General features: G+C 44.1%; 5 protein-coding genes across 10 annotated transcripts; 2 read left to right on the forward strand and 3 right to left on the reverse strand.

Annotated features, from left to right (window-relative positions):
* Positions 1–2,792: 2,792 nt before the first annotated feature.
* On the forward strand, positions 2,793–47,661 carry afap1l2 (actin filament associated protein 1-like 2). The gene is made up of 19 exons (XM_084567430.1): positions 2,793–2,932; positions 17,876–18,004; positions 23,158–23,223; positions 26,090–26,181; positions 34,506–34,617; positions 35,502–35,713; positions 37,409–37,588; positions 37,684–37,764; positions 37,855–37,936; positions 38,036–38,140; positions 39,409–39,620; positions 41,107–41,252; positions 41,358–41,469; positions 41,570–41,821; positions 45,242–45,521; positions 46,233–46,406; positions 46,488–46,675; positions 46,761–46,946; positions 47,032–47,661. Exons 1-19 carry the CDS (start codon positions 2,917–2,919, stop codon positions 47,056–47,058), a joined length of 2,652 nt encoding a protein of 883 aa, XP_084423556.1. The 5' UTR covers positions 2,793–2,916; the 3' UTR covers positions 47,059–47,661.
* Positions 26,998–28,518, reverse strand: LOC311504394 (kelch repeat and BTB domain-containing protein 13; the record flags this gene model as incomplete). Its single annotated transcript, XM_084567433.1, has 1 exon — positions 26,998–28,518. One exon carries the CDS (start codon positions 28,516–28,518, stop codon positions 26,998–27,000), a length of 1,521 nt encoding a protein of 506 aa, XP_084423559.1.
* Positions 47,662–47,745: 84 nt separating the features above from the next.
* On the reverse strand, positions 47,746–63,544 carry vwa2 (von Willebrand factor A domain containing 2). 2 transcript variants are annotated; one of them, XM_084567432.1, is made up of 15 exons: positions 63,287–63,544; positions 62,087–62,159; positions 59,821–59,879; positions 55,890–55,964; positions 55,259–55,392; positions 55,056–55,165; positions 53,091–53,288; positions 52,873–53,006; positions 52,651–52,780; positions 51,439–51,494; positions 51,251–51,358; positions 50,563–51,144; positions 49,143–49,694; positions 48,716–48,838; positions 47,746–48,558 (listed from the first exon to the last, which is right to left on the reverse strand). In XM_084567432.1, exons 3-15 carry the CDS (start codon positions 59,867–59,869, stop codon positions 48,431–48,433), a joined length of 2,379 nt encoding a protein of 792 aa, XP_084423558.1. In that variant the 5' UTR covers positions 59,870–59,879; positions 62,087–62,159; positions 63,287–63,544; the 3' UTR covers positions 47,746–48,430. The 2 variants fall into 2 exon arrangements, with proteins under 2 accessions (XP_084423558.1, XP_084423557.1); XM_084567431.1 differs by lacking the exon at positions 62,087–62,159.
* Positions 63,545–63,667: 123 nt separating this feature from the next.
* On the reverse strand, positions 63,668–74,521 carry tdrd1 (tudor domain containing 1). 3 transcript variants are annotated; one of them, XM_084567524.1, is made up of 25 exons: positions 74,364–74,521; positions 74,247–74,284; positions 74,104–74,158; positions 72,750–72,864; positions 72,577–72,643; positions 72,375–72,455; positions 72,124–72,303; positions 71,898–72,041; positions 71,563–71,728; positions 71,385–71,468; positions 71,088–71,264; positions 70,894–71,001; positions 70,589–70,759; positions 70,246–70,500; positions 69,856–69,987; positions 69,583–69,690; positions 68,317–68,484; positions 67,854–68,195; positions 67,654–67,770; positions 67,421–67,549; positions 65,161–65,325; positions 64,650–65,078; positions 64,457–64,522; positions 64,268–64,390; positions 63,668–64,173 (listed from the first exon to the last, which is right to left on the reverse strand). In XM_084567524.1, exons 1-25 carry the CDS (start codon positions 74,500–74,502, stop codon positions 64,169–64,171), a joined length of 3,564 nt encoding a protein of 1,187 aa, XP_084423650.1. In that variant the 5' UTR covers positions 74,503–74,521; the 3' UTR covers positions 63,668–64,168. The 3 variants fall into 3 exon arrangements, with proteins under 3 accessions (XP_084423650.1, XP_084423649.1, XP_084423648.1); XM_084567523.1 differs by having other exon boundaries at positions 64,268–64,320; positions 65,161–65,328; XM_084567522.1 differs by having other exon boundaries at positions 65,161–65,328.
* A 2,484-nt stretch (positions 74,522–77,005) lies between these two features.
* Positions 77,006–108,568, forward strand: ccdc186 (coiled-coil domain-containing protein 186). Of its 3 annotated transcripts, none has more exons than XM_084567945.1 (16): positions 77,006–77,264; positions 78,785–79,766; positions 80,052–80,178; positions 81,484–81,612; positions 83,865–84,077; positions 84,526–84,645; positions 85,962–86,066; positions 86,538–86,636; positions 89,528–89,614; positions 89,692–89,834; positions 91,785–92,040; positions 92,382–92,571; positions 94,194–94,292; positions 94,469–94,691; positions 102,290–102,509; positions 106,159–108,568. In XM_084567945.1, exons 2-16 carry the CDS (start codon positions 78,841–78,843, stop codon positions 106,240–106,242), a joined length of 3,021 nt encoding a protein of 1,006 aa, XP_084424071.1. In that variant the 5' UTR covers positions 77,006–77,264; positions 78,785–78,840; the 3' UTR covers positions 106,243–108,568. The 3 variants fall into 3 exon arrangements, with proteins under 3 accessions (XP_084424071.1, XP_084424072.1, XP_084424073.1); XM_084567946.1 differs by having other exon boundaries at positions 94,194–94,274; XM_084567947.1 differs by lacking the exon at positions 106,159–108,568 and adding an exon at positions 97,204–97,248 and having other exon boundaries at positions 102,290–102,365.
* The last annotated feature ends 9,889 nt before the right edge of the window (positions 108,569–118,457 follow it).

Below are 118,457 nucleotides of genomic sequence, written 5' to 3' on the forward strand. Positions count from 1 at the left end.
CCCACAAGGGAGACCTGCACAATATTAGGAAGGTGGTCATAATCTTATGCCTGATCGGTGTACATTGGTATTTCAAAGCCAGTTTCTTTTGGGGATTAGATTAAAGATCAAGAAGCAGTTAGGACTCCACAGGAGACAAGTTCTTCAAGGCAATATGAGAACAAACTCCCTCCCTATTTTATTTCTAAAGGGTGGTCCCGTCAAATATTGATTCTATTTAGGTTTATTTCTTGTCAAAACAGTTCCTGCCTTTACCTCACCCTTTGTACAGGACTTTACATATGAAGCCTTTAAGCTCTAAAACAAAGGCCAAGGAACTTGCTCGAGTTTCTTAAGGAGGCTCATGACAAAAAGGCTTCTTCAGCTCAGGACAAGCGGGCATCCCGGGCGTTCAGCCTCTCTCGAGTAAGTATTTACAGATTTTAAAGTAACATTTAAAATTAGCAGCGAGCTTTATTCAGATAAAAGTCAGAAAACCCAGTGGAAGATCAGGCCTCTGAAAGATGTTGCATGATGATACAAAACCAGACAAATAGATAAATGCACTTTTTGGACATTTCAGTTGTCCTGCTTCAACTTTGACAGCAATTTGTTTGCTGATAAAACTTCTGATGAATACTTAAATCACATTAGTGAGTAAGACTTCATTAGAAATATCTATTCTCCCAAGATAATAAAGTCCACATATTACGGTCCATATCTATGCCCCAGTTTCCAGTAGACGGTTTCTAATGTTATTACTGGAAAAACAGAGTCTGCAGAGAGGGATATGAACCCGACCTTTAAGGTTTACGCTAATAAAATTTCCTATTATAAACACGTTTTCCCCGGGACCGGTCTGCTAGGCCGCGTCATCGGGGTTTAAGCGAAGTTCAGTTTGACTTTCACGTGAGAGAATGTTTTTTTTTGCATCCCACATTCACACATGCATAATCACTCAAACGTCGCACAATAGGACACAGGAAATGAAGCAACGGGCGCTCATGAATATGTTTGGAAATGAGCCACTGGGGCTGAGATAGGTCAGAACGACTGATGTGGTGAGGATGGTATTAGACGTGAGTATTTTCCGCCATCTGTGCTAGCCACGTGTCAGTTGACGAAAGATCTTTCATGTGCTGAAAATTTAAATGATGCATGGGCGGCACCAGTGGTTGTTAGCACTGATGCCGCACAGGGAGAAGGTTCTGGGTTCGATTGCATCTGGTGCCTTTCTGTGTGGAGTTTGCATGTTCTCCCTGTGTCTGCGTGGGATAGCCCTGGCGACCTGTCCAGGATGTACCCCGCCTCTCACCCAGTGACAGCTGAGATAGGCTCCAGCCCCACCACGACCCTCCAGAGCACAAGTGGTTACAGAAAATGAATAATTGATGCATGTTCAGAAGTACTTCTGGTCTCAGTCTGTGTTTTTGGACGCTCTTTCATTCTTTTTGCACAATGCTCCAGAGCCTCCATACCCTCCCACAGTTCTCATGCGGTTCAGGAATGCTGGATATACTTTATTACGTTTTCAGTTTGAGGAACTTATCCAAATGTTATTGCTCCTTGTCCAGAATCCCACAAAACATGTCTTTATCCTTTATGCTCTCATCAAAAGAGGAATCCTTAACTTGTGCCTGTTGCACCCCACCCCCCACCCTCATTCCTGTTTGCTGCAGATAACCTACAGAAAGTATATCATTAACCAGCACCAGGGGACATCACAGGATTACCATTTGCTTTCTAAGGCTGGTTTATCTCCTGTGGGACAGCTGCAGCTGAAAGTAACTAAATGTTTCTCTGGACTCCTCTGAAATCATCCACATCCTTAACTATCTGCGTTCAAACGAACTGCCGAGGGCGCATGCTCCGGCCTCACACAGAAACTTGGATGCATGTCATGCGTTTTAATCGTCTCCTGGAGTATGTTGTGTTACTCCGCTCGACATTCCTCTCATACCTCCACCGGGTCACGGTTCTCCCACGGGGTGCTCGGTAGTTTAGGCAGCGAGCTTCACTTTTCTGCTGCTGCTGCTGCGAGAAAGAGAGAGAGAGAGAGAGAATGGCGATGCCTGGAAAAGTATCAGTACCCCGTGCCATGTCAGAGTTGTGTCTTCGGTTTCTCTTTCTGTCACATCTGGAGGATTGAGTCAGAAAACTAAATGAAGACATGTGTTTTACGGGATTCTTTACAGGACACAGTTTTGGGTTGATGCCCTGCAAAATTCCCCTTTGCGCGTAAAACATGTCCCAATTTATTGGAAGGACAACGTTACTTTTTGTGCGTAAACACATCCAAATTTACTGGAACAGCAATGTACCTTTTTGTGCGTAAACATATCCCAATTTATTGGATCAACAACGTTCCTTTTTGTGCGTAAATATATCCAAATTTACTGGAACAGCAAAGTTCATTTTTGTGCGTAAACATATCCCAATTTATTGGAGCAATAACGTTCCTATTTGTGCGTAAACATATACAAATTTATTGGAACAACAAGTTCGCTTTTGTGCGTAAACATATCCCAGTTACGGGGAACAACAGTTGGGACATGTCTGACTGCTACTTCTTGAATAACGTAAAGTCAAACTTTTCCTCAGTTTGTCATGAGGCCACTGGGAGTCTCTGAACGACACCTGGCTGGGGTGCCTCCCGCTGTGGTGGCAGAGCCAGCGTCTGGATGCTGCAAACTGTAAGGAGGAGGAGGAGGAGGTGCGTCGAAAAAAAAAAAAATCTGATTATAGGAAGAAGAGAAGAGCGCTGTTGTTCCGTCGCAGCTCAGTGTGTGTCTGGCTCAGTCAGCGCTGAAAACGGGAGGGTCGGGCTGCATTCCGCAGGAGTTGCCGTCCCATCACTGAGGAGCAAAACTTCTGGGGATTGTTTTTACTTGTGTGAGCGGAGGAAAGCCGGCGAAAGAAAGGCGTCTGTGCGAGGGAATGGAGAAGCACAAAGGTAAGAGGAGGACTGTTGCCTCAATAACATGACACAGGGCTTCTGACTTGTACAGTGGTTAAGCTGACAATGCTTCCTTATGAACTCACTGTAGGAAGAAAAAAACAAAACACTGCTACTGCACAACAGTTTCTTGGGTTTTACTCCCACTGAGTCAGAACATGACATTCACCGATTCTGGACGCTTTACATGAGAGATACTGAACCAGATGTTGTGGCTTTTTCTAGTTTTAATTGGCAGCAAATAAAAGCATCTTCTTGTGAGCTGATTTTAGTTGTGCTCAGTCTGCTCTGCGTAGTTTTAACTTGAACGTTGGTCACTTAATAGTAACTCCAGGGTTAAATTCGTCCAAGTTGTGGACAGTCAGTCCAACTACACAGCATCTAATTGAAATTTGACACTAGTTTCATCTTGAAAACATGAAGGTTTATTTATTTATTGTGTGTGTGTGTGTCTCAGTGGGGTCTGTTTAATGGTCTGCAGTGTGGTCCATATAAATTCCAATAGCTGCAACATTGTTCTCGCAGCATTCCTCAAATGCCTGTGGTTATTTGTTCATGAGGGATAAGCAAGGCCACTTTAATGCTTCCTGATGGACAAGAGTGTAGCTAATAAACTAATAAACTGGAGCCACTGACCGCCTCCCCTCGCCTCCCCTCGCCTCGCCGCCCGAATACAGAAAACCTGATGGGGACTAGCTGGTGAAGGTGAGGCTGGTTATCTTTGGACTTTAGCACTGATGGGAGAAGCTTTACAGCGACCACCACCACCAGCAGAAGAAGCAGGAACATTAGCGTCAGGAGCACACCCCCCCATCCCGCCCTCCTGCCACCCCAACCAGCAGCAGCAGCAACTTGGCCGGACAGCAGACAATGGAGACCAGTCAAACTGGAATCAGCGGTTTGAAGGAAAACAGTCCTGCTGCCACATTCCCGTTCACCAGCTGACTGCTCGCTCCCACACACTCTTAGAGTAAATAGTCAGACTCATGCGGAGGTGTCCCACGTATATTTGGTGAGGGAGGGGGTTTAATCAGCAGCAGAGGCTTCGGGTTGGTGGCTGAAACAGCTGCTCCATGAACGGATGGTTATTAGAGTGAAGCACAAATATGAAGCTTGTTGTTTTCTTGTGTTTTTAATTGAATGGGTTCACTTCTTCTTCTCACTTCTTTTAAGACAGAAAATATGCAATAACAACATATACGCCGATCAAGCATAACATTATGACCACCTTCCTAATATTGTGTAGGTCTCCCTTGTGGTGACTCATCAGAGAATGGACACGGGCCTTCTGAGGGTGTCCTGTGGTGTCTGGTAACAGGATGTTGATAGTAGGGGGGGACTTTGAGGGGAGGGGCCTCTGTGGATCATCCCACAGATACTTGATCAGTTTGGGATCTAGTGAATTGTGCCACATGCTCAAGGACAGCTCATCATGTGGCACATTTGGGGGTTGAAGTGAAGCTTAATAGAGGTCCCACCTTTGGGTCCTATGGGTTGAGGGGAGGGGCCTCCTTGATCAGTTTGGGATCTAGTGAATTTGGAGGCCAGGTCAACACCTTGTGCTGTTCTTCATGTTTTTTTTTTAAGTCGTTCCTAAAGTGTTTTTGTGTGTGTGTCTGTGTCAGGCTGCATCCTGCTGGTGATGGCTGCTGCCATCAAGGAGTGTCATTGCTATGGGGTGGGGGTGCCTGGTCTGGTCTAGGTGGGTGCTACATGTCTAAGTAACATCCACATGAATGAATGAAAGCCAAAAAGTTTCCCAGCAGAACAATGAATTGTCACAAGATGGTGTAAGTGTTATTCACTTCTCCTGTCAGTGGTTGTAATGTTGTGGCTGATCCGTGTACATAGCTTCAGTTTTGACATGTGGGAGTCGGGTAGCATAGTTAGCATTCATGAGATTACAGTGATAGTCCTCCAGGATGGCTACAGTGTTCATTGTGCGGCCAACAAGTGGGAAGTGAGTGGACTTTCCCGTTTACAATGAATCAATGAATTTTAAGCCACAAGTGAAGGTCAGGCGAAGGTAACCCACGCTGATTAGAGAAGGTGAGAGCTGACAAGCAGGTAGAGTGACGCAGGGTAAGAAGCCTGCACCTGGTAGCCCCAGACTGCAGAGGATGTGTCGGCATGTTGAAATAAAGCCTGGAGTGTACTCTCTTGGCAGCCGTCTGCAGCAGCACCAGGACGTTGAATTAGATACTAGCAGCCACAGGCAGCCGGCGGAGGGGGGTACAGCAAAGGGGGAACCTGGGAAAATTCAGGGAAACCAATGACAAGCGAAGGCGTTATTTAGTGTTCTGGACGTGTTCCACGTTCCTGAAACCTGAGCCCGTGCAGGTTTCATTTCAGAGAAACAGTCCAGCGGCTCATGTCGCCGATTCTCACACCTCGTGCCAGAGACGAGGATCGAATTAGTGAAACCACCTGGAGCTCTGTTTGGTTTGAGTGACCCCTTTTTTGGGCCGTGATGGGACATGTTTGAGAATCACTGTTATAGCAGCTCAGCCAAGAAGAGTTGATTTCTGTGCGGTTATCTGCCCTCTGCTCGCTGTGCCCTGCTCATAATTACGTCCCACATGCTCATCTGTCAGCCCACAGCCAAATATTAAATAATCACACTGACAGAGATGTTACAGATTACAAAAAAACTGTATCTAAGTGGATCTATAGAAATAATTAAATGTGAAGTTTCCTAGAATGGGTTTATTTTTCCTCTCTGGTATCTTCCTTTACTTGTCAATCAGTGCTCTGCTTGTTTTGCTTCCCTTGCTCTTACGGATCCCGTACATAAAGCATGCCTGTGTTGACTCCATCACGCTGGGCTTCCTGCTCTTTGCAGCCAGCTGGGTCTCCCCCCAGAAAACCAAAGAGAGATCTATGACGACGGCTCATTCTCTCGTCTGCAGCGTCACTCTCCAACAATGGCCCCGACTCTGCGGCCGGCGCCAAAACGAAACGATGACGCAGTCGGAGGCGACTCTGACAGATGTGTTATTAGACTTTTTTTGGATGACAACGGGTGATATGATCAACCTGTGGTTCGAATGGTGTGACTTGATGTGAGCTTGCATAGTCAGCGTTGGTGGTAGAGTAGATTTTTTACACCAGTCTCAGAGTTGGCATTTTCAATCCCTGAAATAAGATGCTAAACCTAAAATTGCTCCCAGTGGCAGACAAGCACCTTCCATTGTTGGTGCATGAATAGGAATAGGTGAATGGGAATCTTTGCCAAGTGGCTTAAGTACCACAAAGGAAGATAAGCTCTGTACAAGAGCAGATCATTTACTGTTGTGTGGTTACATTATGATCCAAACACTAAAGCAGCAGTGCTTTGAGCTAAACGCTAATGCGTTGATGCTAACATGCCCGACGCTGACATATATTAAGCAGCTGTGCTGTTAGGACACCACAGTTTGTCCCATTTAGCTTGTGGTTTTCACAGTCTGAGATTAAATAAAGATATCTGATCTACAGGAAGTTATCACGTGTATCTGGTCATACGTTAAAGTAATGGACAAGCTGATGCTGCTGCTGCTGCTGCTGTGTTTAAGTGAAACGTCAACCTCATGTCCCACTCTGACAGGGATAAAATAAGTGTCACCAATCAGCCACAACATTAAAACCACTGACAGCAATAAAGTGAATAACATTAAAACCATCTTATGACAATTCAGTGTTCTGCTGGGAAACTTTTGGACCTGGCATTCATACATGTAGATGTTACTTAGACATGTAGCACCCACCTAGACCAGACCAGACACCCCCACCCCATAGCAATGACACTCCTTGATGGCAGCAGCCATCCCCAGCAGGATGCAGCCACAAAAACACTTTAGGAACAACTCAAAAAAACATGAAGAACAGCACAAGGTGTTGACCTGGCCTCCAAATTCACTAGATCCCAAACTGATCAAGTATCTGTGGGATGATCCACAGAGGCCCATCCTCTCAAAGCCCCCCCCCCCCCCCCCCCCCCCAACCCACTAACAACATCTTTTTACCAGACACCACAGGACACCCTCAGAAGGTCCATGTCCATTCTCTGATGAGTCACCACAAAGGAGACCTGCACAATACAAGAAAGGTGGTCATAATGTTATGGCTGATTTGATTGGTGTATTATTAATACAGTCTAGAGACTACTTCTTGCTAGAAATTTATTTTTTAAATGGGTGTATGAGTATTGAGACTACTTTGAGTAGCATGAAACATGAATCCTTCAAATTACGATTAATAAATGTTTAATTTAACACTGAAAGCAGACTAAACACCTTAAATCCAATTGGTTTAGTTATGCACCTACAGGTCTAAACCCTCAATTTTAATTATTAAAGTTTAGTTCCGAGTCTCAATGTTGTGTTATGTCTGCAACTGTTACTAAAACAGTGCGTCCTTGTGGAAAAATTAGGAATAGGTGTCAGTTTTATTAAAAATTTGTCTTCTATGTCATTTTTCCACTTTGCACATTCATGCAGCGGGCTCGACCAGACCCTCTGGCGGTCTTTAAAGAGCAGTCAATCAAAGCCACTCTCAGTCAAACGGGCCTTTCCCTGCAGCATGACAGTGTGACAGAGTCAGGGTTTTTTTTTTTATTGTGGGTCTGACATGTCATGAGCTCAGCAGCGTCAGCCATATGGATGTAGGCCATCAGGGCCGGCATGAGGTCTTCTGGTTCACTAGCATGTGTGTCATGGGATGTGCTTGCCAACGGGGAGTGGAGTGGAGTGCGGGGTAATTCAGGAAGCTGGAGCCGGGCTATAAAAATGATGAAAAGAAAGACGGTCTTCCTGCTCTGTGCCAGCGGGGCGCTCCGTGTGAGTTCGGCCCTTGTTTGCCCTCTGGGGTCTTACTCTCGTTCCTTTTTCTTCTTTTTTTTTTTTAACACATCAAACGCGCGGCTCTGGATCAGACCTGCATTGTGTTTGTTTCTCACCAGGTACACCTTTTTTTTTTTTGATGGAAATGGCACTTAGTAGAAGAGAACAGGAGCTCGCGCACTTCGTAATCGCACACATGTGCACGCTCGGCCGGCCCGATGTGCAGCCCTCCTGGCCACTTTCCTGTGGGATAATAACCGAGCAGAGAAGCTTTTATGTGGGTGACTCGGAGGCGGCCTTGCTAGTTACTTTTTATTTGTGCAGCAGCTGCTTCTGGTCTGTCACTTTCTTTCTCGTCAAGCCAAGGCTGCGGAGACTTTTCCTCAAAACATGTATCTGTTTATCGCTGCGCAGTTTATCTTAATTGAAAAATGACGGTGGTTGGTTAATGCCCGCACGGAGTCATACATGCATATACACTCCCACACGCCGCAGAACATAGCGAGGGGGGTTTTGAGCGTCGGTGAGGTCTTGCAGAGCGAGAGAATGGTTTTCGGGGGAGGTACAGATGGAGGGGTTTGACGTAGAGTTGGTGGGTTAAAAAGAAGAGGTGGAACCACACTGACCATCCTCTGCCTTGCGCGTTTGTGAGAACATTTTCTGTAACGGCTTGTCCTGTCATCGGGTGAGAGGTTGCCAGTCCATCGCAGGGCTAATTAAGCTAACGAGCATGTCTTTGGGCGGTGGGAGGAAGCCGGAGTACCCGGAGAGAACATGCAAACTACACACAGAAAAGAATTAGAACCCAGAACCTTCTTGCTGTGAGGCATCAGTGCTAACCACCACCCCACTTTGCCAGCCGACCCGTAACTTTTATGCAAAGGGTTAATACTTTGATTTCAGGCACCAAATCAACTTGTTTAGGTTCAGACAAAGATCGTGTTTTGGGTTCAGAGAGCTTTTCACAACTGCTCCAATCTGCTACGAGGTTTGCTGCCGTTTATTCGGCCACGAGAATTCAAAAAGCTCGTTCACGCAACCGCAAGTGGACACATGTGTCGATTCAGTTGCCTTCGTCTTCGTGAGCCGAGATCTTCTTCTAAACCCGAAGCAAACTGCATCTTTGACTGAACAAAGAAATCTAAACTGTTTCCGTTCGACCCCTTCTTCAACCACAGTTTCCTGCATCGATGAGCTTTGACGCACCTTTTACCGACTTACCCGACATCTTCAAGGAGCTGGCTGTAACTACCCGAACACCTGCTGCGTATATAGGCACCGACTTATTGCGTCATGCTAAAAGACTGATGCAGCAACTTACCAACATACGTGCAGCGGCCTTAGTGTTTGATGTATTTCTGTTCATCTTAATTTTAACTTTATGCTGCTGTTGCTATTTGTGTCTGGTGCAGAACATGTTGCATAACTTATATTCAGTCGTCTGCGTATCTGTAGATTTTCTTTCTGGACCTGACAGGTATCAGCTTTATGATGTGATATTGTAAACTATTGTACACTTTATTTTCACAACCCAAATCTCTGCTGCATGTGCACTTCCTCACACACACACACAAATTAATCTCGGACTACACACCACTCAGCCTTTGTCTGCACGGACGACCGCAAGCAGCGTCGCATCTTAATCGAGACAGAGTTGCTCAAGTGGACAGAGACACGTTCCTATAAAGCAGTTAGATTTACATGGATTTTTTGGGAGCAGCCTGATTTCTCCAGGGGCAGGGGCAGAGGCAGAGACAGAGGCAGCGCAGATCTGAAGAAAGGAGGAGGACTGTAAAGAAAGCTCAAACGTGAGATGACTAAAGTTAATAGTCTGGGCCAGGAGAAGATGAGAGGGGAGAATCTCGAAAAAGAAAGTGGAACTACGCTGGACTTCTTCTTTACAGCTTTTGTCTCCCGTCTCCCATCATGTTCTAGGAATTGCGCCTCAGTTGTACTTTTTTAAAATGTGGACATGTTAGTAAGTCACACCCAACCAAAGTGAAAGTGGCAGCAAAGAAACTTGTTCAGTACTGATAACATGGTTCTCTGTCATGAACCGCCGTGACTGCAGGTTCCCGACCTGCAGCAGCTGATTCCACTCATTAATTCCTCTTTTTTGGGGTCATAGGTTGCAGTGCAGTGTTGTCGTACAGTGAACTGCTGCTGCTGAGTTAAAAACACTAAAGTCTGCAGCTTCTACGACCGCGACCAAAGCACTGGACACATTTAAACTCCTTATAAGACATTTTATTTTGGGCCCTTATCAAATTAAACCATGCTCGACTTTGTTTCTACAATTTGAAATAAATTAATTGCAATTGCAAAGGGTAAGGGCTGCCAAATAATGTCTCTAATAATAGAGGCAACTCTCACAGGCTACGATTTAAAGGAAATAATCTTTCAGATTGCCTCCCCCCCATTGTCTACATCAATGAGTGCTTTTGCTGTTGTTTACTTCCTGGTCCTGATTAGATAGAAGTGAAACCTACAGGGCCCTCAGCATCAGCCTCGAAGCCACTGAGACGCACTCGATCGGAGAGCTGCGTACTTTTCAGATTGTTAGAGACTTCAGCATGAGTAGAGCGGTGTCATATATGTACACGGAGCTCAGGGTTTACAGTGATTGCGTTAACGTGGACGCTCATTATCAGAGCAGTAAGAAGGAAAAGGCCTTAATGCAGTCATTTCAGCTGGGGCAGAATTTAGAATCTGAACGTGCAGCATTGTGGTCCAAAAGAAAATATTAGTGCCTTATGGGCCCTGAGATAGACTGGAGACCTGTCCAGGGTGTACCCCACCTCTTGCCCGTTGACAGCTGGGATAGGCTTCAGCTCCCCCGTGCCTTATGACCATTGCATAGACAAATTTCCGTGGAGGGCTAGAAACATGGCGACTGCAAAACTTGTTCCAGAGTTTAAAAAGTGTAAGAAGTTCAGATCAGAATCAATGAGTGTCCTTCAGATTTGACGCCCCACGTTGGTGCAGAACCACAAAACATACGGTCTGATTGACTGGATTATTTTATATCAAGTCTTCACTGACTGCATCATTGTGGGGTACCGAGGCTGCACCGCCCCCCAACTTAAGACTTTGCAGCACATCAGAGCCCCTCTGTCCTCCCTCAAGGACATTTTCCTCACCCAGAGAGCCATCAGCATCGCTGGTGACGCATCCCAATCCTCACCCTCCTTCCTCAGCCTTCTCCAGCTTTCTGGAAAAAGGTACTGGAGCCTGCAGGCCGAGAGCTGTCAGGAAGCTCTGCCCCCTGCCCCGGGACTGCACTACATCCATTACACACCAGGACTCTACCTCAGCTGTTTTTGCACATAAGATACTCATACACTGTAGCACAATCTGCAAGCTGTCCTGCACATTACAGTTATTTGCACTACTGTCCATGCACATCTCAGCAAGCTGCTACTGTAATGCACTACCACCACAGCTGTGCATAGTGCCCGATTCTCAGATCTTCTGTATGTCCTGAAAATATAGAGAATTTGAAATCTGAGAATGAAAATCTCTCTAAACAGTTTAGTTGGAGAAACGTAGCCCGTGTGAGAAAGAGCGCTGGACGACAGTACACTGGACGTTTCTCACCCTGTGTGCAAGGGCAAAGTCTTTAGTTTCAGCATACCTGAGGTCTGTTCCAGATAAAACGCTGATAACATTTGCCAACTCATTACAGGTGTGAGGTGTTTTGTATTTGCACTTAACCTCAAATTTCCTGGTCCCGTCCCGTCGGAGCGTTGCCATGGCGATAGACGAGGAACTATAAATGCACCTGTATCGTTCATTGTTTAAATCTTTGAATATTTAAATTTTCTTTTGTGTCACTTGTGTCCACGTCTTCGTAGACTTCCTTCGCTCCTGGTCTCAGACACATTTGGCCCTATTTTGCCGTCTGAAGTCATCAAGTTGACACCTGTTTCTTTTTGGCTTTTTTAACTCCGGTTTCTACGACAACAGCGCCAAAACACAGCTTGCATTAATCGGGCCGTGTCCGTGCAGTCCCTGCCCCACATCTGAGCCCAGCATGTTTCAGGGGGAGAAAGAGACGGAGAGAGAGAGAGAGACAGAGAGAGGGCGATGTCTGCCAATAACGAAACACAAATCATGCTAGTTTTTGATCCTCCATTCAGCCCCTGCCATCAGCTAATCATCCGCCGCTCTCACCAGAGGAAGGAAAGGCTGGAACGAAGCTATCATACGTGGCTCCTTCTTCCAGTTTCTCTGCACCCCCCCTCCCACCCCCCACCTTCCTCTACAATTGTTTTGTTTTCTGAAGCAGAAGCACATTAAGCATGTGACGGTGTAAAAAAAAGGGACACTCCTGCACATCCACGAACATTTTACAGTCGTGTTTGGTCGCTGGTTCCAATTCTCTATCTGACAACCACTTCCCTTTTAGTGTAGGTGGAGTTATAGCTCTGGTGAGTGTCTCATTTACAACTTCAGTTCACAAGATCAACAAATTACTGGTTTTACTTCTAAATGGAATTGTGTAAGTTCATCTTCTTTTTCATAACAGTCTTAAAGAAAAACAGATATTTTGATGCTAGGTTCTGGGGGGCATCAGGAAAAGAAATCTGTCATAGGGTAGATAGTAGATGTGGAGTATTGTCGATGCAGGGCCCTCAAAGGTTAAAGGGTTAGGGTTGGTTGTCATTGCAAAATACAGTGATATTGTGTAGGTCTCCCTTGTGGTGACTTATCAGAGAATGGACATGGTTCTTCTGAGGGTGTCCTGTGGTGTCTGGCAACAGGATGTTGTTAGTGGAGAGGAGCCTTTGTAGATCATCCCACAGATACTTGATCAGTTTGATCTAGTGAATTTGGAGGTCAGGTCAACACCTTGTGCTGTTCTTCATGTTTTCTTTAAACTTTAATGTTTCCTGACATTGTGCGACTTTTTTCCCCTCCTATGAATCGATGACTGGAGACTTCCTGGAGAGCCTAGAATGTCAGGGGAATTTAAAGAGTAATGCAAAGTCTGGAGAATTGGTTTGGTACCACTTTAAATATCTGATTTGATGCTCTTTTGATAATTTTTCTACACTACATGTGAATGTAGTCAGTGTATCATTGCAATTTGCTGCACAAGTGTCCAATATCTGTAGCAGCTGCTTCCGGGACATCAAATCTGACCTGTGGATCAGGCTTGTTCCAGTGCATCCCAAGGATACTTGATTAGTTTGGGATCTAGTGAATTTGGAGGCCAGGTCAACACCTTGTGCTGTTCTTCATGTTTTTTTTTTTTAGTTGTTCCTAAAGTGTTTTTGTGTGTGTGTCTGTGTCAGGCTGCATCCTGCTGGGGATGGCTGCTGCCATCAAGGAGTGTCATTGCTATGGGGTGGGGGTGCCTGGTCTGGTCTAGGTGGGTGCTACATGTCTAAGTAACATCCACACCAATGAATGCCAGGTCCAAAAGTTTCCCAGCAGAACATTGAACAGTCACAAGATGGTCGATGTTATTGACTTTACTCCTGGCAGTGGTTTTAATGTTGTGGCCGGTCGGTGTATCGAGGCATTTGCTGAACAAGGGAGTCGGACAAATCAAATTACATTCAGATAAACCACCACTTAATATCTATCATGAGTAATGGTGACGGCTGTGTTGTAAACAACTTTTATGAGTTATCAAAATGCCTGAGCGAGGGGAGAAAAAGAAAATAGCTGAGCAGTTAACGAAGCCTCTTCACTCAGATTTAGTGCCCTGCCATTACTTGATCCTGTAAAACCAATAAACGCTGCTGTTTGGCTATAACTGCATTAAATCAATAAAATTCCGCATATTTTTAGAATGCACACTTTGGAGCTGAAGGAATTGACTCATGGATGAAAAAGTGAGCTATTGCTGTGGGAGTCGCAGGATTAGTCAACAGAAACTGTGCAACACTCTTTGTCCGATGACACTGAGATAAGAATAACAAAACCATCTGGAGATAGACATCAAGAGGCAATAAATGCTCGAGTGCATGGAGGGACGCGAGGGCAACATTAGCGCGCTGATGAACAGATATGTAGACAGACACGCAGACATGCAGACGGACAGACAGAACGTGTTATATAAAAAGCTCTGTAGCACTTTTTCTCCCCACTTTTTCTGCTAGATGTGAAGAAAACACATCTGCAACTATTTTCAACATCTGCACCACATCCCAAAATATGACCGTGATTCAGAGAGCACAGGAAGTGTCCCAAACAGACCTCAACCAGCAGCCTCGGAGCCGAGCGCGCAGAAAGCCTCGCCGCTTACACGGGCAGCTGCCTCTGTTGCATCACCAGATTCAAGCAAAACTGTATTTTCACATTTTGACTTTTGCTTATTCGTTGTCTTTGACTCTCCCGCCTGTTTGATATTATTCCGCGGTTGATTAAAGTAAATCGTAAACAAGCTTTAAAGCTGCGCAAATATTGCATCAGTGGAACACAGGATATGACCTGGAGGATGAATTGATGCGCTGAGGCTTTAAAGTAGGACAGAGGGAAGGAGAAGATGAGGAGAAACTTGAAAATGGGGCCAGTTTGATTTCATTCATTCATTTTCTGTAACCACTTGTCTTCTGGAGGGTTTCAGGGTGGGTGGGGAATTTAGAATCGCCAATTAACTTAACAAGCATGTCTTTGGACGGTGGGAGGAAGCCGGAGTACCTGGAGAGAACCCACACAGACACAGGGAGAACATGCAAACTCCACACAGAAAGGAACCAGTCGGCCTTGATGGATTAGAACCCAGAACCTTCTTGATGTGAGGCATCAGTGCTAACCACCGTGCCACTGTTCTGCCCACAGTTTGATTTGGTTATGAGAAATAAGAAAGGTACTAGTCGTATTTCAGTCATTCAGCTATCTTGAGGACGTGGGTGGAAGGTACAAGTAGAACTGTGATGCCTCACCTCGCCTGTGTCTTGGCCAAAAAGTTGCACTTGAACACATCGCAAAGAAGACTACAGCCACCTTGAGCTGTTCTTCATGTTGTTTTGAGTTGTTCCTAAAGTGTTTTTGTGGCTGCATCCTGTTGGGGATGGCTGCTGCCAACAAGGAGTGTCATTGCTATGGGGTGGGGGTCCCTGGTCTGGTCTAGGTGGGTGCTACATGTCTAAGTAACATCCACACCAATGAATGCCAGGTCTAAAAGTTTCCCAGCAGAACATTGGATTGTCACAAGATGGTCAATGTTATTTACCTGTCAGTGGTCTTAATGTTGTGGCTGATTGGTGGTTTTTGTAAGTAGATCTGTTCTTACCTGAGGTGTCGACACACTGAGGTTTTTTTTTTTTCCCTGCCAATGTTCATGAGGTCGCTGAACTTCTTCAAACCTGCACCATGTTTCTTCTTCGCTGTGGAGACAAAGAGGAGGAGGACAAAACTGTGACTGTGAAAACCTTTGCCTAATTTAGCCTGGAAGCCAAACAGACTGAAATCAGGGGCCATGTCTGCTTTGTTAATTTAGGAAAATCAAATGTCCCAGGAATTCGAGCCTCTCAGAGCAGGAAATGCAGCCAAAATTCTACTTGACAGTCCATCTACAAATATGTTGAAATTGAACAAGGAATGGAGTTCAGAAGCTTTTTTATTAGTTTATTTTTTAATTATTATTATGGTTAGAGTTTTAAACAATGCTTTGAGTAGTGAAACCTTATTATCACCTTCCTCTTCATGAGGCAGGCAAGAAGTTTGCAACCCAGCAATGCGATAACACGTGTGTGCAAAGATAGCCTTATCATCTTTGGTACGAAGGAAGTCACAATTATAGCCAAGTTGATAGAACGACCACAGTCGTGCGCACTCTACATAAAACCTCCTAAAACCTACGTAGATGCAGGTGAGCTGATGGCAGTGTGCTGAGGGCATCTCTGAGGGCCCTCCACCCTAGCACGCCACAGTATAGAACAGGATGCCGGCCACCACAGACTGGTAAAACACCTGTAGTAGCTTCCTGCAGATGTTAAAGGAGGCCAGCGTTCTCAGGAAGTAGCACCTGCTCTACTTTTTCCTGTAAAGATAATCTGAGTTCGCTGACCAGCTCCAGGCTAAGATACTTGTAGGACATGTGTATAATGTATCTGGTGTGAAATGTCCTTTAAATTGGGGTAATTTTAATCCGAATTGTGTAAGTTTGTCAGCTTTCCTTTTCAGCTTCAGGTGTGAAGACCTGTAGCCTTTGGGCAAAATAAAATATATTAAGCAGGTAGTGGAAAACTCCCACGCGAGGAAAATAGGTTCTGCTTTTGTTAATGTGTAGGAGTTTGGAAACCTTCAGTTCGACATTATGCAGACAAGTGCACTTTTAATTTCAGTCTTAAGCTTTAACTGGAATGGCAAAAAAAAATAAAATAAATAAATCACCGTCCCACTCTCTTCAGATCCTACAGAATGGAGCTGCCTGTGCAGCAGCCAAGGCCACGGCCAATCGCTGGATGCGCCGTGGGCGTCGGGCCAGCCCGTAGCCCTCTGAGACGGCCCGCTGCAGACCTCCCCGTCCTGTCAGCTGACTCTGTTTCCCAGGGTCCCCCGATCCAAAAGGCCATCTGAGTCAATCTCTGCAAACACACAATGAGGAGAAGCTGGAAAAATGTTTTGATTCGGGCAGAGGGGGCCAAACGTTTGCAGCTCAGGAACAATTAGAAATGTAACGGACGGGAATTTAATCATTGCAGGGATGTTCCTGCACATTTAAGTCGTTTACATCCCATATATATATATATGTAAATGTGTATATATGTGTGTGTGTGTGTGTGTCGAAAGGCAGAAGTTGACTCAGCCCAGCCAGCTTCAGGAAAGCCTCTCGTCATCTCTGTAAGGCGATGCTCACTGATGTCTGACACCTCATGTTGCAAACATAAAAAACAAAATAAAATCTGAGGTTTTCCTTTGATGCGTGGGGGGCGACAGGAACGCGCTGCCTCTCGGGGGCTCGGTTAGCGATCGGCTTGAGCCGGAAGGAGCCGTTAAGACGAGATAGCTGACAGTTCTAATAGAGTTCAAGCGGAAGAGGAGCGATTTGAGATGCTTGTCATAGTTTTCACTCGATTCAGAGCAGAGTTCAGGTGGATGTTTGCTACTTTTGGTTTCTGTTTTTGTCATTCGTTAGTGTGCATGTGTGACTTCTTTCCTTTAGTTTAGCTATACAGCGATCAGGCATAACATAACACTCATCAGAGGATGGACATGGGCCTTCTGAGGGTGTCTGGCAACAGGATGTTGTTAGTGGGGGGGCCTTTGAGGGGAGGGGCCTCTGTGGATCATCCCACAGATACTTGATCAGTTTGGGATCTAGTGAATTTGGAGGCCAGGTCAACACCTTGTGCTGTTCTTCATGTTTTTTAGTTGTTCCTAAAGCGTGTCAGCGGTCATAATGTAGTGGCTCCACCTCATCCTTTAATAAAGTCCTTCTTCTTCTTCTTCTTCATGCCCCCTCCCTCCGTCTCGTCCCGCGCTCACACACTGAGGCCCACTGTAGCGAGGGGCCTATTCATGAGGCCAGCAGACAGCGGAGGGGAACACAAAGAGCTCCCCACACGGCGGAGCGGGGGCCGCGAGCCCAGCGCTGACCCCTGAAGGATGTGTGTGTGGGCTGCACCCAGACACGGCGCCCCCCCTCCTCTCCGACTCCGGCGCAGGCTCCTCCCCGTTTCTGAACTTGACCTTTCGCTAAACTCACCAAAAACGGCCTCAAAACAGACTCGCGACTGTCAATGGCAGCCGGATGAGGCGAGCGAACGGCTCGGAGTCTGAGTGGCTGTCTGACGCTGCCAGCCAGAAACCTCTGAAACGTCTCTCCCATGCAAAATGCTGGCATGCAGCGGTAGCTTTAGAAACAAAGGGGAGGCAATCAGAGCAACTTAGAACTAAAATCAATATTAAAAGAAAGAGAGTTCAACAAGTTCTCTGCCATAAATTCAAGTGTAATAATCTGAACATGTCTGGAAACTTCACAGGCTTTTATTGCTCATGACTCTTCTCTTCCCCGACGACGGCAACGCTGACAGCTCTGGTCTTAAGCCACTGTTTTGATACTCCTAAATATAGTTTTGACGCCAAGAAATGTGTTATAAGATTTAAAGGAATTTTTATTTTGCTGTAAATCTGAGTCCCTATTGTCTGTCTGTGCTTCCAGTGCTGGACCAGCTCCTGATGGAGCTCCACCGCTTCTTGCTCATCCTGGACAAGGAGACGCTGAGCGGGAACGCCACCATCCAGAAGGGCTTGCTGTCCGATCTCCTGCAGTCCTACAAGACTTCAAACGGTGAGACCCTGGCGTGAAAATATACATTGATAGTCTTAATTTGAAAGAGACACACTGAATCAATCTGACCTCAACCTATACTGATCAGCCATAACATTATGACCATTGACAGGAGAATAAACAACATTTGTGACAATTAAATATTAGGAAGGTGGTCATAATGTTATGCCCTGATCGGTGTAGATGTGCCAGTCACATCCATATCAGGTATCTGACGACTCTCCATCACGTCACACTGAGTAGATGTGGAAGGAAATACAAATCTGGAGTCTCATTAACCCAGTTCTCTCTTCAGATTAATTTAGCAACATGCTAACATGATATCATTGGATATTTTTAGGGGAAACTTTACATAATTTACTAAAAACAAAGAAAATTAAGAAGTGAAAATTTAGAAATGCATCTTACGGGTTTTGAAGTGCCTGCATAGGAAATTTACCGTAGAGGAAGAGAAAGTGATTCTGCCTGATTCTGATCTTAGTCAACCAAAGGCAAACACAGCTGAACTGTGAACGGCCCTACATGTGATATCACAAATGAACCGAGAAAAAAAAATCTTTCCATTCCGTCAACAATCAGGTTTTCCTTCCTCAAAAGTGATAAAGTGATGCCTGCTCTGTGTTAGCCGATGACACTTGAAAATGTCAAATATCAAAGAGTTGCTGTGAATTCAAATCTCTAGGAAATATGCAGAAGCTTAGCAGCACATAAAAAACACTCTTGAGAACCAGAAGTAAAAAGAAAGATTAAATAAAATATAAGTAAAATAAAATAAATATGAACAAATGTACAAGAAATAGAGACGGAAGAATACATCTTATATACATAGGAAAGATAGTAAGGTGCAATAATGGCCATTAATATGAATAACATGAAGTTATCTTGTTGTTGTCCAGCTGGATAGAGTAGGGGACGAATGACGTCCTGCAGCGTTCATTGTGTCCATGATGGAGAGCAGTTTGTCCAGTGTCCTCCTGTCCCTCACTAAGACAAACGTCTCCAACTCACCACCAATAACATGATCAACCTTTCGGATCAATTTCTGCTCCCCCAACAAACCACAGCAAAGAAAGGACGCTAACCCTAACCCTAACAACAGACTGGGAGAAAGTCTCCAGCAACTTGTCTCATACATTAAAAGACCTGAGCTTCCTCAGGAAGTAGAGTCTACTCAGGCCCTTCTTGTCCACAGCATCACTGTTGTCCTTCCAGTCCAGTCCAGTCGGCTATTCATGTGGACTCCCAGATACTTATAGTGGTCCACTACGTCCACCTCCAGACCCTGCATGGTGGTGATCTTCCTCCTGAAAGAGCAACGTCTCAGCCTCCAGAAACTGTTGGAAATGTTTGGATAGCGCGAACCGTGACGCAACTACGGTAATCTAAATGGGGCTTGTGCAAACACGCCGCCAGTGATACATTTGGTTTTAAAGGATTTACGGGCGAGCTCTCAGTCATCAGCAGCGGTGCATCTCAATCATGGTTTAAATCTTGTCAGACAACGTCTCACAGGGAACTGGTGAAGTAGGACCTGAATGCAAGACACTAAAGCGGAGGCAGGAGTAGGAACTCAAAGTTAAATCTGATCAAAAACTTACAAAAGAGTGACAAAAGGCGTTGCAGTTGAGAGGCAGGGTAATCCAAAAACTTAATCGAGGACTTGACGGAGAACAAAGAGAAAGGCACGGTTATATATACACATATAGGAAGAGGGGTTAACGAGGCACAGGTGATACTAATGAGGGCGGAGCAAACAAGGAGAAACCAATCCAATAATCAAAGAGGAGGGGGAAACACAGGAAGTAAAGAAGAACTTTACAGAACAGACACAGGAAACACAATGAAAACCAAACAGGGTCACAAACGAAAGACCACACCATGACACAAGGGGTACGTTTACGTGGACAATGTTGTTGTTGTTGACATTATTGTCATCAGAAATTCCAACTGAAGTCCCACAAATGAAATGAAACAGACGCTAGAATTACAGGGGTGCGGGGGGCGCCATCTTGGAAGTTTGGTGCCAGAGTCTGAGCAGTACTTCCTCTAAACTCACTTGCGTTTTCGTGTGATTAATACTTTGCTCTGAGTCTTGAACATGCATCATCATTATATTAACTACCTTAAATGACAAAAACCATCCTTGAAAAGAAATTATTTGACGTGTACTTTAATGTTTTTTTTTAGTTTGGCCCAAATCCCAGCTTAGTTTATGACCTATACTTCAACCAGCCACCAGGGGGAGCTCTTCTTGCTTTGGTTTCGCTTTTGAGCAGCTGTCCTGTCGTCTGTCTTTTATATACAGTCTATGCTCTCTTCCCTATCAAAATAAAGGCCCGCCATCAACACAACAAATATCCCACACAAACTGGTATTAAATATGCCAGAAATCTAACAAAAGAAGAAGAAAAAAGAAGAAATCATAATGAACGATTATGATTCACACCACCCCTTCTCAGTCTTTCCGATCCAAATTCCTTCCGATCGGCTCGATTGTAGGCGGTTGCATCAGACGTTTTTATTCCGATTCAGATTAATAGTGGAACCGTGTAAACACAGCCAGTGTCTGTGATGCCTTTCATAAGCAGACATAAACATTTCCTCACCTCAAATCTATCTTTCATTTTATGACGCTGTGGTTTTTTTTGTTTTTGTTTTTTTACGATGCATCGGTTGAAGGTTGACCACAAATGTTTAGTTTAATTCAAAAACGGTCAGACTAGCTTCCTTTTCATCCAAAGCACCTTATGTAACATGTGGTCATCCGCTGGGTTTCCCACACTTCGACGGCTTTGTCCTGTCTGCAGTTTGGCCTCGGAGAAGCTATCAAGCAGTCTGCTCTGGTATTATTCTGCTATTCTAAACTCTCCGTGACCACCATGTAATAATTATGCTCCTGCAAGCTTCCATTTACAATTATATTCGGAGGATTTTATCCCATGGTGGCTAAGAAACACACACTGTGGCGGCTGAATTAAATATTTTTTTGGCATTCCTAACGCTAACTGGAGGACGCTGACACTTTTCTTTTTTTTTATTGTGCAGTTATTAAAAGCAAGCTGAAACAAAGTGCTTCCTAAAGTGATTCATGGCCTGTTATTACAATCTTGTCGAACAGCTAAAGACAAGTTTATTTTTCTTACTCATTGGCTTTGACGCTCGACATGAAAATGGCACAGCCGCCTGTTGTGAATCGCCTCGGCCTCTCGCGTGCGATCAAACGGGAATAATTAACGACGCTCCCCGTTAAACGACTTTAATGACGATCGTTTTTTAGATTGAACACTCTCAGCCCTTCTTGTCTTTCACAGAAAGCTCTCAACACACAACTTCACAAACACACAGGCAGCAGTCATGCTTTTCCATGTTCAGGTCCTGGACCCGTCTCTCCCTACTTCCTCTTCTGGCTCCAAGCTGTATCATTTTTCCGAAGCTGCATTTATCCTCCGGGGACGCTCACTTCCTCTGAGCAGCAGTTTATAAATAGCGTTTCGACTCTGTTCCCCCGAAAAATCTGTTTTCACTGTACAGGCAAAACATCGTTTTATTCCGCCGCTGCTTGGTTTCCACCTCACCGTATCTATTTCAAAGACAGAGAGAGCGCTCCTCCGGAGTATCAGCCGAGGTTGTTTGATTTCCTCCCAGGGTACAATCTTAGTCAGCTAAAATATTTAATTCACCAAAAAAAAATGCGAGCTGCAGCTCCAGGAACAAATTCCCATAACAGGTTACAGTAACCGTGTAGGATCCCGCCACGCCGCGACCTCAGAGTTTATTGTTCGAAACAAAGACCTTCATTCGGACTGTTTATGTGGTGATGTTATGGCGATATTCTCACCAGCTTGTAATTACTCGGCCATGTTCGGAGTGACAGCGGAGCAAACACAGCCTTTTTCTCAGTAAACCGACTCGAGCAGCGGTGCATGTCAAGAGGTTTCATCATCTCCCCCTCTTGCCCAAACAATACTGTCGTTCATTGCACTGACCTGCAGATATTTACATGCGAGTGCACAGAGAGTTCAGCTTCTAATTTGCTTCTAAAGTAGCCGTCACATGGACATGAATTTACTGCAGATATTTTAAAGCTACGGCCATAGTTTTGGTTATAACGTAAACTCTTTGGGATTGAATGAGCCGCTTGATCTCCAGGACTTCAAAGACAGGAGTGGTACAGGGCTCTATCTGTGCAGGCGAGGCGTCCTCTGACTAATGTCTGATGAATGCTCGCCACGGTGAGAGTGGGTGTCAATAATGGTCCCATCTGTCTGCACAATGGACCGCCTGTTTGGGCCGAAGTTCCCCTTTAATCCTGGACTTTTGACAAGGGTGAAGACGGTTTGTTTGGCACTAAGGTGGATTTTCCCGTCCGGAACAAGGAGGCTGAAATATGCCTCCCCCCCCACTCACACACTGAAGATACTCCACCTCCTAAAAGAGATGAGGTTTAATTCTTGAAGTGTTTCAGCTGCTACACTGGATAGACAATTAGATTTGGAGGATAAAAGTGAGGTTGTATGAGATACTTATCCATAGTTGACAGTAGATGATGCTCAGCATGCTCCAAATTGGAAAAGTTGACCTGCTATGGATGGGACCAGCGGCAATTTTAACCAACTAATCATAGCCCCACTGAAAAATATCAACACGAACAATATTCAGAGCAGCGTTAAAACTGATTTACTTTGCTTTTTCCAACAAGAAACCAAAGTGATTGATTGCCAAAAGACTCCGCTGACAAAAGCAGTAATTGTATGTCACGGAGTTGTCGGTGTACCGCTGTGTGAAGCTCTTGATATGACACATTTTTTCACATCTGGACTAAGGTGTCAACCCACCGAAGACGGTTTGCACGAAAAGTGACAATTTATTATTCTGAAAGTATAGCACAATAAAATGCAGGATTCTGTATTTGAAAGAAACTGGAAAGTTTTACGAGCCGAATCACAAATGTGCACAGTCGAAAGAAAAGATTCACCCTGCTCTCTCTGTTATGAGATCACAGTCTGGAGTGGGGTATGTGCAGGAATGCTGCAGCTGTTCCACACGACACGCATGATGTTTGTGCTAAAATATGGCCTGCTCATCATATTTTGTTTGTGCTGAAGAATACCGCATCTCAGCTGTTAACCACTTTATTCCGTGTCTACGTGCAGGTGGTGATGAGGAGTACATCTACATGAACAAAGTCCTTGTTACCGGGAAGAGCAGAGATGACAAAGGTGTGATTTTTTTTTTTATTTATTTGGTCTGGTCTGAGGATGCTGGTACTTTCCAACGGTTTTCATCGGAAATGTTTTACTGACTGGGCTAGTGGCACAATTAAATATTTATAGCCGGGCTAGTGGTTTTATAGCATAGTTAAGTAGTCAGTCCATCACCTTGATTAAATGTCTCATCACTGAACTGACTGATCAGCCACAACATTAAAACCACTGACAGGAGAAGTGAATAGCATTGACCATCTTGTGACAACTCAAGAGTTCTGCTGGGAAACTTTTGGACCTGGTATTCATTGGTGTGGATGTTACTTAGAAATGTAGCACCCACCTAGACCAGACTAGGCACCCCTTCCCCTTGATGGCAGCAGCCATCCCCAGCAGGACACACACACCAAAATGCTTTAGGAACAACTAAAAAAATAAAAAAATAAATTAAGAACAGCACAACGTGTTAACCTGGCCTCCAAATTCACTAGATCCCACACTGTTCAAGTATCTGTGGGATGATCCACAGAGGCCCCTCCCCTCAAAGCCCCCCCCCCCCCCCCCCCGCTAACAACATTGTGTTGCCAGACACCACAGGACACCCTCAGAAGGCCCATGTCCATTCTCTGATGAGTCACCACAAGGGAGACCTACACAATATTAGGAAGGTGGTCATAATGTTATGCTTGATCGGTGTATATATTTATATATAGGTGACAAATTCTGACTTTTCGTCTAGTGACGCCGTCACAGTCAAAATGTACATTCATGCTAAAGCATTTAGCTGAAAACACAACCTGCACAGAGCTGCTGCTTGCATGGTTTAGCTTTAGCACGGGGTTATTTCTTCATCAGACATCAAAGTCAACAAGCTCAATTAAATTAGAAGCACTAAAATAAAAATAGTTCTTCTCTTGAAGGAAGGCTCTGTCTATCTTTGGTGTTAGCAGCGCCCAGATACCTGCTGCCCCAGTCCCGTTCTGATAACTCTAGTTTCACATTCAACTGGCCTGAACTTTGGAGCGCATTATCTTCCTCCAAGTGGGCCGAACGACGCATACTTGTTGTGTTAATACATTCCACACTCAATTTACCCTCAAGTGGATTGCAGACATGATAAGCTGTTGCGAGCAGCAGCAGCCCCCTCAGCTCTCCTCCTCTCGCCCACCACTTCCTGCCCGTTTCTTCGCAGCTCCTCACCGTGTGAAACTGACCTATTTTGTTTGGACGGTGATAAAACTGTGGTTTGAGTGAATGTTAGACTCGACGTGCACAAAAGCCCTGATGGAAAGTGGGGGCAGAGAAGTGACAAATTGAGGTTCTTTTGAACAATAGCTTTCTTTTGATGGAGGTAAACATTTTGGCTTATGAAAACACAGGCGGTTCTCTCTGGCTATCTCTGTGATGCTACATGCTCAATTTGTGGGGCAATTGTTTTTTTGCTGCAGCTCAGTTCAGTGTGTTCCCCGTCCCTCTGATAATACAGAAAAAACAGACCGACAGCAAAGTACATACTGTAACTGGAAATCTTGTTTTGTGTCATCATGATTTCCACAGGGACTTATCAATATTTAAAGAGAAATTAAGGGAAAGTTCGGATAATAAAGAGCAACACAAGACTGGACAGTAATAGAGACGCTAGCTACTTGCTGATTGATAAAAAAGATGTATACCGCTCTTATATATGCCTATGCTAAATATCAAGCTACAGCTAAGCTACATTAGATTAGTCACATTAGCTTAGCCTAGCTGAAAGATTTTTATGCTACAGTTAAGTTACAGCAGCCTAGTTTCATTAGCCTAGCTTAGCAGGAGGATTTTTTATGCTACAGTGAAGCTACACTAGCCTAGCCCCATTAGCCTAGCTTAGTTGTATTTTGGGGTGTTCCATTCATGTTTTAACTTCACCTACTTCCTTTTTTTTTTTTTTTAAGTACAAGTGAAATACCTTTTCAATCCCGATCTACATATGCTAGCTAGCAATAGCAGCTATTCAGTGACAACTGACCTATGTTGTATTATGGTTTGTCTAGCCTTAGTTCTAACTGCTATCGGCTAACAATTAGCAGCCTACAATGTACCCAGGCCCCTCTACAACCCATCTTTACGTTATGATTTGTTTCTATAATTATTAGACATTCTGCAAATCAGTTGAGGGCACGCAGACTTGCTGCTACTACCGGGCTCTGGAAATTATGCTATAGGTGTTAATAGCTAACTAACAAAGCTAACTTTCTGTGCACAGTGGCAAATGAGCACCTGCCTTCGTGTCAGTAATTCCATCCTTGTTGGGGATTTATTGTTGGTGCAACCAGCCACACAGCAGTTATTTGGCGAAGCTTTATCAATTTAAACTGGTTTCCAAGTAGAAGTGTTTACACTGTTGCTGTGTATGCGGTGCACAACAACCAAAAAGCGGGTGTGGTGTTGACAGCCTGCCCTGGATGATGTATTCCCCGGGCTGTTCTGAAGTTGGAAAGTAGGTTAGATTAGGTTTTCCCCATTTTTCCACTCTCTCTGCTAAGCTAAGCTAACACGTACCAGCTGTAGCTTCATAATTGCACATTTAAGTTTTGACAAGAAGGAAAATAATTATTTTAATAGTCATTTCCTACCAAAAAATACATGGAGTCGTGAAAACAAACAGTATGTTTTTGACAGTATCCAAGTTAATTGCTGTCATACAAATGCTTCCCAGTGTTTTGGGTTATGTGGTCACGGTAATTTAGCAATAAATGTTCTGTACTCACTGTGATGACCGTACCAATTTCTTCAATTTAGTTCCAGTTCCTACATGTTTATCTCACAATATTTAATATAAATGCAAGAGCTGAGCTTCCTGTTATGCACTGACCTCCCACTCTTTGCTTTTATGATCCAGATGACAGATCAGATGCCCTGCTCAATGGAAAAGCAGCAAAACATGTCCCTGTCCCACAGAAGAGCCTCCCTGACCTGCCGCCCCCGAGGACGGTAAGTGATTACCAGCTCCTTTCCATCACAGAGGATTAACATGCAAAATGATTTGGCTTAGCGCACACAGCTTTTCTGAGCCCCTGCCACTGTGGTGGGAATGTTAATAGCATAATTGACCCCAGTAGGACTCCTGAATTCAATAAAGTGCTTGGGAATATTCAGGCATCGTGTGCTTCTGTAGGCAAAAGGAGCCTCGAGACAAATTCCAGCTTGAATGTAATGGAAATTAATTTGGTCTTGTGTTATAACTTTAAATTTTCTATAAAAACAAATGCAGTCTGTGGCCACGCTAGCCAGAAACATTTCCCACAAAGCTTCAGAGTCACAAGTTCGAGTCTATGTGAAATCTCCCACAGAAATAGGTATTTAACAACCACCGGGGCTGCAACACCGGAGATCGCTCAGGGAGGGAGTGTGTGTGTGTGTGTGATAGAACCGGGGTGTGTTTTATGTTCACTGGGAGACTGGCGGCTCCTGAACTGGCCCAGTGTGACTTCAGGAAAGACGCCGAGAATGAGAGGTTTAGCACATCCCGTCAGCGCCTTTGAACTTTACACACACTTACACATGCTCACACCGAATGCACAGTGGCCTGCCCTAGTATAAACTACAGTAGCAGCTGTTGCTAATCAGGACAAATGCTTCGTGTCAGCACGTGTGCATGTGTGTGTGTGTGTGTGCAAGGGGCGAGTGAATGCCAAACTTAACGCACTGAAACGAAGAGCATTCTTGGTCGTGTTCAGTTTTTGTTTTTTTTTATTCTAAGAAAAAATAAAAAGAAACACCACATTGTTTTCCAGCTGTGCAGTAATTTCACAGGTGCGGTATAGCTTCCACAAATCCCTCAGATGTGTCTGGCAAAGACATTTCTTCGTCCTCATTCCCGTCTGCATCCACTTGAGGTATAACTGGTCCCGTCTTGGGAAGCCTGAGTAAACATGTCCACAGTGAACCGCTCTTTGGAAATCCCTTCATCTGCCTGCGGGGCTTCCATCCATCTCCAGTGATGGCGTACTCGAGAGTCAACATGTGTTTCACTGTGAACGCAGAGTCCCCCCTTATCATTGCAGTGAACAGCGCCCCCTTGCTGTTGATGTAGTGCCCGGGCAAGGCCGTCCATTGGCCCGTTGTGATGTTATAGCAGTCTATTAGGCAGCGCAGGAAGTCGTCGCAAGGCCCGTTGCGCATCACGTACAAGTTGTCCCTGTGGGCTACCATGCAGTGTCCGTAGCTCTGAGGTCTGATCATCGTGGTCGCGAGCCTCCACTCGTCTTTCGCTGGTATGTACTCGTAGATGTCCGTGGTGTCCGGTGGTTTCCAGAAGCAAACAAACACCCTCCGGCGTGCGACGGCGCAAGCTGCAGACGCTACAGGTCTCGGCGCATGTTGAATGAATTTCCACTCTCCCTTTGCGGCGTCGTAACTCTCTGCTGTGGAGATTGTCCTTTTCTGGAACTCCCCACCAATGGCGTACAGTCGGCCCTCGTGCCCAAGCAAGGTGAAGTCATATCTCGGTTGCTGGGGTCCTGGGAGCATAGTCCAAACCCCTGAGTCAGGGTTGTAGCAGAAGCTTCTGTCCACTGTGTCCTTGCCGTAACCGTAAACCCCTCCTACAATGTACAGTCGATTGTCGAGCACTGCGACGCCGGCCATGGAGGTGCTGCAAAGAGTTGGGAGGTTTGTCAGATGCTTCCACTCTCCCTCCGTTTCATCGAGGTAGCAAACAATCCTAAAGGAGTCATGCAGCAGCTCCATTGAAGGAGAATGGGTACCTATAGCAATGTAAGTAGTGGGAGACAATGTTTGAGAGTACTCTAGCAGCTCTTCAGGGATCGTATTTTCTGCTGCTTCCTTGAGGTCACTAAAAGCGTCACAAAGAAACAGGGCCGCGTTGTGAAATAACGCGTGCACCCCATAGATGGAGGCGGCGTGGTAAAGCAGGAGGCAGTTGTCTGAGTCAACGATATCGCAAAGATGCCGACTTAAACACTCAACCTGCAGGAAAGCGGCGCACTCTACAGCCTCCACGAGCTCCTCCGGGTCGCTGATGACGGGAATCTCACCCCTGCAGACAGCGAGGGCAATGAGGAAACCCCTTGCACGCACTCCTCCTTGCAGGTGGATCTCGTCCAGCTGGCTGTCCTTCATCCCGGCGCGAAAGAGAGCGCGGAAATAGTCGCTGCACCTTGCAAGAAAGCCCCGCTCCACGGCGAACCAGCTCTCTTCCACTCTCACTCTCACGCAGCCCGCCTGCAACTCCCCGTCCTCCAGATCAAGGGTCGCATTCCCGGCTTGAATATCCCGGTGGATTCCCAGGCCTTCAGGCGCTTCCATGATCTCTTAAACCAGGATCTCTATTCTTCCCAAAACGGCATGTCACGTGGTCTTTCAGTGTGTGACTCGAGTGCAGATTAGCCATTTTTTCCCCCGGGGTAAATAAAGGTTTGTGTGAGTTCCACTGCGACTTGTCTGCATGGTCTGAAAATAGAGCCGGACTATAGATAGCAGCTGTGCCACTCGCAAGCGTCATGGCAGGAAAAGGAAAACGGTCGACATGCACTGTAAGCGGTAATGTGGCTGCCGGCAACTGGTTATTACCATCACCGCAATATGATTGGCTAGCGCGAGCCGCGACAAAATTATTCACGATTAAATCCAGCTTGTTTTTTGTGTGTTTTTTATATATATATATATATATACGGCTCTTAAATCAAATTACCTACATGCAGATTTTTTTTATTTTAAGGTGATTTGTTGCAAAAGTTTACAAACTGGAGGGGATGTCAAGAGGAGGTGAAAGTGTTTCCAAGAAGGCAAAAATAATGTGTCTGTCATGGTTTTCGTTCTCCAAGAGAATTTATAAAAACTACTGTGAATGGAGCTAGAAATGGGCCAAACATTTCTCCTGAATCTTGCACGGATATTTTTTTTTTATCACTGCTTTCTCCTCTGCTCTGAGCTCCCAGCAGGCTTTCTTTCAGATACAGTGTGCATGTGTTTTTTGTTTTTTTTGTTTTTTGCTGCCGGATTCTTGGCATGGGAACCAGGGATTTTCCATGTTCCTCTGACTCTTCGTTTTTTGGGCCCTTTTTCCCACTCTTTGCTCAAAGCCCCTCCACCACCACCACCACCACACCCGTATCCCTCATCCACCACCCCCTCCCTTGCTTTGTTATTTATGCTCCGACAGGCTCGGTCCATTCCTCTTCGGCAGTGTTTCTGTGGAAGAAGTGAAAGGAAAGGGGGGCTAAAGTGACTATTAAAGAGCCGGAGGGGTTGCAGGGTCCTCTGGGAGAGAGAACACACACACCTGGCATGTCCTCTTGCGCTCCCCGTTTTCTCCGTAGAACTGTACATCTCTTCAGCCTTGGCCCCGAAACAACAAGAAGATTTATTTTTTTATTTTTTGGGGGGGGCTTTGACTGAAATGGAACGAAGAAAAGATAGAGATAACAGTTGTGAATGGGCGGTCTGAGGGGTTGCTGCTGCTCTGGAATGCCTGCCTTTTTCTTTTAATTAACAACAGATGCCTTAACTGCTGTTATTTTCACCATGGAGCAGTTTACACTGTTAGGCCTCGTAGTGTATATTTGCACGTAGAGTCGCTTATGTCTGAGGAAGTTCCTGTGAGCTTCTGTGACTGTCTCTGACTTCTGGTGCTGTGAAATTGATGAAATCCATTTATTTGTCAAATAAATACTTTAGTAAATGTGCAAATATATATTAGATTAAAAATTGGATTAGATTCAAGTTGGTACACGGATCAGCCACAACATTAAAACCACTGACAGGAGAAGAAAGTAACATCCTGGACCTGGCATTCATTCATGTGGATGTTACTTAGACATGTAGCACCCGCCTAGACCAGACCAGGCACCCCCACCCCATAGCAATGACACTCCTTGATGGCAGCAGCCATCCCCAGCAGGATGCAGCCTGACACAGGAACACACACAAAAACACTTTAGGAACAACTAAAAAAAACATGAAGAACAGCACAAGGTGTTGACCTGGCCTCCAAATTCACTAGATCCCAAACTGATCAAGTATCTGTGGGATGATCCACAGAGGCCCCTCCCCTCAAAGCCCCCCCACTAACAATATTCTGTTGCCAGACACCACAGGACACCCTCAGAAGGCCCATGTCCATTCTCTGATGAGTCACCACAAGGGAGACAATATTAGGGAGGTGGTCATAATGTTATGACTGATCAGTGATATGTCCCAGATTAACAACCCACGTCACTTAACCACCAAAAAGAAAAAAGAAAAAGAAAACTCACACACTCCACTTTAGCTTTGATTACAGCACACATTCTCTGTGGCATTGTTTTGACAAGCTTCTGCAATGTCACCAGATTTATTTCCATCCAGTGTTTCATTCATTTTTCACCAAGATCTCGTATTGATGATGGGAGTGTCTGACCACTGCACAAAGCTCCTTAGATGTTTTCTCTGCTTGATGCATGCCAATGATTTGACCCTTCTCAAACAGACTAACATCTTTTCCACGACCACAGGATGTGTCTTTAGACATGGTTGTTTTAGAAATGAGAAGCTACTCATTGCATCAGTTGGGGTTAAATAACTTGTCGTCAGCTGAAAGATAATCACCCATGCAGTAATTATCCAATAAGAGGCTCCTACCTATTTGCTTAGTTAAATCCAGGTGGCGAGGCAGTGTATATATATGTGTGTGAGAATGGAAAAGAGTCGGGCGTGGGGGTTGTATTTGTGTGTGGGCCGCCCACTGGCTTTCCTGAAATCAATCAGCAGTCTGGCTTCACTTCTGTCTTCCCTCTCGTCTCTTGTGCGGTAACGACTGCCTGTCTGCCCGACTGTCAGCCGAACACTCAGCTGACAGTCGAAGTAAATCAGACGCAAAACATCTAAAATAAATTTCGGAGACATCCGTCATCGCAAGGCTTTCTTTATGTTTTTGCTTTTTCTTAAGGGTGGTAAGTTGTAAATCTTGAGGAATTCGTCTGAACGCTCGGCAATACCTTGAAGCAGAGTTTGTCAAATTTAAATTCTAAAACTGCAAAAGACATTTTTTTTAGTATAAAGTCTTTTTTTATAGTCCCTTCTACAATAATTTTGCGCTGATAGAAGTGAATCATTTGCCAGCATGTTTTATATGACGTCATACGCTGACGCATGATGTATTTACCGAGGCTACAGGAGAAGTTCTGTAGAAACTGAGAAAACTGACTGTAAAGATGCGGTCATTGTTATTTGTGTTATTAGATAAAGACAGAGCTTTATTCTTTGGAATTACAAAATTGGAGGGACACCCTGTCAGCTTTCCAGCATGGTTTACTCATAGGTACTCACACTGAAATGACTCACATAAGGTTAGGTGTGTTAGCTGACACTGTGATTCATTCTCTACGAAAGAAACAGAAACTTATCACTAGTTGGAATTTAAAAATAAAACCCCAAAAAAAAAAAACATAAACGTAATCTCCTCAACCTGTCCCCACAAGCCTCAAGATATCAGGCATCTGTGGTGTGATGTCAGGAGGAAGATGGGAAACGTGGAAGTTTAGTCTTCAGCTGCTGCCGGTGAAGATAAAATCTGTTGAGTCCTTCTCCTATCATTTTAATCTGTTATACTTTATTTAAGTGAGGAATTATACTCTTATGGAATGTAGTAAGCCTTAAAGGGGAACTACTGTTTTTTACAACCTGGACCTTATTTCTGGCATAAAGTAAGATCGTTTACTCACCCATATAACTTTGGTGTCATTTGGAGTTGCTCGTCAGATACTAAGATCCGTGTATATCCATATAGTGGGAGTGACTGGGGCACCGAAACGCAGCCTCTAAGTAACGCATTATCTGCCCCGAAGCCTTCATTTCACCAATATTTTGTTATGATACGCTAGTGCTATTCCCCGTTGAGTTCGGAGTTATTATCTGTTATCTATTCGCGGACGTGCAGCGGTTTGTTGTTCTTTGGCCAGCTGTTCCTCTCTCTGCCTCCGCATCCTCCTTTCAACAAGCTCCTCATCCGTATACTCTGGCTCAAAACGGTAAGGACGTCCATCATAAACAAAGGCGTCGTCCACAACCTCAGAATCGGAAAAATATTCAGCCATGCTGCAAAAAACTAGCAGTAGCAAATTACAAACAGACTGCATGGGGTGCGCATGGCGCTCAGAGATGACATCATCCAGGTCGGAGATTAGTAGGTCAACCTACAGACCCTGGATGATGATAACAGGTAACTCCGGACTCAACAGGGAGTAGCACTAGCGTATCATAACAAAATATTTGTGAAATGAACGCGTTTCGCAGCAGATAATATGTTATTTAGAAGCTGCGTTTCGGTGCCCCATTCACTCCCACTATATGGATATACGCGGATCTAAATATCTGACAAAATTACACAAAAATGATATGGGTGAGTAAACGATCGTATTTTATGCCAGAAATAAGGTCCAGGTTATAAAAGAACAGTAGTTCACCTTTAAGTTGAGGTTGCGCGTACTACTACAAGAATATCCCATAAGATCATTGCTTCATTTTCTGTAACTGCTGCCCATGTCCCACCCACTAACATGAAGGGGGTGGAGCTTACAGCCTATACTGGAGACTACTTGCTTTGGCTTCACTTTAGAGGAACAGCTCCATCTTTATACAGTCTATGGAACCCACACAGGCACAGGGAGAACATGCAAACTCCGCCTGGCCAGAGGATTCGAACCCCCAACCTGTGCACCGCCTGTATGAGATCAGAGTTTGTTTAATTGAGGGTGGAGATTAGACAGTCAGACTGTTTAGTTCCCGCTAGGTACAGCAAATGTTGTTCCTGCGATAAATTCCTGAAGCTTAACCTTGTTAGTAGTTTAAAGGGAAGCTGCGTTTCACCAACATGTGCTGTTAAGGGGTTCCACTTCAGATTTAAAGCTAGACAGATATGCATACACGCAAAAAAAAAAATGCAAACCCATTACTTCTGGCATGTGCTGTCACAGACAGACCCAGTGACTCTCAGTGAACAGGGAATTCCCACCAAGTCACCCTCATAGAGCACTAACACATTTCCAGTAACACAGAGCAGATGCAGTAAGCTGTCATAATAACTGGCGTCATGTCACGGTCCGCACACACACACACTGTCACACCGACGAGCAGCCACAAGGCTTGTTTGTGCGATTAGCCGCCTGCCAGGACACGGAGGAAAACATCCACAGAGAAAAAAAGAAACTAAAAGAAAAAGCGTGGGACATAAATGTTATCACATCTGTCACGCTTTGCCGAGCCGTTGATGAGTTTTAACAATGCAGACGTCAGCAAGTGTCCCAGTGTGGTCTGAGTTGAGCAATTGTAGAAATTAAATAGTTTGATCAGCGTCGTGGGCTCAGGTGGTGCATTCCTAAGGATCACCGCCACGGATCGCCGGCACCACCGTCGCCAGCTGTAATCACAGGAGCCGCATCGGTTTGTCATGCGCGTCTGGCGCGATAAAGGTCTACATCCAAACTGCAACTTATCGCCTCACACCATGCCGTAATTTCTACAAACAACAAGTCAGGGCAGAAACAGTTCAGGGGGAGGCCCGGTTTAAGCACGGAATAAGGAGAGCGATGGCGTGAGTCACAGCAAGTCTGACACTTTCACATTGATGGGAATGTGAAACAGTGATTGTGGTGGTTGGCAATGATGCCTCATAGCAAGAAGGTTCTGGGTTCTAATCCATCCGTGGCCTTTCTGTGTGGAGTTTGCATGTTCTCCCTGTGTCTGCGTGGGTTCTCTCCGGGTACTCCAGCTTCCTCCCACCGTCCAAAGACAGGCTTGCAGTCCGGTTAGATGCCAAACTGCATTTTGTTGTGTATACACCCATCAGGCATAACATTATGACCACGTTCATAATATTGTGCAGGTCTCCCTTGTGGTGACTCATCAGAAAATGGACATGGGCCTTCTGTGGTGTCTGGCAACAAGATGTTGGAAGTGGGGGGCCTCTGTGGATCATCCCACAGATACTTGATCAGTTTGGGATCTAGTGAATTTGGAGGCCAGGTCAACACCTTGTGCTGTTCTTAATGTTTTTATGAGTTGTTCCTAATGCGTTTTTGTGGCTGCATCCTGCTGGGGATGGCTGCTCCCATCAAGAAGTGTCATTGCTATGGGGTGGGGGTGCCTGGTCTGGTCTAGGTGGGTGCTACATGTCTAAAGTTTCCCAGCAGAACACTGAACTGTCACAAGATGGCAGTATAACAAAAGTAGGACATTAAATTGCTAAGAATTTTTAATTTTTTTGTTTTTCGTGCACCTTTTTTCTTCTTTAACTCCATCCTGTGCTCCTCTTTCAGGGCGTAGTGGGTCGGGAGCCGTTCCCCTTGCCTTCACTTCCATCTCCAGCCTGTATAGACGTTTCAGAAAGTTACTACGAGGAGGCTCAGCCCTACGAGGAAACAGCCAACGGTAAGAGACCTGGCTGCATGTTCACCTTCGCTTTCACAGGCCCAGCTACAGATTTACTATAAATACAGGCACACTTTCACAACTCATTGCTTACCAGCAGAAGAACGAGATCAGCTGCATCTCAGCATTGATTAAGCTGAAGAACAACAAGTGGTAAACTATGACACACATCAACTTCCTGCTCAACACAAAAAGCTGGTTCGGACATACAGTATACATATTAAATATAGTGCAAAGAATATTCTGCTCTGATTGGCTCGTCGTTGCATCTTGTTTTTCACACAAATGTATTTCGGAAGTCAAATTTAAAACTGCTTTAACTATTATTAGCAGGTGCCAGAAACACCTGTCACGATAAAATCATGAGGTGTTTTCCAATTTTTCTACTTTCTTCTTCTTCTTCCTGTTTCCTTGGATGATGTTGTGAAGACGCAGACTGTTCTGTCCTCCTCTCAGGGCCCGGGATGCGAGAGCACAGCTTTGACAGTGCGGTCTATGCCGTTATCACCGGGGGTATAGCTAGAATTCGTGTGTTTGTGGCTGCAGTCGTTTGTGTCATGAGCAAAAAATAAAAATAAATATGTGCACGTCTTTGCTCACTGTCCAGCATGACTGAGGTCTATTCTGCAAGGATCTTTAATCAGCTTTCCTGAAATGATTTCATTTCCTCTCATCATCATAACTCCCACCATCCAGCAGTACTGATGTTGTTTATTTGTTTTAACCGCCTGGGTGTCTTGAGGAAATCCTCTTCCATTCAAGAAAAGGCCAAGAAATCAGACATTAACCTCATCTGCATCTTCAAACTCACCTTTTTTTTTTATTTGCTTTTCATCCCTCGTTACACAGGCTATGTTCTAAGTGTTTTGCTTTTCATTTCTAAGACGACGGAGAGGCCGTGAGCAGTTCGTACGAGTCCTACGACGAGGAGGAGGTGACCAGAGAGAAGTCGTCGTCAGCGCAGCACCAGTGGCCGTCAGCAGAGGCGTCCATCGAGCTGATGAAGGACGCTCGCATCTGCGCCTTCCTGTGGAGGAAGAAGTGGCTCGGCCAGTGGGCCAAGCAGCTGTGCGTCATCAAAGACTATCGCCTGCTGGTGGGTGACTGACGGGCTGCAAACGAAACGTGTGCAACAGTTTGGTTTGTTTGTTTAATCTGAACCGAGGATGACGTAGAGGCGTGACTATGCAGCAGTTATTGAGCTGCAGAGAAGCACGTGTAGCTCTTTTCCCAATTAATATCCCATCAACATGCACATTCTGGAGACACAATTAGTGGGACTTCAAAAAGCAGATGTAATCACATTCAGAATGAGCTGCTTCCTGTAACCGTATCTCATTGGTTTTAGGAGACAATTTCTTCTTCCAACGAAAGGGAGAAGTGAACGTACACATAAACTCTCTTGCCACTTAGTCACCGTTGTCTTTAATATATTTTTTTAATATTTTTAACGATATCGTCCAAATATCCTTAAAATCTAAATCAAAGTTTTTATCAAATCACGAGAAAATCAGCTTTCTTCAAGGCCTGGCTGCACCCGTCCTGTAAGAGCATCTTCCATTGTCATCTGTGCATAGCGCCTAGGTCAGAGGTGTCAAACATGCAACCATTAGAGCGTTCACACTTTTTTTTTTTCTTCTTAGTGAGAGTTGCGAAGATAACACCAAGACCCAAAAATAAAACCGAAACTGCACTTGTTTTTCTTGAAATATTTCATTATGCTGTTATGTTGCTGGTCTGCTGCATTTGATATAATATGATAGATTTGAACTGTATGTGTTCCGTGGCCTAAAATTAATTCGAAACCCCCGTCCAGGTGATTAGCCTAGCATAGCATGAGGCTAGCTCGCTAACTAGCCTAGCTCACCTCAAAGTTAAGTGAATATGATGACAGCACCTCTGAAGCTCAAGCTTGCATAATTAATGCAAGATAACGGTTGGTGGTGAAGTAGAAATAGCATTTAACTCCCTCTAACACGGTTACGGGATGCGTTTATATTCCGTTTTGGGTTTTTTTGCGCTGGTTAGGATTTTATACTGCTCTGATTTATGTCTGTACACTCACACCTCAAACAACGTACAATAAGGATTATGTCCAAAAAAGGTTTAATAAAAGGCAACTGGACTTGTAGAGTTTTTTGAGAAGACGTTTCACCACTCATCTGAGTAGCTTCTTCAGTTCTAGGGGACTGGTGGGAAACTGGAACTGAACAAGAAGTGAAGAAGCTACTCAGATGAGTCATGAAAAGTCTTCTCAAAAAAGTCCAGTTGCCCTTTTTAAACCTTTTTTTGGATATACCATGACCTGGATGACTGAGAATCTTCACAGACAATAAGGACTATGGATTTAAACTGGGAAATGTACAATTAATTTTAAGGTATTTTGTTTGCCGTTGCATGGGTTTACTTGAGCAGTGTTTGCAGACCTGTTTGAGAAGTGGTCTTCTGACTCTGATTAAATGCGTAGCCTATATGGTGCATTTAAATTCCGCTCATCTTCCCTGTAGAAAGTCACATGAGGGTCAGGTTGAAATCATCTGACTAAATAATATCTGTCCAACAAATGAATTATGAGTCTGTGGATAGTATGAGTGCAACAGAACAGGGTGATTGCACGTGTTAGATGTACTGATTGAAGTACGCATCTGTTTGCTTGAAGTTATGCATTTTAAAGATGCTGCACACCACCACCTCCACGAATACGCCCTCCCACGGTGCACCACGGTACACACTGAACCGGTTATCAGCCCTCGTTAAATCACTAAGTGGACATGTTGTCTTTGCCTCTCAGTGCTACAAGAGCTCCAAGGAGCAGACGCCTCTGCTGGATGTGAGTCTGCTGGGCTGCAGTGTGGTCTACAAGGAAAAGCAAATGAAGAGGAAAGAGCACAAGCTGAAGATTATCCCGGTGGGAGGCGAGGCTATCGTGTTGGGCCTGCAGAGCAAAGAGCAGACCGAGCAGTGGTTGAAGGTGAGAGATTCACAGTAGTTTAGCTTTTAGTAAGCATTTCCTGTTATACTTATTTATTTTTAATAATATGAAAATGGTCTGTCCTTTCTTGTTAGGTTATTCAAGAGATCAGTCCCAAGCCGGCTGATAGCTGTGACTCATCTCTGTCTGACTCCCCGAGATTTATTTGTACAAAGGTATACCTATTTCAGACATCTGTTAATTCACCTGCAATCTAAGGTGATGAGACGTCATTGTTTTTCTGAAAATGTGCTATAAACACGCAGGGTGAGCAGAGCGAAAGATGCTCAGTGGCGTCAGAGAGCAGCAGCAGCACAGACAGCCACGCCGAGACCCCTGAAAAAGATGGTGAGGCAACCCGTGAAGGTTTATTTGCCGGTGAAGGCGAAAATGTTGTGAAAAGAAAATCTCGTCACAGTTTTGTCCTCGTTGTCTTCGTCTCCGCAGTGAAGAAAAAATACGGCGCAGGTCTGAAGTTCAGCAACCTCATGAACATTGGCAAGAAGAAACCCTTGGCACTGGAGAGCCCAGAGAAATGTGTCGACACCTCAGGTAAGCACAGATCCATTTTACCCCCCAAGGCTTAGATAACATAAAAAAAGTTAGTCACGATTACACCGAGTAGCCATAACATTATGACCAGTAGAAGTGAATAACATTGACCGTCTTGAGACAATTCATTGTTCTGCCGGGAAACTTTTGGACCTGGCATTCATTCATGTCAATGTAGGACCCACCTAGACCAGACCAGACCAGGCACCCCAACCCCATAGCAATGACACTCCTTGATGGCAGCAGCCATCCCCAGCAGGATGCAGCTTGACACAGGCACGCACACAAAAACGCTTTACTCAAAAAAAAAAATTAACATGACCTGGCCTCCAAATTCACTAGATCCCAAACTGATCAAGTATCTGTGGGATGATCCACAGAGGCCCCTCCCCTCAAAGGTCACGCCACGAATAACATCCTGTTACCAGACACCACAGGACACCCTCAGAAGGCCCATGTTCATTCTCTGATGAGTCACCACAAGGGAGACCTACACAATGTTAGTACAGTGGTCATAATGTTATGCCTGATCGGTGACATTATCAACTAATTTCAAATAATAAACTTGTTTCTTCTGATACATGTGATGATTTTCATCCATATTGCAAGATTTCGTAGAACATATTTAAAGCTTCAGGGCAGAACTTTTCTCCTCCTTCTGGCCATTTGAGGAATTACACAAACATTGTGGATTAATTTTATTTTGCTTCGATCCTTCCTCTGAACCCTGATCCTCTGAGTTTCTATTCATAAGAATAAACTTTTATTAGACGTTGCCTACATTTATTCAATTTTTCCTGACCACCAGAGATGGTGAGTTCAGAGAACCTTGGTTACATCAGTAACCATAATTTCTTTCCACCATAACATGGCCACTCTGTCACTCTGTTCCATCACTTCCTGCAAATCAGTGATTGCTTGTTGACATAATACGCATTGCTAACACGGGTTTGTTGCAACCAGATTTAAAAATCAGATATAACGTGAAATACCTAGAAATGTTCCCTGCTGCTGATTGAAGGACTTAAATGTAATAAAGTCTTACACGGCAGCTTTAAGTTAGTTAATCTTGAATTAAATAAATTAGATAAATCAATTACTCAGCGAGGGCTTGACTCTAAAATTTGTTATAATAATAAGTCCCAAAATCCACCTAATACCCGCAAAACCATCGCACAGTAAACACCATGTGTCTCTGCCTTCTCAAGCATTTACATAAACTATTAGTTCACAGGAAGTGAAACCTCATGATTCGGGTTTTCCTCCAGGTTACCTCAACGTGCTGGTCAACAGTCAGTGGCGTACCTGCTGGTGTCTCATAAAGAACGGCCAGCTGTGGTTTTACCAAGACAAGGGCAAGAACAAAGTGAGCCAGCCGGCTGTGAGCCTGGAGGGCTGCAGCGTGGAGCCCGACCCCAGCCCCGAGCACCTCTACTCCTTTAAGATCGACATGGACGGCACACAGCTGGCAACCCTCGAGGTAGAAAACCACAACTTTCTCAAAGGTTATTGTGGAGGATTATGAAAAAAAAGAAATGCTTGAGGCTTTGCAAACCATCGCTAAATACATGCTTTTGACACGTGAGGACCTAATGATACTAACCAACCCTTAAAGGTGTCTCTAACCCCAGCAGTGATACTTTCGGGTGGTTTTTTGCACGCTATGTAAACCACTTAACCAAAAGTTATACAAAAAGATCATGATATTTGTGATACATGTAGAAGGTGTTCTATTCAAAGTTCATGTTCTCAGGTCAGACCTAAATTCAGCCTCACCGTGTTCTGAAAATCAACTTTGTAGTGGTGCTTTTTCAAAACGAGAAAAGATGTCCTCATTTGAAACTGCTGACATCGGCCACATCCTTAGTAATATATGTACACACACACACACAAGGGTGGTCTGCGTGCTTGTGTGTGTTTCTGTATGACTGTGTGTATGAAGGGTGTGGGTCTAGTGGGATTTTGGGGGGACTAATGCCTCACCCTTTTTCATTAGGTTTCCAGTACCGCCCAGCTGCAGCTCATATTTGGTCATAGGCAATGGAATTTGATGTTTAGACTTGAGGGCTCAGTTTCTGGTCATGAGGTTTTCTTTTACAAAATTTCCAACTGCAACGGTACCAGTATTTGCCCAAACGAAACAATTCTAATTCAGTGTAATAGTTAAACCGATCAGCCACAACATAATGACCACTGACAAGTGAAGTAAACAACATTAAAACCATCTTGTGACAATTCAGTGCTCTGCTGGGAAACTTTTGGACCTGACATTCATTGGTGTGGATGTTACTTACACAAGTAGCACCCACCCAGCCTGACACAGGCACAGAAACGCTTTAGGAACAACTAAAAAAAAAAAAAAAAAAAAACATGAAGAACAGCACAAGGTGTTGACCTGGCCTCCAAATTCACTAGATCCCAAACTGATCAAGTATCTGTGGGATGATCCACAGAGGCCCCTCCCCTCAACCAGTTTAGGACACCCTCAGAAGGCCCATGTCCATTCTCTGATGAGTCACAACTGTTTTGGAGGTACAAGGGAGACCTGCACGATATTAGGTCATAATGTTATGCCTGATTGGTGTATATTAGATAAGCTGTTGAACTAAAAAATTCAGCAAAGGCTGTCAACATGGAGTGGTTTTGTATACATACGTCACACTGAATACTTATCTGTCATCAAAGTCTCACCACATCAAAGTATTTCGAAAAAGACGTGAGACACAGTCTGCACGTCCTCAGTGGGTGAAGCGTCGCAGCTAAAACGAGGAGTAGATGTTTCACTTCTTCAAGGGGTTTCTAAAACGGTTTAGTACAGTAAAACTCTGGGAGTCGTTTAATTTATTCAAAACGAGAGAAGGCATGTGACATAAACACTGAGGTTTAAAACCCATGATGTTGCAAGGGCTTGGTGGTCTGTACTCAGAGCGCATTCTTTTTAACTTTCCCTCCCCATCCCGTCCCAGGCTAAGACATCAGCTGACATGGGTCACTGGCTGGGGCTCCTGCTGTCACAGACGGGGTCCAAAACCGACCCGGAGGAGTTGACATACGACTACGTCAACACGGAGAGGATCTCCAGCATCGTCAATGCCGCGAAGACGTCCTTATAGTGAGTTTGTTTTTCACTTTTGCTTCCATTAATGCAGGACGCTGTTATTGTACACAAATGTAGGCCGTAAGTGAGAGCTCTCTTTGTGTTTGTGTGCATCCACAGCTTGATGCAGAGGAGGTATTCAGAGCAAAACACCTACATAGACACCCCGCCTTCCATTCCTCACGACTCCGATGAACTGTACGATGATGTGGCGTCTATAGCGGATCCAGACGTACGTCGCCTCATCTTCAATCAATGTTTGATGAATCCTCAGCAGCACATCTGTCCACTTAACATCTCTTAACCTCCGTTCTTTCTTTCATGCCACACAGGATGTTGAAGAGATCATCAACCTGCCAAACTGTGAGGACACCAACGTCCAGGAACATAACAGAACACGCGCAGAAAACGCCAAGGACCCGGCAGCGACAGAAGAGAACGCCGACGACCGGATTTACTTGGACCTCGTCCCCGTGCGCTCCTTCCTCCACACGTCCGGTGGGGCGAAAGCTGCCAAAGAAACGTCCAGACATTCCCTGATCCAAGTGGAGGACGAGAAGGACTCCTCTTCTCAGACTAAAGAGGTGTGTGACCGTGATTTACAAAAATATGCTTTTTCTATTCATGTTAAATCAGAGACGTGTTTATAGTATTTATAAGTGCCTATGGGGCAAATCCCAGGCTCGAAATAATCTCTAGGCTGTAACAAGGGCAACACGAAGCAAACACTATCTACATAAAACAAAAATGGGACAGGGAATCAGAGGAATCAGAATAAAATACTGTGAATTTCATTGGAAAATGACCTGTTCAGCTTGTTGAGAGTGTGTGGTTGAAAGTGTATTTCCCCTGGAGAAAGTCTGGCACCCACGAATCCGATCATCACCACAGATTTTGGGCGTGCCCATTAAAAATGTCTTTCTGGAGCAGTATCTAAACAGAACGTGAGATCATTTTAGGCACAGACATTACTTTTAATCGGATGGAACAGTTTACTAGAGGTTCATATTCAAAAGGTATTAATATAAAAGCAAAATAGCTATTTGGAAAAGAAAGCATCACTAAGAAGTGGATTAAACCAGACCTGCCCCCTCTGGACGCTTTAAGCCACTGAGGTGTCACATAGTCCGAGATAAAACTTTACACCGACGACTCGGCCCGTTTATTCTTTACCAAAATGTGGATCAGTATAACTCATATAATTACATGCTAAACGTGCGCTAATCGTCCAGTTGGACCTTATACAGGATATATGGATTATGGCTCCTATGTATTATAGTATTATGGCTCCTTATACGGGATATACGTACTATGGCTCCTTATACGGGATATAAGTATTATGGCTCCTAGGTATTATGGTACTATGGCTCCTTACACGGGATATAAGTATTATGGCTCCTATGTATTATGGTACTATGGCTCCTTACACGGGATATACATATTATGGCTCCTACTTATTATGGTATTATATGGCTCCTATGTATTATGGTATTATAGCTCCTTATACGGGATATATGTATTATGGCTCCAACGTATTATAGTGTTATGGCTCCTTATACGGGATATACGTATTATGGCTCCTATGTATTATAGTGTTATGGCTCCTTATACGGGATATACGTACTATGGCTCCTTATATGGCATATACGTATTATGGCTCCTAGGTATTATGGTACTATGGCTCCTTATACGGGATACGTACTATGGCTCCTTATACGGGATATACGTATTATGGCTCCTACTTATTATGGCTCCTAGGTATTATAGTATTATGGCTCCTTATACAGGATATACGTATTATGGCTCCTACTTATTATGGTATTATATGGCTCCTACGTATTATGGCTCCTTATACGGGATATACAGTACTGTGCAAAAGTTTTAGGCAGGTGTGAAAAAATGCTGTAAACTAAGAATGCTTTCAAAAATATAAATAGTGATTGTTTATTTTTATCAATTTACACAATGCAAAGTGAGCGAACAAAGGAAAAACCTAAATCACATCAATATTTGGTGTGACCACCCTTTGCCTTCAAGACAGCATCAATTCTTCTAGGTACACTTGCACACAGTTTTTGAAGGAACTCAGCTGGTAGGTTGTTCCAAACATCTTGGAGAACTAACCACAGATCTTCTGTGGATGTAGGCTTCCTCACATCCTTCTGTCTCTTCATGTAATCCCAGACACACTCGATGATGTTGAGATCAGGGCTCTGTGGGGGCCATGCCATCACTTCCAGGACTTCTTGTTCTTCTTTACGCTGAAGATAGTTCTTCATGACCTTGGCTGTATGTTTGGGGTCGTTGTCCTGCTGCAGAATAAATTTGGGGCCAATCATACGCCTCCCTGATGGTATTGCATGATGGATAAGTATCTGCCTGTATTTCTCAGCATTGAGGGTACCATTAATCCTCACCAAATCTCCAGCTCCATTTGCAGAAATGCAGCCCCAAACTTGCAAGGAACCTCCACCATGCTTCACTGTTGCCTGCAGACACTCATTAATGTACCGCTCTCCAGCACTTCGGCGAACAAACTGCCTTCTGCTACAGCCAAATATTTCAAATTTTGACTCATCAGTCCAGAGCACCTGTTGCCATTTTTCTGCACCCCAGTTCCTATGTTTTTGTGCATAGTTGAGTCGCTTGGCCTTGTTACCATGTCGGAGGTATGGCTTTTTGGCTGCAACTCTTCCATGAAGACCACTTCTGGCCAGACTTCTCCGGACAGTAGATGGGTGTACCTGGGTCCCACTGGTTCCTGCCAGTTCTGAGCTGATGCCACTGCTGGACATCTTCCGATTTCGAAGGGAAATAAGCTTGATGTGTTTTTCATCTGCTGCACTCCTTGGCCGGCCACTGCGTCTACGATCCTCAACGTTGCCCGTTTCTTTGTGCTTCTTCAAAAGAGCTTGAACAGCACATCTGGAAACACCTGTCTGCTTTGAAATATTTGTCTGGTAGAGGCCTTGCTGATGCAGTATAACTACCTTGTGTCTCATTGCTGTGCTCAGTCTTGCCATAGTGTATGACCTGTGACATTAAACTGTCTTCCACAACCACACCTTGGTAGCAGAATTTGGCTGTTCCTCACCCAGTTTTGAGCCTCCTACACAGCTGTTTCTATTTCAGTTAATGACTGTGTTTCAACCTACATGTGACATTGATGAGCATTAGCACCTGTCTGGTATAATTGGTTGATCATACACCGACTACAATCCTACAAAATCCCTGACTTTTTGCAAGTGTACCTATAAGAATTGATGCTGGTTTGAAGGGAAAGGGTAGTAACACCAAATATTGATGTAATTTAGGTTTTTCCTTTGTTCGCTCACTTTGCATTGTGTAAATTGATAGAAATAAACAATCACTATTTATATTTTTGAAAGCATTCTTAGTTTACAGCATTTTTTCACACCTGCCTAAAACTTTTGCACAGTACTGTACGTATTATGGCTCCTTATACGGGATATACGTATTATGGCTCCAACGTATTATAGTATTATGGTTCCTTATACGGGATATACGTATTATGGCTCCTTATACGGGATATACGTATTATGGCTCCTTATACGGGATATACGTATTATGGCTCCTAGGTATTATGGTACTATGGCTCCTTGTACGGGATATGTACTATGGCTCCTTATACGGGATATACGTATTATGGCTCCTAGGTATTATGGTACTATGGCTGCTTATACGGGATATACGTATTATGGCTCCTAGGTATTATGATATTATGGCTCCTTATACGGGATATACGTATTATGGCTCCTAGGTATTATGGTACTATGGCTGCTTATACGGGATATACGTATTATGGCTCCTAGGTATTATGATATTATGGCTCCTTATACGGGATATATGTATTATGGCAAAACCACACCATGTTCTGTTTCATCATTGTGGAAAATGTTAGAAATAAAGAATAAAAAAAATGTATAATTAACATTGACAGCTTGACGTTAAAGAAGTTTTTTTTTTTTTAACATTTATTTCAGGTCACATCGGCCAAGCCAGAGTCGACGCCTGCGTTAAATGGCATCAGTTCAGCCTCTGCTACCAGCAAACCGGAGCAAGAGAATCCCACTCCCACTTCGCCACAAACCCAACCGGTCAAGACCTCGTCCCAGAGCCAGGACACCCAGAAGAGGAACAGCCTGGGCATCCCGCAGGCCTTCAGCTCCTCTGGGGGACACATGCACAAGGGCCCGACGGCTCAGACCACGGCCGGTCACCCTCACAGCCCACTACCCCTGCGGCCCAAGGCGCACACCATAGGTCAGGACCTGCAGCCACAATGAGAGCTAGCTGGCCTCTGTATTAAAAGGGAGAGGACAATACTGTGCTCAGTCTAGTCTTGCTTACGTGTCCTCTTGTCAAACCCATCTGTTTTATTATAATCACACTCAGCAGATTCTTTTAATATGAAGCAGAAATTTTATAATAGCTCCTTTAACCCTCATACCGTTTTATAATAGTAATGTTGCTCAAAAACACCATAAAATAGAATATGTTAATATTTTTTTCAACTTTTTTTATATAGATCTTTGAATTGACTTCAGTCCTAATCATAAATACCACATTTTTGATTAATTTCTGAGTTTTAACCCTTTATATGCCAGTTTGTGATGGAAACACACAGCAAATTCTAATATTTTCAATAATCTGAATGCAAAGTGGGTTTTTCTCGGGGGGATTATTACAGTTTTGGATGTGGCAATGATTAGCAACTACACTGAAGCTGTTAGATTTAAAAAACAACTCTCATTAAAACCCATTTTGTAAATAAGTGCAGCTCTAACTTGTAAGCTCACATTACCATAGCGCCCTCTAGTGAAAAGCTGCATCCTCTACAGCCAAACCTCACAGTGGAAAGAAGATCTAGATTTGAATGAAACTGTTTAGCTTGTTTCTTCTAGAATACTTAATTTTTACTTGTGGATGAGCTAAAATACATAAAAAATATATAAAAAAACACTTCCTCTCCAGGGTCTACCGGTGCAGTCGAGGTCAAACTGGGCAAGAACCGCACCGAGGCAGACATGCGCCGCTATACCGATGAGCGTGATCGCCTGGAGAGAGAGAGGGAGGAGGTGAGGAGCAGCTTGGCCAGCCTGAAGAAGGAGAGGAGGGAGGCCAAGGAGGAGCTCGGAGCCTGCCAAGGTATCATGTGCACTCCCCCCACAGCGGTGGCGACGCCGGCGATGAGCGCGGCCGTTAACAAACTGTCCGTTTTGTGCTCAGATCCCAAGCTGCAGGCCTCGTTAGAAGCCCGCCTGAAGCAGAAGGAGGAGGCGTGTCGAGAGGCGGAGCACCGCAGGGTGGAGGTGGAGCTGCGACTGGTGGAAGTGAAGGAAAGTCTGAAGAAAGTGGAGTCGGGGCCGTTCACGCTGGGGACCACGCTGGACAGCAGCCTCCAGGACACACCCACGGTTAGTGGACTGGCCCCGATGCTACAAATGTGTTATCCTTTTCTGAAACACTGACTCTAACTGAACCTCCTCTCTGCTGTTGTAGCCCAAAGCAGCAGCCATTCCCCCTCCCCAGACTTCATCCTCATCCTCATCACCATCACCATCTTCCCAGCCCTCCAACAGCAGCATCAGTGCAGACGCAGCCTCTCCAGTCAACTCTGCCTCTGCTCTTAAAGGCAGACCCCCCTCCATCATGGCCACAAAAGGCAAAGTCCTGCAGAAAGCTATGGTGAGACTTATTTTTTTGTTTATGTGCACACACTGAAAGCGTTCCGTATCGGTGGAACAAATAACAAGCTTCTGCTCCTTCACAGGAATGGGAGAAGAAATCCACCACCTAAGAAGAAAACCTCCGTTGACCCCTTTAAATCCATCGGTCTGTCCACCACATCCTGCTTTAGCAAGGAGCCGCCGACTTAACAGACAAAACAGCCAAATCGGAAACCCTCCCGTCCCAGGATCCTTCATCCACCATCACCTCTTTGCCAAGACTATGAAGAGCCAATCAAAGAGAGACACGAGCTGTCTTCTTGAATACCACTGGATAAGTTCAATGACTCTTTTTAAAGTTTTTTTTTATTTTTTTTTTTTAACTCCGTTTGCAAAGGGAGGAATTTGATGTTAGTAGCATTTTGGCCAGTGTAGCAAATGGGACGTTTCAAACATTGCAAACAGCCAAATATTTGAAAACCACTGATGATGTCTGACACAGAAAGACGCCCCTCAACTAAAAAGAAAACGAAACAATCGGACATTCTGTACACTCTAGATTGTAGCTTGGTTCATATATGCTGGTAGCCAAGATGTAAATATATTTACACCATTATTCAGCCTTTTGGCTTGTATTGCTAGCTAAAAATGCACTTTTTATTCAAATAAAAATGTACTGACAAAAAAAACAAACGAATCCTGGCGTGACAATCGTTTATGAAAACGTCTCCCTCCGCCTTTAACTGTGCACATTCCTGCAGAAAAACCGGCTGACTTTGTGTAAGCTGCAGCGTTTAAAACATTTACAGGGTGATTAGAGTCGATTAGAGTCCCACTAACGGTAATAAAATATTTATGGAGGAGGTTAATTTGACAGAACTGTGCTTGTCTGGCAAATGATTCAGCAAATGAAGCGTTAAAACTTTCATACGGCTGTGAATTTAAATGACTAATCATTACATATATAATTTAAAGGCTCAGCTGCTGCATAATGAGGAATAATTAACAGTTTTTATTAAAGCTGAAGCTTTTTTCTCTTTTTCCCCAAAAGTAATATTAATCAAGTACTAGATAAGTACAAAACTAGCCTCATTAAGTCTGATATAGAGCTAATAGAAAGTGTATATACACACGTCTGGATACGTCTTAAATCAATTAATTTAACTGTAAAAAATGTGCAGCGTTAAGAATCATTACTGCTATTTTTTTGGTGGCATTAAGGAAGAAAGATGCGCTGATTATACATTAAAAAAATAATCATAATGAAAAAATCATGACGCAGATACACAGTGTAACATAAAAAGTTTACATCCTTGAATAGCCAAGCCACACACCAGTGAGCACGAGAACAAACGACAAAAAACGGACGCAGCAGCGGCAGCAGAGATACTGAACTCATAAAACACATCACTTTCCATTTACTCTGTTGTGTACCTGCAAACATCCCCGGTTCTTAATTGTTCATATGTGTTTCTGTGTGAAACTCTTGTCGTCGGTGGCGTGTCAGGCAGCGTGTCTCCGGCGGTGCAGTTTGTAGTGATGCAGGAGCTCCTGGTGGCTCTTCTTCGCCCTGCTCTTCTTCCTCAGACCTGCCTGTCTTGGGAGATCCCCTCTGGATGAAGTCCTGCTTCCTACAGACAAACCACAGAAGAAGTCGTGATGAAAAATAACGTAGCCAGTCCTAGTATCTCACCTTGTGCATGACCACACAAGATTATCTTTGCACTGAAACCATGAGCGATAAACAGATGAGACAAAAAAAAAGACCCAAGTAGAAGGGATACTGACTTGTTTCACAGTGTGGTCCCTCGTAGCCTTGGCACTGGCAACGGAAGCTCCCTCCTGACAGGATGCAGACCCCATCATTCATACAAGGGTTGGGCTTGCACAGGTTTACCGGTTTCTTCACCTCTAATGGGACGAAAATGGGACAAAAGCCCTCACTACAGTGCTATGAGAAGCTATTTATGTGTTTTCTGTTGTTAGGTGGATGCAAATGTGTCCTTGTGCTCGGTAACGGGTGTTGCTCCGTATAAAATATTCATATAATTCTGCCTGCGCATCCACAAATTCAAAACAAAATGTAGAAGTGGTATTTCTAGAACCCAGTAACCTGGAAAGCAAAATGCAGAATGAACAAAAACGACAAACACAGTATAAATATATTGCACATGGTATTTTGTTGACAGTCCATAGATGTGTTTCCATGTTTCACCTGAACACAGCATCTGCACCAGAACATCCTCAAAGTACTTGAGATCCTCGTAGGACGGCACCGAGATCATGTGCTCCTCCGAACCAGCGATCTGCATCAGCCTATCCTGCTGAACGTCTCCGATGCCGATCACAAAAACCGAAACTCCATTGTCTCTGAGCTTCTGAGCCGGCACCACGGCGTCGTCCCCGCCCGAGCCGTCCGTCACCACCACCACGGCCTTGTTGACCCCGGGCCGCGCACCGTTTGCCACGGTCAGGACGCTGGAGTGGACGTGGAGCAGAGCCGCACCCGTCGACGCCACCCCGCCCAGGTAGTTGGCGTCGCCTACAGCCTTGAGGATGGCCGAGCCGGTCTGGTGGGCGTCCAGGTTGAAGACGGTGGTGGCTCTCCGGCTGTAGGTCACGAGGGCCACTTGAGCCACGTCGCGGTTGATGTCGAACTGGACCGAGATGCTGCGCACGAAGTCCTGAAGGGTGCCGAAGTTATCGCGGCCGACGGCACCTGACGCATCCAGGGCGAAGGCCAGGTCTACTGCCTGACCCAGACAACCTGAGAAGAAAAACACAGAAGACAAAGTTTTGTATTGATTTAGAAGTTGCATTCAAGAACCCGGAAACACAGAAATGTCAGCAAGATCCAAAGAATTTCAAATTATTATATCTTAGTATTATTTGTTTGCAATATAGTATTATTTATTCTCGGGAAACTATACAATTATTGGCACAATACTCTACATATGCACTGAAAAACTGATTTTCCATTGTGTTGAAACCATAGACTGTATATAAATATGGACTACACGTCCCCAATTCCTTGATTTGATGTGTACTATAGTGTTTTAATTTGTCCCATCCACTAACATGGAGGGGGTGGAGCTTATGACCTATACTTTAGCCAGCCACCAGGGGGAGCTCTACTTGCTTTGGCTTTTGGAGGAACTCTTCCACCATCTATGGTTGAAACATGCAAAACTAAATTTGGAAGTGGTATTCATAAAACCTAGTTACCTGTTAATGTATTACTTTAACAGCAGAATCCAAGGGTTTATCAGTCAGCATGTCAAAAAAGTATTTCTGCATTTCACGACTGTACACGCGAGACACGATTGTTTCCTAGTGGAATCCATGAAGCATTTATTTGCAAGCCAGGAAAATATAAAACCTGGGAAGACTATTCTGGATATTAGCCTACAATTCCATGAGCAGGTTTTGATGCTGGAGTGGTTTTTGATGAGTGTAAGAGAAGTACGCTGTGGTCAATGGTTTCCTTAAGGTGGCGCCAATGTGCCAAGATGTAGAGCAATGTGCCAATTGGCAAATAGTTCATGAGAAGGGGAAATGAGTCAGCGCATTCTGATGAGTAAAACAAATTTTAAACATGAGTTTTGTTTCCAATCCTTTGTTGGGTCAGGAAGTACCTTGTGTATCCACACTGCAGATCTTGGCCTTGAGCTCAGGGATCTTGGCGGTGAGCCTATCAGTTGACGTGTAGGTGAGCGTCCTTTGAGGGTTTCCTGTGATATTATTCAGCTGCCCCTTCAAGCGGTCCGGTCCCACCCCGACCAGGAAGATCTCTCTATCTCTTGCATATTTAGAAGGCTCCACCACCTCGTCTGCGGCCGGGGTGGCGGTGAGCAGCACCACCACGCGGGGAAGGTCGTCTGCGACGTCGGCAAAGACCGGCGCGCTCACAAAGCCGTTGCGCGTGACGTAGCGGAGGGCCTGGCCCGTGAGGGTCTTGCCGCCGACTTGCTGGAGGGCGTCCACGGCCTTCAGAAGGCTCTTCAGGTTCCCTTTGAACTTGCCAACCTGTGCCTCGACTCGAGTCTCGCCTCCAAACACGGCCAGGCCCACTTTGCTGGGGCTGTCGGAGCCGATGACGGTCTGCAGGAAGCGCTTCAAGAAGGACTTGAGGCGGAGGAAGCCTTCCAAGCTCAGCGTGGCCGAGCCCTCCAGCAGGAAGAGCAAGTCTACAGAGCAGTCCAGGGATAATGCAGGAGCTGTGGACGGAGGGAGGGTTTAGTTTAGTCAGCTCGTCCTCTAAACATGTTTAATCGATGAGCCGATTCAACCATATCTCAGTAAATATGCCGACGATGTACCGACCACAGTGTGGGTCTTCTCCATAGCCAGGTGGACATACACAGCGGTAGCCGTCTGCACCTTCTGACACACACGTTCCTCCGTTCAGACACGGCTGAGAGTCGCAGGGATCTACAATGAAGAGGGCGAGCTTTACAAACGCCATCCAAGAGAGAGTGGAGGCAGCAGGAATTGAAGAGAAAGGAGGTTACCTGGACAGATGGTCCTGTGGCAGACTGTCTGGTGGCGCTTGTAAACCTTGTTGTACCTGCAAACAACACAATTTAATTAATACTTTTAGTTTTGCGGCTGAGTTCCAGGCACAAGACTTATATTGTCCTCTCAGATAAATGACAACTTGCTTTCTCTGTGATGTAAATACAGACGGAAGACAGGTTTTATTTTTATGTGAATTGTTAATGTAGAAGAAGAAGTAAAAGCAGTTCCTTTCCTGCCTTTTTGTGCTACCTAAAATAAAAAAAAGGACTTCATTTTACTATGATTGCGCTCTAAGTGCCTCAGGGAATTCCTCTGTGGCAAAGCTGCAATGTTCTGTGAAATTAAATTTGTCAGAGGCCATTTTAATTTGCAGCAGGAGGGCTCTGTTTTTTATTAACACCCTCACACTGACGCAGCATATTAAGGCATGGGAGACGCCCTGTTCCACTGCTGTCTTGTGGCTCATTGAGCAACGAGAGGTCAGTGGGACATAGTTAGCTCTGTAGCAGAGGATAAACATGCTGTAATATCTGATATCGATAAAGTTAGTGTCTTAGGAAGATTTACACTCAAAGGCTTCCAACTGAGTTTAATATCTAGGATCCTGGGATAAGTGATTCATCCTTGTTGCATGCTGCCCAGTTAATCTAGAATTTCTCAAAATACTTGTTAGAGATATATACACAGATCAGGCGTAACATTATGACCACTGACAGGAGAAGTGAATAACCATTTTGTGACAATTCAGTGTTCTGCTGGGAAACTTTTGGACCTGGCATTCATCGGTGTGGATGTTACTTAGACATGTAGCACCCACCTAGACCAGACCAGGCACCCCCACCCCATAGCAATGACACTCCTTGATGGCAGCAGCAGCAGCACACACACAAAAACGCTTTAGGAACAACTCAAAAAAACATGAAGAACAGAACAAGGTGTTGACCTGGCCTCTAAATTCACTAGATCCCAAACTGATCAAGTATCTGTGGGATGATCCACAGAGGCCCCTCCCCTCAAAGGCCCCCCCACTAACAACATCCTGTTGCCAGACACCACAGGACACCCTCAGAAGGCCCATGTCCATTCTCTGATGAGACACAACTGTTTTGGAGACCTACACAATATTAGTCATAATGTTATGCCTGATCCAGCAGATGAGATTTTTCATTTTTTTGTGAAACAGAAAGTGTTCCTTGTGTACTTACCTGTAGTAGGGACAGAGAGATGTGTACGGGGAATACCCTTTGGAGCCTTTCCAACACATGAAATTCCCCTGCAGCTCTTTCACCGTCTCCAGTGTTTTCCTCTCACAAGGAAATGACTCCACCTGACAGCCTGGAGAACCGGAGGAGGAGGGTTGAGATTAAAGTCAGACAGAGAAGAGGGAGAGATGAGGGATTATAATTTAAGGCAGTGAAACATCCAACCTGGGGGCGTAGCACTGCAGACAGAGAAGGTGCTCAGTGTGGTGTACAGGCCGTTGACGGCGTCGTAGAAATGCTCGGCGAAGAAGACGTGGCTCTCCATCGGCTCGCTGGCCACGGCATGTAGCTCCTCCCACCTGGAAAGCAAACAGATATAAAGCTAGATTCGCAAATAGAAGAATGTAATATTCATTATTTAAATGATTATATTCCACTTATACTTAGGGTAGCGCAAGCCCACGGCAAACAGCACCACGCCTGTGTCTTTGAGCTGTGCGGCCGCCTGCACCACGTTGCCCTGAGACTTCCCGTCCGACAGGAGGATGGCGATGTGCGGCACGCCGGAGGAGTTGCGGCCGCCCGGAAAACCCTTCCTCAGGACGTATTTAAGAGCCAGGCCCGTCTGAGTGCTGCCCCCCCTGTGAGTTTGGAAAAAGTGTTGAGAACTTGCAGTTACGGTTGGAGAAACAACAAAACAGAGCAATTAGAGAATACTATGCACTTTTCTCCAGAAGTCTACTGCAAAACAGCGCCAAAGCAAACTAGACATTACTTTTGGTCAGATTCCTCTTTTACTTCTTGGATGGAAAACATATGTAGGGTAAGTTTCATCACCCCAGGGCTCATGAAACCCATTAAAAAGCTTTTGTCAGTCAGAACAAGAGCCACAAGACCGTGGGAAAAAAGAAAACAGCTTTTCAGTGAGGAAGGCAGACCTACCACAACAAAAGCAGCGGTGTGGTTAGATGCCATCCTATTATATTTCCTATTTCTGACATATTTTTCAGCCCTGAAACCAAAACCCTGTCTGTGTGGAGCACTGAAACTACCTAGAAGATCTTATAGTGAAAAGCTTGGAGGCCTTGCAGACATATCGTAGACACCTGTATGCACCTGTTTGAACAAAGTGCAAAGGCAAATCTCCTTATGCTGGACATCAATGATGCAAAATCCATTAAAATAGTGCAGAAATAATTAAAAAGTCATCATACAAACATGTGCACTCATAAGAGACACCCACATTTGGTCAAATTACCTTACCCTTCCTCGGCTTCTCCAATATCCAGTGACCACCTGTGCTGTGACTCTAATCTGAAATTAATTTGTTTTTCCTTCACCAGGGAGCATTTGGCGTAACCTCGCCTCCTGATGAGTGCACGTTTCGATGCCAGAACGATTAAAGGGAGAGTCGTGAACAGAACAAAAAGGAGGTGAGAGCGGAAGATTCTGGCTACGCTGAACTCCAACCCCCTAAAAATATGTTTCTTTTGAAAAGGATTCCAAATGTTTCTATTTGTTTTAGTGCAAAGAAGAACAAGTTATGTCCCACGACTCTGACTAAAACTGTGTGCCACCCCTAGTGGAAAAATTCAGAATAGCAGCTACTTGTATTGAAAAACTGCAGCTAATGTCGTCTATGTAGTTTTCGCAGCTTGCAAATTCATGCAGCGGGGCCAAAGTAGACCTTTTGGCGGCCTGGTTTTGGCCCACGGGCCGTATGTTTGATGGTGTGGTGGTGGTTAGCACTGATGCCTCACAGCAAGAAGGTTCTGGGTTCTGATCCTTCGGCCGACTGGGGCCTTTCTGTGTGGAGTTTGCATGTTCTCCCTGTGTCTGCGTGGGTTCTCTCCTGGTACTCCAGCGTCCTCCCACTGTCCAAAGACATGCTGGTTAGGTTCACTGGTGATTCTAAATTGGCCGTAGGTGTGTCCAGGGTGTACCTCGCCTCTCGCCAAATGACCCTCCAGAGGACAAGTGGTTACAGTGAATGAACAAACTGCATCTCACTCCCTACTTGGGGCAAATAGAGCTTACTCCTACTCACTCCAACTAGATTTATCACCTCGTATGACATGCAGAGATGACTTTGATTTTTTCAGAACATTATCATGTCACAGTGACTTTGACCTGTGTGCTTTTGGATATAAAAATGTAATTATTTTATCCTATTTTGACATTTGTGAGTAAATTTGCTTTTTTGGTAAGTTATATTCCAAATTCTTAAATTATAGGAGGCTACATTAACCTGTGAGTCCCAAACTCCTGTCAGTTTACCCTTGAGTCCACGTGGATGTTTGTGCCAAATGTAATGTTCACAAGAACTGACAAAATGGATAGCCACGGCTCAACTAATCCGAGTTTATTTAGTTGGATAAAGAGCTTAAGAGACGAGAGGAGTCCCTCACCTGTAGGAAACCTTCTTCATGCGTTTCTTCAGCTCCTGTTTAGTGGAGTACGAGTCCAGGGAAAACTCCAGCCGAGGAGCGGAGCCGAACTGAATCATGCCGACTCGCACCTGCAGAAGGGTGCAATTACAAGAGTGACGACTGACGTGATGTGAAAAAAGGGAGGAAGGGAGGGAGGCAGAGGTAAGAGAAGGAACACAAACCTTGTCTGGGCCGACGTCGAGAGCTTGACAGAGCTTGATTGCGTAGTGTTTGGACCTCTCAAAGCTGCCCTTCCCCACGCTGTAGGAGCCGTCCATGAGGAAGAGGATATCCATGGCTGCTGAGCACTGCATCACTTCCAGTGCAAACAAACATAAAAAGACACAGAGAAGATGATGAATGAGTTTGTCTATGCATTACATTGGGATTAGTGGATTATCCTTGTTGATAATGAAATAGATTGTTGGAGAAAACCAGCTTTGCACACAAAAGCTACATGCTTTACATCCCATCAGTGCACACATTAAACCATTACCAGGCAAAACCTTTCTCCAGTGCATATTTGTACTTGCTGGAGGCAGAAATAATCTGTGGTGGTGTTGTCATGTCAGAGTGTGCAGCTGATTATGAAGAGACCAGGAGAGTGAGTCGTCTGTCATTCATGACGTCTGTTTACGGGAAGTCAAGAAGACCACCCACTGCCTCCAAGTCTTCTTCCAAACTCTTCTCACTGATTACAGCCTGACGTGGCATTGTTTCTACTTCCCTCGCTGCTTTCATCTGACTTTGGTGCATAGTGGAAAATCTAAATGGTGAAAAGGAAGGAGAGGACGGGGTCGGTATCACACTCACTCTCTCCTGCCGAGTTGATCTTTAAAATGTTGTCATGGCTGGTGTGGATCTCTTGCACCGAGGTGCCCTGCTGAACTGGGAGGGATAAACAACATGAAGATGAGTCAGTGGTCTGCATTTACACAAACAGTTTGCTCACACATACCAACCAAAATAAACGCAGTATCAAACCGATTAGCCACAACATTATGACCACTGACAGGAGAAGTAAATAACATCGACCATCTTGTGACAATTCAGTGTTCTGCTAGGAAATGTTTGGACCTGGCATTCATTGGTGTGGATGTTACTTAGACATGTAGCACCCACCTAGACCAGACTAGACCAGGCACCCCCACCCCATAGCAATGACACTCCTTGATGACAGCAGACATCCCCAGCAGGATGCAGCCTGACACAGGCACACACACAAAAACACTAACAACTAAAAGGTGTTGACCTGGCCTCCAAATTCACTAGATCCCAAACTGATCAAGTATCTGTGGAATGATCCACAGAGGCCCCTCCCCTCAAAGACCCCCTACTAACAACAATCTGTTTCCAGACACCACAGGACACCCTCAGAAGACCCATATCCATTTTCTAATGAGTCACAACTGTTTTTTGGAGGCAGAAGGGAGACCTACACAACATTAGGAAGGTGGTCCTAATGTTATGCTGGATTGGTGTATTTCTAAAAACTGGAACTTTTTAGGAGGTAAATTGATGAAATAGATGGTGAATTGCGCCTGAAGGGACAATTATCCACACAGATTTCCGTTAACTGCTGCATCACCATTCTCTGATGAGTCAAAACAAGGGAGACCTACACAACACTAGGAAGGTGGTCATAATGTTGTGGCTGATATTAGGAAGCTCTGACCTGTGCGCTCTAATATTTCTTTATGTTGTCTATATTTATTTAGGAAAAGTTTAATAAAGCCATAAAAGGGACGCTCTCCCTCTGAAGCTAACACAAGCTCCATGGATAATTGAGTATTCAAAGCTAATGGGAGCGGACAGGCAAAGGAGACCATTCTTTCGGTCCAATCACTGAAAGGACGTTCCTCTATTGAGGCACACGTAGGGCTCAGAGAGGAGGCCACGGGGCATGTGATTTCCCGTGAACATGCCCCGTTGCCCCCGGTAACCCCGACAGGTCACAGAGGCATTTGTCCAGTGCAGAGATGCAGCACTCGAGTGGTTTCTGACAAACATGCATCAGTGCGTCTCTTCAGTCAGGACACAGAACACAGACATTTTGCTTTGCTCTGTTTGTTTCCCACAATTTATGCAAATGAAGTAGGTGGTATAAAGTCATCAGGGCAAAGCGGGACAGTAAACGTCGTAGAAAGATGAATTTACAGCAACCGTTGACTTCACTCTGCTTGTGTTTCTGTCAGTGACGTTATGCAGCTGATTCACTTTTATCAGGAATATGTTGGGAAGTAGTGGAATGGGTTTTTGAGTTCATATAATAGCCTTGAGAGGTTTGCAGTATCTAAACTAAATTAGTTGTCAGAGCATTATGAAAAATACCCAAGAGCCCAACGTAATGTCCTTTTCTTTAACCTTCCTGTCATTAAAACATTAGCAACACACTTCAGGATCTAATTGTTCAGGTTTTAACCTCTTGAAACCATATTATCACTCTTCACTTAACATTTGCAGTATACTGTATATAATAAAACATCAGTTCTTGCCGTCTGTGTATCGATGCAACATTGTCGGGCAAAATATCACACCGATCAGCCACAACATTATGACCACTGACGGGAGAAGTAAATAACATTTAAACCATCTCGTGACAGTTCAGTGTTCTGCTGGGAAACTTCTGGACCTGGCATTCATTCATGTGGATGTTACTTAGACATGTAGCACCCACCTAGACCAGACCAGGCACCCCCACCCCATAGCAATGACACTCCTTGGTGGCAGCAGCCATCCCCAGCAGGACAACTTTGGGAACAACTCAAAAAAACATGAAGAACAGCACAAGGTGTTGACCTGGCCTCCAAATTCACTAGATTCCAAACTGATCAAGTATCTGTGGGATGATCCACAGAGACCCCTCCCCTCAAAGCCCCCCCCCCCCCCCGACTAATAACACTGTGTTGCCAGACACCACAGGACACCCTCAGTCTTTTAAAAGAGTCAAAAACCAAACCAAAACACTTCTCTCTCTTTTTCTGATAAAATTGACATTACAACCTCTGGTAACCTGAAGTAAATAGTTTCTTTGCCTGTAAAAAAATAAAGAAATAAAATAAAGAAGACATGTGGTGTTGTTTCTCATTCAAATGTCTCACAATAGGACTGGATAGATACGTTTCTCTTGATGATTCGTTCTTTTATCGTGCGAGATGTCTCATCTGTATGTATTTTATCTAACGGGCATTTTAGCTTTTCGTTTTCTTTTTTTTTTTTTTTGCATGTGCAACAACCATTAATGTAAATAGTCCTTCCAGTGATGGGATGGTTAAAAGGTGACAGTTTATTTAAATTGTCCTTTGCAGTTTTTCTTGATGTCCCTGATGAAGGCCACTAGATGAAACACGTTGGTCTAATTAATTGTCACTAAAAGTTGTGCTGGAGTTTTGATCTTTGTCAAGAAAAGAAACTGCCACTAGCGTTTCACATGAGCGATGATATTTCTCTAGAGAACTCACTACATTCACATGAATGAAAAATGATCAAAAGAGAGCATCAGATTTGATATTCAAAGTAGTACCAGACCAGTTCACCAGACTGTGCATCACTGTTTAAATGCCCCTGACATTCTAGGCTCTCCAGGAAGTCTTCAATCATCGATTCATAGGAGGGAACGGCGTTGCATGAGGTCAGGAAACATTAAAGTGCAAAAAGCTAAACGAGCTAAAAGAACACTAATCATTACAGAAAAGCACCACCTGCAAACCAGAGGCCTGCGCTCCGGCCTCTTGACAGTCCTGACCCTTTCATCCGCCCCCCAATTCCAACATCATTCCAGCCCCGAAGCCCTCCTCACAGTGAAAGTTTAGGGTCTTGGCAAGCGGCTTTCCTCGAGGTCAGCGGGGCCCCCAGTGCTCTGAACAAAAAGTCTGTCTGTTCTGCCGAATGACTGCGCATCTTTAACGTCTGTGAAAGAAACGGTAGCGGGAAAAAATCAGGAGCAAGATAATGAGCGTAAATCCTCCGGCTGAGGAGTTGATGCCCAGTTGGCGTTAATCCCGCCGCAATCTTGGGGAGATAGAAGTAATATTCCCTTGAAATCAGGGTTAAAAACTCAACTTCTACCTATCCGTGGAATTTAATTTGACAGGCTGGATCATCACGGATATCAACATGCAACATGTTATCTGTGTTGTCAGCACAGGACGAACGGGAGGGGCGTCCAGACGAGGAGAAGCAGTCTGGTTTGCTCAAGTTCAAAGTCTTAAAACGGGCAGTAATAAATACTTAAGATGGTGCTAAAGCTGTCATTTTTGAAAACAACTCTGGGATTATACTGCCCCGCGACTCCCTTCCCTCTTCCCTCGGGGCGCATACTGACACTCCCGGGTCCCAGAGAACAACTGACGATACGCTATAAAAGCGATGCAAATTTGGCCTTGCCTGGAAACAAGCAGCACTTTGAGCACGGGAGGCAGGAAATCACTTTGAAGAGAAGATAATGGGAATTCTTCAGCGGTGGAGACTTGACAAGTTTAAGCAGTAAAATATCTTGTAAATACTCTCGGGCGCAAAGCATGAACTCACGCGACAAACCTTGCTCACAAATGGCAGCACAAGGAATGTTTTCCCATCAAAATATGCATAAGATTACCCGTTATCTCGCACTAACCCTCACACATATCTCTGATTCCAATGACGTGGGTGGATTAAAGCAGCACTTAAAAGTGCCCTTGCTGTGAAAGCGGTGAATACCAGAGACGCACAGAAGGCAAAACAGTAATAAAATCAATCAACCGACCTTGAAGAAGCAGGAGAGCTAAGAGGGAGAGACGGATATCAGGGAGCATGTCGGGACACCTGGAATGAAAAACAAAGGCTTATCTTAGGAATATAAAACAAGAACCACTGAAAATGCATGAGAGAAGTGTTAAAGATGACAGGCTGCAAGAAAAATGTGAGACAGGACTGTGCACGGCCTTGAAAAGGTTATGGCTTTACAGTGGATGGATGTTTTTAAGAGATGGGATTCAACGAAGATAAGATATAGTATATCACGATATGGTATTATTGCGATAATATTGAGTATCGCGATACATCACCTTGCTTTTAAACGATAAATAACATCCTGATTTTAGTTTTAGACCCAATTTGATCTCAAGCGGCCTGGACCAGTAACATAATAGCATAAAAATCCTATAAATAACGTCAATTTAAGATTTTTTAGTGCAAAAAACAACAAGTACGATCCTTTACAAAACATTTTATAAATAACCTAAAATTTTGGCGCACTGCTGCCAATTTAGTTCTGGGCCGACTAAAACGGCGTGACGCTTAGCAGACAAATTAGAAATAGGTTCCAAACTCATCCTGCGGGCCAGATCAGACCCTCTAGTGGTCCGGTTTTGGTCCACGGACCATATGTTAGACACCGCCGCTCTAGAAGAAAACTCTGTCGTCTGAGTTCCAGTCAATTTTACTGAAAACATAAAATGTTTTCATGTATAAAAAGGTCATAAATTATAAACCGAACAGAAGGATAATCACAAATATCACGAATTAATCACGAGTTGTGCAGCAGCCAAGCATGAAGAACTATTATTGTTCTCATTTGTAAATTTTGTAATGCAAACTCTTAGAGCTCAAAGCGCAGATCAGCGTTTACACGACGGCATGCACGAAGGAAGCCCTATCAGCTCAGCCCCCACCCCACTCTCAGGTACCAAAACACACTCCACACAACACTTGACACCAGAGCCTATCAGTGTTTTGTCTGGGTCAAAAAGATTACAACGAGCTCTGAGTGACGCTCTTGAAGCGAGATGTAAACTCCTTTTGATGCGAGTGGTGAGGAATTTTAAGAAAGCTGCAGGAATGTGTGTGTTACAGGACTCTCTGTGTGTGTGTGTCCTCTGCATTTAAAACAGGACGGTCACCTTCCAAGTGGGCTGTGAGATTATAGCTGTGATTTATAAAGACAACAGTTTCAGCTTTGTTTATGTTCACGTCTTTCAAACACACTGTGCTTAAGATCATGAGCTTCCTGACGGACAGGGAGACGCTGTATTACGCTATAATCTCACGCAACCCAACACCTCTGTTCAGATTTAATCCACATGAGAAGCCATAACTAGTAGCTGTGGTGCACACGGCTCCATATAATAATACTCTGACAGGTGTTTGCATTTTATAGTATGCTGTATGTAATCCTGTATTCTGCACACTGTTAAACAACTGTTCTGCCACTTCACAATTCATAGACTATTTGCACTATAACTAATACTACAAGGTGCTTTATTTGCATTACAGCTAATTCTACATATCACTCTTGCACTGATGAAGTTGTTCATTTGGTTTTATGCAAATACTCTGCATGTTATATTGTTCTCTGCAGGCTGCAGGATCACCATACCCACTAATACAGATAGCTAGTCTAATGTGCTGAGCCAATGCAATGAAATTTTATTCGGTGCGCACTTGTAAAGTCTATATCTATCTGTACTTTACTATCACATCTCTGTCATGAGTCAACAAAAGCAGATTTAAAATATGAATATATAAATTTTGAATGCCATATTGTATTCAGTTTGACCTTATAGTAACAATAATGCCACTTCTAATCAGTTAACTCTGTATTCTGTGTGGCCATAGTTGGTCATGCAACGCTGAGGGGCTGCAGATAAAGTCTGATTAACTCCTGCCTTTGGCTCAGTGTGTTGCATGTGTGTGCATACATTGAGGTAAGCCTAAGAGGACGGATGTGGCACAGGTAAAACCCGTGTGTATTCCCCACACAGAGATATTATTGTGTGCAGGATGGAGCCCCTCTTCTAAGAGGAGCCCGCGATACGGATCCGCAGGGCTGACACGGACGGGGTGGCCGTCTGACGAGCCCCGGGCTGATAAACATCGCCGGAGCCTAGTGATGCTCCATTTGTGAGCCCGCCGGCGCGCCTCGCCGACAAGAGATTTCATTACTGCCGGTGGGGGTGCGGCTCAGAGAGCTTGTCAAGTAAAGCAGCTAAGCGTGACCACATATAAAACACACGCATGTGCAGTGCACACACCTGCCTCAGAGTTGGCTGCCTCTTCACAAGCATTCCTCTGGAACACTCCACCAGTCTGTCCTCCTTTCACTCACTATGGGGCAAGAAAAGTCCTCTATAATCCATAATTTTTTTTTAATGTTTCTGACCATTAGTTTTCACATTTAGTCATGAAATTGAAAATATATCCAAAGATTTATCCATAAATTATGACTTATAAAGCCTAAGCTGTGCCTGTGCCGTCTGTTTGTTGGGTCTGAAAGTGCCTCCACTCTGTAATTAGAAAGATAGTTTTTGGACTGAGCCCAGAGAGCTCTCCTAACCTGTACTTGGGAGTGTGTTAAGCTGAGAAACATGTTCACAGCTTCAGTCATTTCTCAGTGAGTCACCTGAAACAGCCACTTTTAGAACAACGGAAGATAAAATGCGGAAACTTTTTTTTCCTTTTTCTTGCCCTTAACGATTAAAAGCCACAACTGACTATAATTCAAAACGCCCTGGTATGCAGTGGAGCGTAGGAATGTGCTGCCAGAGCGAGCTAGGAACCACACACGGAGGATGTCGGCCTCCAGCGAGTTAATGCTTTTCACAAACAGCATGAAACCAAATAAATAAAAAAATCTTTTAAAGGATCAGTCTATATAAAACAAGCTGAAATGATACAAAGAGAGAATGAGTCATGGTTAGTTCTCCTTGTAATTTACCTCCTGGAACACCTGGTCACTCTTAAATGTGGCAAGGGAGGTTTAAGAAGAGGTCAGAGGTTATGACCCTGACATGCAGAAGTAACAATAGTTTGCTCAAGGAGACAAACAAATGGGATTTGTGTGAGTACTTAAGAACTGATTAAGTAAATGGAATTCAAGAAATGCAGATGTTAGCGTAGCCTCTGATGTTTTCTTCCATACTTATATATTATTAGCCTGCTTATTTACTATTAACATGTGCCAAAAGGTAATTTCTCTTAAGGTTCACATGCAAACTTTACATTTAATTCAACTTATAAACTAAACATGAAAACAATGTCACAATGTGGCGGTTAAATAAACTTTCCAAGCAACTTTTACGCACAGATCTGGAGTTTCCAGAGCGCATCGCCTTTTAAACTCCTGCCTGCTGCGCCTCACTATGCTAAAGCCGCCACCACCAGGCGATCACGATAAAAGCAGCCAAGCTTTTTGCTCCGCGATCGACCAAAAACATAAATGAATCTCTCCTTACCATGAGATGTTCGCTACGCTTTAAGTATATCGGTGCGTCTTCCTCCAGAAACAAAGTCCTCTCCGTTCTCTGCGCACCGCTGTGTTTTCCGCACTGCTGTGAGCTCCTTTGATTTCTGTCAGGAGGAAACACGCGACCCCACCTACTCGCCATGCCCACCTCTGATGTACCTGCGCCGGTGGGGTCTAATTCGTCCTGCTCTCATCCTGCTGCGCACATCAGGCGTCAAGACAGGGAGCGGCCCCCAGAGACAAACTCTTCCACAGAATCCGAGAAGAAAAGACAGAAGAGAAGAGAAGAGAAAGGCCGACCCAGCACCACAAAAAATGCAAAACAAACCATTAATAGTTTGTGTAGAAATGAACTGACCAGTCTGTTTCCGCACAAAACTTTTATGTAAAACTGAAACACGTGTCAAACATAAATCAATCAGCCTGGACGTCCCACCTGAACAGCTGACAGGAACTGAACTAAGAAGCAGATGGCGGCACAGCTTGTTTAACAACCCACTTACAAGAGACACATTGAGATAACACTTAGACACTGAACATCTTCTGTTGCTGCAGACTTTTAAACATTCAAACCTTAAGGTATTAAAACATGAACCTGCCTGGAATGGATTAAAAAACATAATGAAAAGAGCTAGTAGTTATCTGGGGTAAGGAGGCAAAATTAAAAGCTGGGTGGCAACTTCTGAAATAAACAGAAAAAAAATAAAAAAATAAAGGAGGTAACTGGTTTTGGAGAAACACAGTCTGCAAAAAACTAAACAGACGTCAACAAAATGGTGACCAACGCTGTGAGCAGGTTAGATCTTATTCCGTCTGTCTGACGAGCAGCTTGATGACGGAAAACTGCAGCTCCATCAGCTGTTCAAGATGATCAATCTGCAGCAGGAAAGATAAAAGAATAAACATTTATTCTGGTATCAAATTACTACTTTTAAAGATGCTTTCTGAAACCGTAAAACCCGGCGCTGACCTTCGTCTTCAGATCGCTCAGACAGCAGCAGCAGCCGCAAGAGTCCTGAGGATCTGGGATTCAGACGGAGAGCTAAGTGAATGCTAAGCCACCTTAAGAAGTCACAAACTAATCCTAGAACAACTGAAAGTTTAAAACATGTCAGTGTAGGCAGGGCGGGGCTCAGGTTCGGTTTTAAAGCACACATACCAGCGGTGTTTGAAGTATTTTGGCATGGCGGCTCCATTTGTTCGACAATCCTCTTCACTGGGTCTTCTGAAAACAAAGAACCACTGATCATGGTCTACACCTACTACATATTATATCATCACAAAAACACACTCTCCAGATTTAAAACTTAAAAAATAGTCGCCTAAACTACCATAATTCTGACTTGACCAACCGTTGACTGATGCTGCACATGTGATTTTCTTCTGCTGATCGATCTGTGCTGCTGCCTCTGAGGTCTTGGTGGACCCAGCTGTATGAACCGCCCCAGTTATACTTTCTAAACCAGCTTGGGTATCAGGTATTAACTCGGGCTGAAGATGATCAGGGGCGGGTGTTGCGCTGATAGATGCCCCGCTTCCTGTTCTGTCAGTCTTCTGGGTTGCGGTGTTGGTGGGAGAAGGGTTACTCTTGGCCTGTGCCTGTAATGCTTCTATGATCAGAGCAGTGAGTTGTCCACCCCCCCTCTCGGTGGGCAGAGAGAGAGAGAGCACATTAGCAGAGCCATCGAAAGACTGAACGGTGGCGAGGACGCCGTTCAGCAGCAAGGTTTGGAAAAGCTGCTGCACTTCTGCTGGCCACTCTGCCGGAAAGTGCTCCTTACCTGGGAATAAAGGAGAGACCTTAGAGAGATTATAAAGAACACTTAAGGTCAAATTAAATACTAAATATTCCCTTTGCCTTACCAGTGAGGGCACAACGAGTGATCTGAAAGGGAACCTGCAGCAGGTGGGTCGGGATGGGCAAGATTCGGGAGAACGGCACCTTCTCACAGTTGCCATAATCTGCGTAGATGACGCGCGCCTCATTCTCTTCAACTTCCAGGACGACTGCACGGTACCAGTCATTGTCTGCTGTAGAAATAAATGTCCAAACAGGGCGTTAAATTCAACCAGGGCTGCAGAAAACAATGATATTTTTTTCAAAATATTGATTATTTAGGAGTCAATCCATTCATCGTTTAACGGTTGACTGAAACATTTTCTCGTAACACGGTCTAATGGCAATAAGCAAACCACGAACCGTGACGTTTTAACATGAAATCTATGAATGAAGACATGTTACTAGGGAGACCCTGATCAATACTGGGGTCGATCCAGGAAAATTTAAAATGATCGGATACATATCGGGCTTCAGACAAGTCTGATCTGTTGTAATTATTTATTTTAGGGCTGCCAAAAAACAAAACCACGTCCCTGGAGCATCAAAACATAGTATTCCTCTTCATTGTCTAGCGTCAAAGCAGCCAAAAACTGAAGAAGAGGAACCAAAATCAAGTGATTAAACATCTCTGCTGTCTGGAAGTACTTTATTGTAGTTAAATCAAGTCAATCAATGTTGGTGTTTGGTAATTTTTATAAGCAGGAGATTGTTATTCACTGCTGCCAACTTGATTCAACACCAAAAAGAACGTAATACGCCGAGTCCACTCAGGTAAAGGCTGCACCGAAACAGAAACACTGAACGCTGCGTTTAATAGAAGAGAAAGGTTGTCAATGCAATGTTAAAAGTTAGACCAGTGCATTTCTCCAGTGCAGAACTCAGGTTTTCTGGAGCCAAGGTAAGATTCAGATCCAGAAAAGTTTACTTGTCCTGGGTGGGGAAATGTAAGGCACATGTGAGCAGCACGACGTGCAAGAACAAGACTCTTTCAAGGAACAAAGACACAGCATATACGGACTACCTTCTACTAGCTAGATTAGCTTTGACAGAAATATTTATTGGGCTTAATCTTGTCGCAGGGTGCACACTTGATCTAGGAGAATAAGTAAGATAAGAAAAGCCTTTATGAATCTCCAGGGGAGGGTTTTTAGTTTATTTAAGATCAGATCGGGACTCGGATCTGAATATTAAAAGATCGGTATCGGATCGTGGGGCAAACAACTTGATCAAGACATCCCCACTTGTTACCCAGTGATTCTACTGATTAGTTATTCAGTGTAAATAGGATAGGTGTTGTTTAGTATAGAACAGCCATTAGCAAGTGCTCTAGAGCGACTTTGTTGAGTTCACATAGGGACGCTGACGACAACTCTCTGGCCACCTACCAGCCAGCAAACAAAACTCACTGTAATGGCTGAAAAATACTGACACTGCTGTCCTGTTGTCCTGAGGTCAGAAAGCCAGCAGATGTTCTCTGCTGCAGAAGTGCTCGCACACAGCGTTTGTGCTGCTGTAGTGGCCCATTTCATTTCTGCAAAGGTTGCATCTTAGCGGCTCTCTGTTAAAAGAACTGCCACCCTTCTGACGTCCAGGCTTTTAGGGTCACTTTCAGTTTAACATTTTAACATGAAAACAATTTTCATTCAACCTTAGAGGGCATGTCAAAGACCAGAAACACAAAAAAGCAAACAAACACCAATGGCTTCAGCATTTAGTGAACGTCAAACCAAAGTGATAAAGTCGATTCTACCTACGCAGCTGCTTAGAGTCAGCACAGAGAACTCCATTAAAACAGACCCTGTGGTTAGCTGGGCCGTGGAATGTGTGCCGGGCTATAGTCTCCCACTCGTATGCTGTGTTTAAAGTAGCTGCTGTGCTCGGCTACGTGCGCACACGGCGTGTAATTATATCTACGAGCAGACCTGGAATTAGCAGCTCAGGTCTGCGGGGACGGGAGCTGCAGGTGGGGTCTGGAGAACAAGTATTAAAGTGGATGGGAGAAGGAGGTAGATATTGACAGATTGCGTGTGTGTGCGTGGAAGAGCTCGGCGATAGATCGGCCGCTCTGCCCTCACAGGGAATCTTCCTTGTAATCATCAACAGCGTGCTGGAGCAGTGGGGGTTTCCCACGCCGACATTATCTACTAAACTCTGGATGAAACTTCCTCATACTGAGGCTGGACTATATATTTCATTGTGTGATTGGAAGAACATGAATTTAGTTAATCTTTGGACCTGCCCACTTACAATGTTTTTAATGAATAATACTTTCATTCCCCTCACCAGAGAACTGGGCACAACAAGCAGCCCCAGGAGCCGGTCTGCTGTTTACAGCTGAGGATAAAGAGGCCTGGTTGTTCCTGCAGTAAGCTGCCACCTCCGTCTTCGCCTCCTGAAGCTTTTTCTGGTCCACTTAAAGAAATAAAAAACACACTCAGCAATTACAGCGGCCAATAATAGCGACTTCTTGCCATGTATTTACCTTTTTACTAGAACAGAGGAATAAGTGTTCTTACCTTGGGTGGGGCCAAGCAGGTAGAAGAGGGAAGGACTAATGACAGCTGCAACACAAGGCTGAAAGGTCTCGTTGAGTGGCAGCTCCACCGTCGTCCAATCCGCTGGGAAACATGGGACTGAAACCAGATTAAAACATTTCAAATCTGGCTTCCAAAAATCAATAATTTCATCTTGAGGACTTTGACACTCTCTAGCTGACCTTCTGATGGCACTACAGTCTGGCCTTCGACTGGTATCTCTTTGGAACTGGCTTCAGCCTGATTAGAGGCTTGAATGTTTAATTGGCTGTGCTGGTTTTCTTTCGCCGTCTCTTGTTGTTTGGCTCCGGAGGCATGTGCCTCTCTGGCAATCTCTCCAGGAAGTTTGGCGAGCTGCTCAGAAATTAGAGCAGCTGCCACATTCTGTCCCCTGCTCTCCAGCTCCACACCGTAGCCCTGCTCGGTGATGGAAAGCACACGTGCAGAGAGCGGCTCGCCAGCCACCAGAGTCTGGAACCACAGCAGGGCTTCGCTGCTCCACTCTGACCCCATGGGCTCCACGCCTGAATGCACAAATACACAAAACAAAAGATATTTCATAAGCCCTTTTCATCCAGCGTTTTAGAAAAATGTCCAAAATTTGGAAATCAAACTTGGAAATCCTCTCCTGCACAATAATGCTACCTGTGAGCCAGCAGCGAACTGCCTGGAAGGGTAGCGCCAGGAGCTGGGGTGTAATGGAGCGAAGGTGGCTCTGCTGGACCTTCATGTTGCAGCCGTAGTCTACAAAGTTCACTGCTACTAAATCTTCAGAGAGTCCTTTCACCATAGCTCGACACCATGTTCCGTCACCTGGCAAACAAAACAGCACATCATGTACACCTCAAGTCAAAAAGGAAAACTGGATAAACGTGTAGTCTGGTTTTGAGGAAGCAGGTTATGGTAGCTGGAGGGCTCAGAAAGAAATACAAGAATGTATACATCTTATCCTGGCAGGGCACTGTATACCTGTGCAGGTGCAACTTTAGCTATATCATGCAACAAATGCAAATAATAGCTGCAGTGAAAGCATCCCACTCGTGAAGAATGCTATTTTTAAATCTGTAGTAAACCATCTACAAGACCCTGCAACATTTAGCCACTACAGAAGATTCTGGTGTTGACACTGACACATTAAATCCAGGTAGGTTACTTAGCTAACATGGGCGTGTATATATCCTTAGTGTTTTTTTATCGCCAGTTATTATGTACACAAGGATATGAGTAACCAGATGCCTGTGTTCTTATGTAAGCACAATTATGAGAAAACTGGGATAAGCCTGGATACTGGCGTACATGTAAAGATAATCAAGGGCTGCTGGAAAAAGCTTGAAGGGTTAAATGAAAGCATCTAACAGAGGACAGTCACACCCGCAGTAATCATAAAATTATTAGTCAGGAGAGCATCTTCATTGACATAGACATTTTCTGTTGGGAAACTTTTGGACCTGACATTCATTGGTGTGGATGTTACTTGGACATGTAGCACCCACCTAGACCAGACCAGGCACCCCCACCCCATAGCACTGACACAGACACACACACAAAAAACATGAAGAACAGCACAAGGCGTTGACCTGGCCTCCAAATTCACTAGATCCTAAACTGATCAAGTATCTGTGGGATGATGCACAGATGCCCCTCCCCTCAAAGCCCCCCACTAACAATATTCTGTTGCCAGACACCACAGGACACCCTCAGAAGGCCCATGTCCATTCTCTGATGAGTCACCACAAGAGAGACCTGCACAATATTAGGAAGGTGGTCATAATATTATGCCTGATTGGTGTATAATGATGATTTGTGAATGTTTACCTGTGGTTCATGCACCAAAGCATTAGGCGCATTTTGTTTAAACAGACATTTACAATATTTATCAGAGCCAGTGGTACGATAAATAGATGGTCTCACCTGGAAACATGGCACAACAAGGCTCTCCCACCTTGGGCACGAAAGGTGAGGCATCAGCCTCACAGTGCCGCTTTAACTGAGCCCCCAGCTCAATCAACCGCTGATCATCTGAAATGTACACAAATACAAAAAAATAAATCATCAATAACTTTATATTAATTAAATATGCTTTGAAATCTCATATCGAGGGAAAGAAGTATGCCTCGTGGCCTAATGGCTTAACCTGTTGTCAAAAAACAATAATGATGATCTTCTAGGCTGTAGAAACTATACCTCCAGGGTTATTGATGCAGCAGTAAAACTCTCCAGGGTTCTCCACGACACTGGCTAGTAGCGCCACTGTCTGGCTGTCACGGGGAAGCTCAGCGCTAGACCAAACCAGAGGCTGACACGACTGGGGAGACACTGCAGACACATTTAAAGACAGAAAAATGCATCAACTTTAAAATTACTATTCAAATCTTTATTGAAAGTGGATGCATAAAGAGAAATATGCATAAACACACTTTAATGAGTAACATTTAAAACAACTAAGATGATCCCGATGATCATTATTTTGTATTTCAAAATACAAAAAAGGAAGAAAACATACAAACAAAACAGTATATTACATCTTCAGAGGATAAAGTTGAGGATGTGAGATGAACTGCAGTCATTCCTCACCCTGTGGTTCTGGAGTAGCAGCTGTCTGGTCACCCTGTTGGTCACTACAGGTAACAGGAGCAGGTGCAGCGTAACCAGCAGAGATAAGCAGCTCCGCTATATTGGCCTGAGGATCGCTGGCCTCATCAATCATGGCCACCAAAGCCTTCCCCTCATGAGCTCCCCGGATCTCAATTTGCAGTATTCGGTTGGACACCCTTCGCTGCAGGGCCAAAAGGCAGTCCTCCGACCAGCTCCCTCCGACTGGCTGCACACCTGGAAAAGCAGCCCAGAGATAAAGATGAATTCTTTGAGACCTACAAATGATTGAGGTTTCTAAGTATAAAAAAACAGTGGATACTACCTGCTAGACCACATGGCACAGCCTGCATTGGGAGGGCCAGCAGCGAAGCACTAATAGGTCGCAGGTGACCTAAATCTACCTCCTCAGAGTTGCCAAAATCAAGGTAGCCGACACAAACGCGTTCCTCTGATGAATAGGCCAGTACTTTAGCCCTGTACCACTGCCTGTCCTCTGGAAGAAACACGGAGAGGGGGTAGAAAATGCATTTACAATTAATTTGTCTGCAACGACACTGCTGGTTCACAGTGAGCTGCAGTAACGGCAGAAGCAGCTGCTTAAAATCAAAATGCGGTCCTTTTACTTACCTGAAAACTGGGCACAACAAACTGTGCCAGGAGCTGGTCTGAAGTTCTGCGGGGCTTCAACCTGACTGCAATGCTCCCTCAGCTTCAGCTGCAAATCTTGAATCACTCCTGTGAACCAAAACCTCAGCCACGTTAAAAGATAGACGCAGAGGCTGACAGGTTGTACTGCACTGACCAGAACTGACGCTACTCACCAGCGTTCTTCACCTTCTGCACAACAAGTTCGTCGGGTGACTGTAGATGGGTGACGACGGCGAGGATACGGTCGCCCACCGCCTGCGTCATCGGCTCTGGCGGCTGGGCCCAGATGTTGTTGTCTTTCCCATCAGACAGACTCCGGAAGTTTTCTAAGGAGGCGCTCACCATGGCTCCTGAGAAGAATAATCAGAAGGATAATCAAAAAAAGAGCAAGAAAAAAGTTATTTTACCAACAGGATTCAGGTTAAATAATAATTTAGATGATGATATAAGTACATACGAAGTTTGCTTACTTATATCTTGCCTAGATGGTGTTAGGCTGACGGGTTCCTTCACTGCATAGCCTTCCTCAAGGAGTAATGTGCTCAAATGTTTTCCTAAAATATGCAAAGGATAGAATAGGAGGAGGGTTTAAGGGTTCTACCTTTAGGAAATCCTTTAAATGTGCATTCTTATGTGTTTTTCACCCACCCATTGAAAGCACGATATCCACTACATGGACGCGACCATCCTCTAGTGTTTCCAACAGCTTAACAGTCACAGTCTTTCCAGCCAGCAGCTGCCTCACTGCAATACAGCACTCGCCTGACCAGCTGTCAACCGCTGGCACCACCCCAGCGATCCGGCACTCCATTGCCTGGAAGCAATAACGAACAGCAAGTGCTAATGTCATAATGCCAACTCAAAGGCCCACAGACGGCCAGGGTGAATATTATGGTGTGAAATGTTTTGAGTTTGTGTGTGCAGGATTAACATTCACAGAGCAAAAACATAACCAGGCTCACACACACACAACATGAACTCACACATGGGCTAAATGGCTGGATATTAGCAGCCAGGGGTCTGATCCTTTCCACCGGGACAGTCTCCTCGTTACCAAAGTCGATGTAAAGGATATTAGCCATCTTCTGGTCAGCAGACAAAGTCTGAACAAGGCCTCTGTACCATTTCTGTTAAGCAGACAAGTAACAGAGTTAAGAACAGAGCCAATGTGAATACTAAAATCTTGTCTTTTAGAGGGCATCTACTCACCAGATCACAGGAAAACTGAACCGTGCAAACCTCCCCAACGCAAGGCGCATAAGTCGTCACAGAGGGGCAGCTATAAGTTTTCTGAAGCTCTGTGGTGATGCTCTGTAGAGCTTCCAGCAACTCCGGGCTTTGAGCAATGACAAAAAACCTGGCAGGGCTGTAGAACTCTACAACAGACGCCTGAAACACATTTTGGTATTAAATAACAACGACAAGATCTGTGTATTCGGGTCAAAAGGGGCTTGTTGTACCTGGATGTCGGATCCCTGAGTGATTTTCCTACTATGCAAGTCCTTTAAATAGACCCTCGGGAGGCTGGGTGAATCATTTTGCTTCAATAAATAAAACAAATGTACATCAGTACACCTTTACACAGTGGTACTTCAAATCATGAAACAATACAGCTTGAAAAGTTTACTTACAATAGAAGAGCATTAAAGCAATGTAATTTACCTTCAGCTCCAACAGGCTGATTCTAACTCTTGCAACTGGCGAAGGTGTAGTTTCCTTCGGTTTCTCTCTTCAGAATAAAAGGAGACTGGACATTATTCACATTATCAAATTCTAATCACTAAACAATGGTAAATAAAGAACAGCCAGAGGCACTGAGGGCTGACCCATCTTACTTGGGAGACTCTGGATCAAAGGACTTGCACACATGTCTGTGCGCCTTCCAGTCTTCGGTCTGACACACCACAGAGCAGTACGGCATCTTCTTGCAGCGCTTGCAGCGGAAACTCCCTGTCAGTGGCCATCCGCAAATTAATACAAATGATCAATGCCAAAAAAAAACTGCATACTACAAACTCCATTCTACAGTACATAATCAAATACATTGATCAGGCAAAACATTATGACCTAATATTGTTCAGGTCTCCCTTGTGCCTCATCAGAGAATGGATACGGGCCTTCGGAGCGTGTGCTGTGATGTCAGGGGGGACTTTGAGGGGAGGGGCTTCAGTGTTGCCAAGTCCGCTTACTTTGGGCTTGTTTTTATGTAAAGTTGCTTACAAATATTGGCAGTTGCAGGTTGGGTTTTTTTTTGGGCTTGTTTCTAAAGTGTAATTCCTTATTTGGGCTTGTTCCCAGCTCCATAATAAGTTGTTAAGCGGATATTTTCTATATGTAATTTAACCCCTTGTCGCCAAGTGTTGCGAATTCGCGACGCACTGTTTCCGCTCAGACTGGAGCCGAAACAACGCAGGACCAGTGGGAGTGGTAAGCAAAAACACAAATAATTCATTTCTTTATATAATTGAAAAATCAATTCAGGCGTCAAGGGGTTAAACGTAGGGGTTTATCTTGCCTGCAGCAGAGTTTTTCCCCACCCGCATCCTGCTTGTAATTGGCTCTGACCCAGATGGCAACGGGTACTAGCCAATCAGAGGCAGAGCAGGGCAATCTGTTTTTTTTTTTTGTTTATGGTTAGGAAAATGTCAGTGAGTGACAGTGACTTGACAATCTGTACCCACAGTTTCAAATCCGTCCCCACAGATAGTAAAACCATGCATACAGTTTATATATTTTTTTTTTTCTCCCTCGAACCTAGGGGGGCTCCAAAGTCGCTTGTTTTGGGCTTGTTTTCACAAGCCTGGTTGCTTATTTCTCTTGCAAGGCCTGGCAACACTGTTCCACAGATACTTGATCAGTTTGGGATCTAGTGAATTTGTAGGCCAGGTCAACACCTTGTGCTGTTCTTCTTTTTTGAGTCGTTCCTAAAGCATTTTTGTCTGTGTGTGCCTGTGTCAGGCTGCATCCTGCTGGGGATGGCTGCTGCCATCAAGGAGTGTCATTGCTATGGGGTGGGGGGGCCTGGTCTGGTCTAGGTGGGTGCTACATGTCTAAATAACATCCACACCAATAAACGCCAGGTCCAGAAGTTTCCCAGCAGGGTTTAAATGTTATTTACTTCTCTTGTCAGTGGTTTTAATGTTACGTAAAGAGACTTTGTCTGAATAAAGTGCACGGCATAGCTCTTACCTGGTTGGCCACAGAAGTTGCAGAGGTACACAGCCGATGCTGGAGATCCTAACAACTGTGTGAAGGCAGAAATGGAAAGTTGCACTGAGAAATACAACACAATAATTCAGCCAATGATAAAGAACTGCACTTTATGTACTTACTGAGGATGTATCCCTGCTGACTGGTGAATTAATGGAAGCTGAAATAAAGAAAGAATAGATGTTACGTGTAAGTTGTGTGTCCGATAATGGACGCCGGTGTACCCTAAATGGACTTACCGTCTCCAATGGCGCCTAACGCGGGGCGCACAGGTGTTGCACCGGGCGTGAGGGGATGTCTCGGAGGAGGCGACGGGGTGGGAAGGAGAGCCATGGGGCTCGACGAGGGTTTCCTCAAAGGCAGGTTTGGTCGAAGCATGTTTCGAAAAATGAGCTATTCATGTCGAATATGTGCATATTTGATGAGCCAGACAGCATTTTAAGACGTTTTTGTAAGCTAAAAAAGTACGCATTTTTTTCTTTTAACTGCATCTTTCTTAGCTAGCTAATGCACGATGAAACGACAACCATTACGTGCCATTAAAACATCACATAAATTGGCGAGTTAGGCCGCTAATTAGCGCCTAACAAGAGAAAACAACTCACGGTAGTGGAGTAAAACTTTCAACAACACACTCAATTCACGTTTTAAGACAACAAACAACCAAATAAATAAACATTAACTCTAGTTTTTATGATATTTTAGCCAATATCCTACCTGATTGCACGTGTTGATTTACGTTAAAAGGAGGGGGGGTGTATCACGCATGCGCAATAGCATCAATTGCAGAGCGGTCAAAAGGTCATGATACAACTCTGTTTCAGGAAGAAAAACAAACGACATCTGTTTAAATTGTGCTGTGACAGTTATTTGTGACATTAATATAAATAAATATATATTATTTAAACATTTTATTAGCTATTAGCTATGATAATGTGTTTGTACTGAGAAAAAAAAATGTCTGCTTGTCTTGTGCAGTTATTTGAGTGTAAAACAACGAAAGCGTTGCTTAGAGAAGTCAATAAAGGCAAAGGCAAGGACCTTGAACAAACTCCGATCCACCACCCTCTACACGACCCCATAGTTAGGCAGAGAAGCTCGTTCAGTGACAGGCTGTTGTCTCTGTACTGCTCCACAGACAGGTTGAGGAGGTCGTTTGTCCCTGAGGCCATAAGACTCTACAACGCCTTCCTGTGAGGGACCAACTGTATAGTAGTCGTTGCTGCTACTACTGTGTATATATATATGAAACTTAAACATCTATGACTGTAACTCCTCCTATTTATATGTAATGAAGCTACTGGACACCGAATTTCCCGTGACATAAATAAAGTATCTATCTGTCTATCTATCTATCTATCTATCTATCTATCTCTGACATTAGCTACATTAAAAATAGACTCAACGTTTTAATTAAAATATCACTGATTACTAATTCTACACACACATATCCAACTAAAATGGTAATAGTAACAATGTTGACGAAGTATCTGCAGTGAAAGATATTTAAGTTATATATATATATAACTTAGTAGCTACTGCTTATTGTTTATTTTTGCCCTGTAAGTTGCTCACGTCATCTGTTTTTGCATCGCCTAATTTATCATCTGCCCATCTCCTCTATTGTAAATTATGTTATAGTTCCTGTTCATAGTCTACTCACATTTAACGAACAAATCCATCCGTATAATATGTTCATAGTACCTCACTCAATCATTATGTATATCCTGCTCATTAACCTGTATATATGGCCTCACCTGTACATAGGTTCTTATCTGTAAATATTGTCCATATGCTGTAAAAACCATACTTATTTACCATAATATTTATGCCACGTGCACTTACTGCCTATTGCACTTCTGGTTAGATGCTAAACTGCATTTTGTTGCTCTGTACATGTACATGTGTGATGACAATACATATGACAATATATATATATATATATATATATATATATAATTCATAATACTGTGTAAACAATATATAGTAGTAGCAGCAATGACCACAGTCCAGTTGCTTCCTGACAGGGAGGCATTGTAGAGTCGTATGGGGCAAACGACCTCCTCGACCTGTCCGTGGAGCAGGTTTGTGTTGATTTAGTGTGTCATTTTATTAATGACAAGTTCAATACGAGATAATTTTAAGTTTTCTTTCTTTACTGGAGTTAAAATTGCAACCCAGTAAATGTCAGTCTGTTAGTATGGTTTTTACAGCATATGGACAATATTTACAGATAAGAACCTATGTACAGGTTAATGAGCAGGATATACATAATGATTGAGTGAGGTACTATGAACATATTATACGGATGGATTTGTTCGTTAAATGTGAGTAGACTATAAACAGGAACTATAACATAATTTACAATAGAGGAGATGGGCAGATGATAAATTAGGCGATGCAAAAACAGATGACGTGAGCAACTTACAGGGCAAAAATAAACAATAAGCAGTAGCTATCTAAGTTTTATATATACACACATATATATATAAATATATATATATATATATATATAATTCATAATACTGTGTAAACAATATATAGTAGTAGCAGCAATGACCATAGTCCACTTGTTTCCTGACAGGGAGGCATTGTAGAGTCGTATGGGACAAACGACCTCCTCGACCTGTCCGTGGAGCAGGTTTGTGTTGATTTAGTGTGTCATTTTATTAATGACAAGTTCAATACGAGAGAATTTTAAGTTTTCTTTCTTTACTGGAGTTAAAATTGCAACCCAGTAAATGTTAGTCTGATAGTGTGTTAAAGGGCTGGGCTACATTTTCTGGAAAGATTTTTTTCCAAACTTTATTGGAAGTTATTAACAAAAAATAACAACAGCAACACAAAAAGTTCATTTGTAATGTGATTAAAAAGGTAGTAACACATTAAATCCTAGTAATGAAAAAGGTGAGGCGGCGATGGAGGCACCTGTCGCCCGTTGACGTCAGAAGTACGTCATTTCTCTCCGCGCTGCCATTGGCCGACACGGCCTCAACGGTTCCCCCCGCAGCGGCCATATTTGTTGATGTGTCATATCAAAGTGACTTGTTGGGCGATCAGCTGGAAACACAGACATCACCAAGTTCGCTCCCGTCCCGATTACCTCGTCTTTGAACGGCGCCATGGCTCATTCGCTCTCGGTGGGTAGACGTACAGGCACCTCTATTCGGCTACGATCTGTGCTACATGCTAGCGTTAGCTGCGCTAGCTGGAGAGTGATCGGATTGTACTGTGTGAGCTGACGTCTCTCTCTCTCTCTCCCTCTCTCTCTCTTATCAACGTTAGCTTAGCTTGCTAAAACGAGCAGTGGTTTCAATATGTCAGTCCGTAGCTGAACCTTGAAACCATTTAATTCACCCAGTTGTTGGTTTGTTGTTGTTTTATTTGTAACGTGCGTTAAGCTAGGTTTAAGCTAAACAGCTAGTGGGCTAAAGTCAGATCAGGTTGTGCTAACGTTTAACCAGCCGTAATCTTAATTAAAAACGCAGTACATAAACAAACATGCCGAGGTGTTGGCTGTCTCCAGTCCCATTTACGGACACTTAAAGTGTGTGTTTTAATAATAATAAGGCTGGCTGCACACACTACTTCAGTGTTATGGCATGACTGCTGTCAAAAGATCATCTCCGGCATTGCACGGGTTAAAGCTGGTTTCAGTGCTTAGCAGAAAGAGGCAGGGCTGTGTCGTTGAATGTGGCTATGCTACATGTGTCATACAAGGATAATGGTTAATAATCATTGTGTAGTTTGCTGATTTAATTTGGGTAACATTGCAGCAGTGTGGCTGCAAGAAGATAGAGAGGCGAGGCCACTGTTCTTCGGGGGGGTTTGTGTCAGGAAACATGGACTCGATCAAAAATCAAGGAGGACAATATCCTGGAAAGCTGGATTAAAGTTCACATAGCCACCAGCTATAACTACATATTACAGCAATTAACTGTGCAGGGAATCCTGACTAAGCCATTTACAGCCCAGAGGAATTCATATAACGGCTGGATGTTGGATTTAAGAGGTTCAAGCCAAAGCTGATTCTTACTTTAATGTTTTTTGTCTTTAGCTTTCATTATCTTAGGTGCGTTCTAAGATAAAGTTAAGCAGCTAAACCCTCATGATTGTATTTCTACTTCTGTCCCAGGATATGTTTTATGAGTTGAGGGGAGCCTCTGGGGGCCTTAGACGCCGACGCTGAAGGCAAACACTCGGTTATTTGGCTTTTACATTGACATAACTGGCAGATCTTTCCATATGTGTTTTAGTATGACTTCTGAATGGTTTGGTGATGCATTCTAAAGATGCCTTCGGGCTGTGTAATAATCTTGGATGCTTATCTCGGTTGTGTGTGACGTGCTGTGTCGCACACCGCCGGGGTGTAATCTTGTCACAGGAACGCACCTTTTATTTTGAGTTTGTTGGGACATTCTTTAAGTTTTCCTTTTGGTTACAGGCAAACTAACACGAGGAAATGACTATCTTATTCCCCTAATGCTTTTCTTGGCTCTAACGAAGGTATCATCCAAACTGCTGTGTTCGTAACATCCAGGAATATGTGGTTGTCGCGGAAGAACTGTTTTTAAACCGTGAATGGAAATACCAAACGCTCATCAGTCTGCTCTCACTCAATTTAGCTTTTTCTCTCTCTCCTTTTTCTTCTCCGTGTCAGTTTTGAACCGGTGAAGGACCGTGGAGCAGCCTGGTCCTGCTGAAGATACACGCACGATGGAAGGATCAGAGGTTGAGTCTGTGTCAGGAGTATCCCTCCCCGCGAGCGTACTCCACGACAGATCGTCTGATGCAGAAGAGGAGGAACAAATCTCTCGCAACGGGGAACGTGAGTCAGACATTTGCAGCCCGGCAAAAGACAAATCACAGCTTGACAACGGGCCGAGCGAGACTGTGACACATGTAGAGATGGACGCGACAACATGCGGTCAGGAGCTTCCAGACGGGGCAGAACCGGCTGCTGATGCCAGTGCAGCTTCTGTGGGGAGCATACAACCTCCACTTAGTCTTTCAAATGAGGCGGGTGGTGTTTTAGTGACCACAGTCACCGCTCTGGATGTAGTAGAAAGCTCTCCTTCTGTTCTCGAAGGGACTATGGACACATTATTGACTTTCGATGCCACCACCTCAAACAGCAACGAGCAGCCATCACCCTCGGTTATAAATCGTCCGACGGAGCCATCGCCTATCAACGAAAGCGCTTCAGCCGAGAGTCCATCTCCTCCGTCGTCCTCTCTCGTCCAAAGCACTTCCAAAAACTCCCTCCCCGACTCATCGACAACCTCCGGGATCTCTAACGGCCCCTCCAGCCCGAACTCGGACACCGTCAGCTCCTCGCTCGCTTCCAGCCCTCAAACCGGCGCCAACAACTCCGTCCCCTCGCACTCCACGACAAGTCCCTACGACACCGACTGCAGCCGGAAGCTTATTTCGCAGATCCAGCGCTCGCTGTCGCAGGAGTCGCTGCTGGATGACATCGAGTCGGAGCTGCTGGCTTGTCAGCTGCCCGAGGTCAGAGGCGGAGGGGAGAGGAAGGGGAGCGCACCTGTCAACGGACTCCCCACGGACCAGGAGGACTGCATGGTGGTGTTTGAGAAGTGTGTGCAGTACAAGTATGCACAACAGGAGAAAGCTGTTCAGAGGTAAACCGTTACTTTGGATGGATTATCCAGGGAGTACTTTACTAAGTTTATGAAGAAATCTGGCTAGCTGCTAAGTGTTGTTTTTTCTTTCTGTCCTCTCAAAGCTTATACAGGTGGCTAATCAAAGCCTTTGCATTGTTTTCAGTAGTGAAACTGTGAATAACAATGGACGTAATCCACATATTTTTCTCTCTATCGGCCTTAGTAGCAGAAGTTCCTTAGTACTTTGTGCGGGCCTGACCTGAATTGGGATTGTGTGCGTCTGTGCTCCATCTGTGTGTATAGGTTGCTCGAGGAGAACAAGAGACATCAGGAGCTGATCCTGGGCATCTGTTCGGAGAAAGACAACATGAGGGAAGAGCTGAAAAAGAGGGCAGAGACGGAAAAGCTGCACACGGCCACCATTAGCAAGGTTGGTTTCATTCTCAAGGGTCTCATTTATTTATTTATTTATTTATTTATTCAAACGTGCTGTGAAGGAGACTCCAGTGACGAGCTCATTCTCAAATAATGGACCGAGCTATTTTAATAGATCAGTGAAAACAATGGTGGCCTGTTTACAGCATCGTCTAGGATGTGCTCCAGTGCCGTGTTTTGTCTGACTTCCTGTCTGTGCTGGACGTCGACTTGATAACACACAGTAGCACCTGCTGTTTTGTAAATACGTTTTTTATTGTATTTTTTTCTCACGGCATCACCTAACAGTTCGTGTTCTTAGGTGATTATTGGTTCTATAAATTCGTACGGCTGATGCAAAGCAAACACTGACAGCTCATTCCTTAAATTCGAGACTACCGCCATCTAGCTCTCCAAATATTTATTAAGTGACTCACCAGAACGTGTGGATGTGTGCTTTAAAAAATGAAATATATTATCCAGAATCTAGACTTGCAGCATGCAGACATTCAAACTGCACAAACTGCAACGGCCTAATTTAAAAATGAGCTCCACTTCTGTTATATAATCGGTTATAAACTACTTAAAAAGCTTGAGTTTGGCCAACACTGATTGTCGAAGGGAATAAGCCGCTTCAGTCAAAGAGACACGCTAATTAAATCTGCAGCGTCGCCCTGTGTAGCTTGTAACTGAGGAAGTCAAACAAAGGAGCCTGGCGGGGACGAAGAAAACAGTCCAGATCCTAATCAATAGCATTCAGTGGGCCTGCATCATTTGTTTGAATTCTCTGTGTCTTTAAACATCTTGTCTTCTTCTTTTTTTTTTTTTTAAAATACTGGGTCCCACCCTTTGATTTGCAAAGCTTACCGTTTTGCAAGCACTCGAAAACACGAGTGCTTCCCCCATTCACTGGGCCTGGTTTAGCGTTGCTGTTGCCATGGAAGGTGCAATAATTGGTTCATGCTTTCTTGGTAACGCGGTTTGCTTAAGCATTGTGCAAGCAAAGGCGGACAGCGGGGATTGTTGTGACAATCGCCTGATGAACGCTCAGATTTCTTCTTCCTTTCTGTTTGTTCTGTCACAATACATGTAGGATTGCTGCATTAAACGCCTGAGCTATTATTTGCAACCGTCAGATGCTATTTTGATTAAAACACTTAAACCTGACATCATCATCTTTGTCTGACGTCTAAATTTACTCTGCGTTCAGGTGTCGTCCTGTGCAGCAGGTTAGCCCGGGTGTGGCCCGGGTGTGGCCCCAGGCTTCCATTATTTCCCAACCAAGCCTCTCACCCTGTTTGTACCCCCCGTGTCTCTGCAGCTGGAGGGCAGGGTGACCGACCTGCTGCAAGAACTGAAGGAGTCTCGGGACAAACTCATCCACCAGGAACAGGCGGCGAAGGCGGCCCTCCAACAGATGCAGAAGGAGACGTCTTACCGGCTAGAACAGGTACAACCGGGACCTGAAGACGTTGAGACTCCCTGAAAAGCCGGTCCCACAACTTGGTTTTGTCCCATCCTGATCCTCATTGTCATGTCTGGCCTTGTCTCTTATCGTCCCTTGTCAAGTTTGGCAACTCTCAGCAGTCCAAGGGCTTTTTGATTTTTTAATTATGGCAGCAAATGTGATAGTTTTCACCAATACAAATGTAAATTCCAGTTATATACTAGTTAACAGTTGCAGGATACTTGAGGATGATATAAGATTGTATGGCTACTCGTTCTTTTTGTTGCTGTGTTGAAAAGATCTCCGGCTACAGCTCCTGAGATAATAGATCCAAGGAAAAAATGGACAGCTAGTGATAGCATTTCAAACCACAACAAACCACTTTGCACTTTGAGTCACCCACAACCCATACAGCAATCAATAATGTAAATTTATATGTTAATGTGTGCAAGAAACGTGGATCTTGAGTAGTTTCCTCCATTTGCATTGCCTTACAAACTGAGGATTCCTCCCTCCATCCAAAGACGTGATCGTTAGGTTCATTGGTGATTCTGAATTGGACGTAAGTGTGAGTGTGAATGGTCGTCCATCTCTGTGTGTAGCCCGCCTCTCGCCCAGTGACAGGCTCCAGCCCCCCTGTGACCCTCCAGAGGACAAAACAGAAAATGAATGAAGTCTTTTGAGATTGAATTAATTGCTAGAGGTATAAGGTTAGTCACAACTGGCCGTAATTGTATTGCCACATACTGTATTTCCTTTAAACTAGCCGCTGAACGTTCCAGGTCCTCGCTCACCAAACTCCTGTTATTGCAGATTTAATCACTGGTTAAACGAACGGCACAGTTTTCATCCAGCAGTTTGCACACCTGGTTGAAACTACGTTCAGGCGCTTTTCTCTTGACAGTTTTGTCACACTTCACAATTTTTTAATTTCACCCTTCAGTGAACAATATGAGTGAGATTTTTGCACTCAGAGGTTGTCTCCTCCAAGCCTTGAAATGGCTGCTGCCCCTGAGGTTTGAAACATTTGGCCCTGGCAATCTGTGTCATGTTTGCTTCAAATGACTTTCTTTTCGTTTCTTACTTTTATTTTTGTCTAATTTTGTACCGACACATATCATCTCCATTTGTACAGTTACTCTTTCTCTTCAGCTCCCCCAAATATCAAGTCGCCTAACTAAATAGTACAAACTGGGTAGCACGGGATAATAAAACCTTTGTCTGTCAAACTGAGAGATGGCGTGTTGAGCATCTCGTTGGCATGAGGAATGAACACACAGGTGTGAGTGAGGCTAGAACCAACGAAAGAACTAGCAGGTTGTCTGTATTGCAGATATCCCAGGGTTATGCCTGGTATTAAGGAATAGACCAATTGGCACTTGAATACCAGATATATAATATTTCTAAAAGTCTCTGTGGAAGCATTTTATTACTTACTTACTCTTAATGATATTAAATATAAATGACGCTTGTTTTTGTACCGGACTTTTGCATATATTGCTATTTTTGGCTCTTGGAAGGCATTTTATTGGACTAAAAACAATAAATTTGAACTGTAGTCAATTCTATTAGGCTAGATGTATGTTTCTGCTAAATAATGAAACGCCACCAACCAGAATCCACTAAGGAAAGACCTCTCCTGTGGTATGCAGCGATAATTAAGAGACTTGTGCTTTCTGCTGCCGTCAAATGTGGAGATGGAACGTTTTTAAAAAAGTCTGAGGAAAATTTGGATCTTCCCAACCTCAGCCTCGTCCTGTCATTTGTTCCACTAGATTACCCGGTCGTTAGCTTGCTAAACTGTTATCGACAGCGGCTCGAGCGGCTTCTAGATGCCAACAGTTGCCTAGCAGCGACTTGCGGCGGATGTTACCACTTAAACGCCACGCATTTTGCGTACACGACTTCCCATGTCGTGACCACCGGCGCGATGTTGAAATGACTTCCATGAAAAGATCTAGAAGGTAAAGATTTATAATGTAATATTGCTGGCTCTGTTTGTGCAAGTTGCCAAGGAGGAAGTCAGCAGTTCTGCAGCAGAGATTATCCACTTCCCCATTTTTCCATCACTTGCGCCAGGGCAGGTTCAAACAGAGTAGTGGCATTTCTCCCCACATTCATCTCCTCTTGGGGATTCTTAAGTGAAACATAACTTCTTTTGACATCCTTTTAAGAATCCAAGAATATAAGCAACTCTGTGACTAACATGTGGGAAATGCCATAAACCAGTCCGACCATGTAAACAATCCTCCCAGGTGAACAAGAAGTGCGATGAGGCGCGCCAGGAGAAGGAGGCCATGGTGATGAAGTACGTCCGGGGGGAGAAGGAGGCCCTCGACCTGAGGCGGGACAAGGAGGGTTTGGAGAAGAAGCTGAGGGAGGCCACCAAGGAGGTGGACCGCCAGGCCCTCCGAGGAAACCAGCTGGCTCAGGACAAAGGCCGGCTGCAGCAGCTGTACGACGCTAAGGTAAATCATGTGTCAAGAGGTTTTAAGTTCCTTGTAGTAGTTGTTAATTTGGTGAAGTGTTTATATTGGGATGTGAAACCCGTTTAATCTTGTCTTCTTAAAAACACACAAAGTCTAAATGATGTAGACTTCACACTATTCTTCAAGTTATTATTTGAGCTTACTGCAATGAGCTTTATGAGCTAAACTGACTGGATTCTGCACAATTTTCCATGAAAACATGCAAAGCTGTCGCATTCAATAGTGCATACAGATTTAATCTTGCTGATCTTCATTACACTGGTTTGTCCTGGTGTTGCATCAATATGTAGGACGTCCCACTGTTTTGGAATCGGCAGTGGAAAAAAATCAAGTTAGTTAATGATAATCAGCTCGGCCAGACAACCAGAGATCTGTTTCCTCTTAATAACGTTCTTTCATTCTTTACCCCACTCCCCTGTGTTGGTAGGAAGGAGAGGTTGGCAGGTTGACCCGAGAGGTGGAGAAGCTGAAGGAGGAGATCAACTCGCATCTCATCAAGGTCAAATGGGCCCAGAACAAATTAAAGAGCGAGGCAGACGCACACAAGGTAATGGAACTGCTATTTTTGGATTCATTTCATTAATTCTATCTGTCACTTGTCAAGCAGTCGCGTTGAGATCAAGTCTTAGTGTACTGAACCCTTAGGGCTAATATGCCACATTAAAAACAAAACATTTACCATACTCCTGTTTGGTATCTGGCTGACTTTATTAACACATTGGGCCCAGAAATACCCAAAAATCATCAAATCCAAATTGAAAGAATTAAAAAGTTTGCATGTTCTCCCTGTGTCTGCGTGGGTTCTCTCCAGGTACTCCAGCTTCCGTCCACCGTCCCAAAGACATGCTGGTTAGATTCATTGGTGGCTGGCTGTCTGTCTCTCTGTGTTAGCCCTGTGATAGACTGGAGACCTGTCCATGGCGTCTTTGTCAGCTGCAACTCTTCCAAACAAACTTATGTGCAAAGTTTTACAGAGAGCTGCAGCAGTGCTTTGTATTCCCAGAGTCCCAAATAATGCAAATGAGGTAAAATTGAGTCCGGTTTTACATGGTCTATCAACGTCAAATAAAAACTGGGAGAAAGAGTTTCAAACTGCATTCTCGAGTCGAGTTGAAGCAGCTTTTTTTTTTTTTTTGGGTGCGGTGCTTTAAAAACGCCAGCATGATCTATAGACTAGCAAAGGTTAATGAGCAGTATGATCCAAACCAAATGTAAAGAAGTAAGGCAAACCCTTTAGCGCCTAATAACCATGCGCTTTTGTAGATTGTGCATGTGAACCTGCAGTCAAATGTTATTCAAACGATGCACTGAATCTGAATAGCTCAGTGCACACATACAGTCGGCCGCTTGTTTTACAGTGAGAACGTCCCCCGTGTGTCACTGAAACAGCATAATTCTTCTGGCTAATGTCGATTCAGTCCAACAACCGTGCCCGATGCTTGTCAAAAGACGTACGGCAGCATACAAATGAACATCCCCTTCAGTCATTTTATCTTCAGATGCTCCATAAAAAAAAAACATGATTAGACGCGCCTTGTGATTCACTGCCGAAATGAAACGGGGGTACAGTAATGAACCTGCATCGTTAACATTGTGGCTATTTTCTTGAAAATGTCTATTACGAAATAATGGTTTTGCGTTTAACTGCCTCCAAGCGAACGCACGGCAATAAACGGGAGGGGGGGAAAACAAAATCTCAGTAGCTGCTGAAGGCCACAGGAGCTCAGACATAAATGTTTGTCTTGTTCGTGTGTATACTAGAGAAAGAAGGCGTGTCACGGCATCCTTCAACGTCGTAGTTGCGGGTTTACGCTGGATAATTCTGATGTGAAATGCATATTGTTTGTGTTTACCTTGGTGCAGGAAACTAAAGACAAACTGAGGGAGACCACGTCCAAGTTGGCCCAGGCCAAAGAAGAGACTGAACAGATCCGCAAGAACTGCCAGGACATGATCCGAACGTACCAGGTTTGTGACATATCTATATATATTGCAGTAGTTTAAGTTCACAACCATGTGCACAAAGATCATCTGCGTCTCAAGTCTGGGTTTGTGTCTGTGGAAGAGATGCCAATATGGATGCATGTGCTCATTAAAATCCTTGTTAAGGAGTACAACCAGCTGTCGTACTTGCATTATTTATTCTAAAAGAATATAAAAAAATGCAAAACTGAATTCTGCTTGAGGAGAACGTCAGTTTCCATTTGTTCCTTGTGATGGTGGTAAAGAGCTGCGTTAGTTTCGTCTCCTGCAGCAGAAAGATTAGCCCGAGCCGCTGTATTATTTCTCCATCAGCGTTTTACACGGACAGTGGTGCGTGCACATATAACACACAGCGAGGCAGCAATAAAAATACAAAAATGCCAGACTGTCCAGAACGCACTCTCTGTTCTCGTTTTCTGTCCTCTCAGCCGTTACTTCCTCTTCTCCGTCCCACAGGAATCAGAAGAGCTCAAGTCCAACGAGCTGGACGCTAAGCTGAGGGAGACCAAAGGAGAGCTGGAGAAACACAAGCAGGAGCAAACGGACCAGTTAGAGGTAGCGATCATGAACACAAACACAAAAAATAACATCATGTCGACCACTTTACCACACAAAGATAAAAATACGTGGTGAAAGACACACAGTTTATTAGCTGAATCTAATTTATGCAGGGGGAAAATAATTAAAACCTCCTATAACAATTAATTAATATATTTTAATTTACGGTGAACTTACTTAAGCGATAGTGTGGGACTAAGCTCATAGACTGTATATAAATATGGACACTGCGTCCCGTCCCCACTCCCTTGCATTGGCCAAACTATTATTTTCCCGGGGTTACGGGCGGCGCCATCTTGCGATTTTGGAGTCAGAGTCTGATCAGTACGGTCCCAGAGTGGAGCCATGAGGAAGCCACGATATCGATGCCCCGCCCCCCACTTCCTCCAGACTCACTCACATTTTCATTTAATTACTACTACTGGGAGGCGATGTCACAGTTAGCCTTCATTTACAGTATTTCTTTATGTCGGTTTGGTGTGTTCGTTCCTTTTGTACGTATCAGCTGAGATCTGAGTTGACTCCTATCCTGTTACCACAGATCCCAGGCTGTAAAATGCCCACCCGGACTTTCTTTTTCCTTATTTTGACTATAAAAAGGTCTGATAATGTCCTGTGAGTTAGTGTTTTGACCATTTTTTTTTCCAGAATACCTGGAACTTTCAGTATCTGGGAGTTATTTTACACTTTGCAAGTTACTGCCTGTTATAAGACTGTAATAACGTCTCGGAAGAGGCGCTAGTGAAACTACTGTAATGACACCATATTGCCTGTAAAGCACAATGTCCGTTGGAATTTTTCCACAGACTGTGACGTAGTTAGGGTAATCCAAGCGTCCCGTCACGTTTAAACATTTAAATAAATTTAAAGGCTGGGCCAGACATCAACTACAATTATTCAGTAAGACTGTCTCCTATTCCTAATTCGTCCTCTTAAGAGTTGTTGACAAAACACAAACCTGAGAAACCAGAACTAAACACTAGATGGCAGCACTGAGCTGACATTACACTTGTTTTTATTAAAAAATGTACCCAAGCAAAGACGCATTCGGTTTTAAAAGGTTAATCAGTGAAATATTTTTAGTTGAAACTTTCTCTGGTGTCTTCGACTGATACAGCTGACAGTAGAGAACATTTCAGGTATTTACCATCACGTCGCTGCTGCTTGTTATCTCAGTGGATACTTGTGTTCCCTCCGCCTCAAATTGTACCACTCTGGCAAAACCCTGCTGACCTCTGAGCTCTTTTTCTGCCGTTACCACAAAGCGCGGGTGACTGGACGGTCCCGTACCGTGGCAGTAAATATTCCAGTCTGTATAAGAAAGGATCAAGGGCGAGGACAAGACATTGATCAACACCGGTGTGGCTTTTCCTCGTTATAGATCACGGAGAGAGGAAAAGGGGCCGAGGCGCTGTAGGGTTCAGGCGTACGTCAGACACATTCGTCAGCGGTGTTTGTGTTTTCACTTCTTAGAACGGGAACAAAAAGCTTTTGCACTATATCTTTTTGAGATGGTTTGTATCAGCAAGGATAAGCAACAAAACACGTTTTGTTTGTAGAAACTGTGTTTTATAACCTGTTTCTGTTCCGTGGTTTGGCCTTCAGACATCAAATCCTTTTTCTTTATTTCTATAGTTACTGATTTCTGCCTTCGTAACTCACTTACAGAGCCTACAGCTACCCTCGTTTAATCCTGGAAGTTAAGCAACAACACTATGACATTAGTTGTGTGCATTTCTGTGAGTTACGTTTTCACTTTTTACACGTGCGATCATCCACTTTAGGACAAAATTAACAGTAATACAGACTATAAATGGGGGAAACAAATACACACACGTTTGTTTTTGCCTGGCTGTTGTTCTGTTGTCTTTTTATTGATGGTCTTAAATCCAGCATTTCTTGTAAAAAAAAATGCTCTGTTTTGATTAGTTCGAGAGGTGTAATTGCCTTTTAGTTGGAACGGGTAACAAACCGGCACACGAGCCCCGCAGCCAGACGTGGACTCGGTCCAAACGCAACGGCCTGTTTTTCTCTGCGCCCCACTCCAAAGGGAATCGCACTTTAAAAATAAATGGCCTAGAAATAATCAATACGAAGCTGTGCGTTTCAACAACAACCCAGAAGACATCACCCACTTCTCGCCGTCATTCCGTGTTTAATCATTTAGAATATGAGTAAATATGTTTTGTCCAAGTCCGTTAGATTATGTGTTAGGATTGTGATCGCAAATACCTTTAACTGTTAGCCAACAAACGTTTCCAGTAGGGATTCACAGTGGAGCCCGTTGGCAGCCCGTCACTGATGCTGTGTGCACATTTTTTTATTATTTATTTTTTTTAGGTCAGGTTTCAACGTGGACCTTGATATTTCTTTATTTATTTCTTCATTTATTGCTTTTCTCACTCCCCTGCTGCTGATGAATAAATTGGCCCAAGCCTGTTTTTATTTGAGTACGTGTGTTATGATCAAGTGATGATGCAGCTCCAGTCATAAATAATGCATACGAAACAGTTTCCATTACCGTTTGGGGTAATTGAATTGGATGGGAAGGGATGAATGGGAGAAATGGACGGTTAATTTACCAGCATTTCCATCGCTGGCATGTTGTCTTGGATACCGAAGGCTCCTAATAGCTTCCTGGAAAAGATGACCCGCAGTAGCACCGGTAATGGGTTTATCAAAAAAAAGATGAGACAAAACATTATAAAAATTGCTTCTACATGCTTAATGAGTGCATAAACAAAGTGACCTTAATGAAATGTATTTCTTTTCGAGAACAGCTGCATAATTTCCTTGCACAAGCTAAGTGTTGTATTCATTAAGTGCGCTTGAGAGTTAAGTTGGCGCCCTTACGACGTATCTAAAGCGGCGTTTCATTCATGTGGCAGATGCACCGAGTGAAGGCCAAAGAGCTGGAAGACCTGAAGAGGAGCTACAAAGAAAGCATGGATGAGCTCTGCACTCTACGCACCAAGGTTTGTCATCCTTAAAAGCCTGAACACACGTCTTGTCTACGTTTCCTCAGCCTAATAACGACGTGTTGCTCCTGCAGTTAAAGTGTCTGGAGGACGAGCGTCCGCGGTGGGAAGACGAGCTGTCCAAATACAGGGAGATCATCAACCGGCAGAAAGCTGAGATCGGCCGGCAGAGACAGGAGCTGGAGGAGGTCACCGCTCTCCAGGAGCAGCAGCAACGGTACAATCAGGCGCTCCTTGACTGCGGAGGAACAACACTTAATTTAAAAGCTTATGCGCGGACACGCTGCCGCACTACATGTCACGGCACACGCTAACACGCACGCCAAAGAGTAAAATCAATAATGGCCACCACAGGACAGTACTGCATGTCCAGGCCGTGACCAAGGGACAACATGTTTGCTCGGTAACGTTACACTAACAGGCCATGGATGTGGTGTGCAACAAATCTACCAACACTTTTGTGATTTCCCTTCAAGCCAGTGTCTTGCAGTGTTTAAATAATTGGACGCAACTTTCAGTTTAGCTGGATGTATTTATATAGCTCCAATTAAAATAGTTTCAAGAATCTTTACAGAACACAAAACCACCAGAGCCAGAACAAAGATAACGGGCTTGGCCGTCTGTTGGTGTCTGTGTATCTAGCGTTTCCACTGTGTCCTGTACCATTGTTCGTTTAAGCGCAGCTCTTTGTCACAGTCAGCCTTCATTGCTGGTTTATATATATATATATTTTTAATATCCGTTTGGTGTGTCCGTACGAAATACGTCCTTTTAACAGAAAGAGAGCAGAACCCAGCTCATATGGGGGGACCCGACCACTGGAGGCCGGACGAGAATAGAGACAGAAAAAAAAAAAAAGGGAGGTGTTACAGTAGAGAAAGGGGGAGAGGCAGCACATTCAGATGTGTGTCACCACACAGACAAGTGTCTATACCCACTGGGGGAGCTGTGCGAGTTCAGATTTTCTTTTCTCCACAATAGAAACTAATGCTTTGCAGCAATGAAATCTATATTCCTGACCTGAATTCATCTGCTGAGAACAGACAGCTCATGTGCTACATACTGTGAGCTGCAGATATGTATAGCCTGTATAAAAACAGGCAGCACCTCAGCACCATCAGTAGCATTTAATAGTACTCCACAGCGTGTTGTTAGATGGGATAGTGTAGCAGCTAAAGGTCTAATAACTTTATCAGATAGTTGATGTGCAGCCTCCTTCTCTCTGTTACCACAGGACGTTTGGTGCAGTTGTTAACTGACTGCTGTCCAGAGGATTGCGTACTTATGATGATGCATGATGCATGGAAGATATAATAGCAGGGTGGATAGAGCCATTAAGTTTTCGTTTTACGGATAAACAAGCTCTGTCAGTGATCATACTCATTTGTACGGGGAAGTGTGCATATAAAGGAGTATCACAAGCAGATTATAAAACTATGAGTGTCATCATTCATCATTCATCTTCAGCGGGACAGACGATGACATTTAGATCACACACGTCAATAAAACCAATCGTGCATTGTCTTACATGGCTGGTTTAAATACTTCCTCTACCACCATTATGATAGGATTAGTTTTTATATAAATGTGCAAGTTGTAATGCAGTTCTTGCTTCTTCATTTCCCCACCGAGTGCTTTTTTTTTTTTTTTTTTATCAAAGATAGGCCAGAGACGGATATAGCACACGGGACAGGAAGGGACTCTGGTCCCTCAGTGGGCGTGTGACTCTGCTGGCCTCGTGAAGATGAGTTGAGGGGACGTTTGTGGCAGAGAAACTTCTCTCTTTCCACTTATTGAAATGTTTTTTTATTCATGTGTGCCAGAGTGACCTAAGTGGGTGGCGGCAGCCCAGTAATCATGAAAGTTTGATTTATTTATTTATCTGTTTCTTTTTCTGGCCAGCTCGTTGAGCAGTAGGATGTTTTTTACATTGCAGCTTTTGGTCGTTACGACTCATGTTCGACAGTAAATCTATAAATTAGAATCACGCTTCAGCTTTAATTGTCCCTGTCGCTATGCAAAACACATGGCTTATCTGATCTTATTGAACTGTAATGATGAGAGAGTTTAATCTAGTATAGAACTTTACTTTTGCCCTTTTACGTCTCACGTAGTTATTAAAATTTATTGAGCTGTGGTTTTCTCGATTTTTCTTTCCCGTGTGCAGCGACCAGCAGGAGATCACGTCCCTCCGCGAGGAAGTGGAAGGCCTGACCAATCAGTTGACCGACCTGCAGCGGGACGTGCAGGGCAGCAGGGAGCGCGAGGCCGAGCTGCTGGGCTTCACCGAGAAGCTGAGCAGCAAGAACGCGCAGCTGCAGTCGGAAAGCAACGCGCTGCAGTCGCAGCTGGATCAGCTCACCAGCAACTTCACAGAGCTCCAGGCGCAGCTGGAGGAGACCAGCAGGCTCCTGGACGACAAGGTCAGTGAACTGTGGACTGCGCAGTGAGGCGCAGCGAGGCGTCGGCGGGGTGAAAGGAAGAAATTGACCTGATTTTAATGGCGGGACACAGCTAAAGGATTGATTAATCAGTCAGTGGAACAAACCTTTTGACATTCTCATAAGAGCTGAGTTCTCTGACCTAGAACATACAGTGTTCCTTGAGTGGTGATATTTTCTCACTTGACATTCAGGAGAAAATCCTAAAATAATATCTGTTCAATTTTCTAGACTTGAGGTTTCTGGACTTGTCTTTTCAATGAGATCTCACCGCTGTTTGTTTGTAATCCGGCCGTAATTCCACTGTTTTGTCAAACCTGCAGTCACGGCAGCTGAAGCAGGAGGAGGCGCTGAGGCAGCAGGAGGTGCAGGGCCTGCAGGAGGAGAGGGCGGCGCTGCAGACGGAGGCGGCCCAGCTGAAAACCAGAGTGGAGGAGCTGAGGGACGAGCTCGTGACTCAGAAGAGAAAACAAGCCGCGAACATCAAGGACCTGACGAAACAACTAACTCAAGGTTAGATGCCACGTTGTATTTGTGCAGCTCGTGTTGTTTGATGTTTTTCCAGCCCTCTGTCTATGTGCAAACACTTAATTTCTTGAGATTAGAATGATGCACACCACGTCAAGATTCAATCGTAACTTATTTCAGACCAGTCGTAAATACAAAAAAATGTAAACGACTCATCTATTGAGCCTCACACTATTCCAAGAGCAGATAAAACTCCAACAGAAATTGTCCCGTTACATTGCCAAGGGTCCAGTAAATGTCCTCCATTAAAATAGTTAGTCCTCACCAAGCCTTTAAACTAGAAAGGCACGATGTAGCTTGCATGAATTAAGTACGGTTTATACCTCTGTGGGACATAGACGGGTAGCCTACGCCGGTGCGAGCCATTTATGCTTGTGCGCTCGTTCTGTAACAACGCCGCCCAAATGCTAGTCGGCGCTGTGTCTTTTTTGTCAGTGGGGTTAATTTTTGTTTCTACTTCCTGCTTCACTTTCAACAATGGAAAGCCGAACTTTTCGCTAAACACGAGTCAGAAAAAATGCTGGCACCTTCAAACCTCTTCAGTCAGTCTTCTCTCGATGTGTTCCATCTTTCCTGATTCAAAACAAGTCAGTCTGAAAATTGCGGAGATGGAGAAGCAGCCGGAAATACTGAAGCGGAAACATGCTACTACCAAGTGGACCAATCATAGTTATTGTGGTCCGCCGTGATGAGTGATTACATTTCTGGGGAGATGCATGTCAGGCTACGGTGCTAGTGTCTGAGTAGGGTCTGGGCTGTTGCCGTAGCTACAGCGTCAAAGTATAAACCGCCTCTTGGCTACAACGTGATACCAAAACAGCTCTGAACCCTGAACTTTTGATTGACACCTCTTTTGACCCAACAGGCGACAGTTTACCATGTTTTTGGCACACTTTTGGCACGCCTGATGCTATCCTTAGAAAAAAATTAGAATGTATAATTATTATTATTATTATTACCAGTAGCACTTATACAGATTCTGACTGTTATCTGAGTGTTAACTTTCTAAAGAGGCTAAAACAATGCCTGTACTCCAGCTTTAAATTTACTTCGGATATACCTTTTTAGGCGTTTTACATGGAATCCCTTGTACAATTAAAGAGAAGAATGTACCAACTAATTGGAAACAATACGCAGTGTACAGAAGGGTGCCATGTAAGGAGCTAATGCTCTTCTCGTGTTAGGATAAGCTTCCTTTTACCTGGTTTTCTGGTCCCAAAGAGAAACCTTGAGTCTTAAAGTTGGATAGTTATAATTTTGTATGCACAAGCTTTTCACTTTCATTTGCCTTCTGTGCTAGAGAGGATGCTATCTTTCGGTGAAACGGCGATTCATCTTCATCAGTGTTGCAGTTGTACTTCATCAGCATAATCATTTCTTTTGTTTATGCGTTGAATGTTTGCTGAGCGTGCACTCAAAAAAAAAAAAAAAAAAAAAAAAAAGGCCCAGTCATATTTATTCAGGTAGACTTCTTCACAAAGGAAAACTATCTAGAGTTCAGCCAAGCACAGATGGTTATTTTTGTTTTATTCAATAGTAGCTGAAGCCAATTTCACGTCGTATCTAATAACACAAACTTGCTGTTCTTTCCTTTATCTTCTCTGCAGCTCGTAAGAGGCTAGAGCAGGTTGAGAATGGAGGATGTGACCGAGATGTCAGCAGTATGGGCAGTCGCTCCAGTTCCTCAGGTACTTCTCCGGCATTTGGTTAGTATTTAGTACCTACAGTAGAAATATCATAAAAGGGGTTGTGGTTTTTTAAAAATGATTTATTTTGTTCTGCACTATGGTAAAAATGTGTGAGTGTGTCTTTTGTTTGGCTGGTTGCATAACCAAAGCCACATCAGTAAACCGTTTCTAACTTGATCTCTATCTCGCCCCAGGCTCCTTGAACGCACGCCACGGTGGGAGTGTTGAAGATCGGTCTCCAGAGAGCCAGTCGGGCCCTTCAGTGATGGTCGTGGACAGTTTCCCGGAGGTTGACAAGGCTGTCCTCGTGGAGCGCATTGTCCGCCTGCAAAAGGCTCTGGCTCGGAAGCAGGAAAAGATCGAGTTCATGGAGGACCACATCAAGCAGCTGGTGGACGAGATCCGCAAAAAGACCAAGTGAGTGAACGGCATGGGCCAAAGTGAAGGGAGCAGAGAAAAAGAGCTGGCGGGAACCTTTTTATATGTGTAGTTTTTGTTTTTTAGAATGAATGCATTGTGATCAGCTTGGATATAGAATGCAGGTTATAATGTGCTTTCCTGCTGCAAATACTAGAAACCCCTCAGATGTGGTGTTCTAAGGCATGGACACACCAAACTGACAAATCAAAGAACTGCCTTCAACGCAGATCGGCTGTCACGTCTGGGTCTGGACCAAAAAGTTGAGCTTGGACACACTGCAAAGACTACAGCCAGCAACCAGCAGCCTTTTGTAGCTTGTTGGTTTTGATAGGAAGTTGCACAGAGTTGGCCTCTCTTGAATCGTACTGATAAATTAGTCTACTTTTTAATTCGTAGTAGACGATCAGGTCATTCGATGTGCAGATGAGATGAAGACGTAAAACCAGAAGAACCTCCTGTGTGCCCTTTGAACTTTTTTCGTTTCGTCTACTTAGGTCATTTCTGTTGAACTTCTCGTTCTCTAAACTAAACAGCCAGTCAGAGTGATCTCTCTGACAGACCCTTTCAAAATACTGCACTGTCTGGAAAGTTGTTGACAGGGATCAGACTAGTGCCAATAACAGTGTGGGACAACCTGGTCAAACTAGGGCCACAGACAGTCACAGACAGCCTGACAGTGACCAACGTCCGGCCGCCGGCCTGGTGTGTCACGACCCTTAAGCTTGTTACATACTCCGTGAGAAGCGAGAAATTTGTTCTCGCTCCTACAGCCACAAGAATAAAAGAAGTCTTGTTCTGGCCAGGTCATTTAAACTTCACCCTGCAGTGCCAAGCTCCGGTTAAGTCCTCATTGTGCCTTCCCGGTGCAGGACATGTCACACTTCCTAAGCATTGTGGGAAATGTGGACAACAAGAGGCACTTTTCTTATTATTTTCAGACGTCGGCCAGTCGTTTTGACGACAGTGTCCAATCGGATCACGCTGTTTATTCAGCATGCACCCACCCACAGTATGACAATCTATACCCAGGAGAGATTAGCTGTCACACTGCGAATATTAGCATCTGGGAACTCACAGAGTGGCCACATTAACCACACCCACTTCCAATTTCTGACCAATCATAGAACAGTAATCGGACACCACATGAGAAAAAAGTTTGAGTGTCGAGAACAAGTGGCGAGAACTCCCAAACGAGGGCTGCGAGAACAAAATGACGTCACAAACTTCTTGCTTTTCGCGGAATATGTAACAGCCTTTAGACCCTAAGCTAACGGCAGCGTAGTAATGTGGTAGTTCTAACCCTGAAAGATGCTGTTGAAAACCCTAATGTCATAACTACAAGTGTCCTTCCATTGTAGCGCAGGACTGATGCAACGATGAGCCACTTAATGCAAAATATTTAGAATATTTAGCTGCAGCTCTTGGCGTTTGACTTAATGCTGCGTTCACACTACTAGCAACAAAAGTTTTTACAATCTGCCAAACGTTTCCAGCCACAATGTCGGCAAGACGACTTTGAAATGTCGCTAGAGCTCTCCCTGATTGTTGTTGTCCATCTTGTTTGCAAAAAAATGAAAAATTGACAGCAGCTCAACGCTGACATGTAGCGCGTACATGCCCGTCACGTAGCCGAGTGTCAGGCGTCAGTCTGACTCCTCGTATCACCGGCTTCTGTTGAAAAGTAATCGTAGCTTGCTGTATCGCTGCTAGCGTGAACGCAGCATTAGTATTCTGGAAATATTCAACGAGCACGACTGCTTATGTTCAAAGTTTCCGTACGTTTGAACGCGTGCAAGTGCGTACCTCAGTCCTTGGCTGAGCACTTCAGCTGACCTTGATAGACGCGGTATATGCTTACACACACAGTTTACGGCTCCCTGCGTCCTCCTGCCTCTCCCTCTCGTCTTTAGATTCAAAACCCATGCTACACGTCTGATTCACGACAGCCTCGACGCGGGGCTATTTATAGTGGAGGTGATTAAGGGAGGTGTGCCTCGGTATGGATCCTTAATAATGTTCCATCCATATTCGTGGCCATCGCTTGGAATAAAGAGATGGCGTAAAGGGCGTTTAAGAGTGTCCTAATCGCATCATTACTTGACGTATACTTTAGCGGAGCGGTTCATCAATCTGTGCCGGGATGAAATGCGGAGTGGATATGAGTTTACCATATAATATAATCTCATAGAACCAAAACGACTTAAAGCTGAATTAAGATCCCACCGCGCAGTTTATTAAAGTTAGCAGCGGTTTGTCTTTCGTTCGCCGGGATCATCTATTCGCTCTCTCACTCCTCCTCATTTTGTTTCCCAGCTTTACGCTTGGATTGAATCCATTAGCTTCAACCTACATTTAAGAGTTAAAATCGAGGGCGAATCCCACAGTTGCGGGGGGCGGAGGGGCTAAATTTAGCTCTGTTAAAGTCTCAGCGAAGCACGGGGGTGTTACACATACCCAGAGTATGAATGTAAATGTGTCCTTTTTGCCTTTCTGTCCCTATTCTTTCCAGGGCAGCCTGGTGAACACTGGCGAGCTCACTGTAAGCCTGAAGCAGGTGATGGAGGAAGAGATTTGGAAACTTGAAGCTTGGGGAGGAAGGGGTCGGGGGGGTCAGATAAGGGACAGTTAGTGGCTAGCAGAAAGTCACCTGTACCACTCATTTATTGTAGAGCTATGGGCGGCATGCAACTTTTTTTGTTGACACCGCTGCATTGACAGGAAAAATGAATGGAGCCAACGCTGATTTCAGGCCGTCAGGGTTTAAACAGATAGAAATTGTCCAGTACAAGGCAAAACTCCTCAGATTATATATTACAGACCCTTTAGCATCGAAACAGCCATTGCGGACATTGTTCCTGACCTGCAGTATCCGGATATATATATAACTACCTCTTTAACGTCCCTTCATCCTACTCCGGAAAGTCACTGAAAGCATATGTTGAAGATTTCTTCTGAGGAGGTTCATGACAGTAACGCAGCTACAACAACAAGTAACTGCTTAATCCTGAGTCTCTTTCTCATTGTGAGTAGTTTTAGTGCTGAATGAGCAACGCCTCTTTGTAGTCCACGTTCTAAACGTTAGCCTAACTTCCCTTTATGAAAAGAAATATGTTGGACATTGTCTTAAAAACATGCTAAATAAGCAAGACTTTACACTTGGAAAACGCTGGATTCTGCACCTGGTATAAAGTGATCGGTACGCAAGAGCAGGGGTCTTCAACGTTTTCTAGGCCAAGGACCCCCAAACCGATGGAGAAATGGAGTGGGGACCTCCTACTTATGTATATGTGTATTTAAAGACATTTAAATTTGTGGAAAAAATTGCGGGGGTGGCATACCGGACAAAAAATGTCTAATCAACCAAAACTTTCGCGACCCCCTGCAGTACCTCCGCGGACCCCCTAGGGTTTGCGGACCCCCTGTTGAGGACCTCTGCGCAAGAGGGATCCCAGAGCTCCGTTTCTTCTTCTTCAGCGTTTTATTGACGTAATCCACATCTGTCGTCTTGTGGGATCTTTGGTGAATCCTATAAAACCATTTCCCCTTGGCTCGTCCCCGACTATTCTGGCATCCTGGTGCACGACAGCTGTTGACCAGTAATTCTAAAAAGGGCGCTTTCCTGCCAATATGGTGGTGTTGCGATTGCCGGTGCAGGGTGACGTCAGCTACCGGAGCTCTGTACATGTGCAGACACAATTTTCCAAAGAATGTTGAGTTGCAAAGTGGGCGGAGCCTTGTCTTAGTTCAGGAAGTGAAAGTTTAAATGTGTGTCTAAAGATATTTGGATCAGTTTTGGAAGAATTCGGCAACCGTGTTCCCAATTGCAATGTTGAAGCAGTTTCAATTTGCTCTGCTCTGCACCCGTGACTTGACTCTTCTTAGAAGCAGCTTTGGCAAAGGCTCATGGGTATTGTAGTATTTAGTGGCACTAGTTTAAAATCCCCTTTAAATCAAAACGCTCCTAAAACCAGAACCAGTCTCTCCCATTTTGCATCTTTAATGCCACGTGAGGTTTTTTCTTTAAACCTTTTTCATTATGTTCTCCATGTGGCGCGCTCATACGCCGCTAGGAAGAGAAGACGGGTCATTGGCTGCCATGTACGCAGAACAGTAAATGTGATTTGTAGTAAATGAGCTAAAACGTGCAGAAACTGAAGAGCCATCCTTCAAGGGCAATGACGCCCTTCTACCCGCACGCCTGCTTATTATGACCGTTGAGCCTAGATGGCGCATCGATGTGATCTGAATGCGGTCGGGACGGGAACAAAGCGGGGGGGGAGGCCTTCTGTTCAGGAGATGTGGGTGGCTATTTATCTGGAGAGCTCCCCATTCACTCTGCTAGGGTTGTAGTAATCAATGGTAACTGCAAATCAGAGCCGCGGCGTACGTGAGCGCTCGCTGTTCTTTGAGCTACTGAGGCCACACCTGCTGAACGTGTCGAAGTATATTATAGCGGGTGATTTCAAGGGCGTCTGGGATTTCTGACTCGCTGCCAGGCAGGCTTGTCGTTTCCAGCTGATGCTTTTATTCGTCTACATCTAAAGCAAAGCTAGAATAAAACCAGGCGGCGTAACATCTTCAAGAAATCTTTTAAGGCATGCCCTGACCCGGATTCTGAGAGTCTTCACACGTTGTTTCGCTGTAGTTGACTCGTAAGCCAGTGCCTCTGATGCTTTGGATAGATCTGAAGATCTATTAATATGTCGAGTATTTACAGAAAGCCTCTGAAATAAAACTGTAGTCTGGATAAAATTAAGATAAAACACGATACTGGAAATGTTCTCACATCACGTCTTTTCTTTTTAAATTTTTTGGCCCCAAGCTTTCGTCAGTTTAAGGACTCGTCTGTTTGCCACATTTTGCTTTCTGCATGCTTGTCTTGCTGCCCTCACTGCCAGCGATAAAAAAAAAAGAAAAAAAAAAAGAAAGATGCATTTGTCTTGCTTATTCCTGGTCCGTGCCCCTCGCCGACCCGTGCATGCCCCTCAGCACATCATGTGGCCACATCTTTAATTTCTGTCACTTTTTTGTTTTTACTAAACACTGTCGCGATGGAACTGGGGTCCAAATATGGACCCTCGCAAGCCTAGTCAGAGGTAAGAGTTATTTCATGTCTGTGGTAGGTGTTCTGTGTCTGTCTGTGTGTGTGTGTGTGGGTGGATGGGGGTAGTTTATAACGGTGGCTTCTTTGTAGTGCTTACATAGCTACAGCTTTGTTGTGTTTGTTTTTTCTTTTGTTAATGACGCACACATCGCAGCGTAGTCTTAGGTCTATGCAGCGCTAGATATTAGGCTGGCTTCTGTGGTGGTGAACTCACAGTACAGAGCAGAGGAAGGGCTATTATACAGTAAATGTTTCCCAAACACAGACTGCACATTCTGAGTACTACTACGAGTGTGTAAAATGCATGTTAAACACTTTCACATGGCGAGTTTTGTATCTGCGTTTGAATGCAGATACAAAATATGCTTTTGCTTCTAAGGCGGTTGCAGCCTGATGCATGCCCAGCAGCATGTGCATCAAAGTGCATGCATGCTTCCAACTCATATTCATACTTAAACAAGAATAATTAAAGAGTCACTTGGAGACCACTGAAGGACACCACTTGATGCAGGTTTAATTGTCTCGGTGGAGACATAAAGTTACTTGAACTAGAACTCGACAACCTCAAAGTCATTTATTCATTTTTTTTCAGAAAACAAGAACCAAATATTGAATATATGATGTTTATTAGTAGTTTAACTCAAAAAGTTATGACATTAGGTGACTATTGACATATTAATAACAATGTCTGTCAATAATAAAGCAAGTAAAGATGACTAAAGACTGAATAATAAAAAGACTAAGTAACTATGCAATATCAATAGCCTAGCCTACATTGTTCTCACTCATCCAGGTCATGGTATACCCAAAAAGCATTAAGAAGTCCTTTTTTGGAAAACGAAAAAGGACTTGTAGAAAAAAAAATCCAGTTGCTTTTCTTTTTGACCTAGTCTATATTATAGTAATACATAGTCCCATCTCTTACCAATAAAGGGACAAGCTTGGAGTTATAGAAATAACTTAAGTGGCTAGGAAGATCTTTGTTCTTCTTGACACAGCCGTCATCTAGAAAACCTTGTAAAATCACACTCTTGACATGGACCATTATACCACAGGGGTAGAATCGCATGATCCGTTCAACTGAGGATGTAGGCGACTTTTAGCAGAGGTGGCCGGCATCATGAAGAGATGATTGTCACAAAAAAAAAAGCCATTATTTAAGGAATATTATATTTTTGCACAAAGCAGTTTGATCCGTACCAAATTAAAAATCAAGGTCACCTCCAGTGACTCTTCACCTCGGCCTCTTCGTTACCCACCTTGAACTTAACAACGTCAGGAGGAGGCTGAACATCAAGTATTGATCACACTGACTCGTCTCAGGAGCAGGACGTTGTTGACCTTTTCTGGAGGACGCTACGTCTTTCTCACCTGTCCACGCTCCTAGGTCTTTAAAATACATTTACGAACAGACCCGCAACTGTACAAGCTTTGTAGCTACAGCCTTATACGTGTTAGCTTTAATCTTTGCATGTGTGAAATCAAGCGCCCTCGCACCGATCAGCCACAACATTATGACCACTGACGTTGACCGTACAAGGAACAACTAAAAAAAAAACAAAAAAAACATGAAGAACATCACAAGGTGTTGACCTGGCCTCCAAATTCACTAGATCCCAAACTGATCAAATATCTGTGGGATGATCCACAGAGGTCCCTCCCCTCAAAGACCCCCCCCCCACTAACAACAATCTGTTGCCAGACACCACAGGACACCCTCAGAAGGCCCACGTCCATTCTCTCTGATGAGTCACAACTATTTTGGAGGCCTGCACGATAGTAGGAAGTTGGTCATAATGTTATGCTTGATCACAATCAACAGACACGCCAAGAAAGAGTGCTTTTAACTCTGTTTCCATATTTCTTTCTAGTTGCATATTGATGATAATGTGGGAGGCGTTAATGAGCTGGAATCACAGTGGCAGCTCTCTCTGGCTCTGATCTCGTCTGAACAGAAACGCTTGCTCGTCTGCGTTCTCTGGGCGGCGAAGGGAAAACTGAACAACATGAAGTTTAGAGCTGTTAAGTTAATGCGTTCCCGTCTCTCCCCGGTCCCTGACAACGAACACAGCTTACCCTCGACGTGATACAGTTACTGAGACGAGTGCGTATTGTGAAGATCTATCTCAATTTCTCCCCCAGACGCAGGCATGAAGTTGATTAATTGAATCCTGGCACTCCATTGTATTGCCGCCGTTTTCATTACCTTTCCTTCTGTGACTTTAATAATCTGTCCGGCTATGACCGAATGTATCCCACGTACTTGAGTCCAATAAGCCGCCCCGGTGGAATTACTATTCTTACACCGTCTGCTGCTTTTGCCGCTGAAATGGTTCACCGCTCTGTAGGAGCTCTCCTTGCTCCCTAACTATGAAATCCCACTTTCTTTGCTCAACGGTCTCCAGCCGACGCCGCATTCGCTTTATTTCCTTTTTGAAGCACACGGTTTGACTCATCCCCCCCATCCCCCGCTTCTCTTTCATCCCTGCAGAATTATCCAGAGCTATGTGCTGAGAGAGGAGACAGGGGCCCTCTCGTCGGAGGCATCCGACATCAACAAGGCCCACCTGAGCCGGCGGGGAGGCATCATGGCTTCGCTTTACACCTCCCACCCGGCCGACAGCGGACTGACCTTGGATCTGTCGCTGGAGATCAACCGGAAGCTGCAGGCTGTGTTGGAGGACACGCTGCTAAAGAACATCACTCTGAAGGTAAGTTCTCTCCCAGCAGGCTTCATTCGTTCATTCCACCAAAAAAATATTCAGCACGCTAAGAAAATAATTAAATAAATAAAAAAAAAATGATTTAGATGCGTGGATGATCTCAGCAGTTTCCATCAAGGACTCTTAATTTGCAGTGAGAGAGCGATCGTTCAGGCTTACATGGCCTGAGTGGATGATTAATTGGCTGTGTCGGTGTCAGGCTCCACCTTTTTGAAGCCGTGCGACCTCGCTATCAAAGCGCCGCCGTTTAAACGTGACATATTCAGATCAACCCAAATATAGAAATGAGAGTTAATCCCAGGTCAGTACGTTCACAGATTGCATGAATTAAGAGACCGTGGGCAGCCTGAGTGGCTGAGTGGGATGAATGGTGCAGGAGGCAGACTCTTAAAAGTGATTTACACCGATCAGGCATAACATTATGACCTAATATTGTGTAGGTCTCCAAAACAGTTGAGATGGGCCTTCTGTCCTGTGGTGTCTGGCAACCGATGTTGTTATTGGTGGGCCTTTGAGGGGAGGGGCCTCTGAGGATCATCCCACAGATGCTTGATCAGTTTGGGATCTAGTGAAGGACCAGCCTTTTGCCTTTGACCAACACAGATTGGTTGTATCTCAATGTCTGCATGTGTCCATGGTTCCCGAGCCGACATGTTCACACCAAGAGTCTAATTCAGATCAAAAGCTGCATCAGTAATGCAATCAGTAGGAAACTGTGTCCCGCTGCAACCAAAATACTTTCTTTCTCCTCCCTTCTAGTTCATGATCTGAAATAATGGATTTAAACCGTCATATTCAAAGCCTCCGTCCTCCTTCAGTGTGTCGGTACGTCAGCTTCGTCCAGCGTCTGCAACCTTCTGATCCTTTAACTGAATTAGATTTTCAGTTCAAACCATTTTCCCGTTGGTGTTAAACGAATAAATCCATCCCACTTCTCAGCTCTTAGGGAGCAACAAAAAGCCTGACTCAGAGATGGTAATTTGACCTGCTCCTGCGCCGTACCCGTAAGAAAGCAGCGGCCGGCGGCTCGTGACTAATTTGTCTCCACTTAATGAAACGCGTGCAGACGTTTCCCGAGATTCGTCTTGTCACAAGTTTATATTAACTGCCAAGCTGGAGTGTGGATAAATTATATTTGTCACGTGTTGTCGGCGTGTATTTGATTTACTTGTATTTATAAATTTTCATCAGCTGATGCAGGAAGGAAGCTTACAGTTTAAATCAGTTTAAATGTTGAGGATATAAACATTTACCTCCATTTGTTTCCACAATGAGTGTGTAATACATACACCGATCAGGCATAACATTATGACCACCTTCCTAATATTGTGTAGGTCTCCAAAACAGTTGTGACTCATCAGAGAATGGACATGGGCCTTCTGAGGGTGTCCTGTGGTGTCTGGCAACAGGATGTTGTTAGTGGGGGGGCCTTTGAGGGGAGGGGCCTCTGTGGATCATCCCACAGATACTTGATCAGTTTGGGATCTAGTGAATTTGGAGGCCAGGTCAACACCTTGTGCTGTTCTTCATGTTTTTTTTAGTTGTTCCTAAAGCGTTGTTGTGGCTGCATCTTGCTGGGGATGGCTGCTGCCATCAAGGAGTGTCATTGCTATGGGGTGGGGGTGCCTGGTCTGGTCTAGGTGGGTGCTACATGTCTAAGCAACATCCACACCAATGAATGCCAGGTCCAGAAGTTTCCCAGCAGTACGTTGAATTGTCACAAGATGGTCAAAGTTATTTACTTTGACATGACGAGTGTCTGTTAACGACCAGATACTTATCTGTCATTGGAGGAGACTGTTTCATCCTCTCCTCTTTCTCCAATCAGTGGTTCTCTAACGGCCCATGGATCTAGTCGTTAACAGACACTAGTCATGTGAGTTTCTGATGGATAACATCATCAGATGTTCCTATTTAAACACCAACTCCTCCACCAGTCCTTTTAGAACTGAAGACTTGGATGAAACGTCTTCAAGGAACTCTACGAGTCCAGTTTCCTTTCCATGAACCCCAGATGTATTTACTGTGGAAGTGTCTTAAATCCATGTCCGATACAACTGGTGAAAAACAAAGCAGCTCCTGGTGACGCAGCATAAAGATAAAAGGACAATAAAAACATTTCTTAAAGCTTCCAACCCTCCCACATGTTGGAAGCGAAGCCTCAACACGTGTCACCGTGCTGTCATGTACTGTCACAGCCTCTTTGCCGTTTTTAGTTAGTTGCTCTTTGCACATTTCTCTTCCCTAAACATTCATCATACTTGGCAGCCAGTCGGCTTCTCATTGTCCTCCGTCCGACTTACATTAAAGACGCCCTACGTAAATAAAAAATAAATAAAAATGAATGAAACAATACACAGATAAAATGTAGGAGTACTTTTCTTTCTGTGGATGAACAATGATTGGCACTGAGCAAAAAGTAAAAAAACACTCACCATGGAAACAATGACAATAAAAGAAAAGCATTCAGACGAAGCCAAATCAAGGCTTCACATGTCATGACGGTTCTTTTATATTAACAAAAAAAGATGAATCATTGACTGTAAGTGGTTTCTTTAAAATGTGGGTCAAAAGTGCTATTATTAGACACGTTTTACAGGAAACAGGAAAATCTTTTTACAGTATTATTCATTTTATTAGGCGTAACAGAATCAGTTTATCTCTGCGTTATTTTATTTTATGCCTTTTCAACCGTTCTTTGTGTCGTCCAGCTCATTCTTGTGAACAAAATACCCGAAGAACGCATTGAGGGAGCTTCTTTAAATGTGCCACGAACCTGTTTTTAGTGGGGATCAATGGTCAACGTGAAATAAAAGCTAAACAAAGGCAACTGGACTTGTTTGAGGATGTTTTTTTGTTTTTTTTAGACTTTATTGCTTTAGTCACAGTAGCTCAGTTGCACATAAAAAATAAATAAGAAATACATTTTAAAAAAACTCTTGAAAACCACTAGTAAAAAGAAAAATAAATATTTTGTAAAATAGTTTATTAGATAAAATAAATAATAAAATAATAAATAAATAAAATACAATGGTATAAGTAAAAAAACTAAAATTACAAGATTTGCAAAAAATAATAAAAAATAAAATTTAATTAGATTAAATAAATAAATAAATAAATAAAATACAATGGTATAAATAAAAAAAAAATAATAATGATTTTCAAAAATAAGAAATACATTTTTTTTAAAATAAACCTTGAAAATCACTAGTAAAAGGAAAAATAAATATTTTGTAAAATAGTTTTAAAAAATAATAATAAAAAATGAAATTTAATTAGATAAAAGAAATAATAAAATAATGAATAAAAAAAAATACAATGGTATAAGTAAAAAACAAAAATTACAAGATTTGCAAAAAAATAATAAAAAATACAATTTAATTAGATTAAATAAATAAATAAATAAAATACAATGGTATAAATAAAAAAATATAAAAAAGGAGCTCCACATGGTTTGGCTTCACTTTCGAGGAGCTGTCCTGTCCTCCATCTTTATATACAGTCTATGCTCTGGATGGACTTGGACTGCACCTTACTTGATTGTCAGACGTTTTCATTTCTATTTTACCGTCAATATTAAATCACCAGTCCCTCGTGCACTGTCTCTAAGTTTTCTCTTTGTGTTTGTGTTTCTCAGGAGAATCTGCAGACGCTGGGCGCCGAGATTGAAAAGCTCATAAAGCAGCAGAGGGATCCCAAGGACGACGCAAGGAGGAAGTGACGCAGCTAAGAAGAGGACATAAATGACCAAGAACAAGTCTGGGAGCCTCCACCCTACCGTTTCAGACTCCTGTTTAAATCCGGTGAAGGAGCAAACTGAATGTTGTTAAGTGCCAGCGGGGTCTGAAGGTGTGAACCCTGTAGTCTACGTCCCACCTGAACCGTCACTACTTCCTCCACTCCGACACGTCCTCCTCCTCCTCCTCTGGTCCTCATCCTCTCTCTCCTGTTGGCCAGTTGCTTAAAGCTTGAAACTCTTGACTGCCTTGTAAAGTAATTAACTGAAGATGCCAATATTATGAATGTATAGCGAATCCTACCTGGAAAAATAGTGGAAAGGTGACAAATTCAGAAAAGGTGTATGTCTCTCCTCCGAGTAAGAACACTGACATGACCAGCATGCTCTCTCTCTCTCTACTTGTCTCATCTGCCAATAGTAAGCCAAACGTATTTTCCCAAAAGGCTGCTTCCTCTGCTCCACTACACACATGTTTGAAGTTAAACAGATCCGTCCTGGCTCGCGGGGACTTCGCTGTCCACCTTTCATCTTTTATTATTTTTTTATTTTATTTTTTTGCTCTGCACAGCACTTATGTCCGACGCCGGTGTAGCAACGTTTCCCTCGCCGGCGGAGCAGAGCGGAGGCAAAAGCATGACGCGAAGGTTGAAACGTAGAGCTGGTCTTTAGTTTGGCCATCCTGAATGTGATTTATTTTTTGTTTTTGTTTTAATATTTGAAGGGATGTCCATTTTTATTTTTTATTATCATGTATTTTCAGCGAAGCCAGCTTTCCATTTAGATCTGTTTTTCTTTTTTTTTACTCTTTACTTTTATTTATGAATGAATACCTCAAACATCTTTTCCTCGCTGCAGTCTGGTAAATTGCGGGTTCCCATTTCCGGAGCCGCTTTAGTACTAACTGGAAACGACTCGTCTTAATCGGACGAGAGCATCTAGAGATGTTTATGCTTCGACTTCCCTCAAAGTGGTTTGTTAGCATCATTAGCATTCCTCATTCCAAACGGAGCACCGGGCATGTAGAAACTCTCCTCGTGCGTAACCATGATTTAGTTTGGAAAGAGACTCGAATGTTGACGTATTCTTTTCACTCTTTTTATTTAATTTCTTTTTGTTTTTTTTTCTTTCCGAGTACATTATTATTGAAGTAAATCAAGTGTAGAAGAATGAAAGGGAGATTTGTAGCTGTTAGCTCAGGAAAGCCAGTGGAACCTACAGAGATATATCCAGGGACAAAGTGCAATGCGGTTCCTTTTGTTGTTTGTTTTTATTTTTTATTTTTCTCCTGAATGTGTGCCAGTATACTGTCTTGTCTTTTATGCACCACAGAGCTGCGCCGGTAATCTAATATTTGAAGTCGTTAGGCGTGCATGCGCGGCTGCTGCCTTCTTTTTAGCCCTTTCCATCCACGAGGGTCAAACTTGCAGCCACGCCTGCAGCTCGCCGCCATCGCACGCGTTTCGTTAACAACTCGAAGATGCCGGAGCTGTCACGAAACATAAGCCCTCCGTCTCTTTATTTCCCCCGCTGTCAGAAACGGGCCTTTGCGAGTGGTTACGGCCCGAGGCTGTGTAGGAACGGGCCGCTCCGTGAATAAAGATTTCAAGGATTGAGGTCACGGTAGTCCTTAAAGCCCCCTCCTCCCCACCCCAACTCCTCCCTTTGTTCTTTTATTTCACGCAAACTGACTCCTTGCTTGACGTGGGAAATCTTGATTCTCCTTCATATTGACATTCGGTGACCCTTTTAAATCACGCGGCAGATTATTTTCCTGCCAAGCCGACGATTTCATTCTTCTAGAATAAAAATAATGATAATAATAAAAAAAAAAAAGAGGTGCGTGCTGCTGCTTTAATTTTTTATTATTTTTTTTTGTTTTGTTTCTTGGTGCAGAAGTTAAAAATACAACCTATGCAATAGACTCGCATGGGACGCGTCCTAAAAGATCTCCGAGGCATTTGAGACAGATCCCAGATTCTTTTTCCCTCGACGTGAAGCAGCAGCAGCAGCAGCAGCGTTGTGCGGATAAATGAAAATGAAGAAATGGTGTCGAGTCTGTAAATTATTATTTTTATTTTATTTTTTTTGTTTACCCCGCTGTACAATGACTCCCTTTGCTCTCCTGTTTTTGTGGACTATCCAAACTGTGATTAAGACTTGTAGATAATGTCATTCTGTAAAATTCCAATGAGATGTTTTTAAAAAAAAAAAAAAAAGAAAATGCTGATTCTGGATGTTTGTGTGTGTGTGTGTATATATGTGTATATGGCGTATCCAGGGGAATAAAAGGAGACATGTCTTAACTCTACCTCTCTCGGTTTTGATTGATGCTCGGGTCGACGCAAACAGCTGTCTCTCTCTCGGGTGCGGTGGACATTAAGCGTGTATTCAGGTGAAGGAGATAACCTCTCACACTGCGACTTCTGTGGCTGTAGCCTTGGGTCCCGCTTCAAAAAGCAGCAGAGTCAGCGGCTCCAGAGGTCACTCATGTCGCCGCGCCGCTGTCGCTCAAACCCGGCGGCCTCTGGAGATGATTTAAAACCGCGCTCCCGACGAAAACAACTCAAACGGGTGAACTTTCCTCCACTGATATTCAATCATTTTGGGGCGACTGAAAGCAGCTGAAGTCTCACATCAGCGACTTGGCATTTGCTGGAGTTACATAAAATGAAATGTGCATTCAGTTTATTTATTCAAAACAAGACTTTTCCCCCTTAGATAACACTCCTGTTATCTTTGGGGTTGATTTTAGTTGAATTTTATTTATATAGCATCAATAACAATACAAGTTGTCTCAAGACGCTTTACATAATCTGGTCTGAAACCTTCAGAGCAAGGAAAACCTCACGGTGGCAAAGAAAAACTCCCTTTTAACAGGACGAAACCTTGAGCAGAACCTTAAGCTCATATGGAGGGACCCATCTGCTTGAGGCCGGCCAGGTAGAGGCAGGATAGGAGGAATGAGATGAGCATACTTCTGACTAAAGCGTACATGTAGAAACTGATGAAGGTACAAATATAGGACAGAGCTGATGATGTTACATGACAGTTTGAGAATATAAGAGGAATCAAAGGCAGGTTGGAGGATTGTTCATTCAGGTAGGAGGCCATGAAGACTGAGAAGGTCGATGAGACCGCGACAACAGATGTAGTATGGGGCTCCACAGGAAACACACAACTCCAGGCCTATCCCAGCTGTCAACGGGGCGAGAGACGGGGTCCACCCTGGACAGGTCTCCAGTCTATCTCAGGGCTAACACAGAGAGACACTCACACCTACGGCCAATTTAGAATCACCAATGAACCTAACCAGCATGTCTTTGGACGGTGGGAGGAAGCTGGAGAACCTGGAGAGAACCCACGTAGACACAGGGAGAACTTGTAAACTCCACATAGAAAGAAAGGACCCAGTCGGGCGACGGATTAGAACCCAGAACCTCCTTGCTGTGAGGCATCAGCGCTAACCACTGCTTGCTATTTAATGACATGTCCCAATTTAATAGGGACACTGGCCCTGACATAATAGATGTTATTATCCTAAATAAAAGCTGTGATAACAGTTTTTCATACCAAATGTTATAGATACCGAAAATATGTACTTAGAAATTGTATATTTCTTCCAATTTAAGGTCAATCAGTGAAATTAAATTTTATGGCGATCTGCATATGTCTCCATAGTCCTGTCACAGGTATTCACGATGAATATGTGGGGTGTAGTTGGGGGTTGTCTTATTTAAGGAGCTATTTCCGACACATAAACTTGGGAAAACATTCTAATTCCAATCATTTCCTGGAGGTTTAAATCGCTGCTGCGAGGATAAAGACAAGACAAGTGAAGGTGACATGAGGGCTGAAGAAGCTGAAGTTTAACAGCTCATCTTCATATTTTGCAACGCCTGAACAAGTTGGAAGAGGAATGCTTGTTTACCCGTCATAGTCTTATTTACAGGTTCTCCGGCTCCGGGGGGGAGCTGCGCAAGATCTGATAAGAGGCCTCGAGTCCAAACCCATGCAGGCCTTAGGAGGGAAGAGTTTAAAAAAGAAGAGGCTTCTGCATCCAAAAAAACACCCTGAGTCACCCCGTCAGCCTGCTCGCAGAAGAATAAAAGAAAAAACACAGTGCACATGCTTTCTTTATTACTCCGTCCCGCATGTGCACACGATGGAGAAAAAAAATTAAATAACCCAAACACCCACGGACCAGCTGATAGCACCTGTCATCAAGATAATACATGGTTTATCTGGAGGATAAGACATTCCTGTCACGTATGGGTGAAGGGTCCCATTTTCTCTGCAGGCAGGCAGGCTCACAGCAGCACACACACAGGCTGTGCTGGGGTTCAGATATCCAATTCAGGCCCACGGTTAGCGGCGATGCTATTTTTAGCTCTCAGATAGTGGATTCTCCTATCAGCTTAGATGACCACCCTTGAATTCATAAAGCGGCGGCCGTGTCCTTTAGGCGAAGCTGCAGCCGGATAACAAGCTTGTTTTGTCCCCCGTCAGTCTTCCTGTGTTTACCACCTAAGACTCACAGCAGCAACATTAAGACAACACGTGAACGGATCCTGATAATGAGTGCTGTCAGGCTGCCTTTTAACCTCGGCGTTTGGTAATTCTCTGCACAAAGACTGAGCTCCTGATTGGAGATGTTCATGCATCCATCTGCGCTCGGTCCCGTCAGAAGAATCAGCCCTGTCGTGTGTCGGTAATGCTCTGATTACAGCTCTGCCTCTTCACGCGCCCTCGCTTCTAAGATGGAAATTGAGGCAGCTCATTTCCCCTCCCCAGCAGAGCTGCAGCTTATTGCCACCTTAAAATGTTTGAATGACTTGTTCGTTCAGATTTGAGACAGAAGAAGAAGAAGAAGGAGATGTGGCTGCAGTTTGTTGAATGAATCTCACGCTTCGGTTCACGTTTGGTCCTGAATTATGCAACATGTTTGTTGCTATGTGAGTCTGGATGTTGTCTCCTCTGTGGCTGACACTTTTATGATGGGGGCACATGAGTGTAAAGTCAAAGCTGCAGGAGAGTGATGAGGCAGGAGATTGGCACGGTATGCATTTACTCAAGTACTGCACACATGCTTGAATACGTCCATTTAATGTTATTTTATCCTTATATTTTTCGACGTGTCTCTTAATTTGCATGTGTTTTCAGTGTGTTTACCATCTGAACTCAGTTTGGAGACATAATCAGCACAATTTATTTAAGATAGATAGATAGATAGAAGTCTCGCAGACTTTGTGGAGTGGTCCCAGACAAACCACCTACTCCTGAATGTGGACAAGACCAAGGAGCTGGTCATTGACTTCAGAAAGAAGAGGACACCAGTGGAGCCCATCACCATCCAGGGTCTGGAGGTGGAAGTAGTGGACCATTATAAGTACCTGGGAGTCCACATGAACAGCAGACTGGACTGGAGGGACAACAGTGATGCTGTGTACAAGAAGGGACTGAGTAGACTCTACTTCCTGAGGAAGCTTAGGTCTTTTAACGTGTGCAGCAAGTTGCTGGAGATGTTCTACCAGTCTGTTGTTGCGAGTGCCCTGTACTTTGCTGTGGTTTGCTGGGGGAGCAGCACCAGCAAAAAGGACATAAGTAGGATCGACAAATTGATCCAAAAGGCTGGTCATGTGATTGGCAGTAAGTTGGAGACGTTTGTCTCAGTGAGGGACAGGAGGACACTGGACAAACTGCTCTCCATCATGGACAATCCGTCACATCCACTACACCAGACAATAGAGGGGCAGCGGAGCTCATTCTCCAACAGGCTGATCCAGCTCCGCTCCCATACTGAACGCTACAGGACTACTTTCATACCATTCTCTGTCCAGTTGTACAACAACTCACCTTTCTGTGACAGATAACTCATTGTTATTAATGTTAATGGACACTACTGCACCTTACACCTTACCCTGTATATATAATTTATATTTATATTCTTCCATTTCTTGTACATTTGTTCATATTCTAATATGATAATTTGTACATTTTGGCTTATACTATTTCTATTTTATGTTACTAGATCTTATTCTACTTATTTTTTATTTCTATTTTATTTAACTTAATCTTTTCTTTTTATCTGAGGTTCTTAAGAGTGTGTTTTTTATGACAACTAAGCTACTGTAACCAAGCAATTTCCCTTGTGGATCAATAAAGTTTATCTAAGTCTAAGTCTAAGTAGATAAGATTACTGTAAAATACTTACTTTTTTAACAGAATATCTGTAGCTTGTTTCCTATTATTGGGTTAATTTTGCACTTTTTGCTATTTTCACTTCTGATTAGATGCCAAACTGCTTTTCATTGTGTATGTACCTGTACAACATGCAACCACAATAAAGTTGACTCTAATCTAATCTAAAAACACCAGCGAACAGACAAATTAGTCAGTGCAATAAGGGTTTTGCTTACTGGCTGTCACTTCACATAATCAAATAATCATATCAGTTCAATAAGCATGGGCATGGTAGTGTGTGTGTGTGTGTGGGGGGGGACCTGAGTACGCAGGGCCCGAGTAGAGAGAGGGCCCATTAAATCCTGAATTATTTATTTATTTATTTTTGAATGAATGAATTGGGCCCTGCAAATAATTGGTGTCATAATGTATTTCAAATATATTGATAACATCAACTCAGAGAATGAACTTTGTGTCACAGCCCTCCCAAAATATTCTGGGGGCCCCCTCTTGGAGATGCAAAATGGTTTAGTCCGCCCATAGACAGCGGCAGGCGACAAGTACGTCAGTGAGCCCAGATTGAACGACCTGGAGGCTAGCTATCATCATGCTGCCCAAAAAACACAAATCAGGGTACCAGAAAAAGAAATAAGGCAGAATGAGGGGAAGCAACGGTGAACCAAGTTTACTTGTTGTGTAACTGCATCCAATTAACGTTAACGTTGTCGTAGTCCAGACAGTATGCAGTTTGTCAGTTGCCGATGTTCGTATGCTAAAGTTTGCCAAACGGGCTGCTTGCTGTTACAAGTAAAGACAATTATGGGCCAGCTAACGTTAGTTGTCAACATAAATAAATTATATATATATATAAATGCCTCAATTTTCTTTTTTGCTCGTGCACTTCGTGCAAGGGCATGGATAGGGGCCCACTGACATTAAGAGTGTACGGGGCCCAGAATTTGGTGCTACGCCCCTGTCAGTAAGGTTAACTTTTGATGCCCAAATTCACTAATTTCCAGGTAGAGGGTAGGAACACTAGCTAGATAAGACTGTGTGTGGAGCTGGAGTTTAAGTTCTGAAGGATTTGTGGAATACAGATTAGAGAAAATGGCCAATTATTGTTGTTAAAATGAAAATAATATGCAGAAAACCAACTTGTGTTTCTGCTCGTTTCCACTCAGCAGTGGAAAACATGCACAACTGTTATTGATGAAAACTTTTCTTAATTTGCTTGTGTTTTGTCTATTTGCTCGGGTTTTATTCAAGTCGCCGTGCGTTAAGCTCTATTGGCCACCTTAGTTTTGAGCATATTAACTCCTGAACTCAGTTTGGAGACATAATCGGCACAATTTATCCAGTGTAAGAATGTAAAATATTACTTATTAATGTTTTATATATTCTTGTTTGTACCACAGGTGACAGCTTATTTTGCTAAATTACTACTTTTTCTTTTCATACTTTACATAGATTTAATAATTTCGTTAAATCTGGTTTTGGATAAATCCGTTTATTTTATTTTTTCCTCCTTGCCTACTTGATATAAATGAGCAGGAACCCGAGGTGTTCTGCAGGAGTTCAAATGAAGCAGCTGACCCCGGCATCTAATGCACCACTCTGATGTTTTGCCGCCGTGACACGGGGTGGCCTCCACAGCGAGGGGTAAAAAACACCCTGAAGTCAGTTGGCGGGCCGGCAAAAAGGGCACTCTTCCCTTTTTAGACTTGTGCCGGCCCCTCTGAGGGCTTTGAACGCTCTGTGAAGCCACTCATCACGGGTGTGCGAGTTCACCTCTTAATGTTGTTGTGAAAGAGACGTCCGTCTCGTCGGGACGGGTCCTTTTAAAGGAAGGGGACGAATTAGAGGCGGCAAGAAAACGCCTGTTTGTGCGATGATGGTGGCTCAGATCTGTGCACACGGGTGGCAGTTAAGTCACCCCAAACACTGGAGGCTTTACTGTGTTGGCAGCTGTGGGAATAGCACATTCCTTGCTTTTCACAGTCGGATAGTTTTCCTGCAGAAAGTTCCACTTGCTACGAGGCTGGGGACGGTCAGTTGTCTCAGACAGAGGAAAAGCTCTATCCAGCTTGTATCAAAGGTTAAAATATACAGGAAGTTGCTGCACCCAGCTGTTGTCCTAAAAGATGCTTTAATGTGCCCAGTGCTTCACATCATCTTGGCAAGCTAAGCTAAGCTAATGGGCAGACTTTGTTGACTTCACTCCATGACGCTTGAAGCATCACGTCGACTAGTCTCTGATCATATGACAATAAAAACATGGCCTCCTCCAAGAAGACGTGTGGAGCCCAGTGGGTCGTTGGTTCATCAAGTGTGTGGAAATACTTCACTAAAGATGAAGCCCATACTACTGTGACATGTCAGTCCTGAAATACGACTAAAGTACTACTGCAGTGCATCTGAAAGGCTAATGCTAACGCTAGCAGAGGAACGGTCCAAATCCTCTGGACAGCAGTCAGTTAACAACTTCACCAAACGTCCTGTGGTAACAGAGAGAAGGAGGCTGCACATCAGCTATTTGATAGAGTTATTAGACCTTTAGCTGCTACACTATCCCATCTAACAATACGCTGTGGAGTACTATTAAATGCTACTGATGGTGCTGAGGTGATGCATGTTTTTATACAGGCTATACATATCTGCAGCTCACAGTATGTAGCACATGAGCTGTCTGTTCTCAGCATATGTATTCAGGTCTAGAATATAGATTTCATTACTTTCTACTGGGTTTTTATCAGAGACGTCATCAGAGACTAGACGGCGTCGACTCGACTTTCACCGCATGACAGCAGACTTTAAAAGATATCCGAACTTGTGCAATCACTAGCACGTTCTAATCTCTCCCAGGGTGAGCCGTGCCCACATATTCCTTTAATCTGTTTTGGCATGCACACTCGTCCTGCACGCGTAATCTCAAAACAACAAGACCATCAGACGCTGAATCATCAAGCTTACTGGGATTCGAGCGCAGAATTTAGTAAAAAAGGTCAAGACCTGTGAAGCTGGGGCACCAATGAAGGTTGGATAGAAGAGCGTGAAAAGGTTTCTCATTTGGAGCAAGAATCCAGAAAAGACTCATCTGCGTGTCCTTTGTAGAAGGACATTTTAACGTGTTTGTCAGTTGCAGCCTTAAGAGACAAACCTGTGCAATGAGCAAGCCAGGTTTCATCTCTTTTTTATTTTTTTCCCTCTTTCATTCATGCCAAATGCTTGTATTTAAAAGTTGTGCTCTCCCTGAACTCACCATAATCTGATCTGTGACTGCTTACTTTTATAATTCACTCATCTCCAATCTGGCACTCGTGTTTCCACAAAGTGTACCATCGCTTTTTTTTTTTTTTTGGTTTAATTTATGAAAAGCCGTGACTGACCACATTCACCCAAATCAAGCCAGAGCGCAGCAGATGGAGGCCACGAAGCGCCAAGTTCACACGGGAATCCAAAACAGATGGACACACGAAGCGTAGCACCTGCTTTTGGCGCGGCGACCTCGGCGTTCTCAGCGTGATCGAGAGTGGAAAAATCACAGGGGAATTGTTTCGTACCGGGTTACGAGGCTTATTAGCCAACAGAAGTTGTTGTTTTTTTTTTTTTAATCAATGTTTTGCATCAGAGACTTGAGTCCGTGCTTGTCATTTTGCCATATTTTACATTGATAAATAAGATTAGCTTCGAAATGTCCACTCAAGACAAAGCACTGGTTTATTCAGCGTCCATATATGTCAGTTTAATTGCATCTGATGTGGCTAAACAAAACACGTTAAATGATCTTAGAGTGGAAACGGCGCCCTTTATGCTCCCGTAGCATTCGTTTAGCATATCTGCTGGGGTCTGATAAGGTTGTAATAATTAGCAATCAGCTGTAATTATCTCCAGGTGCTGACATTTGCAGCCTTCTGGAAGGTTTTGTTTTTCTTCCTCGCCTCCAAAACCAGAAGAAAAGAACGAGTATCTGAATCGCATCTCACAGGATTGTGTTTCATAATCAGTGTTTTTCTTGGATCTCTTGTTTAAAGGCACGTGTTAGCGTCTACACCGATCAGGCATAACATTATGACCGCCTTCCTAAAACTGTGTAGGTCTCCCTTGTGCCTCTAAAACCAGGCCAGGTCAACATCTTGTGCTGTTCTTCTTTTTTTTAGTTGTTCCTAAAGTGTTTTTGTGTGTGTGTCTGTGTCAGGCTGCATCCTGCTGGGGATGGCTGCTGCCATCAAGGAGTGTCATTGCTATGGGGTGGGGGTGCCTGGTCTGGTCTAGGTGGGTGCTACATGTCTAAGTAACATCCACACCAATGAATGCCAGGTCCAAAAGTTTCCCAGCAGAACAATGAATTGTCACAAGATGGTTTAAATGTTATTCACGTCTCCTGTCAGTGGTCATAATGTTGTGGCTGACCGGTGCATGTCGCAGTAGCATTTTGGGAAAAGAGATGATCATTTAGATTCATGTCTCTGATGGTTATGATGTTGGTCTTTAATCAGGTGCAGATGGCAGTAGGAGGTGTTTGGCAGTGACAGTGTTCATGATCTGGACGAGGAGAGGTGGAGTCTCTACACCTCGCTGCCTGAGAGGATCTGAAAGAAGTCGGTTTGGGGAGGCATCTGAGGTGAAATCTCACTTTTTTTGACTGCGATCCAGATGTGCATTAACATCTAGGAAGATTTCATTGGGGGAGGGGGGCTCGTCACACCTCGATTCACACACATCTCCCTCTCGTCCCGGCCTCCGTTCTCTGGCTCCCTGCAGGATTTAGGATTGATTTAAAGATTTTCTTTCTTTCTTTCTGATTTCTTTCTTTTAGTTTAACCCCTTGCTCGTCTAACTATTTTCCAACGTGTGAGGCGTTTTAGGGACATTGTTAGGCAAAGCTTTGGAAAAATTACATAGTTTCTGCTAAAATGCAGAAGAGGTTAGGTTGCCATGAACGTCGGCCACATGGCACACCATTAGAAAACTCTCAACCTCTGCGGTGAACTTTGGTCACAATATTAAAAGAGCAGCTCTCACCTCTTGGTTCCCTTCGTTCCAAACTGAGATTCATGGACAAAAACATAAAGAGCACCACAAGAAAGCCATGACTTGAAAGTATTTGTGCTTTTTTGTACACTAATTCAGCAGGTGAATGATATCTAGGGGTAGATTTTGTCATGAGGGATTCACCTGAATAGATATTATATCAGGTATCTGTCTACGCTCATGTCCTCCTGCTTCTATTTGTGAAACCGCTCTGATACAACTGATAACACTTTATGGCAACCTAACCTCTTTCCAGCAGCAGTGCAGGTGGGCAAACGGGAGGATGTCCAGGTGAGCTGGCTGCTAAACGGCTCTGAGCAGCGTTGCAGATGTGGTTTAATGATTCCACCTTCTCCCACTGAGAAGACATCACTGGCTGCAGCCCAGGCAGCCTACGTGAAGACGTGAATACCTGGAACAGCAGGTGATGCATGCTAGTAGAGTGTAGCATGCTGCTACATCAAGCAGTAGAGGCCTCCGGGAATATTTGGCTCTGAATGTGAGCTCAACCATTGTTCACTGCTGGACACGTCTTGAAAAGACGCTTTGAATCCGTTTGAGGAGATAAAAAAAGAAAGAAAGAAAAAAGAGGAATGAGCTCCAGTGATGTTCTGGCACCGCCTGTGACTCCCGCCGCGTCTCAGTGCTTCAGAGACGTCCGAACTGAAGAATGAGACGAAGGAGCAATGGAGGCAAATGTGGCTGCGGCAGTCAAAAGATAAAGATGCAGTAGCGGGTATAGAGAAGTGTGTGCGTTTCCCACATTTAATCCCTGCTATTGAACTAAACACGTCTTCACTGCGGGCACTAGAGGAAGCACGGGTTCAGATCTTTTAACACCGACTAGTCTCTGATGACGTCATTGATAAAAACACAGTAGAAATTAATGAAATCTATATTCTTGACCTGAATACATATGCTGAGAACAGACAGCTCATGTGCTACATACTGTGAGCTGCAGATATGTATAGCCTGTATAAAAACAT

The sequence above is a fragment of the Chelon labrosus genome, assembly GCF_963514085.1.
Source record: "Chelon labrosus genome assembly, chromosome: 19".
NCBI classification, from domain to species: Eukaryota; Metazoa; Chordata; class Actinopteri; order Mugiliformes; family Mugilidae; genus Chelon; species Chelon labrosus.

Excerpts from the sequence above, each read along its gene's own strand:
- vwa2 (XM_084567431.1), bottom strand. The coding sequence starts at position 59,869 with ATGCTCCCTGATATCCGTCTCTCCCTCTTAGCTCTCCTGCTTCTTCAA. Across the intron at positions 52,781-52,872 it reads CTGCAGTGCTACGCCCCCAG|GCTGTCAGGTGGAGTCATTT; the intron begins GTTGGATGTTTC and ends CCGGTTCTCCAG. Across the intron at positions 51,145-51,250 it reads TGGAGAAGACCCACACTGTG|CTCCTGCATTATCCCTGGAC; the intron begins GTCGGTACATCG and ends CTCCGTCCACAG.
- ccdc186 (XM_084567945.1), top strand. The coding sequence starts at position 78,841 with ATGGAAGGATCAGAGGTTGAGTCTGTGTCAGGAGTATCCCTCCCCGCG. Across the intron at positions 79,767-80,051 it reads CAGGAGAAAGCTGTTCAGAG|GTTGCTCGAGGAGAACAAGA; the intron begins GTAAACCGTTAC and ends CTGTGTGTATAG. Across the intron at positions 92,041-92,381 it reads GCAGGCTCCTGGACGACAAG|TCACGGCAGCTGAAGCAGGA; the intron begins GTCAGTGAACTG and ends TCAAACCTGCAG.
- afap1l2 (XM_084567430.1), top strand. Across the intron at positions 35,714-37,408 it reads TCAAAGACTATCGCCTGCTG|TGCTACAAGAGCTCCAAGGA; the intron begins GTGGGTGACTGA and ends TTTGCCTCTCAG. Across the intron at positions 41,822-45,241 it reads CCTCTTCTCAGACTAAAGAG|GTCACATCGGCCAAGCCAGA; the intron begins GTGTGTGACCGT and ends CATTTATTTCAG.
- tdrd1 (XM_084567522.1), bottom strand. The coding sequence starts at position 74,502 with ATGCTTCGACCAAACCTGCCTTTGAGGAAACCCTCGTCGAGCCCCATG. Across the intron at positions 71,729-71,897 it reads TCCAGCCATTTAGCCCATGT|GCAATGGAGTGCCGGATCGC; the intron begins GTGAGTTCATGT and ends TATTGCTTCCAG. Across the intron at positions 68,485-69,582 it reads TTGTTGTGCCATGTTTCCAG|GTGACGGAACATGGTGTCGA; the intron begins GTGAGACCATCT and ends TTTGTTTGCCAG.